Genomic DNA, 144,179 nt, shown 5'->3' on the forward strand with positions numbered 1-144,179 from the left:
GCAAATAATACTTACGGGTGGTAAATCAAAGAAATTGTATAGAAATCATTTGACATTGCAGATTAGTTGCAGCCAGCCTGTAACCCTAAGGGTCTTCAAAAAGGATTCAGCTTGTAATGATGGAGACTGTAGCAGAGGGCTGGGTTTATTAAATACTCAGTGTGGAGCCCTGGTGATGCAGTGGTTAAGAACTTGGCTGCTACCAAAGGGCCAGTAGTTCAAATCCACCAGCTGTTCCTTGGAAACCGTATGGGACGGTTCTGCTCTGACCTATACGCTTGCTATGAGTTGGAATCGACTTGACAACAATGGGTGCGTTGGAGTATATGGTATAAATAGGAGCCCCGGTGGCACATTGGTTAAGCACTAGGCTGCTAACTGAATGGTTGGCGGTTTGAATCCTCGAGCCCCTCTGTGGTAGAAAGATGTAGCAATCTGCTTCTGTAAAGATTACAGCCTTGGAAACCCTATGGGGGCAGTTGTACTGTGTCCTATAGGGTCTCTGTGAGTTGGAATCAACTCAATGGCAAGAGGTTTGGGTTTGGTGCATTATAAATGAAGTCCTTGGTTGGTGCAAACGGTTAATACCTTTAACCAAAAGGTTAGAGGTTCCAGTCCACCCAGAGGTGCTTTGGAAGAAAGGGCTGGTGATCTACTTCTCAAAAAAAAACCCTATGGAGCATAATTCTACCCTGACACAGCTGGGCTTGTCATGAGTTGGAATCAGGTCAACAGCAACTGGCTACATTATATGTGCAGGTAGACCCTAACTTATCAGACCCTGCAGAATCATACATACAGCTAGCTACCCCTACTTCCCACCCTCCACCTGCCCTGTTGTTGGCTCGTCTGCTGGTGTCACGAGAGCTGTTGGGAAAAAAACAGGGAGATCTTAGAGAATATGTCTGAGGGAGGACAAATAACCAATCAAATGCAAATTAAATCAACAAGATACTATTTTTTCATCAATAGAGTTAGCAAAGGCATTTTAAATGATAACACCCAGTGTTGGCAAGAGCACGATAAACTTTCTCATGCACTACTGGAAGAGTTAAACTGGGAAGAGGTTTTGGGAAAGCCATTCGACAAGCAAATTGCAAAGCAAACATCAAGAGACATTTAGAATGTCAGATGCTTTGTCCCGGCAATTCATTTTCTAGTACCTATTTGATCTGTTCATCAAAAATAATACAGTAATACCAATCACGTACTTGGACAAAGATTTGTGTGCAAGAGTGAAGCAGCCTTATTTCCCATGGCAAAGTTTTGAAATAATCTAAATGTTCAGTCGTAGCAGAATAATTAGATAACCACACCTGTGGAGCCCTGGTGGAGCAATGTTTAAGAGCTTGGCTGCTAAACAAAACTTCAGCAGTGGAAATCCACCAGCCGCTCCTTGAAACCCTATGGGGCAGTTCAACTCAGTCCTACAGGGTTGCAATGAGTCGAAATCAACTTGACTGCAACGGTTTTGTTTGTTTTTTTATTGCACACCTACAGGGACACTGTCGCTCAATCAAATAAAAAGTTATGCTTCCCAAAGACAAATTACTAAAACGGAGAATGCTCATCATATATTGTAAAGTGGAAAAAGTAGACGCAAAACTGTATACACACAGGTATTAATTTCATAGAGCTGACATAACCAAGTGCCACAAACTGGGTGGCTTGAAAGAGCAGAGATATATTCTTTCACAGTTCTGCAGGCTAGAAGTCAGAACTCAGGGCGTTGGCAGAGCCTTGCTCTCTCTGAAGGCCCTGTGAACATTCTTCCTGGTTTCTTTCAGCTTCTGATAGCACCAGGCATTCCTTGGCTTGTGATTGTAAAACTCCAGTCTCTGCCTCCATCTTCACATGGCCATCTCCACTCTGTCTCTCTGTCTCTTCTCCTCTTCTTACGACGATGCCAGTCACATTGGATTAGGGCCCACCCTACTTCAGTATGTCCTCATGTTAACTAATCATTGTTGTTAGGTGCGGTCGAGTCAGTTCCGACTCATAGCGACCCTATGCACAACAGAATGAAACACTGCCCAGTCCTGCGCCATTCTCACAATCATTGTTATGCTTGAGCTCGTTACTGCAGCCACTGTGTCAATCCACCTCACTGAGGACCTTCCTCTCTTCCGCTGACCCTGTACTCTGCCAAGCATGATGTCCTTCTCCAGGGACTGATACCTCCAGACAACACGTCCAAAGTATGTAAGACACAGTCTCGCCATCTTTGCTTCTAAGGAGCATTCTGGTTGTGCTTCTTCCAAGACAGATTTGTTCGTTTTTTTGGCAGTCCACGGTATATTCAATATTCTTCGCCAACACCACAATTCAAACGCATCAATTCTTCTTCAGTCTTCTTTATTCATTGTCCAGCTTTCACATGCATATGATGCAACTGAAAATACCATGGCTTGGGTCAGGTGCACCTTAGTCTTCAAGGAGAATCTTTCCTCTTCAACACTTTAAAGAGGTCTTTTGCAGCAGATTTACCCAATGCAATGCATCTTTTGATTTCTTGACTGCTGCTTGCATGGCTGTTGATTGTTAACTAATTACATCTGCAAATATGCTATTTGCTATTTCCAAATAAGGTCACATTCACAGATACTGAGGATTAGGACTTCAACGTATCTCTTGGGTGACACAAATCAACCCATAACAACAAATTTACAAAAAACATATAATTAGATATCAAAACATAATCTCTGAGTATTGATTCATTCATTCAGAAAAGGAAATTGTATTGAGCACCTACCTTGTGCCAGTCACCCTTCTGGGTTCTGGGGGTAGAGCTTCGTAAAGAAGACAAACAGGACTCCTTACTCTACTGAAAGGAGTATCAGATACTGAGATTATTAAAGAGTTGTTTCTTTTCTGCCCTTTTCTATATTTTCCAAATTCTTCCAGTGAGTACCCTATTTTTATATTTGGGGAAAAACACCAGTGGAAGAAGAGAAGCAATTATGAAAAGCAATATTGACTTGAGATGATTGTTGATTTTCTTCCCCCCTCAGACTTTCTCTCAGTGTAAGCATGTACCCTGTCCATACACAGAGGACCAGGTCTGATGATGATGGTGCTGGGCCTGACTGGAGGGTAGGGGGGCACTCAGAGTTGAAGGACTAACAGGGACTGTTAGTGCCTGCTGGTCTAATAGCCAATCTTCTCCCTCTTAGGTCTTGGGTTTTCCGACTTCCAGGAGTATCTGTTAATTCTGTTCACTCTGTCTTATTCTAAAGGTAGTTTACATTGGTATTCAAAAGATTAAGAGCTTGTGTTTTCAGGTGCCAGGATTTTATTCCTTTTAAAATAGTCCAGCGACAACTCTTCAATAATTGCTTTGGTTCTCCCCCTACTCACAACAGACCATTAACAATCTACTTCTACAGACTTACGAAGCTGACCTGAAAAATATCAGGCAGAGGTTAATAGACTCCCGGGATCAGTACCTTTTCTCGAGAAATGGCTGCTAATTTTTGCTCCTCTTAGAACAGAGTAAAACAGAGAGTAGGATCAGGGCTCTGCAATACAAAAAGTCCCCAGTGGCCTTCTTTCTCCACCCCCAAATAATTGACCCTAGGTTTTTGTTCATTTTCATCTGATCTTGGTTGGGATTAGGGGAGGGAGTGTCCTAGATGAGTGGAATTTGGTTTTCTTGATCATGGAAGCAGAAACCGCTGCCTGTTTCAAGAAGAAGCAGACGGAATCATTGGGCCACATTCTGTGAAAGATGACAGAGATCTGCAAGAAGAGTTCCCGGCGACTTTGCCTGGGACCTTCCTGTAACTTCTGTAGCCTTTGGCCTAGGGATCTGTTTTAAGCAGTGATTTCCAACTTTTCTTCTCAGGGACCTCTCCTGTCATTGGACCAGATTTGGGAAGTGGATGGACACCTGGCTTATAAACTGCAAGTCCCCGAAAGGCTGTCATGTTTAGTCCTAGTTTCTCAATGAATATTCAGTAAACGTATGAGTGTATAACGAATGACTAAAACCTGCACTGAAGGCTTTGTTTTCATCTTATCCCCAAGACAAATTTTCCTCTCTATATTACCTCCATAAAAGTAGAACCTTTTTCTCCATTTCTTTTCGCCTCCCACAAAATTTAATTAGCAGCTCTTCACCTTCAATATCTCCTCCTTTGTCTTCGCCTTCAATATCTCCTCTTCTGTCTACTAGCTCTTGCTTCATCTGGCAGCTTTACCGAGGGCTAACTGTGTGGTTTGGTGATTATACAGCATAGGCTACTTGAGTTCAAATTCCGATTCTACCACTTGACGGTCGTAACCTCTTTGTGCCTCGGTACCCTCATCTGTAAATCGAGGCCAAGAATAGAACCTACACTCTAGGGCTGTTGTGGGGTAATGACCGCAAAGCATCTAGCATACAACCTGGTACATTGGAAGGACTCAATAAGCTTTAATCATTAGTAATGTTATCTAAGTGGATGTCAGTGCCACATTTTCTAGGTAGGCAGTCCTTTCTTGATGGCATTTGTACAGCTCTGGATTTCACCATGTGAGAAGAAAGTAGAGAATTGAGGCTTAAGGAAAAGTCTAGAAGAATGGATTGTTCAACCTGGAAGAAGTGACTGAGAAGTGTAACAGCTCTCACGTGCCCAGAATTTTCCAGCTCTGAAAACACTTACTGGTACCTCAGTTGGTTTCACACTCTGGCAACCTGGCCATCTGTGGAAAGAATAAACTTCAGCAAATCACAAGCTCACTGAGGTTTATTGTCCCTACTTATCAGCCATATTATTCCTCCTTTAAAGGAAGAAGCAGCAACCTAGACAGTACAGACAGTTTGTCCAGGGTCAAATGTCCAGTAAGTGATAAAGCTGAGATGAGATTCCAGGTCTTCAGAAGACCATCCTGGTCTGAAAATTAAATCATTCCATGTTTCTAGACATATTGACTGATAGAAGAATCTGTATCACTATATGGATTTTTTTTTTTTATCCACCTCAATTCTATGTTTTCCTCTATGAAGATTGACTGGATACTCACCAAATCCATTTCCTTTTACTGGGAACGCAGCCAAATTAATTTTCCAGCCACCCCGTGCATCTACGTGGAGCAATATGACTAGATCTTACCGATGGACTGCAATGGAAGCTGTACTGTCACTTAGGGGCTTGCTGACTGGATGATACTAGGTGATCTTGAAACAACTTATTGAAGATGGTAGAACCGCACGAAAGGAGCTGTGTCTGAATTATTACGTGCAAGGCCATTCACCTAGCCCTTGACTGAACTGTGAGGTAAATCGTTAATTACGGTCCTGAGATTGCTTGACACAGAAATTAGCAGACCATGACTAATAAACCCCTCTCATCCATTAAGTTCAATTAGAGAATAAAAATTCTTTAGAGTAGCTTTGCCCCATAGTATGGTTTTTTTTTTTTTTATAGTCAAAGATAGTGCTTTGCAAGTAATTTACAACACTCCCACTGCTTACTCTGCTTTCACTTTAAGTAATATAGTTTACATCTCCTCAGCATAATAAGAAAGGGGGTTCAAAGCCATGGATATTCTCCCTTCAATTTGCTTTTGCTGCTCATCCAGGGTGCCCAGTTCTACCAACTGTGTTGCACTATCAGAGTTCATAGCACGTCAAGATCTCTCTCTATTTTGGCATTTCATGAACACAGCAAAATGGGCTCCCTGGTGTGACTCTTATTCTAAGACCATGCATCTTCCTTCTCATTTGTGTCTCTTTAGCTTGAATAGTCTCTTTCCCTACTATTCCCTGGACATTTATCTCAAATCATTTCCTCTTGGCTCTATCTCTTCTGTAAGAGAACAAATTTTAAAGGAAAATCTCAATAATACAGAGATCTACTGTTTCTCTTTTCCTATACCACAGTTGGCACCAACTGCATCCCTGAACTTCTCCTCTTGGTTCAGGCTTCTTGTAGAATAATCTGAACACAAAACACCAATTGCCAACTCAAATCAAATAAGATAATGTCCGACTTGCTCTTTTTTCCCTCATACTTCTCTCAGTGTTTAAATTTCTCTATCAATCATGAATCAGTCACTCTGGTACACTTGCCAGAACCTTGAGATGAGAAGAAATACAAGCAGGCTAACAGGTATCTTAGATTCACTCACATGAAACCATTCAAGAACAAGACAGTATGTGATACCAGTCACCCAGTGTATATAAGAGGTGCATTCAGAACTGTAAAGGGGAGAGGTTAGTGAGTGCTAGAGTAAAGGAAAGGTTTAATAAAGATAAGACGTAGCTCTTAAAGTACTGTTAGTCTAGAGCAATAGGAAAGGCAAGCACTTCAGATGTGGGGAATATCAAGAACAAAGGTGCAGAGACAGAAGTAATGGTAACAATCACAGGGGGTACTATTTATTGTGCACCTATTATATGCCTTGCACCATGCCAGGCCCTTTACGTTCAATATATGTAATTCTCACAGCAACCGTGGGATGGCTAGGTGGGTATCTTCGCTGAGTTGGAATCAAATTGACCGCAATGGATTTTTTTGTTTTTTATACTTAAAGAAGTACTAAATGGCAGTGTCATGATTGAATGTGCTCCACTCACTACACAGGCAGTGAGGGCGGTGGAAGGAGCTAGCAAACCCAGTACCACTCTGGGGGATGTTGTTATTAGGTACTGTTGAGTCAGTTTCAACTCACGGAGACCCCAGGTACAACAGAATGAAACACTGCCTGGTCCTGTGCCACCCTCACAGTGGCTGCTATGTGTGAGCCCATTGTTGCAGCCACTGTGTCAATCCATCTTGTCAAGGGTCTTCCTCTTTTTTGCTGACCCTCTACTTTTATAGAAGGAGGTGAATTGGACAGGTGCAGTGAGATTATGGAGACACTACATGTTGAACAAGGATGTTGAACTTGACCTGATAAGTAGCAGGGGACTGGTGTAGGTTTTTTAGCACATAAGGAGTGTGACAAACTTTGGAGTTAGACAAGATTTGAGGTCAAGACCATGCTCATATTAGATGTATGACTCTAGGAAACATACTTATGCTTGCTACTACTCAGTTTCTTCATTTATAAAATGTGTTCAACAGTAGTATCAATTTATAACATTGAAAGGCTTAAATGAGATCATGCTTTTAATAAAGTAACATATAGTAAGTATTTAGTATTTGATAGATGTTGTTGCTGTTGTTGTTACTACTGCTTCTCCTGCTACCACCACTGAGACAGTGTTTAAGGAAGATAATCTAGAGAAAAACAGGCAACTAACTAGTTCTTCAGTCTGATATCTATTATTTCTTCTCTTCTTCAGGTCTCACTGCTGCTACCACACCCACCAACCTGACCCATTTAACTCAACTCTACCCTTTCTTTTGATGTCGTGGATACTATGGCCTTTAACAACTATGTCCTAGGATCATCTGTTTCTCCTTCAAAAGTGTCATCAGGAATGAAGATTACCTAAGTTATTTTCTTCTGGTCCAACACAGGTGTCCAAAAAATCATAGCAATGATTAGTATCATTGTGGGTTTCAGACCACTCCTCTCAAATACACTCAAGGTCCCTTCATCTCTTCACGGTAATTCCATCATCAGCTGTATAACGGTTACCCAACTGTAGCTTATCTGGAGCATGCACCTTGGATAACTTCCCTGCCCCAGCCAGATTATCCTTTCCTATGCAATTCTTGGAAGCCTATTTCCTCCACAAAGCCTATCCAGTTGGATTTCTTGTATTCCCGTCCTGGTTAAGCATGGGGCTTCCATGATTATTTCCCATGTATCTCCTTCCCAGCATCCTAACTCTCCTGGCCTTCACCTCAAATTATAAATATCGTATGCACACTGTGTGCCTATGCCCAATGTAGATTCAGAGTTGTTCATGGAGGCAAAAAGTCACACATTTTATGTCCTCCTTCTATTTCTGACTTTCCATCTTTCTCTGTTACTCCAGATGAATAGAGACCAAGTGTTGTGCCTTAAATGGCTGCATTAGATTACTGCATTATATAAGCCATATTTTATTTTTTTCTATTGTTGATTTTGAAGGAGCCCTGGTGGTACAGTGGTTAAGCGTTTGGCTGCTAACTAAAAGGTCAGAGGTTTGAGCCCACCAGCCGCTCCTTGGGAGAAAGATGTGGCAGTCTGCTTCCATAAAGATTTACAGTCTTGGATACCCTAGAGGGCAGTTCTACTCTGGCCTATAGGGTTGCCATGAGTTGGAATCGACTCAACGGCAATGGGTTTAGTTTTGGTTTGGATATTGTTGGTTTTACCTTAGTTATCTTCATGTTACATCACCTTATGTCAAACAGGACAGAAACTGTGTCTAATTCAATGTGTCTAACTAGAGGTCAGGAGTCCCTGGGTGGTGCAAACAGTTAACCTGCCCTGTGGTTGACCAAAAGGTTAGAAGTTTGAGTCCACCCAGAGTTACATTGGAATAAAGGCCTGGCAATCTACTTCCAAAATATCAATCATTGACAACCCTATGCAGCACAGTTCTACTCTGACACGGGGTCGCCATGAGTCAAAATCAACACATTGGCAACTGGGATGGGACCTAGAGGTCACACTCTACATTGCAATATCCCTATACAGTATCCTGTGAACAATGATGCTGTTGTTGACAGCTGCCATCAAGTGGATTCTGACTCATGGTAACCCCATGTAAAACTGCTCCAGAGAGTTTTCAAGGCTGTGACCTTTTGGAAGCAGATCCCCAGGCCGGTCTTCTGAAGCGCTTCTAGGTGTGTTTGAACCTCCAACCTTTCAGCTAGTAGTCGGGTGCTTAACCAGTTGTACCACCCAGGAACCCCATGTTAACAATGGTACTTTATAAATGGTTTTTGTTGATGAGTTGATGATAATAATTGTGATCCCATTTATATTCTCTACAAGTTCCTGCATTATGGGGACAACTAAATAGCCTCCTTTTCTTTCCATTTTCTGCAAACCCAAAGCCATAAACCAAAACCAAACCTGTTGCCATTAAGTGGATTCCGACTCATAGTGACCCTATAGGACAGAGCAGAACTGTCCCATAGGGTTTCCAAGGAGTGCCTGGTAGATTCAAACTGCAGACCTTCAGGTTAGCAACTGTGGCTCTTTACCACTATGCCTCCAGGGTTTCCAAACTCAAGGCTCTTATCTCTGGTGTCTCCAGGCTGACTACAAAGCACCACCTCCTCTTCTTATTAGGAGACTCCTTGCAGCACAGCAGAGGTTTGCATAAAGCCTGCCCTTGGTCAGTGCAGCCACACTGTCAGGGCTGCAGTGGCTCTGTGCACACTCCTCTGCCCTACCACCAGAAAGACCCCTGGCACTAAAAGGAATTGTGGACTGGGGTACTATCCCAAATAAGAGCATCATCTGATAGGTGATACCAAATGTCTTAGTCACCCAGTGCTGCTAGAACAGAAAGACCACAAGTGCATGGCTTTAAACAAAGAGAAATTTATTCTCTCACAATCTAGTAGGCTACAAGTCCAAATTCAGGGCAACAGCTCCAGGAGAAGGCTTTCTCCCTCTGTAGCTCTGGAGGAAGGTCTCTGTCATCAATCTTCCCTTTGTCTGGGAGCATCTCAGCACAGGGACCACAGGTCCAAAGGACGTGCTCTACTCCCAGCACTGCTTTCTTGGTGGTATGATGTCCCCATGTCTCTTTGCTTGCTTCTCTCCTTTATATCTCAAAAGAGATCGGCTCAAGACACAACTTAATCTTATAGACCTCATCTGTATAATTGCTTATACAGATAATGGCTAATTACATCATAGTAATGAGGATTTACTACGTATAGGGAAATCACATCAGAAGATAAAACGGTAAACAATCATACAAGGGAACCATGACCTAGCCAAGTTGACAGATATTTTGGGGGGGACCCAATTCAATCCATGACACCAAATCAAGTACCATCTGAGAGAAAAGAGATGTGTAAATGAGAGGAAGGGGATAGACGATTTGTTATAAAATGAAAATGCAGGCTCTTAAGCCTTCCAAAGGGAGGGTGATTCACGGCTTTTCCATGGTCAGAGAGTGATTGAGCTTAAAATGCTAACCCGAATTGTAAACATCTGAAAAGGGGAAGAGATAAAATTTAACAGGGTTAAGTCCTGAATTTAGGTTTAAGCAAATTCCACAAGTACAAGAAGGTGGAGGCTGACCACAGTACTTGCTGTCACATTTAACTGACCATTAACCAACATGAGGTCAGTATGAGACGGCAGGGGAATGTGGCCACAAAAAAAGCTATGGAAAAGTTTATCTGCGTTTAATAATAGCAATAATGATTGAAGATATGTTTCGGCTAGGAATGTATTCAGCTGAATCTGACCAGGAAAGTGACTTACACCAGCTTAAATAGTCAAATAGCAAGAAGCATGGAGAAAAGTGACTGCTAGCTTTGATTCAGCGGCTCAACAATTGTAGGGCCAGTGTATCTATGATTCTCTTAGCCTTTCCCTCATGCATGCTACCTCACAGTCACAACATGGCTGCTACAGCACAAGCTACTGTATCCACTCTTTAATATAGAGCCTGAACTAGTTACTCCACTTACAATTTTTACCCCCTCCAATCCATGCTATGACTGTGGCCGTATTTGTTCTCCTAGAGCATTCAGATTATGTCATCTCTCTGCTCACGAATGTTCAGTCGCTCCTTATTGCCAGCATAATAAAGTCCAAACTCCCTGACTTGGGATTCAATGCTTTCTTCAACTGGTATCTCCAAAATCCCTCTCCAATAACTAAAACAAAACAAAACAAAACAAAACATCCAAAGAATCTTTATTCCATTCTGCTAAAGTTCCTTTGGAGGCCCTGGTGGTACAGTGGTTGAAAGCTCAGGGTGCTAACCAACAGGTCAGCAGTTCCAATCCACCAGCTGCTCCTTCGAAGCCCTGTGGGGCCGTTCTGCTCTGTCCTATAGGGTTGCTATGAGTCAGAATCAATTTGATGGCAATGCGTTACAGGTTAATTTTCCTTGTGGTCAAAGCAAAAGCCAAAACATAGCAAACTCATTATGCAGAATGAGTTTGGTTGAGCAATAATTACAGGACACATCCAGGTTACTTCTACAGGAAAACAGGGAATAAACTAAGTAAGTTTTAAGAAATGCACATGAAAGAGTATTTTGAATTGTAAAGGGCTATGTTGTTGTTGTTGTTGTTAGGTGTGGTCCAGGCGGTTCCTACACATAGCAACCCCGTGTACAACAGAACAAAACACAGTTCATTCCTACGACATCCTCACAATTGTTATTATACTTGAGCCCATTGTTGCAACCACTGTGTCAATCCGTCTTGTCAAGGGTCTTCCTCTATTCTGCTGACCCTCTACTTTACCGAGCATGATGTCCTTCTCCAGGGACATCGTGCTTGGTAAAGTATGATGATACATGTCCAAAGTATGTGAGAAGAAGTCTCACAAACCTTGCTTCTAAGGAGCACTCTGGCTGTACTTCTTCCAAGACAGAGTTGTTCATTCTTTTGGCAATCCCTGGTATAGTCAATATTCTTCACCAACACCATAATTCAAAGGCATCAGTTCTTCTGTCTTCCTTTATTCATTGCCCAGCTTTCACATTCGTATGAAGCGATTGAAAACGCCACGGCTTGGGTCAGGTGCGCCTTAGCCCTTAAAGTGACATCTTTGTTTTTTAACACTTTAAAGAGGTCTTTTGCAGCAGATCTGCCCAATGCAATGCATCTTTTGATTTCTTGAGTGCTGCTTCCATGGCTGTTGATTGTGGATCCAAGTAAAGTGAAATCCTTGACAACTTCTATCTTTTCTCCGTTTATCATGATGTTGCTTATAGATCCATTTATAAGGGTTTTTGTTTCCTTTATGTCGGGGTGTAATCTATACTGAAGGGTTTAGTCTTTGCTTTCATTAGTAAGTGCTTCAAGTCTTCTTCACTTTGAGCAAGCAAGGTTGTGTCATCGGCATATTGCAGGTTGTTAATGAGTCTTTCTGCAATCCTGATGCCACATTCTTCTTCATATAGTCCAGCATCCCAGATTATTTGCTCAGCATACAGATTGAATAAGTATGGTGAAACAATACAACTCTGATGCACACTTTTCCTGATTTTAACCACGTAGTATGTCCTTGTTCTGTTCAGATGACTGCATCTTGGTCTATGTTCAGGTTCCTCATGAGCACAGTTAAGTGTTCTGGAATTCCCATTCTTTGAAACCTTATCCATAATTTTTTATGATTCACACAGTTGAGTACCTTTGCATAGGCAATAAAACACAGGTAAAAATCTTTCTGATATTCTCTGCTTTCAGCCAGGTTCCATCTGACATCAGAAATGATATTCTTCTTTCCACATCCTCCTCAGATCCAGCTTGAATTTCTGACAGTTCCCTGTTGGTGTACGGCTGTAACCATTTTTGAATGATCCTCATCAAAACTTTACTTGTGTGTGATATTAATGATATTGTTAGATAATTTCTGCATGCGTTGGATCACCTTTCTTTGAAATTGGCACAAATAATGATCTCTTTCAGTTGGTTGGCCAGGTAGCTGTTTTCCAAGTTTCTTGGCATAGACGAGTGAGCGCTTCCAGCATTGCATCTACTTCCTGAAACATCTCAGTTGGTTATTTTGTCAGTTCCTGGGTCCTTGTTTTTTGCCAAACTTTCAGAAACCTTGGTTTGTCAGACCTCTCAGTCTGGGTCTAGTTTGTTTCTTCATGCTGTGATCATATTACGTTTTGCCCTTTGACCTGGCTGTGGGTACTGGGCTGCCATGGTATTACCAGAGGGAGGAGAAGGTGAGTGGGAAAAGCTACAACTTTTGGGTTTTGCAGGAGAAATCACCGACTCTTTGTTTTTAATTGTACTTCAGATAAAGGTTTACAGAACAAACTAGCTTATCATTAAACAATCAGTATACACATTGTTTTGTGACATTGGTTACCAATCCCACAACATGTCAACACTCTCCCTTCTCAACCTTGGGTTCCCTATTACCAGCTTTCCTGTCCCTTCCTGCCTTCTCGTTCTTGCTGCTGGGCTGGTGTGCCCATTTTAGTCTCGTTTTGTTTTATGGGCCTGTCTAATCTTTGGCTGAAGGGTGAACCTCCGGAGTGACTTCATTACTGAACTAAAAGCATGTCCAGGGCCCATATTCTTGGGATTTCTCCAGTCTCTGTCAGGCCAGTAAGTCTAGTCTTTTTGTGTGTGTGGGTTAGAATTTTGTTCTACATTTTTCTCCTGCTCTGTCTGGGACCCTCTATTGTGATCCCTGTCAGAGCAGTCAGTGGTGGTAGCCAGGCACCATCTAGTTGTGCTGGACTCAGTCTGATGGAGGCTGTGGTAGTTGTGGTCCACTAGTCCTTTGGACTGATCTTTCCATTGTGTCTTTGGTTTTCTTCATTCTCCCTTGCTCCCAACAGGGTGAGACCAGTGAAATATCTTAGATGGCCTCTCACAAACTTTTAAGACCCCAGACTCTGCTCATCAAAGTAGAATGTAGAACATTTTCTTCATAAAATAAGTTAGGCCAGTTGAGCTAGATGTTCCCCGAGACGATGTTCCCCATAGCCCTCAGTTCAGTAATTCGATCCCTCAAGGAGTTTAGATGTATCTAGGGAGCTTCGCTGTCTTTTTTTAAGCCTCGTTGTTGTTAGGTGTGATTGAGTCAGTTCCGACCGTAACAACCCTATGTGGAAGAGAACAAAACAGTGCCTGGTCCTGCGCCATCCTCACAATCCTTGTTATGCCTAAGCCCGTCATTGCAGCCACTGTGTCAACCCATCTCGTTGAGGGTCTTCCTCTTTTTTCACTGACCCTCTACTTCACCAAGCATGCATGATGTCCTTCTCCAAAGACTGAGCCCTCCTGACAACATGTCCAAAGTATGTGAGACATAGTCTCACCACCTTTGCTTCTAAGGAGCATTCTGGTTGTACTTTTTCCAAGAGAGATTTGTTCATTCTTTTGGCAATCCATGGTAGATTCAATATTCCTCACCAACACCACAATTCAAAGACATCAATTCTTCTTCGGTCTTCCCTATTCATTGCCCAGCTTTTGCATCCATATGAGGCGATTGAAAAGACCACGGCTTGGGTCAGGCGCACCTTAGTCTTCAAGGTGACATCTTAGCTTTCCAACACTTTAAAGAGGTCTTTTGCAGCAGATTTTTCCCAATGCAATGCATCGTTTGATTTCTCGAGTGCTGCTTCCATGGGCGTTGACTGTGAATCCAAGTAAAATGAAATCCTTGACAAGTTCAATCTTTTCTGCATTTATCATGACGTTGCTTATTGGTCCAATTGTGAAGATTTTTGTTTTCTTTATGTTGAGGTGTATCTATACTGAAGGTTGTGGTCTTTGATCTTCATCAGTAAGTGCTTCAAGTCCTCTTCACTTTCTGCAAGCAAGGTTGTGTCATCCGCATAACACAGGTTGCTAATGAGTCTTCTATGTGCTTGACACATAGAAAGTGCTCAATAAATACTTGTCAAATAAATAAAAAACTGGTTCAAACACCTTAATCTGGACTTTGAGGCCTTTTATTGTTATGGTCCAATCTACCGTTAGAGTAAGAAAGTCTTAGAACTTTAAAGGTAAAATGGACCATGTTAGAATTATCTAACCAAAGCATTTTAGAGATAAGAATAATGAGGCTGAGACAAGTTATGCCCAAGTTGAAGGCCAAATCTCATAGCTAATTGGTGAAATAGCCAGGAAGAGAAACTTGGTCTTCCCAGACCTACTGCAGGCTCACCCCAGCCCTTTCCAGCCCCTGCCGCCCACCCTCCACTCAGAGATCAGAGTGTTCTTTCTAAAATGCGAGTGTGACGCACCTGTTCAAAATGGTTCCATGCTTCTCCATCATGCCATCCGATCATCCAGGCTTCCTGAAAAAAGTGGCCATTTCTGCCCCATTTCCTTTATCTGTTCCCAAACATCATACTCTGTGGTGGTTCATATCTCTAGATCTATTACATGCTGTGCTTTCTGCCTGGACATGTTACTGTCTTCCTGGTGATTCTTACACATTCATCCTTCAAATTTTTGCTTAAGCCCACTATTATTCCTCCATCCCATGTTCTTAAGAAAATTAATTCTCCTTCTCTAAATTAATTCTAATTCTAGTACTTGTCTCTATGTTTGAATACGTTAAACCAAATTGCCCTTACAGAATTTGGGGGACATTTATCATTTTTTACTATCTAGTATTCAACCCCCTTTCTATTTTGGGGGTCACACTACACTGCAACCACAGAGGACAAAGCAGAGAGATCCTTTTTCTCTCTCCACCCTTGGCAGCCAGGACATAGACACAGGACCAAAGCTGGCAACCAGAAGCTTCTATCTAGAATTTTGGCCCTTGAGAGACAAAGGGAGGGCTGAGATACACTCACGGCTGTAGCTGTGGCGTCAACACCATGGCAGCTATTGCAGCTGTGGCGACAGCATTCTGACTAACGGTTCTTGTTAAAAGATACTGTGGGTCTTCCTGCTTCTTGGCCAGTGTACCATGTCAGTTCTTTCAGTCTCCTGCTAGTCTCTAATTTTCTCCCAATGAGTTCTGTGTGTCCTTAAAATAGTCATAATTGGTTTCCATTGCTTACAACCAAGAAACCAGCTGATGGACTTGTTGGGAGGGTGTGCTAATCCTCTGAGGCTCTCACAGATATGATCGTGTAGTGGGAACAGCATGTGCTTTTGTATCACACCGCCAAGACTTGAATCCTGGCTTTCTCACTCACTAGCTATGTGACTTTGGGCAAGTAGCTCCATTTTTCTAACCTGTACATTTTATAAAATAGAAAAAGAATCTCGTAGTAGTCTTAAATAAACAAATAAACCTGTGTGTATACACACACACAATATGTGACACACACACACAGACACACATATATAACAAATGGTTTGTGGTCAACTACTAATCTAAAGGTTGGCAGTTCAAACCTACCCAATGGTGCTGCAGAAGAAAAGGCCTGGTGATCTGCTTTTGTAAAGATTATAGCCAAGAAAACCCTATAGAGCTCATTGCTACTCTGTAATATACGGGGTCACCATGGATTGGAATAGACTTGATGGTGACAGGTTGATATATATATATATATATAGATGGAGTCCCCGGGTAATGAAAACTATGAATGCTCTCAGCTGCTAACAAAAAGTTTGGAGGTTTGAGTTCACCCAGCAGCACCTCAGAAGAAAGCCCTAGTGATCTACTGCTGAAAAACCAGCCATTGAAAACCCTGTGGAGCACAGTTCTGATCTGATATGTTGTTGTTAGGTGCCATGGAGTCAGTTCCAACTCATAGCGGTCCTGTGTACAACAGAACGAAACACTGCCCAGTCCTGCTCCATTCTCAAAACCATTGCTATGTTTGAGCCCATTGTCACAGCCACTGTGTCAATCCATCTCATTGAGGATCTTCCTCTTTTTTGCTGACTCTCCACCAAGCATGATGTCCGTCTCCAGGGACTGGTCCCTCCTGGTAACATGTCCAAAATACATGAAACAAAGTACAAAATCCAATAAATGTTGTTATATGCCATGGAGTCAATTTTTGACTGATACTGACTCCATGTGACAGAGTAGAACTGCCCCATAGGGCTTTTGAGGCCTTTATAGGAGCAGATTGCCAGGTTTTTTCTCCTGTGGAGCCGCTGGGTGGGTTCAAATCACCAAACTTTTTTTTTTTTTTTTAGTGATTTTTATTGTGCTTTAAGTGAAAGTTTCCAAATCAAGTCAGTCTGTCATATATAAGCTTATATACACCTTACTCCATACTCCCACTTACTCTCCCCCTAATGAGTCAGCCCACTCCCTCCTTCCAGTCTCTCCTTTCGTGACCATTTTGCCAGTTTCTAACCCTCTCTACCCTCCTATCTCCCCTCTAGACAGGAGATGCCAACACAGTCTCAAGTGTCCACCTGATACAAGTAGCTCACTGTTCGTCAGCATCTCTCTCCAACCCATTGTCCAGTCCCTTCCATGTTTGATGAGTTGTCTTCGGGAATGGTTCCTGTCCTGGGCCAACAGAAGGTTTGGGGGACCGTGACCGCCGGGATTCCTCTAGTCTCAGTCAGACCATTAAGTCTGGTCTTTTTATGAGAATTTGGGGTCTGCATCCCACTGATCTGCTCCCTCAGGGGTTCTTTGTTGTGATCCCTGTCAGGGCAGTCATCGGTTGTGGCCAGGCACCATCTAGTTCTTCTGGTCCAGGATGATGTAAGTCTCTGGTTCATGTGGCTCTTTCTGTCTCTTGGGCTCATAGTTATCATGTAACTTTGGTGTTCTTCATTCTCCTTTGATCCAGGTGGGTTGAGACAAATTGATGCATCTTAGATGGCTGCTCGTTAGCATTTAAGACCCCAGATGCCACATTTCAAAGTGGGATGCAGAATGTTTTCATAATAGAATTATTTTGCCAATTGACTTAGAAGTCCCCTTAAGCCATAGTCCCCAAACCCCCTCCCCTTGTTCCGCTGACCTTTAAAGCATTCAGTTTATCCCGGAAACTTCTTTGCTTTTGGTCCAGTCCACTTGAGCTGACCTTCCCTGTATTGAGTATTGGCCTTCCCTCCACCTAAAGTAGTTCTTATCTACTATCTAATCAGTAAATAACCTCTCCCACCCTCCCTCCTTGCCCCCCTCATAACCACAAAAGTATGTGTTCTTCTCAGTTTATACTATTTCTCAAGATCTTATAATAGTGGTCTTATACAATATTTGTCCTTTTGCCTCTGACTGATTTCACTCAGCATAATGCCTTCCAGGTTCCTCCATGTTATGAAATGTTTCCCAGATTCGTCACTGTTCTTTATCGATGCGTAGTATTCCATTGTGTGAATATATCATAATTTATTTAACCATTTATCCATTGATGGACACCTTGATTGCTTCCAGCTTTTTGCTATTGTAAGCAGAAGAGCTGCAATAAACATGGGTGTGCATATATCTGTTCGTGTGAAGGCTCTTATTTCTCTAGGGTATATTCCGAGGAGTGGGATTTCTGAGTTGTATGGTAGTTCTATTTCTAAACTTTTTAAGAAAACTCCAGATAGATTTCCAAAGTGGTTGTACCATTTTACATTCCCACCAGCAGTGTATAAGAGTTCCAATCTCTCCACAGCCTCTCCAACATTTATTATTTTGTGTTTTTTGGATTAATGCCAGCCTTGTTGGAGTGAGATGGTATCTCATCTTAATTTTAATTTGCGTTTCTCTAATGGCTAATGATCGAGAGCATTTTCTCATGTATTCAAATCACCAACCTTTTGTTGGCAACCGAGCACTTAACCATTGCACCACCAGGGCTCCTTTCAATAAATATTAGCAATAATCTACCAGCTGCTCCTTGGAAACCCTATGGCAAAGTTCTACTCTGTCCCGTAGGGTCACTATGGGTTGGAATTGACATATCAGCAACACAGTTTTTTATTATGTATTATGTGTCTGTACATAGTAGTTCAACAGAGAGATAGAAAACCAAAAGGGAAGAACACGCCCTGCATTTCTCAAGCTGAAAGAACTGAAGAGAACATTCAAGCTTTTAGTTGCAATATTGAAGGATTCTACTGGAAAAATATTAAATGATGCAGGAAACATCAAAAGAAGTTGGAAGGAATACACGGAGTCACCATACCAAAAAGAATTGGTCGACGTTCAACCATTTCAGGACGTAGCCTATGATAAGGAACCAATGGTACCGAAAGAAGAAATCCAAGCTGCACTGAAGGCATTGGCGAAAAACAAGCCTCCAGGAATTGATGGAATACCAATTGAGATGTTTCAACAAAGAGATGCAGCACTGAAAGTACTCACTTGTTTATGCTAAGAAATTTGGAAGACAGCTACCTGGTCAACCGACTGGAAGGGATCCATATTTATGCCCATTCACAAGAAAGGTGATCCAACAGAATTTGGAAATTCTGAACAATATTGTTAATATCACACACAAGTAAAATTTTGCTAAAGATCATTCAAAAGTGGCTGCAGCAGTGTGACAGGAAATTGCAAGAAATTCAAGCTGGATTCAGAAGAGGATACGGAAAGAGGGATATCCTTGCTGTCAGATGGATTATGGCTGAAAGCAGAAAATACCAGGAAAACATTTACCTGTGTTTTATTGAGTATGCAAAGGCATTCTACTGTGTGGGTCCTAACGAATTATGGATAATATTTCGAAGAATGGGAAGTCCAGAACACTTCATTGTGCTCATAGGGAACCTGTACATAGACCAAGAGGCAGTCATTCAAACAAAACAAGGGGGTCCCGTGTGGTTTAAAGTCAGGAAAGGTGTGTATCACCTTTCACCGTACCTATTCAATCTGTATGCTGAGCAAATAATCTGAGATGCTGGACTATGTGAAGAAGAATGGGGCGTCAGGACTGGAGGAAGACTCATTAACAACCTGCGATACACAGATGACACAAACCTGCTTGCTGAAAATGAAGAGGACTTGAAGCACTTACTGATGAAGATCAAAGAGCACAGCTTTCTATATGGATTACATCTCAACACAAAGAAAACAAAAACCCTCACAACCAGACCAATGAACAACATCATGGTAAACGGAGAAAAGATTGAAGTTGTCAAGGATTTCATTTTACTTGCATCCACAATCAACACCATGAAAGCAGTAGTCAAGAAATCAAAAGGCCCATTACATTGGGAGAATTTGCTTCAAAAGACCCCTTTAAGTGTTGAAAAGCAAAGATGTCACCTTGGAGGCTAAGGTGCACCTGACCCGAGCCATGGCGTTTTCAATCGCCTCATATGCATATGAAAGCTGGACAATGGATAAGGAAGACCAAAGAAGAATTGACGTCTTTGAATTGTGGTGTTGTCGAAGAATATTGAATTACCATGGACAACCAGAAGAAGGAACAAATCTGTCTTGGAAGAAGAACAACCAGAATGCTTCTTAGCAGCAAAGATGGTGAGACTATGTTTCACATACTTTGGGGACATGTTATTAGGAGGGATCAGTCCCTGGAGAAGGACATCACGCTTGGTAAAGTAGAAAAAAAAAAGTAGAGGGTCAGCAAATAAAAAAGGAAGACTTCAACGAGATGGATTGACACAGTGGCTGCAACAATGGGCTTACGCATAACAACGATTATGAGGATGGCACAGGACTCGGCAGTGTTTCATTCTGTTGTATGTAGGGTCGCTATGAGTCAAACTGACTCAACAGCACCTAACAACAACAACAACATAGTAGTTCAGTCTTTTTCCTAAACAATCTGTCTCCTACAACCCTTTACTCATCCAAAGTTGTCTATTTCCTGTTGCCTGAAGATGTCTTGGAAATCCTGGTGGCATAGTAATTAAGAGCTATGGCTGCTAAACAAAAGGTAGGCAGTTCGAATATACCAGGCGCTCCTCGGAAACACTATGGGGCAGTTCTACTCTGTCCTTTAGGGTCGTTATGAGTAGGAATCAACTCAATGGCAATGGGATTTGGTTTGAATGTGTCTTGGACACTTTCCACCCCTTGCCTTACTCCATTTATCTAAGTCTTAAACATTGTTTAAAGCCCCCTCAACCACCACCACCTGAGTTGTCCCCCACTGCTGCTCTACCCAGTGAGTTTTCCCACATCTTGACCCCTGTAGGACTCTCTCTACACTACTCAAGGTAGATTGGATTATTGGTCACTATTATCCTCTGCCCTTCCTGTGAAAGAATATTTACCCCATTGACGCCAGGCTTGTGACTTGATTTGGCCAATGAAATGTGAACAGAAGTACATATGTCATGCTTAAGCAGAAGCGTTGAGTGCTATCTTGCAGTTCTCCCATTGCCCTTTCTCCTCTGACCTAAGAGTAGCATCTTCTTAAAGAGGGGCTGCCCTTCCAACCAGGGTTTGAGAATGAAAAAAATCTGTGGAGACCTGTAATGAGTTTGAAAAACAAACCTCTGTTACTATAACTCTAAAGATTTTAATAAAGCAAGAAAAGAAAAAGAAGAGTTATTGTTACTACCATAAGCTAACGCACCGCTCATTTGACTTTTTTCATGTGCTGTTTTGTATTATTTTTCATCTCTGAATAAATACATTTTATGTTCCCAACTCATTTAAAAAGGCTTTAGAAACAGAACCCATGTCTTATAGTCCCGAGGTTCCTAGCCCAGGACTGTGCACAATACAAGGTGCTCAGTAAATGAGAACTGATGGTAAAGATGAATACACTTGAAGAGGAGAAAAATGGAAGCAGGCTTATTAACCTAAAGTTTAAACTAAGCCACTGTACTATTTTCTTTTCTTGCTTTATTTATTTTAACATGCGAATTAATGAGATACGGCACGGGCTACATCATTAGGAAGGACAGCCAGGAGGCAGAGATTTCAGAAAATTACAATTATTGAAGCCTTCAGTAACCTCCCCAGATTATCAAAAAGTCAGGTGCTTGTCAAAGTGGAAGCTTCGTACATTCTCGTAGGTTGACTAACTCGAGGAGGAAACCACAAGAGCACAAGTATCCAAATGTTTTCAGTAGTGACCACAGCCCCACACGTATGTCAGCTGCCTACATCTTTTTTTTTTTAATTACTTTTTTTTTATTGTACTTTCGATGAAGGTTTACAGAACAAACTAGTCTCTCATTAAACAATTAGTACACATATTGGTGGGCCCCAAATAAGCTTAAGACTTTAATCACATAGCCAAAATGTTTGAAGCGTCAGGAATACCATGTCTCTTTGGTGGGGTAATGAAGTAAGACGTCTTGTGCTAAAATTTTTAGAAGAGACTGGATTCTAGGGTCAGACAGATACTAGATTATCAGACTTCGAGTTCTCCATGATTATATTCATCTCTGTACACCCTGCATTGGCAGTTACAAATATAAACACACACACACCTACACACACACACCTACACACTCTAGCATCTCCTACTGTAGCTAACACATAGTAAATTCTCAGTGAATGCTTTAAAGTGAACACATGAAGGCTTGCATTTAGAACGGAACCTCAGCCCATTACTGACTACATGTGCCAAACTGTTAGTGCCAGGTACTTGAAAATGGTTATGACATACCCTGGTAGTCTGCCATGGAGAAGTTGGAACCAAAGAGATAAAAACAGATGACATTTATTAAGTGCCTATTATGTGGCAGGCCCCTAAACCCTCAGTGCTGGCGAATGCTATCCCTCACTTTCAGATGTGGAAACTGAGGCTCAGAGAGATTAGTCACATGACTAATAAGAGGCAGAATCAGGCCGTGAACTCAGATCTTTGTAATTCCAAATCCAGTGATCTTTCTACTCTACCAGAAACCCTTGTGGTATAATGGTTAAGAGCTACGGCTGCTAATCAAAAGGTCAGCAGTTGGAATCCACTAGGAGCTCCTTGGAAATCTTATGGGGCAGTTCCAATCTGTCCTATAGGGTTGCTATGAGTTGGAATCAACTTGACGGCAACAGATTTGGTTTTTTTGGTTTTTCTACTCTACCAGGGACTCTTCGCTTGGGGACCCTAGGAAATTCCTAAGGAGCATATAGGATCAATATCTTTGATGTGGTTAGTATAGGCGTGTGGGCTGGTGATTGCACCAGGCAGGAGTCCTCAGTGCCATGGAGAAGGAGGAGCAGAAGTGGAGAAAGGCTGTGTGTTGCTTCACTTGTCCAGTTTCAACATCCCTCTGAGCCCATGTACCAACTACAGGTTCTGGTGTTCTGCCCCCGGGGACATGGGGTGACAAATGAGCTATTCAAGTCCTACCAACTCCCCATGGTGTCTATGGACCAATCCTCCTCACTTAGGGAAACTTAAAACATGTTGTCAGGAGTGACCAATCCCTGGAGAACATCACACTTGGTAAGGTAGAGGGTTAGCGAAAAACAGGAAGACCCTCAATGAGATGGATTGACACAGTGGCTGCAAGAATGGGCTCAAGCATAACAACGATTGTGAGGATGGCACAGGGCAGGGCAGTGTTTCGTTCTGTTGTACATAGGGTTGCTATGAGTTGGAGCTGACTCGTGGGTACCCAACAACAACAATGACTAATGATGTTGAACAGTTTTTCATGTGCTTGTTGTCCATTTCAGTATCCTCTTTGGTGAAATGTCTGTTCAAGCCCTTTGACCATTTTTTGATTGGGTTATTTGTCTTTTTGTTGTTAAGTTGTAGATGTTTTTAATGTATTTTGGATACTAGACACTCACCCGATACATGGTTCCTGGAAAATCTCTCCTAATCTGTGGGTTGTCTTTTCACTTTTTTGATGAAGTCCTTTGGCTTTTGAGGAGGAGGGGGAGAAGAAGAGGGAGCTTGGCCAGAACACCCATACATATTGGCCGCGGGCCACACCCCCAAGGAATCTCCCCTTGCAACTGATTGGCTCCTCACACCAGATTACAGAATGGAAGATGATTACATAATATCTGCCAATCCACTGAGAATCAAGGCCTAGCAAAGCTGATATAACATTAACCACAACAGTGAAGAACGAAGGGTGCCTCAGAAACTGTGGGGTTTATATTAACTTTACCCAAAGAATGTGATCTTTGTTCTTGGTTCCTGAGGGATACCTTCTAAAACCTTGGCATTTCCCCAGTGGTTGAAATGTCTTGATGAGGCCTCCAGAGCATACCTGAGGGTTTATGATAATGAGGTGACTAAGGTGGGGGATGGCCAAGCCAAAAAGACCACTCAGTGATATCAGCAGACCTGGGTGGGGGTGTGATTCAATCAGTTATGCCTGTATAATGAGGCCCCCAATAAAGGCTCTGGACACAGAAACTCCACAGGCTTTCTGGTTGGTGAAATACACTGATGGCATGTGAAAGGGTAGCACATAACTTTTTGGGACATGGATGGATCATGATGGGAACCCTCCCAGACCTCATCCATCCTATGTGTCTCTTCTTTATATTGGTTCTGAGTTGTATCCTTTTTGGTGTAATAAAACTAATCCTAATAGAGCTTTCCTGAGTTCTGTGAATCATTCTGGTAAATTATCAACTCAAGGGAGTAGTGGGAGCCAGCAGGTCAGAAGTAAGGGTAGAAATGGGACTCCGCAGAGCTTGTGGCTGGCATCCTGAAGTAAAAAAAAAAAAAAAAAAGTGGTAGTGGGCAAATGCTGAATTTATAGCAGTAGGTGAGAAGTGAGGGTGTCATGGGGACTCCCAGGCTTGCGACTGGCATCTGAAGTCTTGGCCAACTTCACACTCTAGAAGACTGCGTCCTTTGACTTGTGAGATCTGCCCTAGCTTCAAGTGGTTAGGGTCACATGCGCAGCTAGTATCAATAAAGAAGTGGAACAAAGGGGAACTGAATTATAGTAGATTGATTTGAGATTCCAACTGATCCTCTCAGAAACCCTTGTAAAGAGTTTGAATTTTACCTGTTGGCAATGAGAAGTTGGTTGGGTTAGAAGGACAGGATGCTCATAACTTCTTTCTTAACATGGACTCAATAAAATCTTCATGCCGCTTTAAGAAACAAAAACGAGAGTGTTGGCATTGGGGCAGGATGAGGTCTGAAAGCCTTGGCCTCACCGGGGGAATTGTGTGACGGAGCAGAACTGCGAGCCAGGAGATGGCCTAAGGAGTGAGTCTAGGGCAGCTGGTGGAGTGTTGGCATTGGGGCAGGATGAGGTCTGAAAGCCTTGGCCTCACCGGGGGAATTGTGTGACGGAGCAGAACTGCGAGCCAGGAGATGGCCTAAGGAGTGAGTCTAGGGCAGCTGGTGGGGTGTTGGGATTGGGGCAGGATGAGGTCTGAAAGCCTTGGCCTCACCTGGGGAATTGTGTGACGGAGCAGAACTGCGAGCCAGGAGATGGCCTAAGGAGTGAGTCTAGGGCAGCTGGTGGAGTGTTGGCATTGGGGCAGGATGAGGTCTGAAAGCCTTGGCCTCACCTGGGGAATTGTGTGACGGAGCAGAACTGCGAGCCAGGAGATGGCCTAAGGAGTGAGTCTAGGGCAGCTGGTGGAGTGTTGGGATTGGGGCAGGATGAGGTCTGAAAGCCTTGGCCTCACCGGGGGAATTGTGTGACGGAGCAGAACTGCGAGCCAGGAGATGGCCTAAGGAGTGAGTCTAGGGCAGCTGGTGGAGTGTTGGCATTGGGGCAGGATGAGGTCTGAAAGCCTTGGCCTCACCGGGGGAATTGTGTGACGGAGCAGAACTGCGAGCCAGGAGATGGCCTAAGGAGTGAGTCTAGGGCAGCTGGTGGAGTGTTGGCATTGGGGCAGGATGAGGTCTGAAAGCCTTGGCCTCACCGGGGGAATTGTGTGACGGAGCAGAACTGCGAGCCAGGAGATGGCCTAAGGAGTGAGTCTAGGGCAGCTGGTGGAGTGTTGGCATTGGGGCAGGATGAGGTCTGAAAGCCTTGGCCTCACCGGAGGAATTGTGTGACGGAGCAGAACTGCGAGCCAGGAGATGGCCTAAGGAGTGAGTCTAGGGCAGCTGGTGGAGTGTTGGCATTGGGGCAGGATGAGGTCTGAAAGCCTTGGCCTCACCTGGGGAATTGTGTGACGGAGCAGAACTGCGAGCCAGGAGATGGCCTAAGGAGTGAGTCTAGGGCAGCTGGTGGAGTGTTGGCATTGGGGCAGGATGAGGTCTGAAAGCCTTGGCCTCACCTGGGGAATTGTGTGACGGAGCAGAACTGCGAGCCAGGAGATGGCCTAAGGAGTGAGTCTAGGGCAGCTGGTGGAGTGTTGGCATTGGGGCAGGATGAGGTCTGAAAGCCTTGGCCTCACCTGGGGAATTGTGTGACGGAGCAGAACTGCGAGCCAGGAGATGGCCTAAGGAGTGAGTCTAGGGCAGCTGGTGGAGTGTTGGGATTGGGGCAGGATGAGGTCTGAAAGCCTTGGCCTCACCTGGGGAATTGTGTGACGGAGCAGAACTGCGAGCCAGGAGATGGCCTAAGGAGTGAGTCTAGGGCAGCTGGTGGAGTGTTGGGATTGGGGCAGGATGAGGTCTGAAAGCCTTGGCCTCACCTGGGGAATTGTGTGACGGAGCAGAACTGCGAGCCAGGAGATGGCCTAAGGAGTGAGTCTAGGGCAGCTGGTGGAGTGTTGGCATTGGGGCAGGATGAGGTCTGAAAGCCTTGGCCTCACCTGGGGAATTGTGTGACGGAGCAGAACTGCGAGCCAGGAGATGGCCTAAGGAGTGAGTCTAGGGCAGCTGGTGGAGTGTTGGCATTGGGGCAGGATGAGGTCTGAAAGCCTTGGCCTCACCGGGGGAATTGTGTGACGGAGCAGAACTGCGAGCCAGGAGATGGCCTAAGGAGTGAGTCTAGGGCAGCTGGTGGGGTGTTGGGATTGGGGCAGGATGAGGTCTGAAAGCCTTGGCCTCACCGGGGGAATTGTGTGACGGAGCAGAACTGCGAGCCAGGAGATGGCCTAAGGAGTGAGTCTAGGGCAGCTGGTGGGGTGTTGGGATTGGGGCAGGATGAGGTCTGAAAGCCTTGGCCTCACCTGGGGAATTGTGTGACGGAGCAGAACTGCGAGCCAGGAGATGGCCTAAGGAGTGAGTCTAGGGCAGCTGGTGGAGTGTTGGCATTGGGGCAGGATGAGGTCTGAAAGCCTTGGCCTCACCGGGGGAATTGTGTGACGGAGCAGAACTGCGAGCCAGGAGATGGCCTAAGGAGTGAGTCTAGGGCAGCTGGTGGAGTGTTGGGATTGGGGCAGGATGAGGTCTGAAAGCCTTGGCCTCACCGGGGGAATTGTGTGACGGAGCAGAACTGCGAGCCAGGAGATGGCCTAAGGAGTGAGTCTAGGGCAGCTGGTGGAGTGTTGGCATTGGGGCAGGATGAGGTCTGAAAGCCTTGGCCTCACCTGGGGAATTGTGTGACGGAGCAGAACTGCGAGCCAGGAGATGGCCTAAGGAGTGAGTCTAGGGCAGCTGGTGGGGTGTTGGGATTGGGGCAGGATGAGGTCTGAAAGCCTTGGCCTCACCTGGGGAATTGTGTGACGGAGCAGAACTGCGAGCCAGGAGATGGCCTAAGGAGTGAGTCTAGGGCAGCTGGTGGAGTGTTGGCATTGGGGCAGGATGAGGTCTGAAAGCCTTGGCCTCACCGGGGGAATTGTGTGACGGAGCAGAACTGCGAGCCAGGAGATGGCCTAAGGAGTGAGTCTAGGGCAGCTGGTGGGGTGTTGGCATTGGGGCAGGATGAGGTCTGAAAGCCTTGGCCTCACCGGGGGAATTGTGTGACGGAGCAGAACTGCGAGCCAGGAGATGGCCTAAGGAGTGAGTCTAGGGCAGCTGGTGGGGTGTTGGGATTGGGGCAGGATGAGGTCTGAAAGCCTTGGCCTCACCTGGGGAATTGTGTGACGGAGCAGAACTGCGAGCCAGGAGATGGCCTAAGGAGTGAGTCTAGGGCAGCTGGTGGGGTGTTGGCATTGGGGCAGGATGAGGTCTGAAAGCCTTGGCCTCACCTGGGGAATTGTGTGACGGAGCAGAACTGCGAGCCAGGAGATGGCCTAAGGAGTGAGTCTAGGGCAGCTGGTGGGGTGTTGGGATTGGGGCAGGATGAGGTCTGAAAGCCTTGGCCTCACCTGGGGAATTGTGTGACGGAGCAGAACTGCGAGCCAGGAGATGGCCTAAGGAGTGAGTCTAGGGCAGCTGGTGGGGTGTTGGCATTGGGGCAGGATGAGGTCTGAAAGCCTTGGCCTCACCTGGGGAATTGTGTGACGGAGCAGAACTGCGAGCCAGGAGATGGCCTAAGGAGTGAGTCTAGGGCAGCTGGTGGGGTGTTGGGATTGGGGCAGGATGAGGTCTGAAAGCCTTGGCCTCACCTGGGGAATTGTGTGACGGAGCAGAACTGCGAGCCAGGAGATGGCCTAAGGAGTGAGTCTAGGGCAGCTGGTGGAGTGTTGGCATTGGGGCAGGATGAGGTCTGAAAGCCTTGGCCTCACCGGGGGAATTGTGTGACGGAGCAGAACTGCGAGCCAGGAGATGGCCTAAGGAGTGAGTCTAGGGCAGCTGGTGGGGTGTTGGCATTGGGGCAGGATGAGGTCTGAAAGCCTTGGCCTCACCGGGGGAATTGTGTGACGGAGCAGAACTGCGAGCCAGGAGATGGCCTAAGGAGTGAGTCTAGGGCAGCTGGTGGGGTGTTGGGATTGGGGCAGGATGAGGTCTGAAAGCCTTGGCCTCACCGGGGGAATTGTGTGACGGAGCAGAACTGCGAGCCAGGAGATGGCCTAAGGAGTGAGTCTAGGGCAGCTGGTGGGGTGTTGGCATTGGGGCAGGATGAGGTCTGAAAGCCTTGGCCTCACCGGGGGAATTGTGTGACGGAGCAGAACTGCGAGCCAGGAGATGGCCTAAGGAGTGAGTCTAGGGCAGCTGGTGGAGTGTTGGCATTGGGGCAGGATGAGGTCTGAAAGCCTTGGCCTCACCGGGGGAATTGTGTGACGGAGCAGAACTGCGAGCCAGGAGATGGCCTAAGGAGTGAGTCTAGGGCAGCTGGTGGGGTGTTGGCATTGGGGCAGGATGAGGTCTGAAAGCCTTGGCCTCACCGGGGGAATTGTGTGACGGAGCAGAACTGCGAGCCAGGAGATGGCCTAAGGAGTGAGTCTAGGGCAGCTGGTGGGGTGTTGGCATTGGGGCAGGATGAGGTCTGAAAGCCTTGGCCTCACCGGGGGAATTGTGTGACGGAGCAGAACTGCGAGCCAGGAGATGGCCTAAGGAGTGAGTCTAGGGCAGCTGGTGGGGTGTTGGGATTGGGGCAGGATGAGGTCTGAAAGCCTTGGCCTCACCGGGGGAATTGTGTGACGGAGCAGAACTGCGAGCCAGGAGATGGCCTAAGGAGTGAGTCTAGGGCAGCTGGTGGGGTGTTGGGATTGGGGCAGGATGAGGTCTGAAAGCCTTGGCCTCACCGGGGGAATTGTGTGACGGAGCAGAACTGCGAGCCAGGAGATGGCCTAAGGAGTGAGTCTAGGGCAGCTGGTGGGGTGTTGGCATTGGGGCAGGATGAGGTCTGAAAGCCTTGGCCTCACCTGGGGAATTGTGTGACGGAGCAGAACTGCGAGCCAGGAGATGGCCTAAGGAGTGAGTCTAGGGCAGCTGGTGGGGTGTTGGGATTGGGGCAGGATGAGGTCTGAAAGCCTTGGCCTCACCTGGGGAATTGTGTGACGGAGCAGAACTGCGAGCCAGGAGATGGCCTAAGGAGTGAGTCTAGGGCAGCTGGTGGAGTGTTGGGATTGGGGCAGGATGAGGTCTGAAAGCCTTGGCCTCACCTGGGGAATTGTGTGACGGAGCAGAACTGCGAGCCAGGAGATGGCCTAAGGAGTGAGTCTAGGGCAGCTGGTGGGGTGTTGGGATTGGGGCAGGATGAGGTCTGAAAGCCTTGGCCTCACCTGGGGAATTGTGTGACGGAGCAGAACTGCGAGCCAGGAGATGGCCTAAGGAGTGAGTCTAGGGCAGCTGGTGGGGTGTTGGGATTGGGGCAGGATGAGGTCTGAAAGCCTTGGCCTCACCGGGGGAATTGTGTGACGGAGCAGAACTGCGAGCCAGGAGATGGCCTAAGGAGTGAGTCTAGGGCAGCTGGTGGGGTGTTGGGATTGGGGCAGGATGAGGTCTGAAAGCCTTGGCCTCACCGGGGGAATTGTGTGACGGAGCAGAACTGCGAGCCAGGAGATGGCCTAAGGAGTGAGTCTAGGGCAGCTGGTGGAGTGTTGGCATTGGGGCAGGATGAGGTCTGAAAGCCTTGGCCTCACCGGGGGAATTGTGTGACGGAGCAGAACTGCGAGCCAGGAGATGGCCTAAGGAGTGAGTCTAGGGCAGCTGGTGGGGTGTTGGGATTGGGGCAGGATGAGGTCTGAAAGCCTTGGCCTCACCGGGGGAATTGTGTGACGGAGCAGAACTGCGAGCCAGGAGATGGCCTAAGGAGTGAGTCTAGGGCAGCTGGTGGAGTGTTGGCATTGGGGCAGGATGAGGTCTGAAAGCCTTGGCCTCACCGGGGGAATTGTGTGACGGAGCAGAACTGCGAGCCAGGAGATGGCCTAAGGAGTGAGTCTAGGGCAGCTGGTGGGGTGTTGGGATTGGGGCAGGATGAGGTCTGAAAGCCTTGGCCTCACCGGGGGAATTGTGTGACGGAGCAGAACTGCGAGCCAGGAGATGGCCTAAGGAGTGAGTCTAGGGCAGCTGGTGGGGTGTTGGGATTGGGGCAGGATGAGGTCTGAAAGCCTTGGCCTCACCGGGGGAATTGTGTGACGGAGCAGAACTGCGAGCCAGGAGATGGCCTAAGGAGTGAGTCTAGGGCAGCTGGTGGGGTGTTGGCATTGGGGCAGGATGAGGTCTGAAAGCCTTGGCCTCACCGGGGGAATTGTGTGACGGAGCAGAACTGCGAGCCAGGAGATGGCCTAAGGAGTGAGTCTAGGGCAGCTGGTGGGGTGTTGGGATTGGGGCAGGATGAGGTCTGAAAGCCTTGGCCTCACCTGGGGAATTGTGTGACGGAGCAGAACTGCGAGCCAGGAGATGGCCTAAGGAGTGAGTCTAGGGCAGCTGGTGGAGTGTTGGGATTGGGGCAGGATGAGGTCTGAAAGCCTTGGCCTCACCGGGGGAATTGTGTGACGGAGCAGAACTGCGAGCCAGGAGATGGCCTAAGGAGTGAGTCTAGGGCAGCTGGTGGAGTGTTGGCATTGGGGCAGGATGAGGTCTGAAAGCCTTGGCCTCACCTGGGGAATTGTGTGACGGAGCAGAACTGCGAGCCAGGAGATGGCCTAAGGAGTGAGTCTAGGGCAGCTGGTGGGGTGTTGGGATTGGGGCAGGATGAGGTCTGAAAGCCTTGGCCTCACCGGGGGAATTGTGTGACGGAGCAGAACTGCGAGCCAGGAGATGGCCTAAGGAGTGAGTCTAGGGCAGCTGGTGGGGTGTTGGGATTGGGGCAGGATGAGGTCTGAAAGCCTTGGCCTCACCGGGGGAATTGTGTGACGGAGCAGAACTGCGAGCCAGGAGATGGCCTAAGGAGTGAGTCTAGGGCAGCTGGTGGGGTGTTGGCATTGGGGCAGGATGAGGTCTGAAAGCCTTGGCCTCACCGGGGGAATTGTGTGACGGAGCAGAACTGCGAGCCAGGAGATGGCCTAAGGAGTGAGTCTAGGGCAGCTGGTGGGGTGTTGGCATTGGGGCAGGATGAGGTCTGAAAGCCTTGGCCTCACCGGGGGAATTGTGTGACGGAGCAGAACTGCGAGCCAGGAGATGGCCTAAGGAGTGAGTCTAGGGCAGCTGGTGGGGTTTGGCCGAGAACGAAGAGGGAACAGCAGAGGCAGTTACTGCCTAGGCAGCTGTGGACTAGCTGGCTGTCCTTCACAAAGTTAATTAAGTCAGTGCATCAAGTGCATTTGAAAAATAAAAGGGATGTGGTGCAAGGGAGGGTCATGGCCTAATTGGGGCCCTTGAAGGCTGTGTGGGCATTATCAATAACACTTAGAGAAGGCACACAGTGCCCCAGACAAGTGTCAGTTTGGTGGGAACAGTCCTTATTCCCGACTGCTGGAAGCTCAAGAGAGTTACGCTAACCAGCCTGATCAGCAGCACAATAATGCTGCAAAAACCATTGTCAACTGGGGCAGGTCTACTGTGCAGCTAACACAGGTGAATTTTTAGGGCCCCTCACTTAGAGAATACTCTCATAAGGTCTTGGGAGGGGCCCTAGCAATATGTTCACACAGTTAAACGTTTCTGCAAAGGTTTTAAAAAATAAGATAATTTAACTGCAATTAGTTAACACTGTTGTCACTATTTCAAGTTCCCTTTGGTCACAACTCCTCCCTTGGTGGTACTGAAGTGGCCATTGCTGTTTCTGGAACCCAGCTAAGGGGAAATGGAGTCGGGCATTCATCTATCTGGGTCTTGGGGGATATATTTATGTGGAGTACAGTCAGTCACTTGCATGTATATTCCTACCCTTCCCAAGATAAGAATGACTTCAGGACTGCTCCTCCGCCCTCTCGGTCAACTCACCCAGTACGCTAGTGGGAAGGTTCAGGACCAAATGTCAGAGCTCCATGTCAAAGTGTCCTAAGGCATCTGAAAGTATGTGGACGGTGGAAGAGATACAAGCTTTGAAATGTACATGGCCACAAGCTAGACTACTGAAAATTCTTCCAATCAGCACTGGTTTAAATTTGAAAGCAGAAGATTTGGCTCTCATCAACATCTAATCAAAGCTATCAGTTAAAAAAAAAATGCATCAACCATGTTAGAGGAAAGACTGAATTTTCTTTCTAGCCTCTCTAGATAACTATGTTATAAAAATATCATGTGTAATCTTGTACTCAAATACCAGTAACCCCTGTCTAATCGTGGAAACATCAGATAAATTCCAACAGAGGGACATTGTCCAAAATGCCTGACTAGTACTCCTCAGAACTATCAAATCAGGGTCAAGATGTTAATAACAGGGAAATTGGCTGCAGGGTTTATGGGAACTATGAAATTTTTCTGTGAATCTAACTGTTCTAAAAATTATTTAAAATGTCATATGAAGAAGCAATTAATGAGTATGCAGCTTAAAAAGTAAGAAAAAATTTATTATAGAGGTTGGAAAAAGGAATTGATAGAAATTTTAGGTTGCTTTTCTAAATTTTGTGAAACTTATGGTGTTGCAAATTTTTTTAATTTGTATTTTGTTGTGACTCTGTTATTATCCTAAAGAAACATTCACTTTTGTATCTAATTTTTATTTATAATTTTTCTTAAAGGTGTCCCCTAAATTATATATAAGCTCTAGGCTCCACAAAACCTGGATCCACCCTTGGGTGCCATTGACCACATGTGAGTAGTTAGAAAAAATGTCCAATTCAACAACTGAGTGCTATTATGTGAAAATATGAGGCATTTCTACTTTGTCCTACAGGGCTGCTATGAGTCAGAATCGACTCGACGGTAACAGGTTTGTTTTGTTTTTAATGTGAAAATACTATGCTAGGACACGCAGGGGTATTGGAAGGCGTGCAAAGGTCTATGAAGACTAATGACACTGTGCCTGCTCTCTAGGCACTTACAGTTTCATGAAGAGACAGATATTTGTCCGTGTAGATGCAGCCTCAAAATAGGTTCAGTGACAAACCGCTGATGACAACTCTTTCTTTAACCATCCAATTACCAAGGTCTAGAATTAAAAGCACATTGGCTGTTATTAATTAACGTGACTATACCTCAGAGGACTGTGCTCAAAAGTAATAGATGTAGAAGGTTAATAATAATCACGACTATCACAACTTTGTAATTGGTAAGAAGCAGGTACACAAGTAGGAGCTTTTGAGACAAGGCCATTGTGAACCTATCAATCAGCTGGCCCCAAAAGGATTTCCACTGTCTTTAGCTTCTCTAGAAGAACAATCAATCAGTTTGAGACAGGTGTAGATTTGGATCTAGCCAGAATTAACCACAAAATCTGAGTCAGGCCAAAATACCATTGAAGCCAGGGCAACTGAAAAGAGGCCCAAACTTCTGCTAGGAGATTTGCTCCACTGCAACATCCACCTGACTCTTGTTCATTTGGCCAGAAAGATGTCTGGAAAAAGAAAAGTAGAAAAGAGGGTTCCTACCTCTCCCCAAGCCACAAAATGGAACCCTCAGCTATGGAGTCTGGAACATTCATTTAATGAGAAGACTGAGGGTGTGGGCTATCGGTCCTTACAACACTCTCCTATGGTAGGTGTTGAATTGTGTCCCCCCAAAATATGTGTGATAAATCCAAACTCCCATACCTGTGGGTATGGAGCCCCGGTGGCTCAGTGATTAAGAGCTTGGCTGCTAACCAAAAGGTCGGCCGTTCAAATCCACCAGCTGCTCCTTGGAAACCCTATGGGGCAGTTCTACTGTGTCTTATAGGGTTGCTATGAGTTGGAATCCACTGGACAGCAACGGGTTTATACCTATGGATGTAATCGATTTTGGGGAACAGAGTTTTCTTTGTTATATCGATGAGACCATGTCAGCGCAGGGTGTGTCTTAAGCCAATCACTTTTGAAATATAAAAAGAGCAGATCAGGCAGAGAAGCATAAACTGAGGAGGAGGCACTTGCCACGTGGAGATTTCCAAGGAACACCCAGAACGCTACAGAAGCTTACACAAGGATCTTCCCCTAGAGCAGACAGAGAGAGCCTTCCTCCAGAGCCGGAGCCCTGAATTCAGGCTTCTAGCCTCCTAAACTATGGAAAGATTAATTTGTTTGTTAAAGCCATCCTCTAGTGGTATTTCTGTTATAGCAACACTAGGAAACTAAGACAGTGGATTTTTTTTTTCTTTAATGTCTGGTTTTATTTATTTATTGTGCTTTAGGTGAAAGTTTATAAGTCGTCAGCCTCTCATACAAAAAGCCATACACACCCCAACGTGCACTCCCAGCTGCTCTCCCCTTAATGAGACAGCATGTTCCCCCTCTCCACCCCGTATTCCCTGTGTCCATTCAACCAGCTCCTGTCCTCCTCTTCCATCTCATCTCGCCACCAGACAGGAGCTGCCCACGTAGTCTCACGTGCCTACCTTAGCCACGAAGTTCACTCCTCACCAGTATCATTGTCTATCTTACAGTCCAGGCCAATCCCTGTCTCTAGGGTTGGTTTTGGGAATGGTGACAGTGATATTTTTATTCCTGTCGTAAAGAGGATGAAATGAGGCCTAGTGAAGGTTTGCCCAACCCCACTGTTCAATGCTGCCTCCCATCAAAATCTTTATCTGATGGTCACAGGACAACCACATAAATTTTGAACTTTTTTGAAATGATTTAGGGAGAACAGTTTTTAAAAAGAGCATTGGTGCCGAAAGGGACCTGAGAGATCATTGAGTTCAGCTCCTTATTTTCAGAGGGGAAAGCTGAGGTTCTGGGGAGTGAAGCTGCCTTCTGATTCTGGTCAAATCCCAGACGGTGCATTCCGCACTCTGAAGATGTAACCGCCTGCGTTAAAGGCTGGAGCCCAGGGACAGGATCCCAGTTAGAGAGAAGAGCATCTTGGAGAGGGAAGGGATAAGGTGAGACAACCACTGACAACTGTCCACAGAACTTCCGAGGTGCCTGAGGAGGGACCAGGCCGAAGGACTCGTTGGGGAAGTAAGAGGAGAAAGGAGAGGCTAAAATGATGAAGTCATGGGTGGGGAGAAAGACCTCAGTGGAGAAACCAAGGATTAGCCAAGGGGAAAACAAAGAAACGAAAGTGGCGTTCAGTTTTTCATTCAGATGGGAGAGTAACACAGCAAGGGCATAGAAGTACTGAGCTGTCCCAGAAGCTGGCACGTGTGGGCTGCCCTCACCATCACTCTACCTTGGTGCCCTACGTGCCGTGGGGGGAAACAATTGCTGCTGCCATGCCCAGGTGTCCTGGAAGAATGGAGGAGCCCATGGCAAGTCTCACTATATTGGCTGCTGGAGTCCCCTTGAGTGTGCTGAGGCCCCAAGTGTCAGCCCATGCGGCCTGACCCGAGGGTGAGTACAGCGCCTTGGTTATGCTGAGTTCCAAGTGCAGTCTACGCGTCAGGATTTAACCTCTCTGTGCTTCAGTTCCCTCCTCTGTAAAGCGGGAATGATGACAGCACCTACCCCACAGGCCTGGAAGATTCAAGAAGACTGTGTATGAAGCCTGTGTAGCAGTGTCTGTCATCACCAGAGGTGTTCATTAGAACATTCATTCTCATCCACCGAGCTGAAAGCACTACTAGGTCACAGCTTTTCCACCCAGGGCTGGGCACAAGCACCACTGTAACGGGGACCACTGTTAGACTGCTCTTAGAGTTCGACGACACTGGCAAGCCTCAGCCGCTAAGAGGGGAGAGAACATTCGAGACGCGAGCCTGAAGGAAATTCCGCCGGCCTCTAAGCCCCCAAACCGGCATCGCATCGATGCACAACCAACGCCTGCAAAGGACGCGGCCAGGGCTGAGCAGGGTGGACAGGCGGCGGGAGCCTGGCAGGGAAGCACCGCCCTTGAGCAATGCCGAGCGTGCCTTCTGCTCTAACGACAGCCGGCCCGGTTCGGCCAGGGTTGCTTCAGGTCGACCGCATCGCCAAGTCCACACAAGAGTCCTCCACGCCCGGGCTGTGGCGAAACCCCGTGTGGAGGTCGCGCACATCCAGGCCGAAGGCGAGCGGGAAGGACCGCCCCTGGCCACCGAGGCCCGTCCGGCAGACAGGCCTGCCCTCCGAGAAGTCGGGGAGGCACGTGGCCGAGTGTGCAGGACGGGAGAGGGCGCCGGCTCCCCTCGGCGCCGCAGACGCTCAAAGTTTCCCTTCGCCCCTCCAGGAGCTGTTGGGAAATCCAGGGCGGCCCAGGACCTCCCAGCTGCCTTGGCCCGGCCTGCTCGCCGGCCCGCGCGCCCGGAGCCCACGGGGGAGGGAAGGGGCGGGGAGGGGGCGCGCGGCAGGGGCGGGGTGGGGCGGGGTGGGGCGGGGAGGCGGGCACGCGGCAGGGCAGGGCGGGGCCAGGACGGCGTGGTCGGGGCGGGGCGGGGCCGTGCGGGGAGGCGGGCACGGGGCAGGGCAGGGGCGGGGCCGGGCGGCGAGGCGGGCACGCGGCAGGGTAGAGGAGAGGCGGGGCCGTGCGGTGAGGCGGGCACGCGGCAGGGCGGGGCGGGGCCGTGCGGTGAGGCGGGCACGCGGCAGGGCAGGGCGGGGCCAGCACGGCGTGGTCGGGGCGGGGCGGGGCCGTGCGGGGAGGCGGGCGCGGGGCAGGGCAGGGGCGGGGCGGGGCCGTGCGGGGAGGCGGGCGAGCGGCAGGGCGGGGCGGGGCCGTGCGAGGAAGGGGGCACGCGGCAGGGCAGGGCGGGGCCAGGGCGGGGAGGCGGGCACGCGGCAGGGCAGGGCGGGGCCAGGACCGCGTGGTCGGGGCGGGGCGGGGCCGTGCGGGGAGGCGGGCGCGGGGCAGGGCAGGGGCGGGGCGGGGCCGTGCGGGGAGGCGGGCGAGCGGCAGGGCGGGGCGCGGCCGTGCGAGGAAGGGGGCACGCGGCAGGCCGGGGCAGGGCCGTGCGGGGAGGCGGGCACGCGGCAGGGCAGGGCGGGGCCAGGGCGGGGCGGGTGCGGCACGCGCACTCGCAGTGGCCTCCCTGCGCGGCGGAGGCGGCTGCGGCGGCGGGGCGGCTGAGGGGGCGGCTGCGGCGCCTTAAATAGCCTCGCCGACCCGCGCCGGGAGGGCTGTGGGCTGCGGTGACGGCCCCAGCGGGGAGGTGAGTGCGTCTCTCCCCGCGGCGGCGCCCCTGGTCTCGGCCGTGTCCGCAGGCTGAGGCGGCGGCGGGGGCGCGCGAGCCGCCGGTCGGCCCCTGGCGACGTCCCGCTCTTCCGGCCTCGGCGACGGGAGGCCGCTGGGCCGCCGCTTCCTGCGCTGAGCCCGGGAAGGCCGGCCGCCGGGGGCTGCGCGGGCCGGTGCGCCGTGGGCCCGGGGCACGCGCGCGGGTCGGCGCCCGGCGTGTGCGGTGAGGGCCCCTGCGAAGCCGGCGGCGGGCGGCGGCCTCCGGGGCGGGTGGCGGCGCGTGGAAGGCGGAGTGCGCCTCGGCGCGAGCTGCGCGGAGGTCGGAGCCGCCGCCGCAGGCAGAGGTCCTCGCGGCGAGTGCCCGCAGCCGCTGCCGTAGCCCGGAGGCCGTCGGTGGCTTCAGGGACGCTGGCGGGACCTGCGACGGGAGAGCAAGGGTCTCACCGGTCGCTCGCGGCGGGCCCGGGTGGCGGCGGCCGGCTGGCCCGAGCACGGGGACCAGAAGCTGGAGGCAGGCTGTGCGCTGTGGGCTGCAGAGCCTCTGCCCGCGGCCGGCCGGCCGGCTTAATACGGAGCTGGAGAGTGGGCATTAAGAGCGCCCTTCGAGGACCCTCGGACAGCCTGGTGGCTGCTAACCACAGGGTGGGCGGTTCGGATCCGCCAGGCGCTCCTTGGACACTCTACGGGCAGCTCTGCTCTGTCCCGTAGGGTCGCTGTGGGTCGGAATCCACGGCACTGGTTTTGTTTTTTTTTGGTTTGAGTACCTTGGCTAAGCTTCCTTGTTGGCGCAGGAGTATCCGCAATACCCCGAGAGAAACTGGTCGAACGTCGCAGTTTGTGATCCAGGTTGCACACCCTAACCTGTAGTTATCTCAATGAAAACAAATATTTGCTTAAATCAAGCCAAAAAGCTCTGTTGATTTTTTTTCTTTGCTTTTTCAGGTGGACTTGGCAGGTCCACCTTTTGCTCTGGATGAGCTAGAGTACACAGAGCTTGTTGAAGGAACCGTTGTTTTTTGCCAATTTGGAACCAGTGTGGTGTGGTTTATCACACAGGACCAGGGCTCAGAGACATTATTTCTTGTCCTGACTCAACCTGAGAAAACTGCATTAGACTGAAGGCTTTCCTGAGATAAAATTCTATGACTAAAAAAATAAAATCTTTAAAAGTAGCACACCCCATAAAAACCCCATTGCCGTCGAGTGAATTCTGACTCATAGCGACCCTATAGGACAGAGTAGAACTGCCCCGTAGAGGTTCCAAGGAGCGCCTGGCGGATTTGAACTGCCGACCTTTTGGGTAGCAGCCGTAGCGCCTAACCACTACGCCACACCTCGTAAATACCTTCTTAAATAATAATACAGGCATTTAAATAGTTAATACAGACATATTAAGGATCTGTCTTCTAAATGGGAGCCTTGGTAGTGCGGTGGATTGCTAACCTGGAAAACCCTGTGGGGCAGTTCTACTCTGTCTTATAGAGTCTCTGTGAGTTGGAATCAGCTGTAACAGGTGGGTTTTGTTTTGTTTTTTTGTCTTCCAAATTTACTGTGAATACAGAAGACTTAAAAAATCACCCTTCCTCCACAATTATAAGCATTTTGATATGCGTATTTTGTTATTTCAGTTATGCATATTTTGGCAGTATTTTTTATTAATATTGCAAACATCCTGCCTGAAAAGAAATCCCTGGACTTAAAAATTTTTGACATTTCAGGGGTAGATACATGTGATAAGTGCAGGTGTCTGTACAATACAGGTAGTTTTCATAGCCATCTCTTTGCCTTTGAGTGAAGTTTGCAATAACTGAAAGTGGCCAGTGTGCCATAGTGTCGTACTTGACATCCAGGCCTTCTACACCTTTATTTTCATTTTTTAAATTTTATTTCTTTTCTACACCTTTAGTTTTAATGTAGCTGTCTTGTGGAAATACGGATGTGTGCTTGGTGGAGGGGCTTAGGGGAAGATCAGGTAGTCTTGTTATTACAGCTGGAAATTTCTCCTTCTCCCTTAAAGTGTCTTCTTTTGTTGGAAAGAGCAAGAGTATAGGAATACCAGTAACTTCTAGGTGTTTATGCTCAATAACCTTAGAGGAAAGTATAGTTTTTAAGGTCAGTTGTTGGATTTATTCAGCAAGTTTGCCATTTAAAACACCTTAGAGGAAAGTATAGTTTTTAAGGTCAGTTGTTGGATTTATTCAGCAAGTTTGCCATTTAAAACAGGTGTGCATTAGTCTTGTGTGCCCATCATCCTTTGTAACCAAATTCGGTGAAGTTAGAATCCATCAGCTTTTTATGGACAGTCTTGCTGGTAGGATACGTGTCTGAAATCATTGGGTTGACCATACTCATTAATGCATCATATTTCTGTGCTGCCAAATAGAAAAGAATTTCTTCTAAGGCAGCTCCAACTTGTTGGTAACCTAAGCCCTTTTCAAGCCTTACTCTCTGATAGGCGGTGATCAGGCAGACCTAAGGTAAATTGAAGGTCCCAGAGTTTCTGTTGAAGTTGTCCAACTCGAGGTGGTCAGACAAATACAGTAGGGTCGCTGCACGTTGACACTCGTGCCTGGAGAATAGTGCTCAGTGAACAGAGCTGATCTGAAACTGTCGGTGGTTGAGTTTGAGTTTTATCATACTGGTATTTAAAGGGATTTCTGAGAACTTTTAAGGAAATAAAGCAGTAGCTGGACTTTATGAACTAAGAAGGTAGAGGAGATTTTAGCCATGTTTATGGCAGCAGCTCAGATTGCCACTTTATCACCAGGTACTTCCATAAAATGCTAAATGCCAGTGCATAAGAAATTCTAGTTTGTGTAAGTCTGGGGTGACAGATAATTTGAAACAATTGTCCGTATCACAGTGACAAAAGCCAGCTGTAACATGATTTGTGATATTTATTTTTCTATATCCTGATAGCTACAAGTTCTTGACTGTGCTGGTGACAACACAGTATTCAGGAAATTATAACCTTTTGTGGAATCAAGAGGGGAGGATAAAATACAGTGGAGCCTTGGAGAGACTTGACATTCTGGGAACAAAACCTACATAGAGTTGGGGACTGTGCCCCCCCGTGCAGCCTGCTTGGAAAGGTACCTTCTACTGGAGATGCGTATCTTATCTGCAAAATCTAAGGCTCCCTGTAGGTCCGAAACCTGTTGCTGTGCAGTTGATCCTGACTCACAGTGACCCTGTAGGACAGAGGAGAACTGCCACATAGGATTTCCAAGGCTGCAATCCTTAGGGAAGTAACCTACCACATTTTTCTCCCAAGGGGAGAATGGTGGGTTCAAAATGCCAGCCTTTGGGTTAGGAGCCAAGCACTTAACCACTGGGCCACCAGCGCACCCTTCCTTGTAGGTATGTGGGCTAATTTTCTTCCATAAATTAGTCACTGGTCTTCAAGTGTTAAATAAAAAATTGAAAGCTGCCTAATACCGAAACCAGAATCATTTGCTCTCGAAAAGCTGTATTTATTTTTTATATATTGTAAAAGTAATTTATGCTTATTGTAGAAAAGTTGGGAAATATTAAAAAAAAAAAAAAGATTTTCCAGAAATTAAATACATTGTATTTTGGTGTATTCCTCCAATCTTTTTTCCTAAGCCTGTTTTTAAAAAGTTTTAAGGATATAATTTTAACGGAAGTCAAAAATATTGATAGTTTAATGTGATCACCTAAATTATTGGAAACATTTTTTTCATGTTGTTTACATACTCTTTTGAAGACTGCATTGTATGTTGTATGGGATATGTTGTAATTTATTTGTTTATTTTTTTTCTAATTCTTAGATACTTAGGAACAAACGTTTATTTCAGAACATTTCTTACTTTTTTAAAAATAATTTATTTTTGGTTATTGTTGAAAATATACGCAGCAGAACATACACCAATCTAACAATTTTCCATGTAGGATTCAGTGGCATTGCTTACATTCTTCGGGTTGTGCATCCATTCTCAGCCTCTTTTTACTGAATTCCTCCCCCCCCCCCCATTAACAGAAGCTCATTGCCCCCTAAGCCTCTTATCTAACCTTCAGAGTTGCTGTTGTCAGTTTGATCCCACGTGGATAATTTAAAAGAGCACAGCGCTCAAGGCAGACATTCTTTACTAATTAAACTGAACTATTGTTTTTTTTGGTTTAAAGTAGACTTCGGGGGATAATTTAAGGCTCAGGTCTAGGTTTGTTATCATCAAAAGTTTTCTGCTTTCATTATGTTGAAATTGACACTGATTTAAATTATTGTTTATGATGGGTTTGATGGACTTGGGTTCTTGTATTCTACGCAAAAGCTGAGGAAATAAGGATTTTGTGGCTTGGGAAGACAATTCAAAAGAGGTTAGGGCATAAAAGGAGGGCATGTGAATGCCCTTTATATCATTTCCTCATTCTGGGAGTGACTTACTAAACATTTGATAAATGTCGTATTATCTGCCGTTTGCAGATAATACGTCCTCTCGGGAGAAAATGTCTGGATAAATAAGGCCAAGATACCCTGAGCACTGTTTTTTCCTTTATTCTCAGGGATAAGGAGAAAGCTGCTGTGGTAACTAGTTTCTCCTTTAAGGCTCACCCCTCAATTACGAAGGAGGGGTGTTGCCAACTGAAGCTGGCCGGCCAGCCTGAGTGCAGGCAGGCTCAGGAATGTGATAGGTGGTGATAGCAGCTAGCAGTGCAAGGCACAGTTGTCAGTGCTGGTCGATCCTGGCAACATCGCTGTAAGGTAGGTCCTGCCAATATCCATATTTTACAGAAGATAAGTAAACAGATACAGAGTTTAAGTTGCACAAACCAAAATTTGAACCTAAGGCAGTGTGGCTTCAGGGACCGTGTTCCTCGTTGCTTGGGTATAGTACCTTCTCTAGAGCTGAAAAGGCCCCTAGTCCAGGAAGGCCTGGGAAGTTCCAGGGTATCCATCTAGTAGCAAGACAGGACAGAGCTCGTTCTCCATCAGTGTCACCGCTCCCTAACTTTTCCTGTCTCATTTACCCTCTGTCTTAGACTATCCCTTTGCACTAGCAGAGTGCTGAAACAGACAACAGATTTTAAGATTCGACTTGATTCAGCAAGTGATGAGATCATTTACTACACAGCTATTACTTTCTAGAGAATGTGGAGTATGAAAAAGTAAAAGGCTTTGCCTGCCCTGGAGGTTGGTCTCGTAAGACAGACTATACTACCAGTAAGGCACTGACACTCAATAGAGACACATGGTTGTTGCCTTGCGTGTGCAGGAGGAGGAGAGTGCATTCTGGGTGGGAGCAGTGACAGGCTAGCAGAGACTGTGGAGTGTTGGTCCTTTAAGTGGAAGACGGGCCTCACGTGGCACATAGGTTGGCTCTCTGATGTGTCTCAGGCACTTAGGCACAGGAACAGACTTTCTTGGAATGTTCTCAATCATGTTGAAAAGTTTTAATAGACAAACTAATAGAATTGTGAGTTTTGGGGTCCAAAGGGACAATAATGTCATCTGGTGGCCATGAGACCCTTTTCCCAGTGCAGTTTTAGGCAGAACCCCAATATAGTCAACTAAAGCAGGGCTGCTCTGGTTGATAGCGGGTGTAGGACAAGCCAGGTCACAGAGACACTGTTGCTTCCTCTGCAGAGGGGTGTCTGTGGAAAATAGCACCTGTGCAAGCACTGAAATTGTGCCCCTGTCGAGCACCCACGGAAACCCTGGTGGCATAGTGGGTAAGGGCTACGGCTGCTAACCAAAGGGTCGGCAGTTTGAATCCGCCAGGCGTTCCTTGGAACCTCTATGGGGCAGTTCTACTCTCTCCTGTAGGGTCGCTGTGAGTCGGAATCGACTCCACGGCACTGGGTTTGTTTTTTTTGGGGGGGGGGGTGTTCAGAGCGCCCAGGGACAATCTCTGAATTGCAGCACCTCCCCCTGCCCCCCATTTCAGATGAACAGACGTTGATAGTGGCGAGGGTCAGCAGAAATGCCTCCCCTTCTCGTCTAGCTGCCTTTCATATTTGTGATGCCCTGGTACTCTGGACATTCTGCACCCCCCATCTGGCACCCCTTTGGACTTGCACCGAGGGGCAAGGGCCCCCTCTCTGCCTTCCCTACACCTCTATGTCTACAGTGCTTGAGGAGGGATGTTGGGTTTTTAGAAATTGCTCAGTGGCAGCCCCCGCTTCAGGTGGTATCCGGAGCACATGATGTACCTTAGCTACGCTTCTCTTCCTCTGTGTCCCTTTTTGCCTCTGAGGCACTTCAGAACGACCTCAGGCTCCCCAGAACACTGTTTGAAGTAACGACCCGCTCATGTTACTGATGAAATAACTGGCAAGACTATGATGGGGTGACTTAGCCAAAGTTACACAACTGGTCTTCCCCTCTGGCTGTGGCCCTTAATAATACAACCATGCATTGTGCTTTGTTCCCGGACCCTGGGCCTATTTGAGGAATGACCGGACCTCAGTGTTCTTGATGGTGCCCTGAAATCCGGTTAGTCATCAGGTTCTCCTGATGGTAACTTAACGTTCTGTACAGTATTGCTCAACACACACACACCCATTTCTTCCTTTTATTCTTAGCATCACCACTTGAATGTAGAACCTGTCACCTCTGGTTTAGACAAGGAAGGTCCTTAGTTTAAAAAAAAAAAGGGGGGTGAGATTAATTTTCCTAAAGCAGAGCTCTTATCAAATCTCTCCTTTGCTCAGAAGCCTACAAGGGCTCCCCACTTTAAGGCCCAAAATACGTATTTCATTTGGCTTTCAGGGGCTTCTATAGCCTAGTTCCAACCTGCTGTTCCCAGGCCATCCCCCAAAACCACCACTTACTGTGGTTTTTGTAAAGCCAGCTCTGGTGGCACAGAGTTGAATGGTCTGTGTACCCCAAGACTCCATACATGAGCCCTCTCTTCTGCCCAGCTGACCTCCCTACGTCCTGTAACGGCCTCCCATGACCTCCGTGCCTGCCTCTGCCTATCTGAATGGCATTCCTCATCCCACCCGCATTCCTCAGAGCCCTGTGCCTCAGAGGCACTTTTCCTGAAGTGACCTTCACCTTTCTCATACTCCAGACCACTCACTGGAAACCCTAGACTGACATTTAGCTGGGATGCACCATTCCCCACCACCAATCCAGAAACTAAGGTTAAGCCTGGCTTGTGAAAGGATCTCCTGCACCCTGTTTTGGTGCGTTGACCTGCCTCTTCTGATAGGCTGATGCCTGGCCACGTTGGTGTTGTTAGCCGCCTACTCACAGCAACCGTATGTACAGCAGAATGAAACATTGCCAATCCACTGTCCTCCTCACAGCTGCCCGCATGGTCAAGTCCATTGTTGCAGCTGTTGTGCCTGTCTGTCTTGCTGGGGGTCTTCCAAGCCCTTGTTGGCCCTCTGCTTCACCAAACATGATGTCCTTCTCCAGTGATTGATCACTCTTGATGATGAGTCCAAAACAAGGGAGTCAGACAGCAGATGCCAGGCCATATTGGTTATTAAATATTTTGAATAGCATCCTTGCCTCTGTCCAGCATTTGCCTTTTCATGTGTGTAGACTGGCACCCCAGCCACATTCTAAGCTTTGGTACTTTGGAGACCCAATCATTGTCCTTTCTGTGTTTCCAGCAGCCTTTACCACAGGCCTTACTGCTGGTAAGCACTTAATATTCTCTGATGATTGTGCCTGGGGAGACATTCAGATGGCCAGCTGTCCGTTACAAGGAGTTGCTGACAAGAATCTACGTTTTAAGTATATTCTAGGTTCGTATATTCTGATACCGCGTAGAGCTAAGATTGAGGCGTTAAAACTTTCTAGATTGAAACCTGTGCTTTCATTGGGTTGAACCTTGTGTTTAGGAGTACATATAAAGTATCCCGTTCCATGTGGTTTGAATATGTTTGAGAAACAGGTGGTTGAGGGCTTTGCAGGATGTGGGAGGGAAGGAGATTAGTGTCAAATTCTAGATAATGTTGCATAACTGTATTATGTGTAGTTTTCATATACCTGGTGTTCCTACTTCAAATTGAATCTTGTTTCTGTGCCAGCAGCGAAGTTGTCAAATAGCTGTTTGTTCTTCCTGTAGGACAGTTACCCACTTTATGCCTCAGGTAAGGCGTCCCAGAATGTGGGGCTGGCAGGGACTTTGCATATCAAACGGTTCAACCAAGCACCTCACAAAGGATGGAACCTTTTGGAGGTGCTTGGTTGAACTCAAAGTTATAACCCAGAAGGGAGTGGCTCAGCAGCCCAGAGCCACAGGTTAGAATCCGAGGTCAGTGCCAGTCTGTCGTGTCTACCCTGACGACGAGGCAGAGAGAGGTTCCACTGATGCCAGGACTGCTCTAGAGTTCAGGAAGCTGAAGATGCTTGGCCCTCAGGGCAGGGGCTGAAGCAGTGGAGTCTCCAGAACAGACCTCGGCTGAGGCAGGCCTTTAACCTGGTGTGGCACCAAGGCCTTGTTCTCTTTCCTCCAGAATGGACAACCCTGTCCATTTGACCTCTTGCCCATGGCTAGGTCATGGTCTCCAGTGATGTCCTGCCCTTTCTGCCACAGTCTTTCCATCACAGGGTGATGTTGAATATCTTTGTCTCCCTCCTTGATGCCGTAAGTCCCACTGAAGGCTTTGGCAGACACTTATTCTGCCTCGTGACTGTGGCAGGTTTCAGGGTGCTCCAGTGAGCAGTGCTTATGGTCCATAGTTGGGAAGTGATGGAGGTTCTAGCTAGGCAGGTGACCAGAGCGGCTCTAGGTCCTGTTCAGGAGAATGAGAGATAGTCTCTAAAGTGGGGTGTATGTACCTCAGGGGGTGGGCTAGACTTCCATTAGAGTACAGTGTAGAAATATTAAAATTTCTGTAATTATTTTTGAGCTTTCTTTTAAGATTCATATCTGTGTGTTTTATAATATTCAGAAGAGTATTTGTACGGTGGCACATGAATATAGCTTATATCTCAATGAACTTAACATGTTGGAGATACATTTACTTTCCATTTGGATGCATTATCAAAAATATAGAGAACCAGAAAATTAACCTCTATCACCAGCAAGAGACCTCTGGATGCCATTTTTGAAAAGGTTAAAGGGGAATAGAAACTGCTCCCTGAAACTAAGTGTGATTCATGTCAAAGCTGGTTTCTGAGTTCAGAGAAGTCAGGGTAGATCCAGAATATGTTTTGCCTTTGGACCCAGAACTTGACCACGTGGAGGCCTGATTAGGATGGAGATTTTATGTTTTTCTGGCTTTCGTTCACTACTATATGCCAAGAGCCTAGAGCAGTTCTTGGCATATAGGGGGTCATCAATAAATGTTTGAGGACAATATGTGGACCTTTTCCTTGAATGGCGGTTAAGTATCATGCTGGTTTGGCCACTTCAGATCAATATTTATGTTGGTTTTCTTTGTTAAAACCTTTGAGCCTTTGCAAGATGCAGTGTATGTACCAGCCAGTTTTACTCTCTTAAGATGGCTTCTCAAAACTATAGGGTCATAGAAGTGAAGGGCCTCACGTGTGTCATCTGAATGATAGGATGGTTGGGATTTGCTTTAAAACAGTTTTTACAAATGAGTGTGAAATGAAATAATAATTAGCAAAATGTTGATCATTGTTGAAGCTGAAGCTGGGTAATGGGTACATAGCTACAGCTGCTGACTAAAGGGTCGGCAGTTCGAATCCGCCAGGTGCTCCTTGGAAACTCTATGGGGCAGTTCTGCTCTGTCCTACAGGGTTGCTATGAGTCGGAATCGACTCAGCGGCACTGGGTTTCTGGGTAGTGGCTTATATACTCTGTCTACTTTGGAATAGATTTGGAAATTTTCATAATAAAAATTTAAACAGAGCATACAGAGGAATACAGACCCCGAACTCTATTTTAACTCTCTTAGCTCCAAGCAGAGAACTGCCAAACCAGACAGTCTCTTTTTCTTTTAAACACTGGGTCAGTATTCTATAATCCTCTGCAATTTATTACATTTGTTTCATTAATTTTAGCTTCCCCTGGGCCAATCACTTCTTCTTATATTACCTGAACTCTGTAATTATAGCTCATGCCCCGTGGTTGTTTGTCATCCATACCCTCCATATACAATGAGCTAAATCCTGGCTAACCTTTCCCCTACTTCACAGGTTGCCCCCTCCAACACCACTAAGGTCTTCACATAGCTGGAGGTCAGAACTGGGTTCCTCATTCTTTAAAGCTCTGTTCAGTCCTGAGAACTGCAGACCATAATATTTTGTAGATTCCAGTTGTTTTCTGCTCTTTAAAGTAAAGTAAAATCTCTAAAGCAGATATCTCTTAAACTTGTCAGTAGCTGGTCTTTCCATTCTCTGGGGAGAGGTCTGTCTGTGTATTCTATCTTCTGCTTACTCCTACAGCCCTATTCTGCTAAGCCGATTCTCTAGTTTATCAGTCACTCTGAAACCTTGATCTATTTTAAGAGTTGTAAGTAACTCTACCCAACCTCGGGTCCTCTTTGGCCTTCTTATCCAGGTCACTGATATTTGATCCTTGTGACCTCTGTGAGCTGCTGGATGATGAGGGCTCCTTGAGGACAAGGGCTGAGTGTTTGTTCTCTTTCTCCACACCAGGCCTGGTCCTTGGCAGGGACGGGGAGGACCGATAAACCAAGCACTTGCTGGGCGAGGTCGGGTCTCCTACAGCCAGCTGTGTCTTAGCTTTCTACAAGGGGAAGAAGCCCAGTCTCCTTGGCCTCTGAGTTAGGACACTGCTAGGCCCCAGGCCTCTGCCACTGGCCGGCTCCTGTCAGTCTTTCCTTCTGTGTTTCCCCGCCCCCACCTGTCTCTGCCTGTTTAGATTTGGCCTAGTTCCAGCCTGAGCCTGCAGAGCAGCCTTCCCTGTGGTCTTCAGGTCTACAATAGCGTTTTCTCCCTCTGCACCAGGCCCTCGTCACCCACTCAGCATCTCTTCCAGTTCTGTTTTATAGGTTAGCGTTTGCAAATGTGTTTGGCCTTACTGATGTCCTGTACCAGTTGAAGGCAGAGAAAATATCCCAAGTACTTAATCCTCATGGTGATGGCCTTCTGTTTGGAAGGGCCTAAGGAGAGCATTTTTTCTCCTGTGATTTTCAGATTCGTGTTTGTTTGTTTGCAGTGGGACCCTTTTCTGAACGGATGCTTATGTGGAAGTTGCTTACACAGCTGGTCAGTGGCAGATGGCGAGGGCAAAGATGTGTATTTTCTGGGAGGGGCTTACCCCCATCTGTCATTCTCTTATAAGGCCAGGTTGCCACCCTAAATCCTTTCTGAAACAGGTGGGAAGTGCATAAAAACTAGAGGAAATTAACTGACCTGATCCAGTTATATCTTCTTTATCTTGAGAAATTTTTTAAAAATACAGCAAAGCACAAAGAATAATAAAAGAATAATACAAATACCCATACACTCGCCACATAGAATTGGTGGTTTTTAACGTTAATTGTTTTCCTCTTATGTCCTGCTGTTTCCTGGGTTTCTGGGTCTAGGTGGAATCCTCTTTATTTAGTTTGGAATGGCAGGATTGCCTGGCTATCTTTTGCCTTCTCTAGGAAAGTGGTGGAGATGCTGTCCTGGTGCTGGCGATGGAAGGCTTCGTAGCTCCCCTCTGCTCTGACTCGTTTACCCCCATGAGGCTCACGAGACAGAGGAGCTTCCTGCACATTTTGCAGCTTGTTGGGGTACAGCCAGTACCTAGAACGTCAGTTTTTTGCCTCTAGGTCTGTCGTTCTTTCCATGTTTCTGTCTGTCTCCTTCATTATTCTCCCCTGGAAGATACTGGCTTTGGAAAAAGTACTCGAAAGGGACCCCAGGACTTAGGTACCTTCTCTGTGTGCAGTTTGTCAAACCAATGACCCTCACTCCCCGCCCCTGCCTGTCTTTGGTCCAGCTCTGGCTGTTGTAAAAGGACATTTGATTTCCTTTTCTGTTGTTCTCCCTAGTGAGGCCTGTTGCTTCAGGGTTTACTTTTTGGTTCATCCCAGCCCAGTAACATGAAGACTTTGTTCTTCTGGATTAATTTAGTGGTGAAAGAAATTTCATTACCTTCTCTAGCTATTATAATAATGGGCTCTACTTGTGTTGCCTAATCCATTTAAGACCATACAGTCCTGTAGATGTAATTAGGTCTTTTCCTCTGCTGGACGTGCCTTCTAACATCAGGTTTATGAGTGGGAAGCTTTAAAACCATGCAGTCCTGTAGGTGTCATTAGGACTCTTCCTCTGCTGGACGCCAGCTGAGCTAACGTGCCTTCTGACATCAGGTTTATGAGTGGGAAGCTTATCCTACAGAAGCCTCTTCTGTCTTGGTTCTAGCAGAGGACTGGGTCAGCCTAACAAACAGGCTCCAGCCCGCTCCCTCCTCCAGCTCTGTCAGTAAACTTGCCAGCCTCGTCATGACATATACACAGAGACCACTTCAGAGTATTGAATCAATATCTGAGGACAAGTGGAATAATTTTTCTTTTCTTAGGAATGCTTTTGAATGGAAAATTTCCCTCTTAACTACATGCTGCTAAAACAGCCTTGCTGCTCCACACACGGGCCTTTACATGACCTGGATTATCTTCATCGGGCCCTCCTAAATACAAAATTAAGTCATTTCCCAGGTGGATGTACATGGCAGGTTCTCAGAGCCACGTGAGCAGAAAAAGGTGGAGAATGGTATGTTTCTGTGTTCTGGAGGATGTTGGGCAGGTCCTGTTCCCAGCATCCCTTTTGTCTCTGATGACCACTCACCTGGCTCTCTCGGTGTTTCTGGGCACGCTCTTCTCACTACAGTCCTGGCATTGTACGCCAGCTCCTGTACTAGAAGAAATCTGGTATGTCTCGCTGGTTTAGAGAATTCTGTAACTTACAGAAGTTGGTGGCCAGCCCTGGTGTGGGGCTCTGGGCTCGAGCCCTTCTTCTGGCTCTTTGCTGTTTTACTTAAGAAAGGTATTTGACCTCATCCCCTTCCCATGGGCAGCCTTGATAATCGTTTTAACTAATCAGGAACCACATGTCTAAAGGTATGCTTGAATGTAGAGAGAAGACCTCTGCTCTTAGACTGAACAGGGTTCTTGGGGTGATATTATACCTAAGTGAAACAGTTTGAGGAAAATTATAAAATATCATGGGATTAAGGGTCAGAGAATATTTTTATGCGGCCTTTGAATCAGTGGCTTACAGCTCTCCAGGGGATTGAGGAAGGACAATACTGAAATGTGAAAATATTTTTGATACCCTCACTTTCTTTTAAGATTCAGAGTTCTATACATATATCCATCAGGGGCTTAGAGAAACGGCCAAAGTCACAGAAGGTCATTCATGACTCAATATGTGCTTATTAAGTACTGTCTTTCCTGAACAAGACACTCTAAAGAGGGATGGGAAGGGACCCTGGTCCATTAGGAGAGAGAAACATCTATGTAAGTAGTAAGTACCACTCACCATAAGTATAGGGTACTTGTGGTAAGTACCACAGGAGTACAAATAAAGTGTTCGGGGAGTTCAGAGGAAGAACTGTCTGCTGCTGACCGAGAGGACTACGGATAGTGGCATCTGTCCTATTTGGGTAGAATTTGAACATTGTAAAATAGGGACAGGAAAGGAGCTGCAGGAGAAGGGAACAGTGAGGCTGGGAAGCAGTGGGCATACTTACAGGGAAGCCATTCTTGTAGGAAGTGTTGAGCCAGGCGCTGAGGAAGGGTTATGTGTGGTTGGAGAAGAGCAGGCAGTACAGTGGAGGGACTGGGGTTGAATGCACTTGCTGACATCTGCCTCTCTGGTTGTCTGAAGGCAGGGAGCCAGCAGGCTGGCTTGCCCAGAGGAGTCAGGGGTGAGCATGGAACTTTCTTCTACCCAGGAATGATGAAGCACTTTCAGAACTCTGGCAAGTCGGGCTGGTAGCTCACCAACCTCCGTTTCATCCTCCTCATTTCTCTTCATTATTCCACTGCTCACTTTCCCATGCTCAGAAACTCAGCCTTCCAATTTCTTCTCTTTTTTCCCCCATTTACATACAGTTAATGGAGTGCTGGTGGCGCAGTGGTTAAGAGCTCGGCCGCTAACCAAAAGGCTGGCAGTTCAAATCTACTAGCCACTCCTCTAGGGTCCTATGTGTCCTATAGGGTCAATATGGGTCGGAATTGACTTAGCAGCAATGGGTTTGGTTTGGTTTTTGGTTATCCAGTTAGTTAACAAAGTGTAGGTTTTTAAAGCACTGTATACCATGGGCTTTTTGTCACCGACAGGGTCATTAAATGATGGTGTCTGCATTTTGTCTAGATTTGAATCATTTTTATCTAAATTTGACTTTAGATTTAAGCTCTTTCTCTAGATTTGAATCACAGCGCTTGCCTTCGAGAGTTTTGTGAGCTCCGGATTCAGACCTGGGCTGTAGTTCTACTCCTGTATGGCAAGACATTTAACTTCTGGCCACAGTTTACTAATCTTTGGATTGATGGTAATACCAACCCTGTGCAGGGGGAACAACTGGGAGAATTGCATTGAGTTCTGTACAGGATTACTTAGCACAGTGCCTGGCACATAGGAGGTGCTCAACAAAGAGTGGCTTTTAATCGAGGTCCAGTGTTATTCTCTTTTTAATTTTTTTGTTGGTACTGTGTGTTTTCACTAATGGAAGGCATGCTGACTCAAGGACCAATTGAGAATTTTTGTCATGACTTACGGATTTTGATACGTTTTATGTGGTATCACATCCTGGAGCTAGTAAATGTTGGAATGTGGGTCAAGGCATAAAAACTGGGTGACCCCACCCAGTGCCGTCGTAGTCGATTCCAACTCATAGCGACCCTATAGGACAGGGTAGAACTGCCCCACAAAATTTCCAAGGGCAGCCGTATATGCCACAGGCTGAGCAGGGGTTCAGTAACACCTGGAAGCAATGAATGGCACGGGGTGGGGGGCGGGGGATTGCGACTGAATGAAAATTAAGAATAGCTTATTCTCGTGGTAAGTATATTCTCAAGAGACTGAGAACACAGTAACCAGAAAATGTAGTGATGGAGGCTGATCTCAGAAATAGAAGGCAGAATAGTAGAAAGTTTAGAAAATTCACACATCCAGGATACATCACCTAATACAATGCCCGATATACACAAAAATGAGACTCCAACTCAGGTTTCTTGAGTTTCATGCATTTCGAAAGGCGTCCACTCTGAGGCTTAACACACTGAAACAGGAATACCAAAACCCTTTACCAAAGAACCCCAGAGGCATGAAAGGTAGTTGTCAACCACAGGCCTTGAAAGGGTTTAGGAAATCATCATCTCAAATGGATCCCCTTGACCGCCTTCCTGCCACCTTTCCTAGTCAGTTTAATCCTGCATTTGTTGCAGATTAATTTGCCAAAATACTAGAGACAGGTGGAAAGTTGCTTCTGATAGTCACATTTCTGTCCCCATGCCACGAAGAATAGCCTGTTTTCTTAGTCTGTGCTCATCCCCACGAGCCAGCTTCCAGAGCGCCCTCTCCACGCGGCTGTTACTGCGAGTGTGTGACCTCTTTCATAATTTCTTTTGCACTTATCACCACCTTGTTATACACGTGCTTTTTCATTGTTTCGTATGTGTATTTAAGTATTTTACTTCCAAACCTCAAACATGGGGTCTGCAGTTTTTTCTCTGTGTGTACCTTTCAGTGCCCCCATCTGAATGTGACTTTCCTCCCAAACTTTCTTCCAGTTCTCTCGTCAGGGTCTTAGCTCTCATGTTATGGGGCACTTTCTCAGTTACTTTGTTTTGAACATCAGGTAGAGAAGGCACTGTATCCTGAAACCACCCTGTACACCCTAGTTTACCTGAATTTTACTTTTTCCAAGGCAAAGAAATTTAACAGTTTATTTCTTGGAGTTTGACCTTACAAAGGCAAGTGTTGGTTATTATCGTAAACAGCTTTTGAAAATCAGTTTAAAAGCCATAAAGCATGTGGTTTAGTTGTATGCATACGGACCCACAGGACAGATGTTTTTAACTGTCCTAACATTATGCAGATGTGTTCTTGTGACTTGGGAAGACTTGTTTAGTAGTTGCATCCTATGTGACTTCAAAACGTGCTTCATCTTAGACAACTTTAAGTGGAAGAGAAAAACGTGATGGTATGCTGTGAGGAACTGTGTTAGATGCCTCAGAAGAATACCTGTCTCGGTCAGCTAGTGCCGCTAAAACAGAAATACCACAAGTGGATGGCTTCAAGAAAGAGAAATTTATTTTCTCACAGTCTGGTAGGCTACAAGTCCAAGTTCAGGGCGCTGCCTCCAGGGAAAGGCTCTCTCTCTGTGGGCTCTGGAGGAAGTTTCTTTGTCCTCAATCTGCTCCTGGTCCAGGAGCTTCTTAGGGACAGGGACCCTGTGTCTAAAGGGCACGTTCTGCTCCCTGGTGTTGCCTTCTTGGTAGTATGAGGTCCCCAACTCTCTGCTTGCTTCCCTTTCCTTTTATCTCTTGAGAGATAAAGGTGTTGTAGGCCACACCTCAGGGAAACTCCCTTTACCTTGGATCAGGGAGGTGACCTGGGTAAGGGTGGTGTTACAATCCCACCCTAAGCCTCTTAACATGAAATTATAATCACAAAATGGAGGACAACCACACAATACTGGGAATCATGGCCTAACCAAGTTGACATGTATTTTGGGGGGAGGAAGACACTGTTTGAAGGTGCATAGTCAAAGAATTTGGATAAAATGTTCATGAAATGTGATTAGAAAAAAAACAAGATTTCAAAAGTAGTTTATTTTATCATGTGACTTAAATATATATAGTTTAATGAATGCAAAAACTAATAAGTAGACATTTGACCATTTGATCTACATCCCTTAAAGCTTACCCGTTCAGGTTGGGTATGTTATATTTGGGAACTCCTTATCTTGGGGAATATATGGTAGTTGTAGCCAGTGGCCAATATGAACCAGTGACCCTAACCTTGCTGGTTATACTTGCCTTTAAAAGTTTTGTGTCCCACTCTCTCTCATAGCTTTGGGAGGGATGGGTAGGGAGCGGCTTAAGCATAGAATTATTCAAGTAGACTTGAATATTTCCGTAAATCAATGTTATAAAAGCAGGGCAGCTCTGCTTTGTTTCTCCTTTTTTTCTCTTCTAGGGAATCCAATCGATGATTCATAAGATCACTTTAATGAAAATTAAGTGGGTTTAACATTGATTATAGCAGTCCCTGGCTGGTGCAGGCGGTTAAGCACTCGGCTATTAACTGAAAGGTCGGTGGTTCGAATCCACCCAGAGGCACCTTGGAAGAAAGGCCTGGTGATCTACTGCTGAAAAATCATCCACTGGAAACCCTATGGAGCACAGTTCTACCAGCTCAGTGGCAACTGATTTGCCTTTTTTTTTTTTTTTTATTAAGTTGATTATACCCAGCTGGAAACCCTGGTGGCGTAGTGGTTAAGTGCTACGGCTGCTAACCAAAGGGTCAGCAGTTCCAATCTGCCAGATGCTCCTTGGAAACCCTACGGGGCAGTTCTACTCTGTCCTATAGGGTCGCTATGAGTCGGAATCGACTGGACGGCACTGGGTTTTTTTTTTTTTTTTGTTATACCTAGCTGGGAAGAAAAGTCCCAAGGCGGTGGGTAAAAATACCTGCTCACTGTGCATGGGATCCCACATCTACCCACATGGTCTTTCTGTTCAGAATGAGAGATTCCTGTAGCGAATGAGGTCTGGCAGTGACTTCTGGTTTCCTCTCCAGCTGTGCGGCTGCGGCATCTTCGTGGAGCCCTGGTGCATTCCTCCCGCCAGGCATAGCTTGACTGCTCTTTTGGTTCCAGAGGCGATGGTTTAAGCAAATCTAGCTTTAGGTAATTTGCCAGCTAGGGTTAAGGAGCACGAATCCAACGGTTTTAGAGTGGTAAATTGAAAGAACAGCAAATGGTCTGGCTGCTGCTGTCTTGTTCCTCCCCAAAGCCTGCGCTGTGCCCAGCTAAAAAAAAAAAAAGTGCAGAACAAAGGGGGAGCTTTCAGCCTTCTGTAAATAGCCTATTGTACAAGGGGAGGAGGCGTTTTGCCAGCTTGGCTTTTCTGCTTTAAGGAAAGATGGCAGGACTTCTTAATTTGCTGCAGCTGGGGCAAGGGTGCTGTTTATGTGGGTTTCTCTGAGGGCTACATTCCTCTTGAAGTATTCTATCAAACTGTTATTATTCAGCTTGTTGAAAGCTTGAGCAACTTTAGGAGAGAAACATCCAGATCACCTGCTTTTTGGTTTGTAAATGACATGAAGAAAGTAAAATGTTAATGTGAGTGTCAGTTTGCAGAATTGCGGGATGTGTGTGTGTGTCCTTAGAGAATGATGACCTTGTGAATCACCTCTGGCCCTACCACCTTTTTTATGGTACAAACCAAATGGTAAGAGGTGAACCTTTGTGTGCAGAGGGCCTTGAACTCACATGTTAAGTAGGTGGGGTGACATTTACATAAGATGTGAGTCCCTGGGTGTGAAAACAGTTAATGCGCTCAGCTGCAGCTGAAAGGTTGGAGGTTTGAATCCACCCAGAGGCACCTCAGAAGAAAGGCCTGGCCCTCTACTTCTGAAAAATCAGCCCTTGAAGACCCCGGGGAGCACAGTTTCTACTCTGATACACATGGTGGCGCCATGAGCCTGAGTCGGCTGGAAGGCAGCTGGCGTGGTGGTGTTGTGTAAGACATTGAGAATCGAGATGGATCTCAGATGCTGAACGCTCATAATGCCATGGAGTGGTGGTGCTGGAAGGACCCTTAGAAATCACCTGGTCTGATGGTGCCTAAGCTGGGGTGGAATGAAGGGGATTTGTGAGCCCCGTATGCATATAATTACGTGGGTGTTAGCAGTGGAGAGGGTCAGTGGCCCAACAGAAGTTAAGAATGGTTTGTATGGAGGAAAAAGCATGATTGTGGAGTCAGGTGGATTCCCAGTCTTGACAAGACACCTTGGGCAAGCCTCTGAGTTTTTGATCCTGGTTTCCTTGTATGTAAAATAACACATTTTGTTACTGTGATGTTCAGATAGCATACAGGACGTGAAAGCCTTTCCTAAACACTAAATCCTATTTTGTTGTTAGCTCTTCTGTACAGTGTTTGGGCAGACCAAACCCGTTGCCATAGTTAAAACACCATTAGAATAAGAATAAAATCTGTCTCTTGAACTTTAACCTTTTGTTAGCTTGCTACAGACCTGTTAGGACTGATTCTTAAAGTGTGGTGTCTTTGTTTACCTACAGCATTTAGAGGTCCTTTTTTTTTTTTAATCTGTCTGGGTTTTTGGGTTTTAGCCTGTCTGTCTTTGAATGTAGGTTTGCCTCCATTTTAAATATCCCAAGTATCTGTTTCCTTAATAGCAATTAAACAGAAGGGAAGTTATTTATAATGTTACGAGTTTCGTAATTAAGAGTTCTTTACATGCATCTAATGAGGTATTCTCTTAATTTTTTTCTTGCTTTTTAAAAAATAGGCTCTAGTTTTCCTATGTACATTGACCAATTTGTTCAGCGAAATCGGTTTGCAGCTTGTTACCTGGCTGCCAGCTAAGAAGCGTGAATTAAACTCCTGTAGCTTATCATTATCACCCACTAAAGATAAGAATTTGATTGGGTTTAAATCCTTAGCATTACAGATTCGTACCGAATAGATGCTCCTCCATCCATGCTACTAAAGCTGTAATTTTCTGGGCTTTTTTTCAAGTTTTATTCTCTAGGTTTATTAAACTTTCTTAGTATAAACCCGTTGCTGTCAAGTTGACCTACAGGACAGGGTAGAACTGCCCCATAAGGTTTCCAAGGAGCGGGCTGGTGGATTCAAACTGCTGACCTTTTGTTTAGCAGGCGAGCTCTTAACCACGTAGCCGCCAGAGGTCCTTCTTAGTACAGTGCTGTGTGTAATCGGCTGGCGCCAGTGCTTAAAATAAAATGAATCCCCTGCTTATGGCTGTTGGAGGAGGTATGCAGAAGAACGGTTACTTCACATCTCACGCAGGAGTGTGGCTCCATTGAACAAACCCTCGTAAACTCTAAGTTCACACAATCTGGGTTTTATGGAAATGACTTCAGTGACTTTGGGGAGGGGAGAGAAGGGCCTGAGTGTTTGTGTAAGGGCTGGGTAGTTTCTTTTCAGGCTTGGGGGGTAAAGACAACTATAAGATGGAGTGATTTGAGGGGAAGGAGAACTTGGGCATTGTATTTGTGAGTTTGCTTTCCATTTATAGAGCTGCAATGTTGTATTGTTGCTGTGTCCTCTCGAGTGGATTAAGACTCAAAGCAAGTTTATAGGACAGAGTAGAATGGCCCCATAGGATTTCCTAGGCTGTAATCTTTACGGGAGCAGGTCATCAGGTCATTTTTCCTTTGGAGCAGCTGATAGGTTTGAGCTGACCTTTTGGTTAGCAGCTGAGTGCCTTAACCATTGCACCACCCGGTTCCTGCAATACTGTTTACGAAATCTGACAGCACAGTGCTGAACCTGGGCTTAATTTGTCTGCTTCTCCTTCAAGTCTGAGGGTAAGCATCACTTCCTCAGAGAAGCCTTCCCTGATCTTGATTTTACAGGGTCACACTTAACGCCTTGCAGATAACGCGTGTTTAATTTTGTATCCTTGGCACTAGATGGTTAGCCCCGGCCGTGTCATTAGCATTATTTCTCCAGCCCCTAGCACAGTGCCTGGCACACACTAGGCACTCAAGTATGTTAAATGACTGGAGTAAGTCAGTTCCTATGAATTCATCTAGAATAAATCTGTTTCTTGCGTGGTGTGACGTATGTTGGTTAGACATGCCACCCAACATATGATCATTATTTCGATGGTTTTAAAAAGTACGTCCATTGTCTCTGTTTATTGGGAAGCTGAGCACGAAGAACACAATGTCTGTTTTCAGAGCTGTCACTGGCGGTGACACTGACTGATGCCTGTCCCTGCCCATGGGTGAAGTGGTGGGGTGACTCTGCTTCCAGCTCCTCATTGGCCATGGGAGGCAAGTATGGATTTTGTCTGCTAGTTACCCTTAGCCCAGTGGGCAGCAGCATGGGACTCGGCTTGTGACTAATGCCCTGAGGGATGTTGGCAGGCCCGGTAAACACCCGCTGAGCTCTGCTGGCCGCACCCCCCACCCATGCTGTCTTCTCTTTCTGCCGTAGTGTGTCACCTAGCAGTCAGCTCTTGGTGGCCCAGATGGTGAGTAGTTTTATAAGGGCTGGTGCTTTCTTTCCAGAATTATGACCTGAAGAAACTCACTTATCTGTTCTTTGTTTATTGTCATGTTAAAGCCTCAGAATTTCCCGTGTGTGTGTGTGTGTGTGTGTGTGTGTGTGTGTACTTACACAAGAGCTGGCTGTCACAGTAGAAGATTAAATGAGCTGAACACAAACATTGTGCTGGTTCCTCCCGTGTCAATGGCCAGTAAAAACCGGGTGATATTCTGCTACTCTGTGAAATAATATACTATCATAGACTTAAATTTAAATGGATTTCTGTATTTGAAAACAGAAGTACATTCTGTCTTGTGACCTAGCTGTTAAAAAGAACACGTTGTTATAAGTAGCTCACAAATACCATCTGAACTTACAGTTAACGAGTTAACAGTTATTGCCATGTCAGGAGTTTTTGAGAAAACCTTTTCAGACTATTTCCTATCATTTCCTTCCCTTTATTCCCAAAAAACTTTAGGGCACAAGTATTCATCAGTAATTTTCTAATTAGACTTACTGTTATTATCTGCACTGCACATTTATTCTTGATAACGTGTAAATGTGTAAATTGTAACGTTCAGTTTGAGGCTTTACTGTGTCTTGAATTCTTCTGGGTGGTTTGGATTCTTCATTTCATTGTAAGCTCCTTGTAGTAAAGCATCGTTTTAATTACTTTTGTTCCTCACTGCTCTGTACACAGGACTAATCACAGCGTGTTGGTAGAGGAAATAGTTATACCTAACTTTTGGAGCATATTCCAGTGGTTGGCACCATTCTGAGCACTTAAGACGTGAATCCTTTAGTCCTCAGAACAGCCCTGTGAAGTAGAGGCACTGTTCCCATCTCCATGTGTAGATGAGGAGACTGGAGTAGAGTGAGGTGAAGTAATTCGCTCAGAATTACACAGCTAATGAGCTGGGGAGCAGGATTTGGCCCCAGAATCTAGGATCTTAAATACAGTTCTATATTTTCTCCCAAACACTGTGCTTGCAGTCTCTCTCTGTAGATACTTGATGGTTAATTTAAAATTTATGTGCACCAGTTTCTTTCTTTTAGCTATAATATCTAGGGGAATAGAAGAGAAAATGATTTGATCAGAATAGCATTTATATTATTGCTTTTGGGGTGTGAAGAGCGTGGGAGAGGTGAGAGACACTGACATTTAGATGGGTCTGTTTTACCGGTTGGGGAGCTTGGTGGAGAAATGGAAATGGAGGCCTTGAGGTGGCTTAGGCTTATTTGTGCCTCTTCACGCTTACCCTCTTTAGCAGTGATAATGAGAGTTGAGTGTCCTTGATTAGGTGGAAGGAACCAGAGATATATTATCAGGGAAGAAAATGGAGACTTATGTCGCGTATTTGAGCAGTTTTTGGCAAGAATTCTTTGTGTGTAAAGCCTTTCCAATGTGGTTAATGGAAACTTTACACAGGACAATAGAGGAAAAGAACTGGAATGAACTTCTGACATATTTTTAGAAAAATGGAATTTGACTGAGAGCAAAAGAACTTAACCGTAAGACAAGGATTAAAGTCTTGCTTGTACAGCCTGCCGTCGAATTAAACGGTTGGCCTTTAGGAGTTCTGCAGAAGAGTCCTACCTCCCTGGAGTGATATGACGTTTTTCTCTTCCAGCAGAATTCAGCTTAGAGACCCACTGACACAGGACAATGCAGGCCCATGAGTTGTTCCAGTATTTTCGAATGCCAGAGCTGGTTGACTTGCGACAGTACGTTCGCACCCTTCCAACCAACACGCTCATGGGCTTCGGAGCTTTTGCAGCACTCACCACTTTCTGGTACGCCACGAGACCCAAAGCCCTGAAGCCACCATGCGACCTCTTCATGCAGTCCGTGGAAGTGGCGGTAAGTGGAGGTGGTGACCTGCCATGGGCCCATGGGCGTTTTCTCTGCAATTCCCCAGACTCCTTAAGCTGCATTGAAGGTGGTATTGATACAAGATTACAGTCATACTCGGTTGTTTGTGTGGGTACTTTGTAAACAGAAATGTGCTCAACAAACAGTTGTTGATGATAATAAACAGAGGTGAAGGCCAAAATATAGGGCTGAGGGACAAATGAGGTGATGTTGATGTCTACCCAGGTCTCAGTGTGGTTCATTCCGGCAGTCACATGGAGCTTCTGTCTATGCTAGGCACTGTGGTAGGCCCAGAGAATTCTGTGAGGGAAAAAGACAGGCACAGAGTCTCTTCTTGAACAGGGGTTTAGTTCATCAGAGAAGAGAGACAGAAAAATTTCTCTTGTGGTATATCTAATCCTTATGACACGTCCCCAAGCTGTCAAAATGGACTCAGATTTCCAATAGGATAATACAAAACCAAAGACTTGCCAAAATAATATGGCCATAGAATTTAGGGCAGGAGATGACTAAACGGGGGCATCTCAGAGGCTTCTAAATTAGAGTTGATGAGTGCCATGTGTATGACTTGCGCTCGCATCATGCCTAAAATTAAACCTGAACGCATGTTGTACAGTTACGGCTTAATGGGTGGAATGGCATAAACCAAACCAAACCCATTGCCGCGAGGTCAATTCTGACTTATAGTGACCCTAGAGGAGACCCTGGTGGCATAGTGGTTAAGTGCTACAACTGCTAACCAAAGGGTCGGCAGTTCGAATCCACCATGCGCTCCTTGGGAACTCTGTGGGGCAGTTCTACTCTGTCCTCTAGGGTCACTATGAGTCGGAATCGACTCGATGGCACTGGGTTATAGTACAGAGTAGAACTGCCCCATAGGGTTTCCAAGGTTGTAAATCTTCACAGAAGCAGACTGCTGTATCTTTCTACTGTGCAGCAGCTGGTGGGTTTGGACCACTAACCTTCCGGTTAGCAGCCGAGGTCGTAACCACTGCACCAGTGCATTGAAATTACCCTTCCAGAGGGATTCTTAGTGCCCCTGCTCTGCCTCCCTTCCCTTCTTACCCTCTTCAGGGTTAGGAGTATATGTGAGGGGTTGAAAAGATGAAGAAGCCAAGTTCTCAGTGGTGTTTTGCTTCTTCACCTCGTCTTTGTAGTTGCTAGGTTTCTTCTACCCAAGTCAGAATTCTGGTTCAGCATTTATTACTTTCAGCATACACACAGAACAGCAGTGTTGTGGAATGCAGAACTGCCTCATGTTCCACTTTATAGATTTTGAGGTGAAAGGTCTTCCAGCTTTTTCCCGGGCTGATTCCCACTAGGAGGAGAGTGTGTGTCCTTCGAGATGAAGCCCTGGGCTGACTAATAGCTTTTTGTTATTTACGAGATTTTAGTTCTTTGTTTTGTTTTAGACAATCTCCTGGATTCATTAATGTGAAAGTCTTAAAACATATAAAAGATACGTCAGTCTAATTCACGCCAAAATATAAAAATAGAATGACTGAACTGCTGGGGAAAGTTGACTTTCTATTTATAAAGGTAACAGTATTTTACCTTAGCCAGTCATATACCAGTAATGACTAGAGTTTAACTTTCTCTGATAGGTATGTGTGCTGTTTTGTCATTCCTTCTCTCTGGCAGAGGACCTAAAGTATCCCAGTAGCATTGGTGTCACTATGAAGAGGGTAGTTGGCAAGCGTAGGTACGGATGAGACATTTATAATTTAGCAGTGACTTTATAAAATGCCTAATTATTATATGAGAATTGTGGGGGCACTCAAAATGTAATTTTTAAGTTCCACTTTAGCATAAAGTCATTAAAATAATTATGCAAGCTCCCTATAGAACAATTTGAAACTACAAATAAGCAAAAAGAAAACTAAAATCCCCCATAATTTCACTATCTGGTTATAGCCTTTCTCATACTTCCCTTTGCTTGTAGGAATAGATATAACTCTGATTTTCAGAATTCACAGACCTTAGGAATAAATGCTGAACTTACTTTGCCTTTTTTGGAAAGGACTTGAATTGTTGAATTTGAGAATAGTTCTCGAGTTACGGTGCTCAGTAATCGTAGATGCTCACCTTTATGTGGTTAGCATTGCCGTATGGATGGATAGGAAGGGCAGGAGGAGAGGTTGTCCAGGAAGGGTAGGTGGGGTCAGCGGGGGCGTCACTCACTCTCACTGACACAAGCCAAGGGGGGTCTGTGGAAGGAGTGTCAAAGCACCTGTCAGACAGAGGCATTAGACTCTGGAACCTGAACCAGGTGGGAGGTAGCCGGTGAGAACTAAGAGGCAGGGAGAAATATTAGGAGCAGCCACAGCGTCTGGCTGTTTCTGTGGAGACATTTGTAAATAGCATGACTCCCGTCTCTGGGGAGCTTTGGAACAGTGAACCAGAAGTGCACGTGAGACTCGGGAAGAATCTCCTAGTTTGATGCTCTGGCTTCATATACGTCAGTAATTCTCGTGTAAATCTTAACTGCTTTTAGCCATTAACTTTCATTTACTTAACATTTGCAATTGTAGGTTTCCAGTCACTATTCCCTGTGGCTCATTTTCCCCAGGTCCTGATTACAGGATGATTGTGCCACTGATAAAATATGGGCAAAGAATTGTCCTTCTAATTTTGCCTCTAGCAACTTTGCTGATATGGTACCCAGAAAATTTTTGAACAAGTTTTTCTGAAAATTGTTATAACATTTGAGGGCATTTTTGGCAAGCAATCCTAGCAGTTGGGCAGTGGGGATGGGCTGGAAGCAGGTGTACGCGATAGGGGTGTTTTGTTGAGAAATGGTACTTTGGTAGCGTATACACGTCAGCGTTTTGGTACCTTTAGGTGACTTTAGCACCTTTTCTGAAACTTCAGGGGCTTCTTAAAAACAAACCATGAAAAACCTTGCTAAATTACATTTTCTTGCTGAAGTCACATTTTAGGAAACTTAATTGAGTTTCTCTTTAATGTGTTGTTAGACCTGTCTGCTAACTTAGAAACATTTCTTGGAAGTGACTAGTGGTTTGAAATAGGTGGGAAGCAATGGCGGATTTATAGAAAACAGCGCCTGTGACAGTTAATGTTAAATTGCTGAGTGGTCTCTCACAGCTGGCCGTGGGGACCGCGACGGCCGGTAGAGCTGGCCGTGGGGACCGCGACAGAGCTGGCCGTGGGGACCGCGACGGCCGGTAGAGCTGGCCGTGGGGACCGCGACAGAGCTGGCCGTGGGGACCGCAACGGCCGGTAGAGCTGGCCGTGGGGACCGCGACGGCCGGTAGAGCTGGCCGTGGGGACCGCGACGGCCGGTAGAGCTGAAGATGGGAACTGCGATGGCCGGTAGAGCTGATCGTGGGGACTGCGATGGCCAGTAGAACTGAAGATGGGAACTGCGATGGACAGTAGAGCTGAAGATGGGAACTGCGATGGCCAATAGAGCTCGTCGTGGGGACTGCGATGGCCAGTAGAACTGAAGATGGGAACTGCGATGGCCAATAGAGCTCGTCGTGGGGACTGCGATGGCCAGTAGAACTGAAGATGGGAACTGCGATGGACAATAGAGCTGAAGATGGGAACTGCGATGGCCAGTAGAGCTGAAGATGGGAACTGCGATGGCCAGTAGAGCTGGCCGTGGGGACTGCGACGGCCGGTAGAGCTGGCCGTGGGGACTGCGACGGCCGGTAGAGCTGAAGAGGAGAACTACGACGGCCGGTAGAGCTGAAGATGGGAACTGCGATGGCCGGTAGAGCTGAAGATGGGAACTGCGATGGCCAATAGAGCTCGTCGTGGGGACTGCGATGGCCAGTAGAACTGAAGATGGGAACTGCGATGGCCAATAGAGCTCGTCGTGGGGACTGCGATGGCCAGTAGAACTGAAGATGGGAACTGCGATGGACAATAGAGCTGAAGATGGGAACTGCGATGGCCAATAGAGCTGAGGATGGGAACTGCGATGGCCAGTAGAACTGAAGATAGGAACTGCGATGGCCAGTAGAGCTGAAGATGGGAACTGCAATGGCCAATAGAGCTGAAGATGGGAACTGCAACGGCCAGTAGAACTGAAGATAGGAACTGCGACGGCCAGTAGAGCTGAAGATGGGAACTGCGATGGCCAATAGAGCTGAGGTTGGGAACTGCAATGGCCAGTAGAACTGAAGATGGGAACTGCGATGGACAATAGAGCTGAAGATGGGAACTGCGATGGCCAGTAGAACTGAAGATGGGAACTGCGATGGCCAATAGAGCTGAAGATGGGAACTGCGATGGCCAATAGAGCTGAGGTTGGGAACTGCGATGGCCAGTAGAACTGAAGATAGGAACTGCAATGGCCAATAGAGCTGAGGTTGGGAACTGCGATGGCCAGTAGAACTGAAGATAGGAACTGCGATGGCCAGTAGAGCTGAAGATGGGAACTGCAATGGCCAATAGAGCTGAAGATGGGAACTGCAATGGCCAATAGAGCTGAGGTTGGGAACTGCGATGGCCAGTAGAACTGAGGTTGGGAACTGCGATGGCCAGTAGAACTGAAGATAGGAACTGCAATGGCCAATAGAGCTGAGGTTGGGAACTGCGATGGCCAGTAGAACTGAGGTTGGGAACTGCGATGGCCAGTAGAACTGAAGATAGGAACTGCGATGGCCAGTAGAGCTGAAGATGGGAACTGCAATGGCCAGTAGAGCTGAAGATGGGAACTGCAATGGCCAATAGAGCTGAAGATGGGAGCTGCGATGGCCAATAGAGCTGAGGTTGGGAACTGCGATGGCCAGTAGAACTGAAGATAGGAACTGCAATGGCCAATAGAGCTGAGGTTGGGAACTGCGATGGCCAGTAGAACTGAAGATAGGAACTGCGATGGCCAGTAGAGCTGAAGATGGGAACTGCAATGGCCAATAGAGCTGAAGATGGGAACTGCAATGGCCAATAGAGCTGAGGTTGGGAACTGCGATGGCCAGTAGAACTGAGGTTGGGAACTGCGATGGCCAGTAGAACTGAAGATAGGAACTGCAATGGCCAATAGAGCTGAGGTTGGGAACTGCGATGGCCAGTAGAACTGAGGTTGGGAACTGCGATGGCCAGTAGAACTGAAGATAGGAACTGCGATGGCCAGTAGAGCTGAAGATGGGAACTGCGATGGCCAGTAGAGCTGAAGATGGGAACTGCAATGGCCAATAGAGCTGAAGATGGGAACTGCGATGGCCAGTAGAGCTGAAGATGGCATCTCCCGTCTGGAGGGGAGATGAGAGGGTAAAGGGAGTTAGAAGCTTGTGAAATAGACACGAAAAGAGAGAGTGGAGGGAGGGAGTGGGCTGTCTCACTAGGGGGAGAACAATTGGGAGTGTGTAGCAAGGTGTATATAAGTTTTTGTGTGACAGACCGACTTGATTTGTAAACTTTCACTTAAAGCACAATAAAAAAACAAAAATTGGGGGCAAGTTAGCCAGTTAAATAGTGAGCGTGAGTTAAACCTGACCATTCCTTGCTGTTCTGTGACCTTGATGGTTCAGCATGTTGGGTTCTAGGTATTTTTTAGATAACCTTTCCAAGTGCTATTGTAATTCAGAAATTTTGGGGAAAGGGAGCACCTATAGGCTGGCCTTTCAAAGGCCCTGGTTTGTTGTATCCGATCTGGTGTTGCTGGAGATGGGAAGTGATGGACAGAGATCTCTGAAAAGTTGCTGGATGGAAAGGTCGTTTTGTGCCTGTTTGTCAAAAGAAGCGGGTGATGTTGGTCTGCTCAGGCTGGGAAGCCTGTGAAATCGAAATGCTGGGAAGAGTGTATTTCACATGGAGAGAGTTGGAAGGAGAAAAAAAAAGTCATTTTCCCTCAGGGCTGTGGTTCCACGAGCTGTTCCTCTCCCTAGAGACGGGTGTAGCATTAAAACCCTGCCAGGTATTCAGCAGTCTCTTTATAAGTTTCTTGGTTCTCCCTCCCAGCTTTTTCGCCCTCCCCTTCATCATTTTCACCCTTCCCCTCTCTTACTTGTCTTCCTCCTTCTAACCCCCCTCTCTGTCTCCTTAGAGGGAATAAACAATAGTAACATGATGGTTATTTAATTGTTGATGTTCTGTAGATATCCATTTTATAGATTGAGAAGAATGAGACTACGATTTATAAAGCTTGAGCCTTTCCATCCCCAAGAAATCCTCAACTATAGAATTTACTTTGTATTAAACATGGGAGTGGCCTGAAATAACTCACCATGAAGTATTCCTTTTTTTCCAATGTTAGCAAGAGCTCTAGACTTGGGAAGCCGATGATACTCAGATATTCACTGTTGTCCCGCCCTTACAACCCCCCTGCCTTTCCCGGTCCTGAAGGGGAACTTGAACTTTTATTTCCTAATTCAGCCCATATAGGGAGAATGAACTCAAGAGGAACGTTAACTTGTGTAGATATTGCAGAATATGCTTGTGACCACTGATTTGACTTTAGCATCTTTGACTCACAATGTTTTATTTTTTTAAACGGGGAAAACTATGTTACCACATTATAGAGTCTGTAGCAGAAGAAATAAATAGACCCATAATCCTTCCTTACTCACAGTCTTAATGCGTATCCAGTCAGGGCTGTCTGCTCAGCTGGCCCTGTTTCTTAGCACGACCGAAACCCCCACCTTCACCATCCATCTGTAGGTTATGTCAGAAGGCCATAAAGGCAAACTTCTAAGGATTTTTCATTTAAGTAGATGTGCCTAGAAATGGCCACGTGCTTGAATAACCCAATAATGAAATCTCCTTTTCAAATGGCTCTGTTCTGAAACACATACAGACATTTGGGGCTACAGGTGTTACAGCCGTGCTTCCCAATACTACGAGCGCATTCCCTCACCTTTGTAGGTCGCCAGCCTGGGTGATGCAGGTGGTTAATGTGCTTGACTGCTAACGGACACGTTAAAGGTTCGAGTCCACCCAGAGACACATTGGAAGAAAGGCCTGATCTACTTCCAAAAAAATCAACCATTGAAAACCCTGTGGAGCATAGTTGTAGTCTGACACACATGGGGTCACCATGAGTGAAAATCAATTCCACAACATCTGGTAGAAAACCCAGTGTTTAAGTGTAACATCTCCGGTCAGTGAGAACTGACACACATCAAAAGTGATGACTCTCAGAGGAATGTGTGATAATTTCAGAGCACAGACCTTGCGGCTTGGCGCCTTCCCTCCCTGTTTATCCAGCCTTCTGTCCTGAAATTGGGGTTTGCCCTACAGTTAAGTAGCAATGTACCTTTTACCCGTTTCACCTGTGCTTCATTGTTTCTTTCGGCATAGATACTGTTTACAGCTTCACCTTCAGGCTTTTGCTGATTAGACTTAGTTGAATAATAATAAATATCTTGTCTTCAGGTTGCTTTATCAAGGTAATGGCTTTCATTGGGAAACAATTAACTTCACTAACTTTGATTTGGCTATTTTACCTCCATGTTTCTCAAAGTCTAGAAGAGTATATGCCAGCAAAAAATTAGCCTAGTCAAAGAATTATATAGCCAAAAGTTTTGTTATAAAATGCTACTCTAGAATGGTGATTTGCCCAAGAATTGGGAAGTTGAAAGACTGTCTTGAAGGAGTGTGGTCTCCATAATATCCAAAAAATGTGTATATATATATATATATATATAATATCCAAAGCTAAACTTAATCTCTTTTTTCAAGCACCCCCCAACCCCATTTTCTATTGTTAAGATGGAAGCACTCTCTTCTCCGCCTCTGATTCCCCCTCCGATTCCACACCCGGTCCCTTGCCAAATCGCATTCATCAAAGCCGTCCTGTGTCTGGCATCAGTGTTCTCATTCCCCCAGCCTGCCCTGTCCAGGCGTGTTTAAGTTGGTTTCTCTTTCATCTCTTCCCCTCCATCCAGTTGTGTTCCTTGTAAGTTTCTTTTTAAATCATTACTGGTTGTTCACCATTGATCTGCTCCGGCACTGTGGTTCTCAAACTTGAATGTGCACCCGAATCGTCTGAAGGGCTTGTTAGAATACGCATTACCGAGTCACACTCCCAGAGTTTCAGATTCGGTAGGTCTGGGGTAGGGGCCTGAGAATTTGCTTTCCTAACATGTGGTAGGTGGGCCCAGAACAGACTTGGAAGACCTCAGCTCTAGGGTAATCCCGAGCTCTTCAGATACCTCCTCGTGTTTCTCATTCTTACCTACCCTGCGTACGTCTACTCTGCCAGAGCTCCAGCCAGACCCAGGCTCTAGAAGTCCCTCTGGTCACTTAAGGATAAGACTTGGGCTCCTTCAGAACAAGCTTTTTGTTTGAGTCACCCGATTCCCACCTGCCCCCATCTACAGGTCTGAGAACCACTCAGCAGAATGCAGAGGGAGGGTGGTATTACTTTTGAAGAGATACCACTGAGGAATACCACAAATGTATTAGTGTCCTGATGAGAGGGATAGAAGACACCATTGTAAACAGTATCCTGAGGACCTGCCCGTGGACTGCAGGGCTGCCTGCACGTTCAGGCCACGCTTTGACAGGCAGAGTTAGTTGGCGCTAGTGGCCAGGAAGCAGTGTTAGTGGCTGTCAGTGCCCCTTCACCATGCACACCTCTTACTTCCTCCTTTTTTACCGCTTCCCACTCTCCCTATTCACTTTCATTCTGTCCCCCTCCATTTGTCTCTGCCTACCTTAGCCTTGATGTCCTGGATCTTTTCGGTGGTTCCCTGGGTTGAAGAGGCTTCTGTTCTTCATATATATTAAAAAAAAAAAAAAAAAAAAAAGAAGCCAAACCCAGTGCTGTTGAGTCAATTCCAACTCATAGCGACCCTATAGGACAGAGTAGAACTGCTCCATAGAGTTTCCGAGGAGCGCCTAGTGGGTTTGAACTGCCAGCCCTTTGGTTAGCAGCTGTAGCACTTAATCACTCCACCACCAGGGTTTCCTCTGTTCTTTATTGCTTCTGAAGCTTAGTCTGAGTATTTGTTGGAGTAAAGAAATAGGCTAAGAAGGACTTGTAATTAGGGCATTTATAAGGTGTCTGAGTAATATCTTACACATTGATATTTTATAGAAAAATTCTTGTGTAACTAAAAGTAACCCTGGAAGTGAATACATGGTAACCCCATTTTACAGAAAACAGACTCAGAGATTAAGAGATAATGTATGATACAATAGTAAAGAGATTTTTCTATTTTTATGCACATGAGGAATAACTTTTATAAAGTAGCATGTTGTAGTTAGTAATTACGTTTAGAATTATAGCTGTAGGTATTTGAAAGTTTCTGCTAAGATAGAAAAGGTTATGTGTTGATTAGACTATATGCTTAGGTGCTATTTACTCTAGAAAACTATTAGGAGTTTTAGATCAAGGGTTAAATACACATATCTGGCACATAGTAGATATTCAATGTGTATAAATGTATAAGTATAGAAAAAAGGTCTAGAAAGAACTCACCAGACTGTTAATAGTGGTTAGTCATTTTTTCCTTGGTGTATTTCTGTACCATTTAAATGAAAGAAAGAAAAAAAAAAAAACAACCAGAAAACGAAAATGATGGCATATAAGTTATAACTTGGGGGAAACGAAAAGAAAGAGCTTGTGGGGGGGAAGTGAAGAGTCCAAATTAAAAAAAAAAAAAAAAAAATAGCATCCGTGAAACCTGATGTGGCAGACATTACCTTACAGACGGTTCCTTGTTGGGTCTTCCCTGGAATGTATCCCCCCGCCCCCGTCATCTCTGCCTTCCCCAACCATCTGCTCTTTGAGACCCAGCTAGAATGCCTCCTTCTTCACAAAGTCTTTTACTTTCTCCTACTTTTGAACCACCCTCTCTTATGGTACCAGAATTCCTGTATTGTTGTCTAATTTCCTCTGAGAAAGTGTTTTCTGACCATTGCAAATGTGAAGGCTCCTCCTTGAAATTAAAAAAATATATATATATATGTATGTATTTGGTTTTTACTTATCAGTCATCAGTCTCTAAAGAATGTTTGGGGTTCCTATGGGTACCTGGACCCTTTGCAATATCTCTGTGGCCTCAAAGGACTCCACAGCCTGACAGGTTGAGAACCACTACCTCCTAAGACTGCTGTTGCTACCCTGTGAGGACAGGAACTGTCTTATCTGTGGTAGCTTAGCAGACAACAAATGGCACTTACTGAGCCAACAAATGACAGTAAGTTCCAGAAGGGCTCACATGGATACCAGGTCTGCATGCTTATGAGGTACGTAAATCAAGCTAGTAAAGATGTCTCTCTCCGCCAGTACATTTTGTAGTTGATGATTTTAACTGTTAAATACTATATGAGAAACCGAAGTTCCTCACAGATTGTATTGCAGTTGGTGAAGAGGTAAAACAATGGAAATGATATGAAAAAGAATATAGATAACAAAGGGAGTCAGTGGGATTCAGGGTAGAATTCTCACCTTTGACTCCCAGCCCATGTGCCTCAGGTGCAGCCTCCACCTGTCTGTCGGTAGAGCCTTGCATGTTGCTATGCTGCTATACAGGCTTCAGTGGTGTTTTCCAGACTAAGACTAGGACGAAATGTCTGACAGTCTCCTTTGGAAAATCAGTGAAAACCCTATAGATCTCAACAGTCTGCTCTCTTGTGCATGGGGTTTTTGTGAGTCGGGAGCTGACTTGACAGCAGCTAACAGCAACAACATGGAGATAAAACTGAACAAAGTGCCATTTCCAAAAGAGCTGATGATGGCAGTAGTTTGAGAATGATCACAGCATATGTGGTGGTGGCAAGTTTGCAGCTTCTCTCCTGCTCTTTCCTCTTGTTTGGCAGGACTGAAGTTTGTAGGGCTATGGACCTCTTTTTTTCCCCCCTGTTCAGTTGCTTCCTTTCCTCAGGGGTCCTCTTAGCCCTGCTTCCTTCCAGGTGAACCATTGATTGATATTAGCGCAGCAGCAGCCCCTGGGCTTCAGTCATTCACAAATACCAAGCAGTCCTGCAGGAGCCTGGGCCGGGGCAGGGGGCAGCGTGGAGAACCCACTGGGCATGCAGCTGGGTTGATTGCTCCTTCTAACATGCTCCTCTGTTTTTCTTTTTCAATAGGGTAGTGATGGTGCTCGAAGATCCGCGCTCCTTGATAGTGACGAGCTCTTGGTGTACATCTACGATGATGTCAGAACATTATATGAAGTCTTCCAGAGGGGTATGCAGGTGTCAAGTAAGCGTTTTCCTTAATTTGTGACGAATGCTGCATGTTTTTCCTTAAGAAAAAATAGGAAATACGTAGTTTTCATTAAGAAAAGTAGGTTGCTCACGTCTGTCTTTCTCCACGCTTAACGTTTCCAGAGTGAGTCCCAAAGCATGTCAGACCATGTAAGTGTTCCCTGTGGAAAGGGGTTCTGCTCTCAGACATGTTTTCAGCATATTCTGTATTTGATTAGCTCATTATAAGCTCTGACATTTCCTGCAATAAAGAGACCCTGTTTAATTGGGCCTAGTCCAGCATTTTTCAAACTCACTTGACCATGAAACTCATAAGAACTGACATCCCAAGGAGGCAGCATTGCATCAGACACTGTTGGAAATGTTGGCTCATGGAATTACACTTAATTACTAATTGTGGCACAACTACCTGGCATCTGCCTTCCTTTCTACCCTCTCTGCTTGCAGGCCTCTCGGGAGTTGCACTCAACTTCCTGCAAAGCCGTGATGACCCTGCTTTTTCATGACCCCAAGCGTTTGTGTACTTTTGCCTCCTTGCCATCCTCAGCCAGGGTAGTTGATGTATTCCTACTGATCTTTTAAAATTCATATCACTTTTTTTTTTTTTTTTTAAAGTCTTTCTAGTCTGTCATTTCATCCCCACTTTCAAGTGAGGGATTTTACACCATTTCCCTCCCAGCATCTTACACCTACCTCTGTATCAGCACCTGCCCATATCGCTGTGTTTACCTGCTGTCTGCTGCACGAGCCTGTGCTGGAGAACAGGGCAGCGATCAGTTGTCACGTCTCTCAGCACCTGCACGGTGCCTGGCACACAATAGCTGCTCCACCGAGGTGTCCTCAGTGAAGGGAAAATACCCACCGCTCTCCTCCCTGCCCTTTTTTGTTTTAACCTCTTTCTTTTTGCTTGTACCAGGTTCCTCTCTATAAGTGGTATTTAGAATCCATGTTTTGTTATTTAAATCTTTTAGTGCTTAGCTTTTACTTTTGTCACTGCTAGCTAGATTGTGTTCACTTTAGAGTCAGGGACTCTGTGCCTTTGCTTTCTCTGTCCCTACAAGATGTCGCATAGTATGTGCCCTTGTTTTCCACTTGATGTTAGTAAAGTTGGGTTGCTTAGTTCAGTGTGTCTGCCCTGATAATCCTGATACCTAAAAACTGAAACCCTGGTGGCGTAGTGGTTAAGAGCTATAGCTGCTAACCAGAAAGCCAGCAGTTCGATTCCAGTAGACACTGCTTGGAAACCGTATGGGACAGTTCTACTTTGTCTTATAGGGTCGCTATGAGTCAGAGTCATGGGTTTGGTTTTGGGTGGACAAGTGTATATATTGAGGCAGATTTGTTAAGCTGTACTATACAGGGAAAGTAAACTTATGTGTTATTTGTGAACTTCTTCAAAGTCAGTGTCAGGGTTAGGGTTTATCTGTGGTAGTAAATATCCATGAGGTACAATAGCCTAACATGGCTACTTGAAGGGGTGTGTGTGTGTGTGTGTTCTTCACCACAGCCACAAAGCGTATTGTTGGATGCTCTCATGACTTCCATTATATTCTGACTCTCCCACGATCTTAAAACAAGTTTTATAACTTTTTGGGGCCACTTTATCTCTACTTGGAGAATGATACTTCATATGTGAATGTTTCAGAGAAGTTGAAAAATAAGTTCAGTCTTCCTAATCTATACTGATTAGAGGGGACTGCTTTGTAGGTCACTTTTTGTTTTTTCCCTTTTTTCAGAGCTTTTTATTCCAAGATTTCATTTTCTACTATAGGAGTAAGCTTTTACAGGCGAGCAAAAGCCAACATGCGAGTAACATGGTCAGAAGTTTGTTGAATGGTGGGAGAACCCAGCTGAGTTTTTAAACCATACCTAGGAAGCCATTTGTAAGGATTGAGTTCCCTCGTTATCAGTGGTTCTCTACCTTAGCCGCTCATGAGTGTTACTGGGGAATCTTTTTAAGAACACTAAGGCCTAGACCCCATGCCTGTCCAATTACATCCGAATGTCTGTTAGTAGGGCCTAAGTATAGTGTTTTTAAGTTTCCCAAGTGAATCTAGGGGTTAATTACCACCATTTAGTGCAGGAGTCAGCAAACCTTTTCTGTGAAGAGCCAGATGGTAAATACTGTAGGGTTCGTGGGCCATACGATCTCTTACGACTACTCCACTGCAGCCTCAGGTGAACAGGTGAGTGTGGCTGTGTTCCAGTAAAACAGTATTTACAGAAACAGGTGGAAGCCTGGTTTAGCCCCTGGCTGTAGTTTGCCATCTCTGTTCTTGAGGAATAAAAGTGTATAATTGCATATGACTAGAGTATTTTTTTTCTTCTCTGTAAACAACATCTGATGGAATTTGTCATGTGCAGCCCTGTCTTTGTTACAGGCCCTGTAAATGGACCAGGGTCTGCAAATGAAGCCCGCCTGGCGCTGCCTTCTGTTTTTGTTGGAACTGCTGTAGAATTAGCAGAGAAGGCCGTGTGGGGAGAAGGGGGTTGGACAGGCCTGGTTCTCCCGGCTTCATAACTGGTTGTTGAATCTACACATACTTTACACTTCTCTAGGGCCTGACTGTGTCAGAGGGCCAGGCTGGCCAGGGCCCTAGATGGAACCATTCTCTGCTTTTCTTCCCACTTCCCCTAGCCCCCAGCTGGGTCAGATCACCTAACTAACACTCAGAGCTGGGGTCTGAAGCAGGAAGTGTTAGGCTCTCCAGACAGAAATGCAGATACCGTGGTCAGATGGGAGATGACCACACGTCCCACGTCGGATTTCCCCATGGAAGGTGCTGCTTTGCAGGTTACGTTTTAATAGGGCAACACGGAGCTCAGGTTAAGGAACGTTCCCGTCTATCGTCAACGCTGATCAGCTCAACGCAGCAGCCATTTTTAGCTGGACAGAGCTTTCCCTTCAACAGCCAGCCCCTCTGCCTGTGCTCAGAGTACAGAGTGAACGTCATCAGTTTGGGGTTAATCTGTAGAAAGACACTTGGAGAATTCCAAATAGAAATGGTTTGGGATTGTCGTTGTTACTGTGCTGCCAGTCCTTAAAACCAAAAACCGGTTGCCGTTCAGTTGGTTCCGACTGGTGGCGACCCCATGTGTGCAGAGGAGAACCGCTCCTTAGGGTTCTCAAGCCTGGGACCTTGCAGATGTACGTCACCAGGCCTTTCTCCTGAGGTGCCTTTGGTGGTTTTGAACCGCCAACCTTTCAGTTAGTAGTTGACTGCTTAACTGATGGTGCCACCCAGGGCCTCCATGTGCTAGTCCTCAGGGTGACTAAGTCTGTGACTTCTGTTTCTTCCTGCTGATTCAGGACCTAATTTGATTCAGGACACATCCTGGGAGAGTGCTGTTTCTTAACCTTTGCTTTCATAAATGCCCCCCACCCCCCCTCATTTTGCATCTTTTCTTGATTTTTGTTTCTCTGGAATCAAGGCTTCATCCATACAATTAGGATTCCAGGCAATTCTTGATACCTTTGATCATCAGAATTTGGGCACGTAAAAATTACATTTTCCTCCTTGAACTACAGCACCCTCCTAGGGTTTCCATGGCTGTAAGTCTCTACAGGAGACCACCACCTTTCTCCTTCGGAACCAATAGGGTGTTAAAGAGAAGTTCACAAACCGAGTGTCCAAGTTGTATTTGCCTTTTCTTCTCCCCCCCCGCCCCAGCCCCCATTCTGCTGCCCTGTTTAACAAACAAACAAGAAAACAAAGCATCAGATGAAAACCGGAGGGGGAGCATTTCCAGTCTGGACCTGTTTCTAATCTGAGGACCTGATTCTTTGGAGGAGGAGGTGGAATGCAAATTAAAACCTAGAATTATTTATACCTGTTAAACTCATCTTTTGTTTTTTCATTGCTTTTTCTTTTTTAGATAATGGGCCTTGTTTGGGCTCCCGGAAACCAGACCAACCGTATGAATGGCTTTCGTACAAGGAGGTGAGTTTTCTGGCTTGTGTGGATTACTTGCAGGCTGTGGTGCTTGAACACCTTAGTTCTTAGAGCCTTAGAATGTTAGGTCTGGAAGGTTTCTAGAAAGTATATGTGCTGGACTAGCCTAGCTTTGGGATCAATGTGGAGCATCCAAATAGAGAGAAGCTTTACCCAAAGATTTAGGAAGGACTAGCTGAGTGATTTAACCGATGGCTCAGAGCACTTTCTTTCAGAACTGACGTGGATACGCTGGAATTAGAATAGAATTGTAAGACAGAGTTCTAGACAGGTGCTTGAGGCCGATAACTTCTCGCAGACCCCCTGGGAGTAGGGTTACTCCTCTCCCCGGAGGGGTGCTGGAAAAGTCTAGAAGCTCAATCCAGAGTAACCCTCTCATGTTATAGAAGAAAAGGAAAACATGCCTCAGGAAGGGCTATGACTCAGCCAAGGTCACAGCCGGCCAGTGGCAGAACCAGGACCAGAAGCGAAGCCTGTGGCCGTCTTGTGGGCTTTTCCGGTTCGTCGTGCTAATGCTCAAAGCTGTCGATGACCACCTTGAAACTGGGGTGACATTTTAAACCCGGGGCAGCTCAGGGAACAGCATAGATGTCCAGAGGAGACACCTGTGTTGCTGTCTGTGTTGCTGTCTGAGTGCAGAGCTGGGTGTTTTTACTCTTGTCACTCTTTAGTCCCCAATGATTCACTGCTGTAGCGGTTTAAATAGGAGCTCGTGGATCACTGGTGGCACAGCAGGAAGATACTGGTTTTTATTTTTATTTTTATCACTGTCCTGACAAATCTGCTTGCCTCTGCTTTCCCCAGTCCAAGCGGGACCCTGAGGACACGCAGAAGCAGCGGCCAGGGTCAGCCTGGCTGTCCTTTGTTCCCAGCCAGCCGTCCAGGAGACGGCTTTCTGGCCCTAGTCCCCTGCTTTCCCCAGTCCAAGCGGGACCCTGAGGACACGCAGAAGCAGCGGCCAGGGTCAGCCTGGCTGCCCTTTGTTCCCAGCCAGCCGTCCAGGAGACGGCTTTCTGGCCCTAGTCCCCTGCTTTCCCCAGTCCAAGCGGGACCCTGAGGACACGCAGAAGCAGCGGCCAGGGTCAGCCTGGCTGCCCTTTGTTCCCAGCCAGCCGTCCAGGAGACGGCTTTCTGGCCCTAGTCCCCTGCTTTCCCCAGTCCAAGCGGGACCCTGAGGACACGCAGAAGCAGCGGCCAGGGTCAGCCTGGCTGCCCTTTGTTCCCAGCCAGCCATCCAGGAGACGGCTTTCTGCCCCTAGTCCCCTGCTTCTCCTGGCTCTAGGAGCAGGTAACCCTGGGGCATTCATGACTATGAATTAACTCCCTCCTTTCAGGTTTTGTGTGAAAGATGTTCTTAGTACTTGGTGTATTTGGGGTGGAGTGTCCACTGGGAGCCACAGAGTCCCATGTGTGGAAGAGCACCTCTTGGTCCCACCCGTCATCTGGGGGAAAAACAGCACAGTTGCTGTGTAGTTGACTCTTGACTCACGGTGACCCGTGTGTGTCCGAGCAGAACTGGGCCTCCAGGGTTTTCAGTTTTTCGGAAGTAGATCACTAGGTCTTTCTTCTTGGGCATCCCTGAGTAGGCTCGCCCAGCACACAACTGTTGGCGGTCAGCAAAATACAGAAGGCCTTGTTTTGTGTAGTGTTTAATCTCTTTCAAGAGAGTGACAAGGTGAAGTAGCATATCATAACCTTGCCTGTGGAAGGAGCAATGAACTGTATCTCAGGTGACCAGAGGGATTTATTTTGCCTTACCAGAGCTAAATAGCTGATTCCCATCCCTAGAGTTTCCAAGATCCCTCATTTTCAAAAATGGTATGAAAACAGTTCACATGGAAAACGTCGGGCATAGATCATTGCGTGATGACCCTGAGGCCTCACAGGCTACTGGTGCTTTCTGGATCACCTCTGTTACGTTTGTTGGCTGGGAGAGGGAAGACACGTCCGTTTCAAGTTGCATTTTCAAGGCAGATTGAAACCTTTGGCATTTCTATGTATCAAACCTGCAGTGGGGGCTGGTAAAGACATAAAACTGGACTTAACTGAAGCCAGCTTAGGACTCGTACATTCAAGTCATTTTCTTCACTGCCCAATACAGGGAGTCTCCAACTTAGGACGTATTTGAGTTACCATGGACTGCGCTTAACGACCGTCTTTTTTTGTGTGTGTGCATCTTATTGGTGGTAATGGAGCCCCGGTGGCATAGTGGTTAAGAGGTAGGACTGCTTAACCAAAAGGTCGGCAGTTCGAATCCACCAGCTGCTCCTTGGAAACCTATGGGGCGGCCCTACTCTATCCTGTAGGGCCACTGTGAGTCGGAATCAACTCGAAGGCAGTGGGCTTGGTTTGGTTTATTGTTAGTAATATGTACTACATACAGTGTTGCAGCGTGTGGTTTGCTGATGTTATCATTCTCAAATGCAGTGTTTCCAACCCCCAAAGACAAATAAAAATTGGATTTTTAAAGCTAGTGATAATGAAAGGCAATAATAATGAAAACTAAAAAAAAAAAAAGAGGGATTTGACTTTTGTCAGAACCGACTTATGATGGAGGAGCCGTCAGATTGGAACCCCATCGTAAGTCGGGGACTACCTGTAATTCTGACCTTTTTAGGGGCTATAAACCCTTGAGGGAAGGCATGAACCCTTTTTCTATATACATAAATGTGTGCATATTACCCTAATAAGCTTTGCAGACAATTGCAGGTAATTCACAAGTTATGATTCCTTAAGCGTAAGCAAGAGTTGTGAAATAGCTCGTGGAATCTGAAGGTGATGAGCATGTTAATGCTATTCTTGCCACCACCTCACCAGTGCCAGTTGTGGTTGCTCCAGGTGGGGCTTGGGTTGGTGCTGTGTGCCAGACCAACAGGATTCCAGGACAGGCATGGGTGTGGCTTTGTGTCCTGTGGGTGTGGGCATGTATGTACCCTTGATAATTCACCAACTGCGAATAAGAAAAGAACTCCTCATTTAAGACTTTTAACAAATTATACTTTATTTGGGATGGGTGTGTGGAAAGGATAGGGGCGGGTATATTGCTCTAATTTTTGTGTATCTACCTATTTTTGCTTAGTTGCGATAGTGATAGTATACATTTTTATACTTATTTTACATAATATCTTTACAGATGGTCTGCTAAATTAGATGTCTTTGTAATTGTAATATTTATTAGGTATGTAGCATTTTCTGAGAGATTTACCATCATTTACTGAACTATCCAGCCATTGGTCTCTTTTTTCTTCATAGTTTTACAGTTGTAGATGGTTTTGAAACATACACCTTTGTACATAGGGCTTTTTAAAACCTGCTGTCCTAAGATTGAATTATTTTCTAAGAAACCATTCTCAAGAATGAAATTGTGGAACCTAATGATGGCAGCTTGTTCTTATTTCTTTAAGGTCTCTCAAAAAACTTGCTTTTTTTGTGTTTATACCAAATGACATGTTTTGGCTGCTTTGCTGCTCTTTTTAAATACCAAAATGAAAAAAAAAGTTTTCCGTTCCTGTTTTATAATTTAAAAAAAACTGAAATAAAAAAAACAAGTATGTAAGAAACTCTGACATAAACAGCCGTGGCCTACAGTTGTTGGAATGAAATTGCTTTGCAGAAGGAAGCCTGTGGTCAGTTCTTAATAGTGAATTCTGGTGCACAAAACCCTATTTTGTAAAACAAAAAATTGTAAATAAAGTCGTACCTGCATGTTCCTTCCGGCTGTCTCCGTGCGGCACCACTTGCAAGCTGAAATATTGGACTCATCCGTCAGTCAGCAGGAAGCTTTGTTACTCAAGATGGGGCCTGAACTGCTACTGATTTTTTTTTCCTCCCTGTTTTAGGTTGCAGAATTGTCAGAATGTGTGGGCTCGGCGCTTATCCAGAAGGGCTTCAAGGCCTCTCCAGATCAATTCATTGGCATCTTTGCTCAAAACAGACCTGAGGTACAAACCCTTAGGCACCTACTGTATGAGGCTTTGATAGTTCTCAGATACAAACCTTGAAGGAAATAAGAGTGAGGAGGCAGAAGCAATGTCAGGAACGAGGGCGTCTTCTCATCAAACAGCATTGTGTCTGTATGGGACTGAAGCATAGAGTAGGGTGTGGAGTGGCAGGAAAAGAGGCAGAAAACAGAGGTAAGAGCCAGGCCATGGCTTCCTCGTGTGCCCTTACTAATACTAAGCTGGGACCTGACCACAATGTTGGAAGCTTGAAAACCGCTTCAGGAAAAAAAAGAAAAAAACTATTCAGGCCAAGGAAGTGAGTGTGCTCCTGCCCACGGCAGCCGTGCGTTCATTTATGCTGTGTGTTAGGGTTCGGCAGAAGATTTCATTTGAGAAGTACAGCCAGAGGTAATGGGGTGCACTGAGGAATTAAAAGAGTGATCTCACCAGATTCACCTTTTAGGAACATCAGTTGCTATGTGACTGATGAATTTAGAGGCAGGGTGAACAGTTACTATATCCCTTCTTGCCTTCGTCATTTTTCAGGGGATATTTTACCAAAAAGGTTTTTCCACTTAGGCAAGTATGTGCCCACCTTCTCCTGTTTCCAGGCCATATGCAAACTGCTCCCAGATTTAGGTCTCTCAAACTTTACAGCCGTTGTTTTGTCTGAAAAGATTCAGTGGCTGCACACTGCCTGATGACCAGAGCCAGATGCCTCCATGACCAGAGCCAGATGCCTCCGTGACCACAGTCTTCCTCCGGCCTACCTCTCCAGGCTCATCTCTCCCTGCTTCCCACCTGGAACTATCCTTGTCAGCCCAATCATAGTACTCCCTGACCTTCCTTCCTCTGTTGGAACGGAGTAGTCCCCCACTGTTGGAGTCTTCTTACCTTTCTTTCCGAAGAGAAGTTCAAATCCTGCTTCTCTTGCAATGGGCAGGCTCAGTTGCCTCCTCCACGAAGCCTTCTGCATCCACCTTGGCCCTTAATGGGCTGTCCCATCTGAGTCAGTCACTGTCTGTATGATGATTTTTTTCATATATTTGCCTCTATTCTTCAGGCAACTTGCAATCTCTTTTTAAGAAGGGCACAAGGGTTTTGTTCTCATTATGAATCCCTCATGGTGCCTGCTGTGTAGTAGTAGTTACAGAAACGTTTATTTCACAATATCAAATGTTTTCACATTGAATCTTTCTAGATTATTGTTCTCCTTGGAGTGATTATATTGTAACATCTTGTTTTCTCCCCCTGACCTTTACTGTTTAGTGGGTGATTATTGAACAGGGATGCTTTGCTTATTCCATGGTGGTGGTTCCACTTTATGAAACCCTTGGATCAGAAGCGATCACATACATAGTCAACAAAGGTACGTCTGTGATCTTGGGTTGGACATGAGCCTAGTTCTTGGATAGATTCAGTGGCTTTATATTTGCTTGTATTTGATCTGACAGGGCTTTTTTATTTAGGTGAACATCTACCATTTTATTCAAAGAATGTAGTAATTAAAATAATCTTATACCAGATATTATAGAGTCAAGCTTTCAGGATCCCAGAACTTTATTCCTCCCTGAATCTCTTCTTTTACAGCTGAACTCTCTCTGGTTTTTGTTGACAAGGTAGAGAAGGCCAAACACTTATTAGATGGTGTAGAGAATAAGTTAATACCAGGCCTTAAAATCATAGTTCTCATGGACTCCTACGGCAGTGATCTGGTGGAACTCGGCAGCAAGTGTGGGGTGGAAATCATCAGCATGAAGGCATTGCAGGTGAGTCGTTCTGCCCAGCTTGTGTCTCTGAAGGGCCTCCTTGAGGGCTTCTTGGCTCAGATGTGATATCCAGTGAGGCCATGCAATCCCAACTCTGGCTGGTAGTCGTAGCAACTCATAGAAGATGTAGAGTAGAACTTTCTATCTCATTATTGGAAAAACAGATTCCACATGCATGCCTGTGTGCCAATCAATATAGCACATCCGAGAGAAAACACTCATAAAGTGAGTTGCAGCGCTCACATATTTATTCTAAAAAAAAAAAAAAACTAGAGAACTGTAAAAATGGCGTGGGGATAGCGTCTCACCTCCTCTAACTTCACAAGGGGGAAGGAGAATCAAGATTAACAGCCCAAGGCTGATGATGCCTGAGAGGTGAAAGTCAGACATGGCTTCAAGTTTTTACCAATTCTGACATCAACCGTCCCCCTCCCATGGCACTCTCTACTTCTGTACGGAGTTTGAAAATTCGTTGCAATGGTCATACAAAACTCACAGACCATACTCACAACTATGGGGGGTTTTATTAGGGAAGTAACAGGTTGCCATTCAGGTTCAGGGACAGAACTCAGGGTGCAGTTCTTCAATCGGGACAGCCTCCTCCCAGCTGTGCCCGCAGGCCTCTCATTGGCCCCTAGGCCTCTGCCCTGCTTAGGCAAGTGTTACAGAGCTCTTCTAGCTGTGCTGCTAAGTGCCTAGAGGCACCCCACTCTGGCAGTAAGCCTCACCCTGAAGACACTCAGCTCTAGGTCCATGGGATCGGCAAACTTAGCTCCACCAAGCGTCCGAAGGCACCCTGCTCCTCCAGCAATCCTCCTGTCAGAAAGTGCTCAGCTTTCTTGCTGTGTCGGCTGGGAGGCCCGCTGCACCGTCTCCTCTGCCGTTTCTGTGCTGCAGTGTTAGAGCTCTGTCAGTCTTCTGGTTCTAGGAGCTTCTCAGCTCAGGGATCCTGGGTCCAAAGGACACACTCTGCTCCTGGCTTTTCTTCCTTGGTGGCAGTGAGATCCTCCTCTCTTGCCCCTGGGATGGCTCACTGTAAGCCTAGTGGGATGGCAAAACTGACCAGTCCCTTCATTTCGGTTCCATAGACCTTATTTTCACGGCCCCACCCTACATGAGTGCCGTGAAGTTTAATTGCATTGTCAGCCAGCTGTCCAGTCCTCTTGGTGGGCCACAGTCACATTATTTGTATGGTCCTGCCCAATGGGTGGGAGTTACAGGGCCGTGGTGGGAAAGGCCATATAAAAGCAATCCATCGTACCACAAGCGCTGACCAGTCCTGCTGATAAACGCAGGAAATGTGAACTTGGTGGAAGTTCGAGTGTATGTGTCGCCTTAGACTTCAGTGTCTCCCACTCCCTCATTTGTCTTTAGAACAGAGCCAGCTATAGAGATCTGCCTCGTTATTCTTTCCCACATTGCTTTTGGTAGAGTCCTGGTGGACTTCCAACGTAGATGTTTGATTTTATTGTTTTTATTTTCAATTTCTGAAGATTCACATTAATCACAACTTTAAAGGCAGCCAATCTAGGGAAATGAGTCTGGTCCGTATTTAAATAGGTTGCTTGTGTCAGATCATATAAGAAGTTGATGCCCCAGTCGAACTTGGGTTGGAGTTCAATCCAAGGAAGCTGTCAAGGGGAGGATCTTTTTTTGTATACATTATAGGGAATCAAAGGGCAAATAGAGTATGTGTTTTCATATAGCAAGCCAATCTCTTTCTGAAATCGTTCAGTAAATAGAGCTTTAAAATGTATTTTTAGTTTTCCTCCTTCTACAAAGATTTGAGGCTATAAGTAAGAATTTGTAGCAATTCATACTTCCTGGGGATCCTAGTCACAGGAGACTTGTTTGTTCTGTCAGAACCACCCCCGTTCCCCACAGTGTCATAGACCATGGCTGCATAAGAGCAGATGGGAGTGTTTTATTGTTAATTTGAGTTAATAGCTGGCTTTTTACTTAGCATTTTCCCACCTTTTTTTTTTTTTTAACTTGAAACCCCTTTTGACAGTAATATAATCTCTTCTTTTCCTTCCACCCTCCCTACCTGCCAAGACATACACAGGAATTTTTTTGGTCATTTTTGACTGCTGTATAATAAAGACGTAATTTTAAGATTAAAAAAATTATTTACATGGGAATATGATTAAAGATTATAATATAAAGTTTATATTAATGCTGTCTTCATAAAGGACATTGTTCTGTTAAATATGATTCATGTGTTTACATTTTCTAGTTAAATATGATTCACGTTTAGTTTTTTTTTAATTTCTTAACCAGAACTTTTTAACAGATGAATTCAAAAGGAACATTAGAGTTGATTTTGTGATCAAGTTTATATTAACATTTATTTCTTTCAGGATCAAAAATAGAAGTAGAACTTTTTATTTTTCTCAATATTTGATTATGAAAAATTTCCCAAACATACAGATAAGTTGAAAGAATCCTACAGTAAGCAGCCACGTGCCCACTACCTCAGTGCGACAGTTAACGTTTTGATGTGTATGTTTCGTGACTTACCCATCTCTCCCTTCTTCTGCCCATTCATCAATCCATCTTATTTTATTGGTGCATTTTAAGTAAACTCCAGACTTCATCACCCCTAAATACTTCAGCATGCTTCTCATTAACTAGAATTCAGTGTTTATTTATGGTTCTTTTTGAAGGTAAAAGTTTTGCATTTTGAACCTAAAAATAGTAACTCATTTTTTACAATTGCTATATATTTTTTCTAGATTAAGACGTAAGGAATGTTTCAGATATGAAGCCGTCTTTGCAAATAGTGCACTAACATAAAAAAAAATGAGTTTAAAGCCAAGTTGCATACGATTGTGGTCTTACTTTCTTTAACATCAGGTTTTTGAAGTATTAGAGATCTCAAGAAGCTATGTAAGAATTTTGAACAGATAAGTGGAACTTTGGATCTGATAAAGATTATTTTGAAAAAAATTTTTGCAGAATTATCATCGCTTTAGCTCTTAGTTTACTTGGACATCAGTGTTTCTGTTTTTTTAAATCGGTGGATAGAAATCTTTGGCTATAGTTAAGAGTAGGACTTAGTTATTAGACCATAATAGGAAGTGAGAGTGGAGACAGATAAACAGTTTAAAAGACTTTGATTACTGTCTTTTGAATAAGTCCTATTTCAAACGCAAGTCCTCGTACCATTTATATAGTTTTATGTAAGAAGGAAGACATCTGGAAAGTGGCTACTTAGAACAACGGGTAAATACTTGGGTTTGGGTTAGGTAAAATTGCTCTAGTTTCTTTAATTTGAAAATTATGCTGTCCTTGGACCAGCTGTGAGTGAACCTCACAGTAAAGTCAACCTTACGTGACTTGATGTGACCTTACTCTTTACATTTAGAAAATATTTCCATTTAAGAATTTTTTTTTTCTTTTTCTAATTAAGAACCTGGGAAGAGCCAACAGACAGAAGCCCAAGGTAAGTACAGCGTGTCAGACCCTCTCACAGCCCTCTGTGGTCTTCTGTATCTGTCCATTTTGGAGACTAGTAGAAACCATGGATGAATCTGTGTGGTGTGGAGTCCTGGGGTGGGGTAAGCGGTTAAGCCACAAGGTGGGTGGTTCAGACCCACTCAGAGGTGCTTCAGGAGACGGGCCTGGTGGTCTGCTTCCTAAAGGCCACAGCCTGGAAAACCCCGGGGAGCAGTTCTGCTCTGTACACATGGGGTCAGCGGCAACAACAACTTCGTGGCTTTTAGTTTTCTCCTCTATTCTGACTTAGAACAACTTTTTTTTTTCCTCATCTGCCTCAGCCTCCAGCACCTGAAGACATTGCAATAATTTGTTTCACAAGTGGAACTACAGGTGAGTTTTGAAATGAGATTGCTTCTGCGTGGTTTCTGGAAGTTGAGACTCCTCGCCCTTTTTGGATGACTCATAAGCTAACTGTAGATGGACTGAAAGCAGAAGAGACTGAAGTGAACCAAGCGCTGTCTTTTGTTACTCTAGAGGACACCCTGAGAGTCTGTGAATGCCATGTGTTCCTCAAACATTAGAGTCATCTATTTTCTGGGGACAAGCCTTGTCAGTTGTTTCCAGTAATAAAATTCCTAATTTTTCCCCTCTTATTGCTCTATACATCCTCTAAAACTTGTCCACATCAATTAAGATTATTTAAGATAATAAGATTCATTTTAAAGGATTTCGGGTTGCCCAGGAATGTAGTGTTACTCAGCAAGTGGCTGTAAATGGGGGATGCCTAGCCCTAGAGGCATTTGAGTCCCTCATCATACATGGTTCCTCAGCTTCCTCAATTACTGTTATTCCTGGAAGGAGTTTCATTTACTCTAACTTTGTTCTGCTTTGTGTGTGTTCTGCAGGCAACCCCAAAGGAGCACTGGTCACCCATCAAAATATAATTTGCAGTTGCTCAGCTTTTGTGAAGATAACAGAGGTAACCTGTTGTCTTTCTTCATATTCGTCGGTTGTCATTAGGCCTCCAGGTGAAAGTGGGAAGGTGACTAGTGGAAATCTTTGGTGAGACTTTGGCTGGAGTTCCCGGCTGGTATAGTGCTAGGTCCATGTTTTATTTGGAATCCTATCTGAAAATACATGTCTGAGTCTTAAAGATCAGCTTCTCTCCAATTATTTTTGTTGTGAACCTAATCTCCAGCTCTGCTTGTGCTGGTTAAGGTGGGTTGACAGAACTTGCTATGGTTTTATATTGTGAAGCTTTATTTGGAGACTGCTCTGTACGGGTTTCCAGGGAAGGACAGACAGGAGATGACTCTCTTGTGCTTTCATCCACTATTCCAGTGTTGGGAAAATGGTTTCTTTTGTGAAATGTTCAATATTGCCGAGGGTTTTTTTGAGTTATTAGTTATTTGGTCATTTTGCCTTCCATTTTATGAGAAGGATTAAAGCCTAGAACTTTGATTAATTTCCTGTAATCTTAAAGTTTGCTAGCCAAAGGTATATTTCAAACTTATGTAGCCGTATAATGCCCTTCCTTCGTGCCCTTTTCACATTTTTTGTACTTTGGTTTTGCAATCTCTCGGAAGGATTCGGTAGCCCCAGTTTTTGTGGCGGGAGCCTATGATTAATGGTTTTGGAGAATGACGTCTTTTATGGCTGCAGAATTTTGATGTTTTAGGCATCTTGCCACCGATTTTACTATATTCACACGTTCTTAGTTCCATACACCCTTTTTGGTGTATGCTTTCTAAACAAAGATCAACATTTGGTACCTTACCAAAGTGAAATTTTAATTTCCTAGTAGGCCTTCAAAACGCACTGGTGGCTTCTTGAGGCAAATGATTACAGGACTTTAAAAAAAAAATCAATTATAGCGTCAAGGAGTATCCTCAGCTTCATGAAACTTCTAATCATGCCAACAGTTATTATTTTTTGTACTAAATCAGGAAGTTGAGTTAGGTGCTCTTTGTATGATAATTGGAGTCTGAGAACTGTTGGCAAATGGGGCCACACTTGAATAAAATTAAGATTATGGCATGTTCAACTGACAGTGAACACCTCCAGAGCTGCTGTGTGTGTTCAGGACTGGTGTTTTCATCTGTTATCCCATTCCCATTAAGGATGGCCCAGCTTTGGGGTGGGGAGGGTGTGGCTCAGAAGTACCCATGGCGCCAACTTGACAGCTCCCTCATTTCCTGGTTGGTGTGGCAGCAGCTGCTATTGGCAGCCCCCTGTTTTTTGTTTTTTTGTGTGCTTTAGGTGAAAGTTTACAGTTCTAGTTTCTCATACAAAAATTTATACACGTATTGTTATGTGACCCTAGTTGCAATCCCTGTAATGTGACAGCACTCTCCTCCCCCTTTCCACCCGAGTTTGCCTGTGTCCATTTAACCAGCTCTTGTCCTTTTCTGCCTTCCCATCCTGCCTCCAGACAGGAGCTGCCCATTTAGTCTCGTGTATCTCCTTGAACTAAGAAGCATGCTCTTCATGAGTATTATTTTAAGTTTTATAGTCCGGTCTAATCTTTGTCTGAAGTTTGGGCAGCCTCCTGTTTTGGCCAAAATTCTTTATGCTGGGGACACGAGAACACCATTCCATGCAAACACTCCATATGTCTGCCCCTAAGTAAAGCCCATTCTGAGCTGTGAGATGAAAACCTAGTATCTAAACTTAGGCTGGATACAGACCCGTCACGATCAGCATTTATAGGACAGCAAATCCCCTGGTACACATCGGAGATTTCATTAAACCAATTGGAATGTTTTTCATAGGGTGAAGTTGGGCCTTATGGGGTCAGCGGTGATTCAGTGGTAGAATTCTTGCCTTCCACACGGGACACCCAGGTTTCGTTCCTGACCAGTGTACCTCCCACGCAGCCACTACCCATCTATCAGTGGGAGTTTGGGTGCTGCTGTGCTGCAGAACAGGTTTCAGCAGAGCTTCTAGACTAAAACGGACCAGGAAGGCCTAGTGTCTATTTCTGAAAATCAGCTATTGAAAACCATATAGATCAGGCAATTCCATCCCGTTGTGTGTGGGGTCACCAGGAGTTGGGGGCCAGCTTGGCAGCTATAGCAACAAAGTAGGGCTTTAAGGTAAAAATTTCGATCAGACTCAAATATTCTAGGTGTGTTTATACTATAAATGAAAGAACCTTGGCTATCCAACTTATCTCCTTTCCCTCTTCCCCAGTGCTATCTTATGTTGGAATGGCTCTTGTATTTCTTGCCTTAAGGTGGAATTGAGCATGCTGGGTGGTGGGTGCAGTAAATCTGAAATACTAATGATTAAAGCACATAATCTCTTAACATCACACTTGGAGTAAAGTTTTCCTCGTTTTAAGTAAGGTCCTGATTAGATTTACTTTGTCTTTTGGAATGATCCCATATACTTCACTCTATTTGAATAATTCAAGTATTACTTTTCGTTTCATTCATTGCTGAGAAATGATTGCAGACCGTAAGCAAAGTCTGCTTCTCCTTAATGTTGAGGTAAATGGGAAAATTACTAGAAATCTTAACACTTTTCTGCCTTGCTGGTGTCTTTGCTTACAGAATACATTCCTTGCCCAGATGATACTTTGATTTCTTACTTGCCTCTGGCCCATATGTTTGAGGCAGTTGTAGAGGTAGGCACTGAATTTTGTTACTTTTACTTGCTTGTTTGTGTTTTGCTAAGTTGTTGTATTTTACAGACAGTACTCACCTTGAGTGCCAGTGACACATACATTTCGTTTTTACCACTTGCACACATGTATGAGCAGATGTTGAAGGTGAGTGTCATATGCAAATGGTTGTCTTCGTGGGTGATTCCTTACTTAGCCCAAGTTTAGAAATGGTGCTAATTATTTACGAGAGTGTAAAATTTTTTTTTTCTGCGCCTGGGCTCTTGAACTTTAACCATCCATTTTTTAATTTAGAAGTTCATACCATCAAGTAAGAGAAATGACAGTCCAACAAGATGGGAGAAAATATTTTCAAATCATATCTGAAAATACATAATATAAAAAGAATTTTTACATCTCAATAATGAAAACAACAAATAGCCCAATTAAAAAATAGACAAAGGATCTGAAGAAACATTACTCCCAAGAAGTTACACAGATGGCTAATAAGCACATGAAAAGCTGTTCAGCGTCATTAGCCTTCAAGAAAATACAAATCAAAATGCAGCGAGATACCACTTCATACCCACTAAGATGGCTAGAAGCAAAAAGGCAGGTTATTATAAGTGTTAGTGAGGGTGTGGAGAAATTGGAACCTTCACACACCGCTGGTGGGAATGTAAAGTGGTGCAGCTGTTTTGGAAACAGTCTGGCAGTTCCTTAAATGATTGGACTTAAAGTTACCACATAGCCCAATCATTCTTCTCCTAGGTTATACCCAGGATAAATGAAAACATACGTCCCCAGACACTCGTACACCAAAACATGGAAACATCCCAAATGTCCATCAGGTGAAGGGTGTAGATACAAATTGTAGGGTGTCCCCGCAGTGGAATATTATTTGATAATAAAAAGGAAGTACTGATTCATGCTAGAACGTGGATGAATCCTGCAAACACTATGCTAAGTGAAAGAAGCCCGTCACAAAAGACCACATATTGTGAGATTCCATTTACGTGAAATGTAAAAAAAGAAAAAAGAGTAGAAGCTCAGACTTTTGGAGGATGCTAATATAGAGATGATTCAAGAAAGATTAATTGTAAAATGAATTTTTGCTGACTCTACAAGCCCTAGTGAAGCTTCTGTAAGAAGTGTCTATTGTTGATTGTGCTTGTTTATAATACAAATCAAAATACAATGAGATGCCGCTCCATACGCACTAGGATGACTATAATAAAAAAAAAAAAGATAATTTTAAGTTTTGGTGAGGATTTAGATAAATTGGAGCCCTCATACACTGCTAGTGGGAATGGAAAATGGTACAGCTGCTTTGGAAAACAGTCTGGCCTTCAATTGCTATATGGCCGATTTTTTCAACAATATTCTAAGCGCCTTTGGGAAACCAGGATAATCTTTAGCTGACCTTTGCCTGGGTTTCCTGGGCACAGTTATGTGACTAATTTAAAAACTGACTAAGAACCTTCTCTTTGTTTTCTTGGACAATTTTGCGTTCTGTAGTCATGGGAAAAACAGTGAGCATCATCCATTCATTGAACAAATATTTTTTTGAGTGCCAGCCATGTGCCAGGCACTATGCTGTGTACTGGAGGCAGAAAAGTAACTAACAGAGAACCAGCCCTTTGATTACTGCTGCCCGGTAGGATTTACTCAGCCCTAAAGGACCATTAGACCCCACATTCCATCTGTTACTTCTGTTTCTTATACTAGGAGAGCTAGTGAGTTTCTAAAGTGATCACAAGTGAGTGGATAATGGACCATGCTGTACGTACCTAAGTGTGGCTTTGAAGGTGTGTCTTTCTCCTGGTTTTTGCTTTCAAACCTGAGACCATTTGCACTTCTGTTACATCATTGTTTGACTCTTTCTTATTTAAATTTAAACTAGGAAGACTACTTGTTAGCACACATGGCTTGCCAGCATACAGTTGGCATTAAGCAAGAAAAAAACCACGCAGCAGGGTAGAGCTGAATGGCAGGCCACTCTGGTAGTAGATGTCCTGCCAACTTCAACATATTCAGTGGCTTCTCAGGAATTTTTAGTTAGATTCAAATAAAAGAAAATGAGGCTTTAGTAAATTTTGCCTGTAAGCAAGTAGTTAAGTTTTTGTTTTGAGAATAACTTAGACCTGAAATTCCTGGAAGATTAAAAATATCTAGAATATATAATACCATATCATTCATCCAAAAGATATGTATCATGAAGCTAAAATAGCAGAACCTCTGTCGTCATCACGAAAAACACCATATTCTAGTTTCATATTAACCCTTTATCTTTAGGACGATCAATAGAAATACCAAATTTCCATGTTGTACAATGACCTGAGAATGAAAAAAAATTACCTATATTTAGTAACTTTAAGATTTCTGAAAACTGTTCTAAAATACTAAAACTGAGGTCTTGTGTGTAATATGTGTTGTTTGTGTGGAATACATGTGGAGTGTGTAATACGTGTGGCTTGTGTGTAATACACGTTGTTTGTAATATGTGTGGCTTGTGTGTAATACGCGTTGTGTGTAATACGTGTGGCTCGTGTGCAATACATGTTGTGTGTAATACGTGTGGCTTGTGTGTAGTATGTGTGGCAGCGTTGCTGCAACAGTAAAATATTTGCTGTTCCTGTTTGCCTCTGAAGTGTATAATGCTGTGTCATGGAGCTAAAATAGGATTCTTCCAAGGAGATATCAGGCTGCTTATGGACGACCTCAAGGTGCTTCAACCCACTGTCTTTCCTTTGGTTCCCAGACTGCTGAACCGGATGTTTGACCGAGTAAGTTCCAGGGGGCAACATGTGGGGGACAGAGCACTGGGCTTCGAGTCAGAGGCTTGGGTTTGAATTCGGCTCAGCCATGTCCCATCTGTGTCACGCTGACAGTCCTCTTAATCTCACAGGACTAGTTTACTCATCTGTAAAATCAGCATACATTTACCTCACAGAGTTGTTGGTGACGATTAGGTGAGAAAACTCCTGAACTCCCTCTGGAAACTGTAGGGCACAGTACAGCTATAAGGTGGGGTCATTTTGTTTTCACAGTAAACCTTAGAGCCTGTTTTCTCATCTATAAAAGAGACTTACCTCCTTCCTCCCTCATATGTGTCTCATAAAATTGGTATTTGGCTTACATGAAAATAATAACTGTGAAATGATTTTATTAATTTTAAAGCTCCCATGCACACGTCAAATATCACAGTAAAACTTGTGAAAGCCAGAACCTGTATAAGGTGGAGACCTGTCAGAGAAGGTAAACGCAAATATTTTCCACTAATAGAGGGCGATAGAAAAGTGGTAAGGGTGCCCTGTCAGAGGCACGAAACTTGAGAGAACCGGAAAAACAAGGCAGTCGTGACAAGTTTCCACTCTCACAGGTTTCCCTGTACTTACTTAGCCACATCAAGAGTCCCTAGGTAGTGCAAACAGTTACTGCACTCAGCCACCAACCAAAAGGTTGAAGGCTCAAGTCTACCTAGAGGTGCCTCAGAAGAAAGGCCTGGCAATCTGCTTCTGAGAAATCAGCCACTGAAAACCCCCTGTGGGCAGCCATTATGTCAGGGACATGAGCAGCCTCCAGAATGAATTTGGACTGGGCAGTTTGAATACTCTTCGTTTTGAGGCAGGGCTTCTGGCTCTGAGAACCTTCCTGTTTCTTGGCTCATTAGATTTTTGGACAAGCAAACACCACACTGAAACGGTGGCTGTTGGACTTTGCGTCCAAGAGGAAAGAAGCGGAGCTTCGTAGTGGTATCGTCAGAAACAACAGCCTGTGGGATAGACTCATCTTCCACAAAATACAGGTAACAAGTGGACTCACAACTGTTGTTTTCTAGGTAAACTGATTAGGGTTTCAAAATTTTTATCAGAATTTTTTTTTAGAGGTACGGAGATGAAGGAGAGAATGAAATATTTTTATTAATTCTCGCATATTTGTAAAAATTAGGGACAAGGTAAATCTGAACAGTATTATATCTACCTAGGGCATTGTAGTATTACCATTTTTTCATTTTGTTTAGCTTTTCTGGAATAAGTGTATCATTCTTGAGGTAACTTTTTTAGGCATGATGTCAAAAAAAAACCCCAAAAAACCCAAAACTGGTAGTTGCCACAAATCCAGCAGACTGTTGTTCTAGTTGGTGTGTGTCACACCCATCGAGAGTGACTGGGGTGGTCATGGATCCGTATTCCAGGCTCTCGGCACGTTGCCCTGAGCACGGGCTCTGTGTAGCTGTCAGCAGAGGGTGTAGTGAGTTAGTGCCGGGGATTCTCTGTAGCGGTTTGTCACTGAGGTGACCACCTACTTCCAGATAGTTAACGTGCGTGTCCTCTCCTGTCCCCCCGTAAGTCGAGCCTGGGAGGAAAAGTCAGGCTGATGGTCACAGGAGCTGCGCCGGTGTCTCCCACGGTGCTGACGTTTCTGCGAGCAGCACTTGGCTGTCAGGTGAGGCGCGACTTCTGTCAGACTTTATAATGCTGAACCATCTGTAGGAAAAGTCATTTTTAATTCTCTTTGTATGTGTCTTACTTTTGTTTGGAAGGTCATTTATTCCTAGGTTGCTTGGAGAAATGAGTGTATCTTTTTTTACCCTGGGCAAGGGAGTATGTATTTAGGCCCACTGCGTAATTTTCTCCAGGGTAGGGTGCACTACTTGCATTTAGAGTTAGGCATGAGAGTATAGGAATGGATCACCAGTGATAAGCCAGCCTGCAGCCATGCAGAGAGCATCTTTTAAGGGGACCAGAAGATAGCAGGGACTCAGTGACACCTAGAGCTTGTGGAGGGCAGAGCCAGGAGCTGACAAAGCGAGTGCCTTCCTGGTGGGGAGTTGGCAACGTGACCTGTAACGTAGGTGTTCTCATTTGCTGTCTGCAGGAGGTTAGGTAAAAAATGAACGTGGATGGTAGCTGATGTTTGGGATGGGAGTGAAGATGTTTGGGTTCCAGAGGAAAACACGATTTAGTATTGAATGAATTTACTAAACTAAATTTGAAAAGCAATTTCACCACAGTCAGCCATTACTTAGAGGTTAGAGGAACTGAATTACTTCTGCACTTCCAGCAAAGGGGTAACTGTCCGCCTTTAATAATCTCTCATCTGTTGGTGGCCAGTTTTATGAAGGCTATGGACAGACAGAGTGTGCTGGCATCTGCTGCCTGACTGTGCCTGGAGACTGGACAGCAGGTACGATTGGTGGAAGATTCCTTGTGGGAAGCGGGTTATTGGGGTTGGGTTATTAGAATTATTAGAATTAGACTCATCACTTAAATATTAAGTGGGGATTTACTGACACAAGTAAGTGTGACTTTGTCTCAGATTGTTAGGCCTTGGGACAGACAAGGGAGCCCTGGTGGTTCAATGGTTAAAGCATTCTGCTGCCAACCAAAAGGTTGACAGTTCAAACCTGTCGGCTGCTCCACAGGAGGAGGAGGTGACAGTCTGCTTCCGCAAAGATTTATAGACTATGGGGCAGTTCTGCTCTGTCCTGTAGGGTTGCTATGAGCTGGAATTGACTCAGTGGCAGTGGGTTTGATTTTGAGGACAGCAAGCTTGGACGTCAGGGAGCTATCTGTAAGATGGCTCTCACGGCAGAGTCGTGTAGTGCCGGGTGGTAGTAAAGTTGCCTTTTATACCAGATTCAGAAATGTTTGGCCCAGCGATCTTTCCCGTAATTGATTAGACAAGTAGTTGATCTAATTATTTTTATTTAGTTTAATTATTTGTAATTATTAAATTATGTGTATTTAAAACACAAATAGTAAATTTACACTGTGTACTAATGGCTGTGTTAGGTGTTGGGATTACGGATATAAGTCAAATACAGACCTTTTTTCCCAAAAGGAAAAAGCAAGCTGGAAGGCAAACACAGAAGTAATTCATTGTGTATTTGTCATAGATAAAGCTCTGTGTTAGGTGTTTAACATGGAGGGTACGTGAGTTTGATCCTGGTGAGATGTGAGGTAACTGTAGATTATCGTTTAAATAGCATGTAAATACAAGAATTTACACAACATTATGCTTTAGAGCCAGGATTCCAACCCAGTTCTGACTGTAAAACTTCTCTTTCCCTCTGTGCCACGCTGAGAGTATACTTGACACTGTGATAAATAAATCTCCCTGATTAATCTGGCATGTTATAAATATTACCAGTGTCTAGGAACATAGATTTATGATTCTGCTGGGATTGATGCTACCATTCTGTAAAAATGATATGGGGCAGCGTGTGACCTCCTCCAACCCCACAAGGGGGAAGGAGAACCAAGATCAGCAGTGCAAGGCTAACTCCCATGAGGTGGAAGCCAGACAGGCCTCCTCTTTCCACCATCTTTACTAATCCTGACACTGACCATCCCCCTGTGGCACTCTCCGTTCCTCTGCTGGGTTTGGTAATTCATTACAATGGCCACAGAGAACTCACAGACAGTACTCATGATTATGGGGTTTACTGGAAAGTAGCAGTTATAATGCAGGCCTGGGAACACTCAGATACAGTTCTCCCCAGCTGTGCTCACAGGCTCGCCTCTCCCTGGCCTTAGGCCTCTGCCCAGAGGCACTCACTGGCTTTCTCTCTTCTTGTGAAAGGCCCCCATGCTGTCTCCTGCTGCCAGCTCGGCTCTCTGCTGTCGGGTCCCTCCTAATAACGTGTCCAAAGGATGTGAGACGAAATTTCGCCATCCTCACTTTCAATGGAGCATTCTGGCCATACTTCTTCCAAGACAGATCTGTTTGTTCTTCTGGCAGTCCATGCTGTATGCAGTATTCTTCACCAGTACCCTAATTCAAAAGCATCAGTTCTCCAGTCTTCCTTATTCACTGTCCAGCTTTTGTGTGCATGTGAAGCAACTGAAAACACCATGGCTTGGGACAGGCACTGGTGGCGCAGGGGTTAAGCGTTTAGCTGCTAACTAAAAGGTCAACAGTTTGAATCCACCAGCTGCTCCTTGGAAACCCTGTGGGGTAGCTCTGCTCTGTCCTATAGGGTCTCTATGGGTCGGAATCAACTCGACGGCAGTGAGTTTTCTTAGCACTCAAAGTGACATCTTTTCTTTTGAACACTTTGGAGAGGTCTTTTGCAGCAGATTTGTCCAATACAATACATTGTTTGATTTCTTGACTGCTGCTTCCGTGGGTATTGATTATGGATCCAAGTAAAATGTAATCCTTGATAATTTCAGTATTTTCTCCATTTATCACGATGTTGTTTATTGGTCCAGTTGTGAAGATTTTTTTTTCTTTATGTTGAGGTACAGTCTGTATTGAAGGGTGTAGTCTTTGATCCTCATCAGTAAGTGCTTCAAGTCCTCTTCACTTTGAGCAAGCAGGGTTGTGTCATCTGCGTGACGCAGGGTGTTAACGAGTCTCCCTCCAGCTGTGTTGCCACATTCTTCTTCCTATAGGCCATCTCCTCAGATTATCTCCTCAGCACACAGACTGAGTAAGTATGGTGAAAGGATACATTCATGACATTAAACCATGCAGTATCCTCTTGCTATGTTCAACGACTGCCTCTTGGTCTGTGTACAGGTCCTACCAGTATCCTGTCTTAATAAGCTTAAATATAAAACAGGTTTATCCATACTGATCCTTCAGTAAAGGCCATGTTGATTAGAATTGGTGGTTGTGTCAGAGAATAATCGAGGTTTGCCAGAGATGGATGTGTTCTGTCTTCTTATGGAGAATTGGAACAATAAGATGTCTGTCTGAGGGAGGGCTGGTTAAAAAGGAGTGACCAGTAGTGGGCAGGGGCCATCAGATCATCGAAGCCAGGTGAACGTTTCAGAAAGCTTGCTTCCAGGTATTCACAGTAACCCTTAAAATCTACATACAAATTCCTTATACTTTGAAAAATAATTCAGAGCATCAAACTTAGGAAATGTCCTGATGAGACTTTGAGTATTTTAGCCTCTGTTCTAGGAATAAACTTTCTAAATGAGTTTACCAGGGGAAGAATGGCTAGAATAGCAGAAACCAGAAGTTTATACCGCTTTCTTTTATTGCAAGGAGGCTTGTTTGTTATAAAAATAATGTGAAGGTTGACTGAAGGATATTATGAGTGATATTTCTTTAATTAATATACAGGCCATGTTGGTCCCCCAGTGCCTTGCAGTTATGTAAAGCTTGTTGATGTAGAAGAAATGAATTACGTGGCTGCCCAGGGCGAGGGTGAGGTGAGTGGAATCACGTCAGTCATTCATCCTTCACGCCGTTTTCTCTGACAGCCAGCCATGACGGATGCAGGAGCATTCTCTAACACAGGGTCGTAGAAAGCTACTGAGCTTGGTGTTATTGGTGATCTGGAGTTGAACAGGCTGCTTTATGAAGCAACTTTTACGTTTAACATTCAGGGGCACACTGACACCTGCCTTCTTGTGCCCAGCGTGATAGGGATTTGAGTCCAGGAGCACGCTGAGGCTCCAGTGGCCTAAGTCCTCAGGGCATATCTCCATCTGCTTATTGCCCTGGCTACCTCTTAGTGAGCTACTGGCTACTAATGGTAAGCCTAATTACTTCAAAGTAATTTCAACCCCTTTAGGGTTTTCTAGCATCTTTGAGCCAGGACTTAGGCAAGCATTAGCCTTACAGTTTCACTGGAGTGGAAGTGATTATGAATAGGATGTGGGGGCATTGGGGGTGCTTAGAAGATCCCAGAGGGGTCTGGTAGTTCCCTCTAAATCATGGAATTCAGGGCTTCTAGCTAAAGGTTGGGTTTCCCACATACACACCAAGTTTTTTTTTTCTTTCTTTCTTTCAGGGAAACCCCAGTAAATGGTATTAACAAATCCTCTTATTCTTCAGGTGTGTGTGAAAGGGGCAGATGTTTTTAAGGGCTACTGGAAGGACCCAGCAAAAACAGCAGAAGCTTTGGATAAAGATGGCTGGCTGCACACAGGGGACATTGGAAAATGGCTGCCAGTAAGTTGTTCCTTCCGCTGTTCACAAATAGGTTTGTTCCACTGTCAGGAAGAAAGTGTCCCGTGTGCTGTACACTTACCATGTGGCACCCTGACTTTTCTCTCCCCGTTCTTGTTGAGTGGTGTCATGTACACTCTTCCACTTCCTGCAATGAACAGGTTTATACTCTTAGAATATTTGTTTAGGATTTTCCCTTTAACTATAGCAAATATGCTTTCTATTTGAAATTCTGGTTGCTGCTTTCTGTTTGGAATCAAAAGAGACTTTGGCTTGTTACAGTACACGTGCTGTGGCTTGATGGTGATGCATTGGTTAAGCAAGGCAGTTTGGAATTGCAGCGGTCTTCCTGGAATGTATAGCAATTTGTGAATAAATGTTTCTTTCTTTCTTTTTTTAAATTGTGCTTTAGGTGAAAGTTTAAGGAACAAATTAGTTTCTTTAAACAATTAGTTCACATATTGTTTTGTGACATTGGTTGCCAACCCTGCGACATGTCAACACTCTCTCTTTTTTGACCTTTGCTTCCCCATTTCCAGCTTTCCTGTCCCTTCCTGCCTTCTCTTCCTTGCCCCTGGGCTGGTGTGCCATTTAGCCTTGTATACATGGTTGAACTACATGTGTTATTACTTGTTTTATAGGCCTGTGTAATCTTTGGTTGAAGGGTGAATCTCAGGAGTACCTTCACTACTGAGTTAAAAGGGTGTCTGGGGGCCATACTCTCAGGGTTTCTCCAGTCTCTGTCAGACCAGTAAGTCTAGTCTTTTTTTGTGAGTTTGAATCTCGTTCTACATTTTTCTCTCACTCAGTTGATGACCCTCTATTGTGATACCTGTCAGAGCAGTTGGTGGTGGTAGCTGGGCACCATCTGGTTGTGCTGGTCTCAGTCTGGTAGAGGCTGTGGTGGTTGTGGTCCATTAGTCCTTTGGATTAATCTTTCCCTTGTGTCTTTGGTTTTCTTCTTTTTCCCTTGCTCCAGATGGGGTGGGACCAGTAGATGTGTCTTAGCTGGCTTTTCACAAGCTTTTAACATGCCAGACGCTACACACCAAAGTAGGATTTAGAATATTTTCTTTATAAACTGTGTTATGCCAATTGAGCTAGATGTCCTCAGAGACCATGGTCTCCAGCCCTCAGCCCAGTAATTCCATCCCTCAGGGAGTTTGGATGTGTCTGTGAAGCTTCTGTGATTTTGCCTTGGTCAAGTTGTGCTGGCTTCCTCAGTATTGTGGACTGTCTTCCTCTTCACCGAAGTTACCGCTCATCTACTGTCTATTTAGTGTTCTCCCCTCCCCACCTCTCCCCTCCCTCGTAACTATCAAAGTTTCTACGTGTAAACTTTTTCATGAGTTTTTATAGTAGCGGTCTCATGCAGTATTTGTCCTGTTGCGACTGACTTATTTCACTCAGCGTAATTCCCTCCACATTCATCCATGTTATGAGGTGTTTTGCAGATTCATCGTTGTTCTTTATTGTTGCGTAGTATTCCATTGTGTGTTTATGTACCGTAGTCTGTTTATCTGTTCATCTGTTGATGGGCATTTAAGTTGTTTCCATCTTTTTGCTGTTGTGAATGATGCTGCAAGGAACATGGGTGTGCATATGTTTATTCTGGCTCTTATTTCTCTAGGAGGTGTTCCTAGAAATGAAACTGTTGGATTGTATGGTATTTCTATTTCTAGCTTTTTAAGGAAGCACCATATCATTTTCCAAAATGGTTGTGTCATTTTGCGTTCCCACCAACAGGGCATAAGAGTTCCCGTCCCCCCATAGCCTCTTCAACATTTTTTTGATTTTTTTGATTCATGCCGGTAATGTCCGGGTGAGATAGTATTTCACTGTAATTTTGATTTTGCATTTCTCTAATGGCTAGTGATTGTGAGCATTTCCTCATTAGTGACATATAAATGTGTTTCTTAGGTTTGTCATCTCATTAAAAATAGAATGTTTCACAGACTAAACCAACTCCTTTGGATTTAATTTAGGAACCATTTATTGTATAGAAATTCAAAACAGTTTAAGAGTAAGAGGCTCGTAAAAGAAGCCTTATTTTTCCTGCTCATAGATGTGACCAGTTCTTTCAGCTCTGGTAACAAGCAATGATATTTGTAAACTGGTACCAAGTTTAATTGCAAGAAGTAAAATGGCTGATTTTTTTTATTGTGTATGATTATTGTGTATGACCAAATTATTGTAGATTTAGGGTATTTGATACTCTGGGATTTTTACTGATGAGAAAAATGCCCCCCAAAATCAATTCAGATTGCAGAATATCCAAGCTATTTAGGAATAAATTAAGTCCTTCTTTTCAGGTTTAAGGGGTTAAGTATCAGTTCTCATTCTGGCTCCAACGCGCCCATTTCATAACTTCTCTGCTTTTTAAGATAGAGAAGTGTTGTGGAATGAGGGAACTCTGGAATCTTTCCAGCAGATGACTTCCGAGGCATGACAGTGGCCCCCGAGTGGGAATGGATGGAGATACGGGGTGGTGTTGGTTACCGTTCGGACAGGGAGTGGTGGTGGATGCTACTAGCGTTTGGTTGATTTAGTCTAAGGGTGGCAATGCTCCAGCAGTTACGTAGGGTGGTCCTTTGTGCAAAGACTCACCCCACCCAAAGGACCAGGAGCACCCTCCCACTCCACCCCGAGAAACAGTGACAGAGGAAACTGACGCCCTGCCTTTGTGTAGCAGACGTTTATTGAACCTTTATTCTGTGCAGCAGACTGTGAGGGGGTGAGTAAGGCCATGTCCCTGCTCTCGAGGGACTTGACTAACTTGGAGAGCCGGATATGTACGTACCTAACTCAGATATGAGACGAATGAAATGGGCTAAATAAAGGTAGAAAGCAAGGCGCTGCCGGTTGGCTGACAAGTCATGGATGCCAATCCGTAGAGTGGAGTGCGTGTGGTCCCTCTAAGCCTTAGTTTTCCTTTCTATAAAATGGGATAATACCTAACACCAGCGAGATGTTACGAGGATTAAATGATAGTGCGGGTAAAAACCTCGTACCTCACAGTGTGACTGATGCTGGGTGGAAGCCTCCCTGGACCCACTCACAGCTGCCTCCTCTCTGATAAACAGAATGGCACCTTGAAGATTATTGACAGGAAAAAGCACATATTTAAACTATCACAAGGAGAGTACATAGCCCCTGAAAAAATTGAAAATATCTACATACGAAGTGAACCTGTTGCTCAGGTGTTTGTCCATGGAGAAAGCTTGCAGGTATGTGCTTCTGAGTTGCTAATGCCTTGTACTCTGGGGGCTTTAAATAGGATTGAAGGATTCAGCCTAGTGTGACTTAACTTTCATGTCTGATGTGCTAGAATGTGATTGATGCGTTGTTGGTTTCTGCTGCTTGGCATTTCTTATTCAGAAAACTTTTTTTTCTTTAGTTTCTATATTTGTATTTTACCTGGAGTGGCCTAGTAAATGAATAATTTCTTTCATAAGGGTCAGCACAAAGCTGGTTCCTATGCGGCAGAGGTTAAAGACATCCCGAATGTCTGACCTTTCCAAGCTGCTGTCCCACTCCATCATCTGTAACATCAGCTACTCTCTCTCCCCTCTGCGCTCTCCCTCCTGTCTTTGGGTTTCCCAATTTGCTGGTGCCTTAGAGAACTCACGAGCTGTATAAAGGAAATGGCTCATGAGGTTTTGGAGGGTGGCAGGTCCCAAATTCGTGGGTCAGGTGTAGGCTTCTCCCTGGCCCTCAGTCTCTGCCCAAAGGCACTTAGCTTTCTTGCTCTGTGGGCCGGGAAGCCCACTGCGATGTCTCCTGCTGGTCTCTCCTGCCTTGGTGGTGGTGGGCTGTTCTCTCTCCTGCCTCTGGGATGGCTCATTTTAAGCCCAGTGGGATGGCAGAACTGAACAATCCCTTTGGTGGGTCACAATACCCTATCGTACAGTCCCGCCCAGTCACCTGGGTGGGAGTTACAGGATCGTGGATAGAAAGGCCACAGAAAAACCAATCCATTACACTGCACCTAGTGTCCCAAGGGAGGTGTGGGGTAGGTAATATACAGTTTCAACTATGAAGGAAGTCCTGATGCTGTGATTATTAAAATGTTTAAAAATTTTAAACATATGAAACTCAACTAAATTATTTTAGAACAGATAGTGATCGTGAACCAGCATACGCTTTAAGTCAAAATTATAGATTCTGCAGTAAAATGTCTATTCGTCAAAATGTCGGGCAGACACCTGTGAGGAAGAGAAGGTGGAAGGGTTCCCTGAAAGCAAATCTTTTTATAAATCTTGAGATTTTAAATGATTTTATCGTAATATTTTCTTGTCGTCTTCAAGAATGTACCTCCTTTTTTTTTTTTTTACTTAGAATCTTACCATGCTTTTGTTTTGTTTTGTTTTTTAGTTTTATTGTTGTTATATTGTGAAGGATGAGGTATCAGAGTTTTTTTTTTCCCAAGTTAATCTGTATACATTTTCTTTCTCTTTTTTAAAAGCAGTGCTCAGGTATCTATCACCTTGTTTGCCTATTTGGCTCTCGTTTATTAAAAAGTATCCATAAAAGTAAATAGAAAGTAGGCTTTTTGTGAGTTTTCGGTCTCCAGTGATTTGTTCAGCCATTACTCTGGGATTCCTGATGCCATCCATACTTTAGAGCCAGGAGTTTTTAAGCCGGGCCCATGGACTCCTGGGGAGGGTGATACGTTCTCAAGAGAATGTCAGACTGTCACTGGCTTCTCTCAGGGCCGTGATGCTGGAATAATTCAGAGCCACTATTTTAGAACATTTGAGTCAAGCCGTGTAACAACTCCCTGTCTGTGTTAAAGTCATTTCTCATAGCGATTGTCGTACCAGATGTTGAGATGTTATGTCCCTGGGCCCAAAAGAGGGGACTAGAAGGATCCTTTGAAGAGCTGTGCAGAAATAAGGTACGGCTCTGAAGTGTGCAGTTTACCTTCCTATCTAAACTTTGCATTAAATGTACCTGTGGATGTCCAGCTGCCTCCAACAGAGGAAATATTTTGTTTTGTTACCTTATTAGGATGTCAAAAAAGCTATCCTAGAAGACATGGTGAGACTTGGAAAGGATTCTGGTCTAAAACCATTTGAACAGGTAAGACTGTCAACGAAGTGCATGGATTCCGGTGTGTAACAGAGATTTTTTTACACATAAATTATATGTGTAAAATATAGAGGATGAGATGCCTAAAGAAATGCATGCGGAATCAGTGATGGAACGTGTTGGCAGGGGAGGGGTGTTTACCCAGGGGTGTGAATTCTCTTTTTTGGAGGCCAGGATACAGTCCTGAATTCTCTCCTAAGAATAGAATACCTGCCTCTTTGGAGAGTGTTTAAATGCAGCTTGACCTGGGGCGAGAGATGGATTGGTTCGCCCACAGGGGTCTTTATACGTTCCGGTGGCTTATGTGCTTTCTAAGGAGCCCTGGTGGTGTAGTGGTTAAGCACTCAGCTGCTAACTGAAAGGCTTGTGGTTTGATTCCACCCAGCGGCTCCACAGGAGAAAAGACCTGGCGATCGGCTCTGTAAAGATTTCAGCCTAGGAAACCCTATGGGGCAGTTCTCTTCTGTCCTGTAGGGTCGCTGTGAATCGTAATCGACTTGATAAGCACACAACAACAACATACGCTTTCTAGACTCAGATGGCATTTTTCCTTCTATAACAGCCTTGTTTATTTGCAGATCAAGGACATCGCCCTACACCGTGAATTATTTTCTGTTGACAATGGCCTCCTGACTCCAACAATGAAGGCTAAAAGACCAGAGTTACGAAATTATTTCAGGTCTCAGATAGAGGAGCTTTATTCGACCATCAAGGTCTAATGGGAAGAAGAAAGCTTGAAAAAAACCAAGCTGCACACCTCCACAATCTCTTCTGCTGGTGGCCTCTGGTTCTTCTTCTGCTGATGGCTTTTATTTGGTAATTGTGACTGCAGCAAACACAGGGAAGGAAACGCTAGTGTTTGACTTGTCCACTCGGGGTTCTTGTCCTAGGACTGTTAGAGGACATGGAGCACTGCCTTGCCGTCCCCTCGTGTTGCCGATGATGTTTATAGTGATAAATAATTTCCAAAATGAGCCTTAAAAATTGTAAAGGGGAAACCATAAATGTGCTGAGTTATTTGAGATTTCTTCAGTTAGAAAGGTGTGTGTTAAAACTTGTCTCTCTGTTTTTCTAACCAAGGGGTTTAGGACTTTGCCATTTGTGAGATGTCCGCTACTTGCTGCAGATTCTGGAGTCTTCTGCTGCTCTAGAAAGCACAGCCCTGGAGGGACGGTGTCCTTTAAAAACAGGAAGCGTCCAGACTGGCGAGTATCCAAGTTGGACCAGAGATTGCTTTAAGCCCTGCCCCCTCCCCCCCAACACTCACATGTTCTCCTCCCCATCTCATGCACTCAAACATCCCATCCCCCCCACACTCACACGTTCACCTCCCCCGTCACATGTACTCACACATCTCCCTCCCCGTCTGACACACATTCATGCATCCCCTTCCCCCCAGCACACACTCACATGTCCCCCTCCTCATCTCATGCACTCAAACATCCCATCCCCCCACACTCACATGTTCCCCCCCTCACATGTACTCACACATCCCCCTCCCTGTCTCACACACGCTCACACGTCCCCCTCCCCATCTCACGCACTCACGTGTCCCCTCCCTGTCGCACACGCATTCACACGTCCCCCTCCCCATCTCATGCACTCAAATATCCCATACCCCCCACACTCACACATCTCCCTCCCCGTCTCACACACATTCATGCATCCCCTTCCCCCAGCACACACTCACACACACTCACACGTCCCCCTCCCCATCTCATGCACTCAAACATCCCATCCCCCCCACACTTACACGTTCCCCTCCCCCTCACATGTACTCACACATCCCCCTCCCTGTCTCACACGCACTCACGTGTCCCCTCCCTATCTCACACGCATTCACACGTCCCCCTCCCCGTCTCACATGCACTTACACATCCCTTCCCTGTCTCACACACACTCACACGTTCCCCTCCTCCTGTCACACACTCAAACATCCCATCCCCCCACACTCACAGGTCCCCCTCCCTGTCTCACAGGCATTCATGCGTCCCCTTCCCCCCAACACACTCTCACAAGTCCCCCTCCCCGTCTCATGCACTCAAATGTCCCACCCCCCCACACTCACATGTCCCCCTCCCTGTCTCACACGTATTCATGTGTCCCCTTCCCTGCAACACGCACACATCCCCTTCGCCATCTCACATGGCGCTCACACAGTCCCCTTCCTCCACACACACACTTATAGGTCCCCCTCCCCGTCTCACATGCACTCACATGTCCCCCTCCCCATCTCACACGCAGTCGCAGTCGCAGTCGCAGTCGCAGTCACACGTCCCCCTCCCCGTCTCACACCCGTTCACATGTCCCTTCTGATTAAGGGCCTGGAGGTGTATACTGTTCTCCACAGTCCTGTTGGAGCCTAAGGTTCCCTGGAAGCTGAAGGACAGAGCCAGCTCAGAACAGTGCAGGTGCTGAGGCTCAGATGGACAGACACTCATGAGAGCAAAGGGAGTCTAGCTCATACCCCATTCTCTAGACCTGGTTCCCTCCCTCCATCCCTTCCCAGGGATTACGGAAAAACCTGCCTTAGACTGCAGTGAAGACAAGCATTTCAAGAAGGAGATAATGACTTGGATCAGCTGTGCTCGCCTGTGACACCTGACTGACTGTCCACTGGATCTTCACTGCACTAGTCACTCTGGGTTTATAATGGCCAACAGATTTTTAATGTGGTTTTCATATCAGAAAGGATCGCGCTGTGATTAACTTGCTTTTTTCCCCCAGAATAAACTCTCAGGCAAAGCATACCTTTGAAAATAATATTAAGGGGATAGATTTTCTTGGGTGTTTGTTGCAATGGATGGTAATGGGCAAACGTTCTTAGGTCATAATGCTACCTGATTTCTTTGAAATGTATTTTACAAGCCAAAATTCTAGGATGTAGAAATCTGGCAAAGTCATTTCCTGGGATTAACTTTTCAAGGGATATTTTCTGTCAGTTAATTTGAGAAATTAGCAGCATTTCATTTTACTGCAAGCCTTTGTCACATTTGACTCAGTTGTCATTTATACGTTAAAGCAGTTGTTTTTGGATATGTGATCGACCACGTGTATTAATCAAGCACAAGGGGGTTTGCACTAAAGAATTGTTACTGTAATAACACTATTTGCTAGGCTAACTTCATAGCTATATTCTGAATGGCACAAAAAGTCAATAATTTGTCACATTGGGGTTTTGAATGTTTGCTTTAAGCGTTGGCTATTTCTGTGTTTTATAAACCAAAACAGAATTTCCAAAAATGATGAAGGAAACCAAAATAAATATTTCTGCATTTCAAGTGAGTGAAGCATCTCTTTTAATGTCATTTTTAATGTCTGGGCAGCCTCTGATGTACACGAGCAAAGAGCAAGGAGGGCCCCCAGCCCCAGCAGCCTCCCAGAAGCTTCTTCCCCTGCCCAGGTCTCTTGCTATAAATCAGGAGTTTTCTGGCCCTACACAAACTCTTGAGTAGGCTGGCTCTGACAAAAGTCCTAATGTGTCGTGGAGAAGAACATCATGGTGTGAATAATGTGGATATTCTTGAAAATGCAAACTCTTTGCTGGAAGGCTACATTCCTCAGAAGATACTGGCTTACAGCTGATGGTTCTGTAGTAGGTTTAATTCTGCTATATTTTAGTAAGTCTGTTACTGTAGAACTGTTTGAGATGGCATCATTTATAGCAGCTAACTTTTTCTTTTCCTCTACCCATACTCTGGTTTTATCATTTAGAAAATTCACTTTCCCCCTGTTCTCTGTTTCTTACATAGCCTGCTGTGGTTAGAGCAGCCTTCCTCCCTCCCGCCTTCCCCTTAAATTTTGTGTTTGGTGTGGTGATGTTTTCTCCTCTGTTGCTCAAACCCTGGGCATCTCTTATAGAGCTCATAACCCATTCTGCCTCTTTATTTTAGCTGTTAAGATCCTTATCTTGTCTTGCCTTCCTCCTGCTCTCTTTCCCTAACTGAACTGTAAGCTCCTTGAGAGTAGGTATCAGTTTTCTCTCCCTCAGCACCACGCACAGGGCTTAGAAACTAGCAGGTGTTCACTAAATAAACCATTCTGGACAGATCCTTGGACTTAGGAACAAAGCTCCTTCCATAATGAGGTTGATAATAAATGCTGTTTTTGCCCTTAACTTGCATGGTGCGCCTTGTGGACCAGCTCCTGCTCAGCAGCGCTGGATGTACCCTGGTGCTCGGCTGCACAAATCACAACTGACCTCAGCAGCCCCGTGGTCTCTGCACAGACTCTCCTGTGCAGTCAAAACAGAAGAAGTATGGTTGAGTCTAACTAAGGTGGTTGTCTGTCTGACTATGAGGCAGTCCTTTTGTCCCATCCAGGCGCCTGCACAGTAAGCTTTTCCAGTAACCACCATGAGGAATGCAGGCCTGAGGTAAAGCTGACGAGAGGAGGGTGAAGCCAGCATTGGCAGCCCTGGGGCCCACAGAGCTCTTCTCGGCCCCACCTTGCAGACACCAACCATGACACACCCTCATACTATATTTAAACTTGGAGAAGCAGCTTGTTTTTAAGTAAACTTGGTATCTGGCAGTTAGGTATTCTAGCCCCACCCGGTCTTTTAGAGTACTTGGAATAATAATAACAATTAAAATGCGTGAGTGTATCTATAGGCCGGGCACTGTTGTAAGCATTTTACATAGGTTGACCTGTTTTATGGCCACAATCCTTTCATTCCAAATATGGCTATTTTCCCCGTTTTGCAAATGAGTATTTGGTCAGTGTCACATACCTGGACAGAACTGAAGCCAAACCACCTGGCTCCAGAGACTGAACCCCCAGCCTCATGCTGTGTACTGCTGTTCCTCCTTGTCTATATTTGGCAAGGAAATTCTGGCAAACGTGTCATTGGATGGTTTTTTTGGGCCAGCAGTTCTGCTTCTAAGCCTCAGTACTAGTAATGTTTTAGACAGGACTTTTCTCTGTCATAATGGACGCTAATACCACTTCTCGGAGTTTTTTTTGTTTTTTCTGGTTGTCTTCATGTTTTATAGCTTACCAAAAATAAAACATGGCTTCTGTGATGTTTAGTAATTCCGAATCTATCAAGGATGAAAAGCTTGGAAGAAGTAACCATTCTGTGTTAGAAAGAGAGTATGAGTAAAGCCAGGTAACATGCTTTACAGGCTCATGAGATCCCTCAGAATTTGTAGGAATCACCAACTCTGGATGTAATAGTATCTGTTGCCATCGAGTTGATTCTGATTCATAGCGATCCTATAAGACAGTACAGCTGCCCCATAGGTTTCCGAGGTTGTAGTCTTTACGGAAGCAGACTGCCACATCTCCCACGGAGTGACTGGTGGGTTTGAACTGCTGACCTTTTGGTTAGGAGCCAAGCACTTAACCAGTGTGCCACCAGGGCTCCTGGATATAACAATAGCTGTAGGTATTATGGGCTTTCTGTGAGCAGTATATGAAGAAGAACACCACGTCAGGATTGGAGAAAGACTCATTAACAACCTGTGATATTGCGGATGACACAACCTGCCTTGCTGAAAGCAAAGAGGAGTTGGAACACTTACTGAGGAACAAATGCAACAAGGGGATACTGCTTGGTTTAAAGGTAAGAAAGGCGTGCATCAGGGTTGTACCCTTTCTCCTTACTTAGTCTGTATGCTGAGCAAATAATACGAGAAGCTGGACTACATGAAGAAGAACGTGGCATCAGGATTGGAGGAAGACTCATTAACAACCTGTGATTCGAAGTTGACACAACCTTTCTTGCTGAATGTGAAGAGGTCTTGAATTACTCATGAAGATCAAAGAGTACACCCTTCAGTATGAATTACACTGAACGTAAAGAAAACAAAAATCCTCACAACTGGACCAATAGACATCGTGATAAACGGAGAAAAGATGAACGTTGTCAAGGATTTCTTTTTACTTGGATCTGCAGTCAATGCCCATGGAAGCAGCAGTCAAGAAATCAAACCATGCCTTGCATTGGGCAAATCTGCTGTAAAAGACCTCTTAACAGTGTTAAAAAGGCAAAGTCGTCACTTTAAGGACTAAGGTGCACCTGACCCAAGCCATGGTGTTTTTAATGACCTCATATGTGTGTGAAAGCTGGACAATGAATAAGGAAGACTGAAGAAGAACTGATGCCTTTGAATTACGGTGTTGGCAAAGAATACTGAATATGCCATGGACTGCCAGAAGAACGAACAAATCTGTCTTGGAAGACGTGTAGCCAAAGTGCTCCTTAGAAGCAAGGGTGGCGAGACTTCTCATATGCTCTGGACTTGGTGTTAGGAGGGACATCATGCTTGGTAAAGTAGAGGGCCATGGAAAGAGGGGGAGACCCTCAATGAGATGGATTGACACAGTGGCTGCAACAAGGGGCTCAAGCATGACGACAATTGTGAGGATGACGCAGGTCTGGGCAGTGTTTCATTCAGTTGTACGTAGGGTCGCTATGAGTCAGAACCGACTCGACAGCACTTAACAACAACAACGTGGTAAAATTGATCCCTCTCCCTCTTTCTTGAAACACGTTTTTCTTTTTGCTTCAGGGACACTAGATTCTTGGTTTTCTGCCTTCCTCCATGGCAGATTAATTCTTGTTGCTGTCTCCTTCTTTAACTCCCATTTAAATATCTGAGGGCACCCAGGGTTATGTTTTGGCCTCTCCTTTGTAGTCTATCCATACATCTTCCCCAGATCACCTGGTAAAATCCCATGGCTTTAAACAACTTCTAGATGCTGATTAAGGAGCCCTGGCGGTACAGTGGTTAAGCACTCGGGTGCTAACCAAAAGGTCGGTGGTTTGAATCCACCAGCTGCTCCGGAGGAGAAAGATGTGGGTGGCAGTCTGCTTCTGTAAAGATTTACAGCCTCAAAAAACCCCTATGGGGCATTCTGTCCTATAGGGTCTGTATGAGTCAGAATCGACGGCGACGGGTTTCAGGTTTTAGATGCTGATGACTTTCCAATTCTTATCTCCAGTCTGACGTGCCTTCTGATTTTCAGACTCTTATCTGTCTTCACTTGGTTGTCTAAAAGGCACCACAAATGGAAGCTGCCCAAATGCAACCTCTTGATTCCCTCCCCTCAAAACTCTGTCTGCTTGGTGAAGTAGAGGATCAGCAGAAAAGAGGAAGACCCTCAAAGAGATGGATTGACACAGTGGTGGCAATAATGGGCTCAAGCCTAACAGTGATTGTGAGGATGGCGCAGGACCGGGCAGGGTTTCGTTCTGTGGTGCATAGGGTTGCTGTGAGTCGGAATCGACAGCACCTAACAACAACAAGCCTCTGACTCTCTGAGCAAACCCAATCCTCCCTTTTCCTGATGCCCCACATGCAGGAGTTCTAGCTAAGAATCACTCAAATTCACTCACTTCTATCTCTACTGCCACCAACCGGCCATTATGAGCTATACGTCCTTCCCTGTTCCCTGAGCGTCTACTCTTACCGATTTGCAGTCGTTTCCACAGCAGTCAGGAGTAATCTTTTAAAAGGGTAACTCAGGGGATGTCACTTCTTGCCTCAAAATCCTTCAATGGTTTCCTCCTGAACCCAAAGTAAAATTCAGCTTCCTTTTGGGCTACGAGGCCTGAAAATCTGGCCCCACTTCTCTAACTTCTTCTGAGAGCACTCTCCCTTGCTCACAATGCTCCAGCCGGATGGCTTCCTTTCAATCCCTTGAACATATGCAGCTCTTTCTCTCCTTAGGACCTTTGCACTCTGTATTTCTTCTATTTGAAATACTTTCTCCAAACCTTTGCAAGGCTGGCTCCTTCTCATTCTTCAAGTTATGACCCCAAACACACTCCTCAGAGACCTCCTGTAGCCACTACACTTACAATAGGGCTTGTGACTCCCACCCAAGATACTCTATCAATTATTTTCCTCAAAGCATCATTACAATTTGAAATTGTTCATTTGTCTTCTTGTTTATTGTCACTCTCTATTAGAAAGTGAGCTTCTCGAAGGCAAGGATCTTGCCCACTGTGCTGATTGCTGTATCATTATAGCACGGGGCAGTGCCTGGCACTTAGCTAACAGTAAACACATGACTGTGGATTGCTCACTCCCTAACGGGGGTTTTGTGGGAATTCAATAAGACCGTAAGTAAAGAACTCAGCATAGTACGCTGCCCATAAACAAACCTGTTACCATTGAGTTGATATTGATTCATAGATCCCCTATGTGTGACAGAGAACTGCCCCCATAAGGCTTTCTTGGCTTTAGTCTTTACAGAAGCAGGTCTCCAGGCCTTTCTTCAGCAGGGCTGCTATGTGGGTTTGAACCCTCAGCCTTTAGATTAGTAGTTGAGTGCAAACTGCTTGTGCCACCCAAGGTCCCTTTTGCTGCTCATGTTGTTGTTAGGTGCTGTCGAATCCTTTCTGACTCATAGTGACCCTGCTCGTAGTGACTCTGTGTCCAGCAGAACAAAACACTGCCTGGTCCTGCACCATCCTCACAATTGTTGCTATACTTGAGTGCATTGCTTCAGCCACCGTGTCAATCCATCTTGTTGAGGGTCTTCTTTTTTGTTGACCCTCTACCTTAGCGAGAATGGTGTCCTTCTCCAGGGACTGATCCCTCCTGACGACATGTCCAAAGTTCGTGAGACGTACACCATATACTGTTGAAAGGTGGAATAAGGTGGTGGTAGAGGAAAGGCCACAAGATTTGGTGATAGAGGCAACCGTGGGAATAACTGTTATAGCGGAGTAAGGAGAATAGAAGCGTTTTTGGAGTGGACTGAGGCATGAATTCCTGGGAAGTCAGGAAGAAGGGTAGACAGCTCTTTGAAGTTTTGTTGTACAGAAAGTCAAACGAATGGATGGTAACTGGAGAAAGATGTGTTGTTGAGAGGTGTGGTTTTGTTTGCAGGTCGTAGTGGTGGTTTGTAAGACGGGAGATCCTAGAGCGTGACAATATGCTGATGAGAACGACCTAATAGTAGGGAGAGAGAAATGGGTGATTCAGGAAAGGGAAACAAGTCCTGAGCAGGTGGGAGCATTAGAACCCACAGTGGAGAAATCCACCATTGATGGAATGTCTTCCATTCCAGCAGGAGGGGAGATAGAGAACATGTATCGGTGTAGGTAGGTCCATGGTGGCTGGGATGAAAGATTAGGGAGCTTCTAGGTGAATGCTTCTATTTTTTCAGTTAAGTGTTATCTCCATAAAGTTCCCAGGTGGTGAAAACTATTTTCCCTTGACTACTAGCCTGAGGGTTGGCAGTTTGAACCCACCTAGAGGTACCCTGGAAGAAAGGCCTAGCAATTTCCCACTAAGATAACAGCCAAGAAAGACCTACGAGGCAGTGCTACGTGAGGTCGCCATGAGTGGCGGTGTGGTTTTGGTTGTATTATCTCCATGTTATGGGTGAGAAAATGGAGGCTTGGAGAGATGGGCTAACTTGACCAGGGTCAGTCATCTAGTAAGTGTCTGAGCTAGACTTTCTGATGTCAGGACCTGTCTGTGCCTGGATGACCTTCTTGGCAGCCCCCCTCACCCCGTGGGACCCCAGTGCCTTGAGCATCCGTTACTGTGTTGAGTGAGCAATCTTAGCCAGTCTTCAGCCAAGCTTTCCAGTGCAAATTAGCTTGTTGAAGGTTTAACTCAGTCATGCCACAAAGTGGAGGAGGATAAATGCCACGGGCTTTGGAATTTCCTTTCCGTGTTTTCATCCGTGTTCCCAGACTGTCGCTTTTCATGGCAGCATAAGCTGCTGTGGCAGAAGAGGAGCTGACCAGTCTCCCCATCCACTTGCTGTGAGCAGGCTGAGGGCCCTGCAGAACAGGAGGACAGAGACCTTGAAAGGAGAGGGCCATGGGTCAGTTGGGCTGGGCAGGCCCAGAGCTTCCCTCCCCAGCCCTCAGCTATGAGGGTTCTATCAGCCTCCAGCCCTCCCCGCCTCATTTAATGTGGAAGGTGACGGCTGGGCTGGAATGGACTCTCCTGAGGTTCTCAGCACAGAGGTGGCTTTCCATCTCTTCTCAGCAAAGCCTCATTGGCACCAGTGCTGAGAAACCCAGCCTCCAGGCTGGCCTGGTGCCTGCTGAATGTGAACTCCACGAAGGCAAGGCCCCCTGGGCTGTCTTTCCCCCACTGTGTCAGCGTACATGCCCAACTGTGTGTTCGCATTAAATCCACTGCTGCACTCAGCATGAGTAATTAGGAAATTGCCCCACCTTACTTATGAGCCATATATTGAGCATAAAAAACCAGATTTTTTCCTTCGGCCTTTTAGCTCCTTTGCACTGTTGACTTGCTAGATGAATTTTGTAGAGGTCTTGCTAAATGAGTTTTGCTTCTCAGCAGTGTTCTTCCGCCACAGAGTGGTCCTGTTGGTGGCCTGAAGCAGGGTTTTCTCACAAATGTATTTTGCACATACATTGTTAGCTGTGCTCTTTGTTGAGATTTTTAAGGAGGATGGTTTTGACGGTCATACTGGGTGGCAGAAGTTGCCCTTGTAAATCCTAAGGCTGCTAGATTTCCCCTCCAAGAGCTCTAGACAGGCTTGGTGCTTTTCAGGTGGCTCGTTAAAATTGACAGGGCTGGTAGTCAGGCACCGGGTACTGAAGAAGACACATGTGAGGAGGGCATGGAAACCAGTTTGAGCACGTTCTGCATTAGGCCACATGTCAGGCACACAGGGACTCTGACTTATCAGTCTGTTGCTTTCCCACACCCACTGATCCTGCCTTCCCGCACCCTGTTGACGCCTGCCAGCTCCTCAGCTCCACCTGGTCTGAATTGTCTGTGGACCTGCACTGGGGAGAAGTCCCAGGACTGCTGCACATAAGTGCCTAGAGGCACCCCACCCTGCCAGTAAGCCTGTTGCCTGGAGGCACTTGGCTCTGTCTTTCCATGGGTCCGATGTCTCATGTGTTACAGCTCTCTGTCTCTGTGGGTCTAAGAGGTTATCAGTGCAGGGTTCCCAGGTCCAAAGAATGCACTCTGTTCCCAGCTCTCCTTTCTTGGTGATGGTGAGGTCCATGTCTCTGCTTGCTTCTGTCTCTCCTTTTATCTCTTGTAAAATAAAAGGTGTGACTCAAGTAAAGGTGGGGCTTGAATCACATCCCTTTGTAAGATGGTGACTCAAGATACACTGTACCCTAATCTTACGTCATTAACATACAGAGGTTAGGATTTACAACACATCACAAAATGGAGGATAATTACATCAGATCACAAAAAATGGAGGACAGCGACACAATACTGGAAATCATGGCCTAGCCAAGTTGACATGTATTTTGGGGGGACATAATTCAATCCACAACAGTTAGGGTTAGGGTCAGATCTAGGGTTAGGGTTATGGTTAGACCTAGGTTTAGGGTTAAGGTTAGACTGAAGTTTACAGTTAGGGTTAGATCTAGGGTTGGGGTTAGCATAAGGGTAAGACAGACAGCTAGCATTAGGTTGAGGATTATGTTTAGAGATAGGGTTAGGATTGGGCAAGTTTTAGGATTAGAGTTAGGATAAGGCTTAGGGTTACAACTAGGATTAACATTAGGGTTAGATCAGAGTCAATATAAATATGGTTTGGGTTCAAGAGAGGGTTAGATTTTAATATACTTTTACTGTTAGGTTTAGTGATAGGGTGAGGGTTAGGATTAGTTTTACATTCAGGTTTAGGGTTAGGGTTAGATCTCGAGTTCGTGTTAGGATTAAGGAGCAGTGGTTAGTGTTAGGGTTAGGGTTAAGGTTAGATCTGGAGTTAGGGTTAGGTAACTAGGTTAGGTAATGTTAGTGTTATATCTAGGCTTAAGTTGAGGTTTAGGGTTAAGGTTAGAGTTAAGGTTTAATCTAGTGTTATTACATAGAAGGTGCTCTTGGGTTTAGCGTTAGGGTTAGGTTTAGATCTAGGATTCGGGTTAGGGTTCGGGTTTCATCTAGGTTTCAGGTTAGTGTTAGGTTGAGGGTTATGGTTAGGGTTAGATGTAATGTTAAGATCAGAGTTATGGATAGAGCTAGAATTAGGGTTTAAGGTTAAGTCTAGTGTAAGTTTTAGGGTTAGGTCTAAGGTTAGTTTTAAAATTATGGTTAAGGTTAGGTTTAGGTTTTTGTCACTTCTTTGATAAATGCCAAGCACGTTCTTCCTTTTTGGCTTTTTAACTCTTGGTCTTTGCGTATTTCAGTATACTACTTTTCTTTTTCTTCTCCAGCCCTCCTTTGTTACCTGTTCAGCTCTTTTAGTTCATTTCTTCCTTTCACTTTAGCTAATCCACATTTAAGAGCGAGTTTCAGACTCTCTTCTGACATCTATTTTGGTCTTTTCTTTCCTGTGTTTCTGATGACCTTCTGCTATAGGTATGATGTCCTTGATGTGATGCCAGAACTCATCTGGTCTTTGGTCATCAATGTTCGATTCGTCCTACCTATTCTTGAGATGGTTTCTCAATTCGGCTGGGATATAGTCAAAGTCGTATTTTGACTCTCGTGGACTTGCTCTAATTTTCTTCATCTTCAACTTAAACTTGCAATAGTTTCTTGGTTTTCCCCGTTCCCTTCCCAGACTACCTTCACGGTGACCAACTGTTGTAGGGATATTTCCTGCTGTTCCAACACAATTTTTCCTTCCCAGGTTGGCCCTGAGACGAGCTGTGGTAGCTCCAACCAGACCAGATCTGGGCTTGATTCAGTGCTAAAATCCACCACTACGTTCTTTTTCCCTGCCACTGCAGCTATTACTGATAACAGAAGCCAAGAAATTGTATGTCTGGCCCTTTCCTTATCACTCTATATTTCCATATGCATCCAACTAGCCAGTTTCTCAGGAGTTAGATCTACCACCCCTACTGCCCATGAATAGCTTTCGCCTTGAGTAACTGAGTGCACCATAACACTGGCTTTAGTCCATGGGTGATTTCTTTATCCCATCCAGAAACCAAGGATTTCTCATTGTCTTGTTTATTCCCTTTTCTCTGAAACTACGTATTCCAGTGAGTCTGGGCCATTGTAGTAAAACTCACTCTTCCGACACCAACTGAAAGAACAATTTCTTTTATAAGGATCAGCCCCACGGAGGGAGCTGGTGGTTCCTATGAGGCAGAAGCTAAAGATGTCCCAAATGTCCAGCTTTTCCGGATTGCTGTCCCACTCCATCATCTCCCACATTAGCTCCTCCTCTTCCCCTCAGTACTCTCCCTCCCATCTTTGGGTTCCGTAATTAGCTGCAATGTCTCACAGAACTCACAAACCGTATTTCAAAGAAATGGCTCACGTGGTTGTGGAGGCTGGTGAGTCCCAAATCCACGGGTCAGGCATCAGGCTGGAGGTCTCTCCCGAACCACGTGACTGTAGGGGCTGATGAACCCGAACTGGCAGGCCAGATGACAGGCTGCTGGCTCACAAGGCTGTGGAAGCTGTCAAATTAGACCAGATGATAGGCTCTTGGAGCTGCGGAAGCTGGCAAATTCCAGAATCAGCAGGTCAGCCAGCAGGCCACTGGCTTAAGTCCCAAGAGCCAGAGGTCAGACAATCACGAGCTGGATGCAGGATCCAGATGCAGAGACAGACAGTCCCACCAGAGTACCCACATGTGTACCTGGACGCAGGCCACACCCCAGGGAAGGATGTGATTTCAGTAACTGTAGTCCCACCCTCTAGTAAGGTGGTGACTCAAGATAAACCCTTAATCCTGCCTCAGTAACATGGCTATAGGCCAAAGTCAAATTATAATAAATTACGGTTTTGGAATAAAATGAGTTTTTTATTTATATCATCTTTATTTTTTAATTTATAAATTTCAAATAATGTGACTTTAATTCATCTACTTTTAAAGTTTTTATTTTTTTCAACTAGTTTAATATCGTAGGAAAAAATAACCATTATAAATTTTAACAAAAACATGTATATAGGACCACCCAGCTTCAGTTTCTCCTTGAATTTCTGGATAGGACTCACCGTGGCACTGGCTCTGTACCCAAATGACTTGACTAGAAGGTCTCATTTTTTTGTACACTGATTTTACGATCGTATATGTACGTCCCCTCTCTCTGAATTTCTGGAGTTTCTCCCCAGCAACAATGCAGAATCCATAGAAAGTAAGATTCCTGAAGCCAACTCTTCAGACATGGATTGGACTGGACAATGGATTGGAGAGGGATGCTGGTGAGGAGGGAGCTTCTTGGATCAGGTGGACACTTGAGACTATGTTGGCATCTCCTGCCTGGAGGGGAGATGAGAGGGTGGAGGGGGTTAGAAGCTGGCAAAATGGACATGAAAAGAGAGAGTGGAGGGAGGGAGCGGGCTGTCCCATTAGGGGGAGAGTAACTGGGAGTGTGTAGCAAGGTGTATATGGGTTTTTGTGTGAGAGACTGACTTGATTTGTAATCTTTCACTTAAAGCATAATAAAAATTACAAAAAAAATAGATCACGCTATGACTTCAACACACTAAAGCCATCAACAAATGGATACTTATGTAAAAACAAAACAAAACTTAGGATCAAACAAACAAAAACAAGAAGCAAAGAACTCAAACCAGTTGCTCTTCAGTGGATTCTGACTCTCGCGATCTCACGTGTTACTGAGCAGAACTGCACTCCATCCAGTTTTCTGGGCTATAATCTTTAGAGAAGCTGGTGGCCAGGTCTTTCTTCAGCGCTGCTGCTGGATGGGTTCAAGCCACCAACCTTTAGGCTAGTGACTGAGTGTAAACCGTTTGCATAAGTCTTGCTAAAATATTACAGGAGAAAGTAGAGAACACAATACGCGGAAACAGTCCAGAAACGGAATGGCTCTGTGCTCGCTGTTGAAAAGTGTCTGGGAGAAGCCTGGCTAGTTCCCTCTTCCGCAGCCTGGGCCACGAAATGTGAGCGTTTTCCTCACTGCTGACTCCGCGCAGGTTTGGTCCCCAAGTGGCCACAGCTCCCGCCCTGGGGTGAGGGTCCCCGCAGGAAGGAAAGCGCCTGCTCTCCCCGTGGGAGCGGCACCCAGGTCCCTCCGGGCCCGGCACCAGGCGTTTCCCACGCTCAGGGAGCCAGGTGGGCAGCTCCCTCCCTGGGGCGGGGGTCCCCGCAGGAAGGAAAGCGCCTGCTCTCCCGGTGGGAGCGGCACCCAGGCCCCTCCGGGCCCGGCACCAGGCGTTTCCCACGCTCAGGGAGCCAGGTGGGCAGCTCCCTCCCTGGGGCGGGGGTCCCCGCAGGAAGGAAAGCGCCTGCTCTCCCGGTGGGAGCGGCACCCAGGCCCCTCCGGGCCCGGCACCAGGCGTTTCCCACGCTCAGGGAGCCAGGTGGGCAGAGCCGGTGTGCACACGCCCTCTGGCGGCCGGCTGGCAAATCGCTGGCGTTCAGAGCCAGGATGGTGAACCAGGTATTTGGACGTTGACGCTGAAGTGGGGCGCAGCGTCCGTGCCTTGATGGGAACGGTGGAGACAAGAAGAAGTTACGTATGAGCTCAATATCCAAAAGCCCTCCGAGTGTTAGAACAACCCTAGCACTAACAGGCAGGAAGAGCTTTCAAGCTTCCTTTTTCCTTTTTCTCCTGTCAGATTTCAGTCTGGAACTCTGGTGTAACTGCCTGGGCCCGAGATGCTGACTTCAACAGGGGAGGAAGGCGGGAACGGGAAGGGAGACATTTTACCTTTGAAGGCATGGATATGAATACCTACGTGGCCCCGCCCGCCCCTCTTGAGAGTGTCTCACCTACCACTGCACTAATTTATTCCTGTGATTTTGGCCTCCATCAATGACGCTATGGGGGAAGATGTACACATTGTGTCAGCAGGAGGGATAGAAACAGGGACGTTCTGGCAGAGCTGTGTATGGACCCCACTGGAGGAACGTGGGGGAGTTCCTGGGTGGCGCAAATGGTGACGTGCTCAGCTGCCAACCAGAAGGTTGGTGGTCCAAATCTACCCGGAGGTGCCACGGAAGAAAAGCCTGGCAATCTACTGAAAAGTCAGCCATCGAAAACCCTGTGGCGCACAGCTCTGCTCTGACAAACGTGGGGTCGCCGTGACGTGGAGTAGACTCCACCGCAACTGGTTTAGAGGGAAGCGAGCCCACTGGAGGGGACATCTGCCCCGAGGCCGGGAGTCCCTGTACTTGTGTCGGAAAGCCATTAGCAAGGCTCGACCCGTCTAATGGGTTCAGGACACAGCATCTCCTTGAAGCCCTTTAGTGGGAAGTGTGCTGTCAATTGTGCGCCCAGCAAAATCGGCATCAGGGCTGGAAGGAACGCACATCATTGCAGACCTGACTTTACCAGTTTCCGCTGAGTGAAGCCAGCAAGGCGGCAGGGTCCAGAGAGAGAATGTGCAGTGTTTGAAGCTGGACCCAGCAGAGCATAGATCCTCTGAGAACAGGAGGGTGGAGGATGCCCAGAGGGTTAAGATTAGGGTTAGGGTCAGGGCTAGGGTCAGGCCATGTCAGGGTGAGGGTCAATGCCAGGGTCAGCATTTTAGCATTAGAATTAGGGTCGGGGGGAAGGCACGAGATAAAACTTCTTCACCCATTTCTCTTTGTATGTGTTGGCAGTGTTCTGACGTTCTGTGTTTGTGGGGGCTTCTCCTTTAAGGACTGAGAGAGGAACTGCTTGTTGACAAGGACGGGCTATCCAGGCGGCTGCCTGGGGCAAGAGGCTCCTTGGGATACCAAATCAGTGTGTGTCAAAAAATTATTTTGAGTAAAATATTACCAAAGCAAGTAAATATCAAGTAGTTATCCTGAGTTTATATAGATGTTCCCAAAGTGTGTGCTGCTGCACAGTGGCATAAATAGGGTGATGAAACCCTGCTGCCTAAATGGCCTGGTGGTGTCAGTCCTCCTCTACCTTCACAAGGGGGAGGAGAGAGAATCGAGATCTACATCAGCCCCAGGCTGACTCCTATGAGGTGGAGGTCAGACATACCTCCACCCTCCACCACCTTTTTACCAATTCTGACACCAACAGTACGTCACACTGCAGTCTCTACTTCTCTGCTGGGTTCAATAATTTGTTGCAGTGGCCACACAGAACTCATAGACTGTACTTAACAGTTATAGGATTTATTATGTAAGTAACAGGTTACAACTCAGGATCAGGAATGACTCAGGATACAGTTCATCGATCAGGACTGCTTCTTTTCAGCCGTGTCCTCAGGCAGGTCTGCCCCTCGGTCCCTCGGCCCCTCAGCCCCTCGGCTCCCCGGCCCCCCGGTCCCTCAGCCTGGCCTCTGCCCCACTTGGGAAAGTGTTACAGCTTTTTAGCTCCACCAAGTGCCTGGATGCACCTCACTCTGCCAGCAAGCCTCTGCCAGAAGGTGCTCAGCTCTCTGGCTCCGTGGGTCGGCATGCCCACAGTAGCTGCTTTGCTCCATGGCCCGGGAAGTCCAGGATGCCATCTCGCACCAGTCTCCAGGTTCTGCTGCTTCCGTTTGCCGTGCTTCTTGTCACCTCATGCCATCACCAGTGTTTGGCTCTGTCTGTCTCCTGGGTCTAGGAGTTTCTCAGTGCAGGGACCCTGGGTCCAAAAGACACTCTTCACTCCAGGCTCTTCTTGACGGTAGTGAAGTCCTCCCTCCTGCCTCTGGGCTTGGCTCCCTTTAAGCCTGGCAGGATTGCAAAACTGACCATTTCCCTCATTAGGGTTCCATGCACCTTATTTGCATGGTTCCACCCCCTGCAAGGGTTCCATGCACCTTATTTGCATTATTTGCAGGCTGTCTCCAATCCCCTTGGTGGGCCACAAGAACCTTATTTACATACTCCCACCCAATCATTTTGTGGCTGGTAGAAGAACATCCCTAGAAGGGCCATATACTAGTAATTCACTTCACCACACCTGCTATAGAAAATACTCTCTTACTTCAACTTTTTTTCATATATCACAAAAAGTTCATCACTGTGCTAGTATGAAAACTTCAATTTCACCACCATTTAGCACTGGCCCAGTTGTGAGGATTTTTGTTTTTTTCACGTTTGTGCACATTATGAATTGATGCTAATGACTCTAATTCTAATCTAGCTAACACCCCGGCAACTGCCGTCTCCTCCCCCTTCAGTGTCTGTATCTCCTTTCTCCAGTAGGAGAAACCCTAGGTTTCAATAATATTAATAGATTTAATCACATGCTCAGTTATATAACCAAAAAACAAAAAACAAAAAACCTGTTGCCTTTGCATCGATTCTGACTCATAGCAACCCTACAGGACAGAGTAGAACCACCCCGTAAGATTTCCAAGGCCGTAATCTTTATAGAAGCAGACTGCTATGTCTTTCTCCTGTGGAGCACCTGGTGGGTTCGAACCAACGGCCGGCCTTTCAGTTAAGCAGCCAAGCACTGAACCGCTGTGCCACCAGGTCTCCTCAGTTGTATAATACACACAAAAATCATTCCAGAAGTGCTACGCCCATACCTAAGTAGCCTTAAAAATTCCTTGCGGCTGTGCTAATTTGTAGCCTAGAGCTCTGTGATCGAGGTGTGGTGTTTTGTTTACTTGTATTCTTGTTTTTGCGTATTCTCCAGTGTGATTATGAAATTCATTTGAAATACAGTTAAGTCCATGTCCTTTCTCTTACCATCCCGCTGTTCTACATTTCATTGTATTCTGATTCCTGTTGTCAGGTGTGTTTAAGTCCATAGCGACCTGGTCCTTAAGGACACACCCCTGGGCCTTGTACTGACCCCTCCCGCCTCCTCATTCCCCGTGCAGGACCTTCCCCGGTCTCTCCCGCCGCCTCACTCCTGACCACTCTCACCTCACTCCCCACACCTGGGCAATCTTTTGCGCCTTCTCCTCAACTCTCCGGACCTGGTCCTCACTCTCCACACCGAGTCCTTCTCCTGGCTCCTCGACCCCTCCCTCTCCTCCCCTCATGCTGCCTTGCCCGCCAGCCCCCTCACCTGTGCCAAGGACCCCCCCACCCAGGGCCATGACACCACAGAAAATGCAGAGGGTCACTGGTTCCGCTTGCAGGCGTCTTGCAGAGGTGGGTCTTCTGGCTGCTCTACCTGCTGTGCTAACTGAAAGGTAGGAGACGCGGGGACCACAGTGAGGGGACCTGCTCCCAGGTTGGACGTGCCTGGCCCCACGAAGGTGTTGGCAGGTGTGGGGAGGTGTAGTGCTCCCGCCTCTCTGAGCTCATAGGGTGGGATCACAGAAGGATGCTCCTGCGCCGCCGTCCAGCGCTGTAACACTGCCATCCAGCTCCCTGGTCCCTGAGTGTACCCCCTGGGCCTCAGTGTCCCCATGTGTTCCAGGTACATGAGGTGTCAGGTCAGCATCCCGTACCCATGGCAGCAACATCCCCCTTCAGAATCTCCTGGCCTCGGGTGATTCCCACTGGGGAGGGGAGCCAGGGCCTGGAGCACACGGGGGACCTGCCCAAAGGACCCCCCTCCAGGAATCAGCATCCACAATGGGCTAATGGTGTCCCTGGACACACAGTGGGTTGGTGGGATTTGCACTGCACATGTGGGGGAAAGTCCGACCGTTGACTTCCCTCAGTTTGGGGAGCTCAAAGGGCTTGGGAAGAAAAGCCCAACCCGGGGTTGTGGGCAGACAGGGATCTTGGGTAGCTGAGGCATCAAACCTGTCAGTCGTTTGTGGGCCAGGCTGGGGGAAGCCATGGCCAGAGGCCCCCTCCCCACCCTCCTGCCAGTGCTGGGAACAAAGGCCTAGGGCAGTGCTGACAATGACCCCAACTGTAGCCTCTTGGGGAGGAGCCTTCTTGCTGATTCCACCTCCACCTGGGCCTTAGTGTCCACCAGGGATGAGGAGAGGGAGGGGTCAGTCCATCCGATGGCAGAGGAGACCCCTCGTGGGGTGCATTGGGTGACAGCAGGTAGGGGACCCCACAGGGGGGTGTGAGCTCTGGGAACCCCTTTCTGGGTGCTGATGTTATGCTGTTTATGTAAACATTTGTATGGTGATTACTCACTGACTTCGCTGCTGACCAAAAGGTGGGCGGTCTAGCCACTGGCCGCTCTGCCAGAGAGACGTGGCCTTTGGCTTCCGTGAACATTGATAGTCAGGAAACCCTATGGGGCAGCTCTGCTCTTCCTGTAGGCTCGTTATGAGTCTGAGTCGACTTGACTGCAATGGGTTTTTTTTTTTTTTTTTGCTTTGTTTTTTGTTTCTTGGTACTGTGTGCCAGGTACCATGAACCAGATGTAAATAATTAAAAAGATTACTCAAAACAGCATTTTTGTGTGTTGCCTTGTTTACTGTAAGCCAGGTCTGCAGCATCAAGGTAAGTCCTGGGAGAGAAGACAGCTACACACACACATAGCTATGAGGTTCTCGATGGGTTGGGGGGTGGGGACTGGGGGTTAGGGTTAGAGAGTTGGAGGTAGGGTTAGAGGGTTAGTGTTAGGGGTAGAGGGTTAGGGTTTAGGGTTCTAGGGTTAGGGTTTTAGCACTTCAAAGTTGGGTTGGGGTTCGGGATTAGGGTTAGCAATTGGGGTTGGGTTTAGGAGTTGGGGTTTACTGTTTAGGGTTTAGTGTTGAGGGGTTGAGGTTAGGAGTTAGGGTAAGGGTTGGGGTTAGGGGTTAGGGTTTAAGGTTGGGATTCTGGATCTGGTTTGAGTTAGGGTTTTAGGGTTAGGCTTTACGGTCAGGGTTAGGGGCTCAGGGTTAGGGTTTAAGGATTTATGGGTTTAGGGGTTAGAGTTAGGGTTAGGGGTAGGGTTGTTGGGTAGTTGGGGTTAGGATTAGGGGTTGGGGTTGGGCTTTGTGTTCAGGTTTGGGTTAGGGATAAGTGGTTAGTGGTTGGGGTTAGGGTTAGGGGATTGGGGTTAGGGTTCTGGTTCGGATTTGGGTTTGGGTTCAGCTTAGGGTTGTTGTTAGGGTGACTAGTGTTGTTAGGGGGATTGGGGTTGTTGTTATGGGGTTTAGGGCTGCTAGGGGCGTTAGGGTTGTTAGGTGGGGTTAAGGTTGTTGGGGGTTAAGGTTAGAGGGTTAGGGTTAGAGAGTTAGGGTTAGGGTTTAGGGTTGGGGTTTAGGGTTAGTGGTTAGGGCTAGGGTTAGAGCGATAGAGTTAGGGTTAGAGGGTTAGGGTTAGAGGGTTAGGCATAAAGGGTTGGGGTTAGAGGCTTAGGCATAGAGGGTTAGGGTAGGGTTAGAGGGTTAGGGTTAGAGCGTTAGGGTTAGTGGGTTTGCATTAGAGGGTTAGGATTAGAGGTTTAGTGTTTGGGGTTAGGGTTGGGGTTAGGGGTTGGGGTTAAGGTTAGGGCTAGGGGCTAGGTTTTAGGGCTTTAGGGGTTTAGGGTTAGGGTTAGAGGCTTAGGGTTAGAGGCTTAGGGTTAGAGGCTTAGGCATAGAGGGTTAGTGTAGGGTTAGAGGGTTAGGGTTAGAGAGTTAGGGTTAGGGTTAGAGCGTTAAAGTTAGTGTTAGAGGATTAGGCTTAGGGTTAGTGTTTGGGCTTAGGGTTTAGGGTTAGGAGTTATGATTAGGGGTTAGGGGATAAGGTTAGGAGTTAGGGGTTAGGGTTGAATTTTGGGGTTAGGGATTAAGGTTAGGGGTTAGGTGTTAGGGATTAGGATTAGGATTAGAGATTAGGATTTATGGTTTAGGGTTAGGATTAGGGTTTAGGTTTAGAAGTTAGGGGTTAGGGTTAGGGGTTAAGGTTAGCGTTAGGGGTGGGGTTAGGGATAAGGCAAGGGCTAGAGGCTAGGATTTGGGGTTAGGGTTTGAGTGTTAGGGGGTTAGGGTTAGGGTTAGAGAGTTAGGGTTAGAAAGTTAGTGTTAAAGGGTTAGGGTTGGGGGTTTAGGGGTTGGTTGTTAGGGGTTGGGGTTAGGGGTTAGGGATTAGGGTTAGGGGTTAAGGGTTAGAGGTTAGGGTTAGAGGGTTAGGGTTAGAGGGTTAGAGGTTAGGGTTAGGGGGTTAGGGTTCGGGGCTTAGTATTAGAGGGTTAGGGTTAGAGGGTTAGGGTTGGAGGTTTAGCGTTAGGGAGTCAGGGTTAGAGAGTTAGAGGGTTAGGGTTAGAGAGTTGCCGTTAGAGGGTTATGGTTAGAGGGTTAGGATAAGGATTAGAAGGTTAGGGTAACAGCGTTAGGGTTGTAGGGTTAGGGTTAGAGGTTAGGTGTTGCAGTTAGGGTTAGGGTTTTAGGGTTAGGATTTTAGGGTTAGGGTTAGGGGTAAGGGTTTAGGATTGGGGTTAGGGGTTAGCTTCAGTTTTAGGGTTTAGGGTTGGGTTAGGGTAAGGGTTTGTGGTTAGGGTTAGAGGGTTAGGGTTAGAGGGTTAGGGTTAGAGTGTTAGGGTGAGGGGTAGGGATAAGGTAAGAGGGTTAGGGTTAGAGGCTTAGGCATAGAGGGTTAGGGTTAGGGGATTGGGGTTAGGTTTCAGGTTCGGATTCGGGTTCGGGTTCAGGTTCAGATTAGGGTTGTTAGGATGGCTTGTGTTGTTAGGGGGATTAGGGTTGTTGTTATAGGGTTTAGGGCTGCTAGGGGCGTTAGGGTTGTTAGGTGGGGTTAAGGTTGTTGGCGGGGTTAAGGTTAGAGAGTTAGGGTTAGGGTTTAGGGTTGGGGGTTAGGGTTAGTGGTTAGGGTTAGGGTTAGAGCGTTAGGTTTAGAGCGTTAGAGTTAGGGTTAGAGGGTTAGGGTTAGATGGTTAGGGAAAGAGCGTTAGGTTTAGAGGGTTAGGGGTAGAGGGTTAGGCATAGAGGGTTAGGGTAGAGTTAGAGGGTTAGGGTTAAAGGGTTAGGGTTAGAGAGTTAGGATTAGATGTTCGGGTTAGGGTTACAGGGTTAGAGGTTTAGTGTTAGTGTTAGACGATTAGGCTTAGGGTTAGGGTTTGGGGTTAGGAGTTATGATTAGGGGTTAGGGGATAGGGTTAGAAGTTAGGGGTTAGGGTTAGGGATTAAGGTTAGGGGTTAGGGGTTTGGTGTTAGGGATTAGGGTTAGGTTTTGTATTAGGGTTAGGATTAGAGATTAGGGGTTATGGTTTCGGGTTAGGATTAGGGTTTAGGGTTAGAAGTTAGGGTTTAGGGGTTAAGGTTAGTGTTAGGGGTGGGGTTAGGGATAAGGCAAGGGCTAGGGTCTAGGATTTGGGGTTAGGGGTTGGGTGTTAGGGTGTTAGGGTTAGGGTTAGAGAGTTAGGGTTAGAAGGTTAGTGTTAAAGGGTTAGGGTTTGGGGTTTAGGGGTTGTTTGTTAGGGATTGGGGTTAGGGGTTAGGGTTAGGGATTGGGGTTACGGGTTAAGGGTTAGAGGGTTAGAGTTTAGGGTTAGGTGGTTAGGGTTAGGGGCTTAGTGTTAGAGGGTTCGGGTTAGAGGTTTAGGGTTAGGGAGTTAGGGTTAGAGTTAGGTTTAGATAGTTGGGGTTAGAGGGTTTGGGTTAGTGGGTTACGGTTAGAGGGTTAGGATAAGGGTTAGATGGTTAGGGTAACAGCATAGGGTTGTAGGGTTAGGGTTAAAGGTTAGGGATTAGGGTTAGAGTTTTAGGGTTAGTGTTAGGGTTTTAGGGTTAGGATTTTAGGGTTAGGGTTAGGCGGTTACAGTTAGGGTTTAGGGTTAGGGGTAAGGGTTTAGGTTTGCGGTTAGGGGTTAGCTTTAGTTTTAGTGTTTAGGGATGGGTTAGGGTAAGGGTTTGGGGTTAGGGTTAGAGGGTTAGGGTTAGAGGATTGGGTTAGAGCGTTAGGGTTAGTGTGTTAGGGTGAGGGGTAGGGATAAGGTAAGAGGGTTAGGGTTAGAGGCTTAGACATAGAGGGTTAGAGTAGGGTTAGTGGGTTAGGGTTAGAGGGTTAGAGGGTTAGGTTTAGAGGTTTAGTGTTTGGGCTTAGGGGTTAGGGTTGGGGTTAAGGTTAGGGCTAGGGTTTAGGGCTTTAGGGGTTTAGGGTTTATTGTTTAGGGTTAGCATTTAGGGTTTAGGATTTAGGGTTAGGGTTGGGGTTTAGGGTTTAGGGTTAGGGTAGTTAGGGTAAGGTTGGTTAGGGTTAGGGTGGTTAGGGAGGTTAGGGTTAGGGTTAGGGTTAGGTTTGGGTTCAGGGTTTAGGGTTTTAGGTTTAGGGTTTTTAGGGTTTTTAGCGTTGTTAGGTTTGTTCGGTTTAGTGTTTAGTGGTTAGCTTTTGGGGTTAAGGGTGTGGGTTAGGGGTGAGCGTGATGGTTGAGGGTGAGTGTGAGGGTTTGGGTTAGAGGGTTCGGATTAGAGCATTCGGTTTGGAGCGTTAGGGCGAGGAGTAAGGGTAAGGTAAGACGGTTAGGGTTAGAGCATTAGGGTTAGAGTGTTTAAGGTGAGGATTAGGGATAAGGTAAGAAGGTTAGGATTAGAGGCTTAGGCATAGAGGGTTAGGGTAGGGTTAGAGGTTTAGGGTTAGAGGGTCGGGTTAGAAGGTTAGGGTTAGAGGTTTAATGTTTGGGTTTTGGGGTTAGGGTTGGGATTAGAGGTTGGGTTAACGTTAGGGATAGTGGCTAGGGTTTAGGGCTTTAGGGGTTTAGGGTTAGGGTTTAGGATTTAGGGTTAGTGTTTAGGGTTTAGGGTTAGGGTTAGGGTGGGTAGGGTTAGGGTGGTTAGAGTGGTTAGGGTGGTTAGGGTGGTTAGGGTGGTTAGGGTGGTTAGGGTGGTTAGGGTTATGGTGGTTAGGGTTATGGTTAGGGTGGTTAGGGTTAGGGGGGTTAGGGTTAGGTTTAGGGTTTAGGGTTATTGTTTAAAGTTTTAGGTTTAGAGTTTAGGATTTTTAGGGTTTAGGGTTTGGTTTTAAGGGTTTGGGGTGAGGGTGAGGGTGAGGGTTGAGGTTTCGGTTTAGAGGGTTCGGGTTAGAGGGTTCTGGTTAGAGCGTTGGGGTTAGAGGGGTGAGGGTGAGGATGAGAGTTGAGGGCTCGGGTTAGAGGGTTTGGGTTAGAGGGTTTGGGTTAGAGGATTCGGGTTAGAGCGTTGGGGTTAGAGCGTTGCGGTTAGAGCGTTGGGTTTAGAGGGTTCGGGTTAAAGCGTTTGGGTTAGAGCATTCGGGTTAGAGCATTTGGGTTAGAGCGTTAGGGCGAGGGGTAGGGATAAGGTAAGAAGGTTAGGGTTAAAGGCTTGGGAATAGAAGGTTAGGGTAGGGTTAGAGGGTTAGGGTTAGAGAGTTAGTGTTAGAGGGTTAGGGTTAGAGGGTTAGGATTAGGGTGGGAGTTCCAGAACACTTAATTGTGCTCATGACGAACCTTTACATAGATCAAGAGGCAGTTGTTCAAACAGAACAAGGGGACACTGATTGGTTTAAAGTCAGGAAACATGTACGTCAGGGTTGTATTCTTTCATCATACCATACCTATTGAATCTGTATGCTGAAGAAATAATATGAGAAGCAGGACTATTTGAACAAGAACAGGGTATCAGGATTGGAGGAAGGCTCATTAACAACCTGAGTTATGCAGATGACACAACCTTGCTTGCTGAAAGTGAAGAGGACTTGAAGCACTTACTAATGAAGATCGAAGACCACAGCCTTCAGTATGGATTGCACCTCAATATAAAGAAAACAGAAATCCTCACAACTGGACCAAAGAGCAACATCATGATAAATGGAGACAAGATTGAAGTTGTCAAGGATTTCATTTTACTTGGATCCACAATCAACAGCCATGGAAGCAGCAGTCAAGAAATCAAATGACGCATTGCATTGGGTAAAACCGCTGCAAAGAACCTCTTTAAAGTGTTGAAAAGCAAAGATGTCACCTTGAAGACTAAGGTGCTCCTGACCCAAGCCATGGTATTTTCAATCACATCATATGCACGTGAAAGCTGCACAATGAATAAGGAAGACCAAAGAAGAATTGATGCCTTTGAATTGTGGTGTTGGCGAAGAATACTGAATATACCATGGACTGTCAAAACAAAGAACAACTCTGTCTTGGAAGAAGTACAACCAGAATCCTCCTTAGAAGCAAGGATGGCAAGACTGTGTCTTACATACTTTGGACATGTTGTCAGGAGGGATCTGTCCCTGGAGAAGGACATCATGCTTGGCAGAGTACAGGATCAGCAGAAAAGAGGAAGACCCTCAACGAGGTGGAATGACACAGTGGCTGCAACAATGAGCTCAAGCATAACAACAACTGTAAGAATGGCTTAGGACGGGGCAGTGTTGCATTCTGTTGCGTGTAGGATTGCTATGAGTCGGAACCAACTCAACGGCACCTAGCAACGACATCTTGGCAGGTCTCTTGGGAGTATATTATTTCTTTCTAATAAACAAGAGGTGGAGGTGGGCTGTTGAGTCTAACTCTTGCTACATTCACCCAATATGCAACTGGATCCAACACAGTTACTGGGCAAGGACAGGTTGTATTTATAGATAACAGGTCTCTGATCCATTTGAGAGAACCATCTTGTACACTTCATCTGCCGATCCAAGAATTCCAGCCAGAAGAACCAGTAATGCCCCTTGCCTTCATACAAACACAAGAGTATGCTCTTGCACATGTCCTGGTAATCAACCAATGGAAACTCCAGTCCCAGATGACGTGCAAAAGTGAGGGAACCTGAATAAGTTGACCGCTGTGATGAATTGAGTCAAGTTACTTTTTAACTGTATAGCATTTGTGTACAGAGTTATGTCCTAAGTTTTGTAAATAATAATATTTATAAATTTAACTTTAAAATATGTTTAGCAAAGGATATGAACAGGCCTTTCACCAAAGAAGACATGCAGACAGCTAACAGATACACGAGGAAATGCTCACGATCATTAGCCATTAGAAAAATGCAAATCAAAACTACAATGAGAAAAGGTGGGGCCGAGATGGCGGAGTGGTCAGAAACTTCCGGTGATCCCTCTTACAACAAAGACCCGGAAAAACAAGTGAAATGATTATATTTATGACAAGCTAGGAGCCCTGAACATCAAAGGTGAAATTAGGCAACAGACTGAGTGCCAGGGGGAGGGAGAGATGGTTCAGAAGCTGAGAAGAGCTGCTGAACCTGAATCGCCAGGAAGTCTCAGACACCATTCCCAGGAGTGACTGCGGCGGGGCTGGCAGTAGCATTCCGGAGGCAGCTTCCTCAGGGAGAGACAGCAAGCCACACAGCCTACTCACACCTCCGGAGCCGGAAAAGAATGGCGCTCTTGGCAAAAGCTAAGTAGTTGCATTTATTTTATTGCACCCCCAGCTCCAAGCTGGCTTTAGTGGCTGTCAATTTCCCTGGGCATAAGGTAAGTTCTGCTGTGCACCCTGAGCCATTCTCCTGGGCTTGGAGAAGGAATAAATTCACAACAGAGGGAAAAGATAATTCACCAGCTCCAGTAAGCTGGGGAGATCAGGATAGAAGTGGCTCTTGTTAGGCATAAACAGTCTGTGGACTTCGAATATCTTTCACACCTGCATGGACCTGTTTGGGCCCATTTCAGGAGAATAGGCCCTTGTTGGCAGACTGCAACTGTTTCAGCTGTGAGGTAGAGAGGTGGGTGTTTGATGTCTGACACTGCTTTGCCTATTAAACGGGGTCCTCACCTATCCACATCAGGAGCCTAAGGACTGGTGGCCCCACCCACATCACCTAGCCCCCTGTGAGAGCAGTCCAAGGATAATTGGCACCTCCCAGTCCTTATAACCAAAAGCATTGGGTGCCCATGGTCCATCTGCAGAACCCACCCACCTGTGTGCTCTAGGGAACAGGGACATGTTTTCCTCACAGACACTCAGGGAATGGTTGTCGGCCCCTTGCCTTGTTCAGAGCATGATCCTTTGCTGCAACCAGATACCTGTACCTATACCAATCACCCCTGCCCCTCTAAGACTATACGACAGAGCCCGTACCACACACTTGATGATCAACTACATGGACACCTGGGCTGAATCCATAAAAGACAAGGGAATGGACTACTAGGCTCATATACCTGGTAATAGCTCTAGCCATCTGGTGACAGGATGTTTGAGCTTCAAAGGCAAAAGTAATCAAGGTAGCTCACTCAAGCAGCCTATTTGGGCATATCAAAACAAAACAAAGCAAGAAGCTAGGATACAGTAAGCAAACATAAAATAAACTAATACGATAATGTATAGATGGGTCGGAGACAGCAGTCAATATCAAATCACATAAGGAAGCAGACCATGATCACTTCAACAAGCTCTCACAACAAAGAATCAAGGGATCTTCTGGACGAAGGTGCTTTCCTGGAATTACCAGATGCAGAATACAAAAGATTAGTATACAGAACTCTTCAAGACGGCAGAATGATATCACGAAGGGGATCAGGCAAAACACAGAAAAAGCCAAGGAACACACAAATGAAGCAGCTGAAGAAATTAAAAACATCAGTCAAGCACATAATGAAAAATTTAATAAGCTGCAGGAATCTGTAGAGAGACAGCAATCAGAAATTCAGAAGATTAACAATAAAATTACAGAATAAGACAACTCAGCAGAAAATCAGAGGAGCAGAACTGAGGAAGTGGAAGGCAGAATTAGTGAGATTGAAGATAATCACTTGGCACCAATATATTTGAGGAAAAATCAGATAAAATAATTAAAAAAAAAAAAGAAGAAACCATAAGAATCAAGTGGGACTCTACCAAGAGAAATAACCTACAAGTGATTGGAGTACCAAAACAGGGAGAGACAACAGAAAATACAGAGAGAATTGTTGAAGATTCGTTGGCAGAAAACTTCCCTGATATCATGAATGATGAGTGAGAAGATACCTATCCAAGACGCTGAGCGAACTCCACATAAGGTAGAGGTTAAAAGAAAGCCACCAAGACCTATTATAATCAACCTTGCCAAAATTAAAGATAAAGAGAGATTTTTAAGAGCAGCTAGGGATAAACGAAAAGTCACCTACAAAGGAGAGTCAATAAGAATAAGCTCGGACTACTCAGCAGAAACCATGCAGGCAAGAAGGCAATGGGATTACTTATATAAAGCATTGAAGGACAAAAATTGCCAGCCAAGAATCATATATCCAGCAAAACTATCTCTCAAATATGAAGGTGAAATAAGGACATTTCCAGATAAACAGAAGCTAAGGGAATTTGTAAAAATCAAATCAAAACTACAAGAAATACTAAAGAGAGTTCTGTGGTTAGAAAATCAGTAGTATCAGATATCAACCCAAGACTAAAACACAGGACAGAGCAACCAGATGTCAACCCAGATAGGGAAATCAGAAAAATAAATCAAGATAAAAATATGCTCAAAACAGAGAAACAGCGATGTCGTTATGTAAAAGAAGACAACATTAGAACAATAAAGGGGGACTAATTAAGAGATGCAGTCATAGATCTTTCATATGGAGAGGAAGTCAAGGCAATAAAAAGAAATAAAAGTTAGGTTTAAACTTAGAAAAATAGGGGTAAATATTCAGGTAACCACAAAGAAGACTAACAATCTTACTCACCAAAATAAAATACAAGGAAAAAATACTCAGCAGAAACAAAAGCAACAACAAATAAGAGGAAAAGACAATATATACTCAGCACAAGTAAGTGGGAAAATGAAACGGTCAACAACACACAAAAAAAGACATTAAAATGACAGCACTAAACTCATATCTATCATAATTACACTGAATGTAAATGGACTAAATGCACCAATAAAGAGACAGAGAGTGGCAGAATGGATAATAAAAAAAACGTGATCCGTCTATATGCTACCTACAAGAGACACACTGTAGACTTAGAGACACAAACAAACTAAAACTCAAAGGATGGGGAAAAAAATCACGCAAACAACAATCAAAAAAGAGCAGGAGTGGCAATATTAATTTCTGACAAAATAGACTTTAAAGTTAAATCCATCAGAAAGGATAAGGGGGGACACTATATAACGATTAAAGGGACAATATACCAGGAGGATATAACCATATTAGATATTTATGCACCCAGTGACAGGGATCCAAGATACATAAAACAAACTCTAACAGCATTGAAAAGTGAGATAGACAGCTCCAGAATAATGGTAGGAGACTTCAACATACCACTTTCAGTGAAGGACAGAACATCCAGAAAGAAGCTCAATAAAGACATGGAAGATCTAAATGCCACAGTCAAACAACTTGACCTCATAGACATATACAGAACACTCCACCCAACAGCAGCCCAGTATACTTTCTTTTCTAGTGCACATGGAACATTCTCTTGAATAGACCACATATTAGGTCATAAAGCAAGCCTTAGCAGAATCCAAAACATTGAAATATTACAAAGCATCTTCTCTGACCATAAGGTCATAAAAGTAGAAATCAAAAACAGAAAAAGCAGGGAAAAGAAATCAAATACTTGGAAACTGAATAATACCCTGCTCAAAAAAGGTTGGGTTATAGAAGACATGAAGCATAGAATAAAAAAATTCATAGAATCCAACGAGAATGATAACACTTCCTATCAGAATCTTTGAGACACAGTGAAAGCAGTGTTCAGAGGTCAGTTTATATCAATAAATGCACACATCCAAATAGAATAAAGAGCCAAAATCAAAGAATTGCCCCTACAACTTGAACAAACAGAAAGAGAGCAAAAAAAAAAAAAAAAGAAAGAAAGAAAAGAAAAAGAAACCCTCAGGCACCAGAAGAAAGCAAATAATAAAAATTAGAGCAGAATTAAATGAGATAGAGAACAGGAAAAAATTGAAGAGTTAAGAAGACTAAAAGCTGATTCTTTGAAAAAATCAACAAAATTGATAAGCCGTTGGTCAAACTGAGAAAAGAAAAACAGGAGAGGAAGCAAATAACCCGAATAAGAAATGAGATGGGCGGTATCACAACAGACCAAACTAAAATTAAAAGAATCTTATCAGACTACTATGAAAAATTGTACTCTAAACAATTTGAAAACCTAGAAGAAATAGATGAATTTCTAGAAACACACTACCTACCTAAACTAACACAAACAGAGGTAGAACAACTAAATAAACCCATAACAAAAGAAGAGATTGAAAAGGTAATTAAAAAGCTCCCAATAAAAAAACCGCCCTGGCCCAGATGGCTTCACTGGAGAGTTCTACCAAACTTTCAGAGAAGAGTTAACACCACTACTACTAAAGGTATTTCAGAATGTAGAAAAGGATGGAATACTCCCAAACTCATTCTATGAAGCCACCATATCCCTGATACCAAAACGAGGTAAGGACACCACGAAAAAAGAAAATTACAGACCTATATCCCTCAAGAACTTAGATGTAAAAATCCTCAACAAAATTCTAGCCAATAGAATTCAACAACATATCAAAAAAATAGTTCACCATGACCAAGTGAGATTCATACCAGGTATACAGGGATGGTTCAACATTAGAAAAACAATTAATGAAATCCATCATATAAATAAAACAAAAGACAAGAACCACATGATCTTATCAATTGAGACAGAAAAGGCATTTGACAAAGTTCAACACTCCTTCATGATAAAAACTCTCAACAAAATAGGAATAGAAAGAAAATTCCTCAACATAATAAAGGGCATTTACACAAAGCCAACAGCCAACATCATCCTAAATGTAGAGAGTCTGAAAGCATTCACCTTGAGAATGGGAGCCAGACAAAGATGCCCTTTATCACCATTCTTATTCAACATTGTGCTGGAGGTCCTAGCCAGAGCAATTAGGCTAGAAAGAAGAAAGGGCATCCAGATTGGCAAGGAAGAAGTAAAAGTATCTCTATTTGCAGATGACGTGATCTTATACTCAGAAAACCCTAAAGAATCCTCAAGTAAACTACTGAAACTAATAGAAGAGTTCAGCAGAGAATCAGGATACAAGATAAACATACAAAAATCAGTTGGATTCCTCTACACCTACAAAAAGAACATTGAAGAGGAAATCACCAAATCAATATTGTATACAGTAGCCCCGAAGAAGATAAAATACTTAGGAATAAATCTTACCAGAGACGTAAAAGACCTGCACAAAGAAAACTACAAGACACTACTGCAAGAAACCAAAAAAGACCTGCATAAGTGGAAAAACATACCTTGCTCATGGATAGGAAGACTTAACATTGTAAAAATGTGTATTCTACCAAAAGAGATCTATACATACAATGCAATTCTGACCCAAATTCCAATGGCATTTTTTAATGAGATGGAGAAACAAATCATCAACTTCATACGGAAGGGAAAGAGGCCCCTGATAAGTAAAGCACTACCGAAAAAGAATAACAAAGTGGGAGGCCTCACACTACCTGATTTTAGAACCTATTGTACTGCCATGGTAGTCAAAACAGGCTGGTACTAGTACAACAACAGACACATAGACCAGTGGAACAGAGTTGAGAATCCAGACACAAATCCATCCACATATGAGCAGCTGATATTTGACAAAGGCCCAAAGTCAGTTAAATGGGGAAAAGATAGTCTCTTTAACACATGGTGCTGGCATAACTGGATATCCATCTGCAAAAAAATGAAACAGGACCCATACCTCACACCATGCACAAAAACGAACTCAAAATGGATCAAAGACCTAAATATAAAACTCAAGATGATAAAGATCATGGAAGAAAAAATAGGGACAACACTAGGAGGCCTAATACATGGCATAAACAGTATACAAAACATTACTAACAATGCACAAACACCAGAAGAGAAACTAGATAACTGGGAGTTCCTAAAAATCAAGCACCTATGCTCATCCAAAGACTTCACCAACAGGGTAAAAGGATTACCTACAGACTGGGAAAAAGTTTTTAGCTATGACATTTCCGATCAGCATCTGATCTCTAAAAGCTACATGATACTGCAAAAACTGGACAACAAAAAGACGACCTGCACACCCATGTTCATTGCAGCACTGTTTACAATAGTGAAAAGGTGGAAGCCACCAAGGTCCCCATCAGTGGATAAATAAATTATGGTATTTTCACACAATGGAATACTACACATCGATAAAGAATGGTGATGAATCTGTGAAACATTTCGTAACATGGAGAGATCTAGAAGGCATTATGCTGAGTGAAATCAGTCAGTTGCAAAAGGACAAATATTGTATAAGACCACTCTTATAAGAACTTGAGAAATAGTTTAAACAGAGAAGAAAATATTCTTTGATAGTTACAAGAGGGGGGAGGGAGGGAGAGAGAGGGGTAGTCACTAATTAGTAGATAAGAACTACTTTAGGTGAAGGGAAAGACAACACACAATACAGGCGAGGCCAGCACAACTGGACTAAACCAAAAGCAAAGCAGTTTCCTGAATAAACGGAATACTTTGAAGGCCAGCATGGCAGGGGCAGGGGTTTGGGGACCATGGTTTCAGGGGTCATCTAAGTCTAATTGGCATAATAAAATCTATTAAGAAAACATTCTGTATCCCACTTTGCAGAGTGGTGTCTGGGGTCTTAAACACTAGGAACCAGCCATCTAAGATGTATCAATTGGTCTCAACCCACCTGGAGCCAAGAAAAATGAAGAACACCAAAGACACAAGGTAATTATGAGAGTAAGAGACAGAAAGGGCCACATAAACCAGAGACTATATCAGCCTGAGACCAGAAGAACTAGATGGTGCCCAGCTACAACCAATGACTGCCCTGACAGGGAACACAACAGAGAACCTCTCAGGGAGCAGGAGAGCAGTGGGATGCAGACCCCAAATTCTTGTAAAAAGACCAAACTTAATGGTCTGACTGAGACTAGAAGGACCCTGGTGGTCATGGCCCCCATACCTTCTCTTAGCCTAAGCCAGAATCCATTCCCAAAGCCAACTCTTTAGACAGAGATTGGACTGGACAATGGGATAGAAAAAGATGCTGGTGAAGAATGAGCTTCTTGGATCAAGTAGACACTTGAGACTATGTTGGCATCTCCTATCTGGAGGGGAGATGCAAGGGCAGAGGGGGTCAGAAGTTGGCAGAATGGACACGAAAAGAAAGAGTTGAGGGAGAGAGCAGGCTGTCTCATTAGGAGGAAAGCAATTAGGAGTATATAGCAAGGCGTATGTAAATTCTTGTGTGAGAGACTGACTTGATTTGTAAACAAAAATAAAAAGTAAAAAAGAAAAAAGGACAACCCAATTTATAAATGGGCAAAGAATATGAACAGGCACTTTACTAAAGATGACATTCATGTAGGTAACAGATACATGATGAAATGCTCACTATCATTAGCTACTAGAGAAATACAAATCAAAAACTACAGTGAGATTCCATCGCACTCACTCCAACAAGGCTGGCATTAATCCAATAAATACAAAACAATAAATGTTGGAGAGGTTGTGGAGAGACTGGAACACTTATACACTGCTGGTGGGAATGTAAAATGGTACAACCACTTTGGAAATCAATTTGGTGCTTCCTTGAAAAGCTAGAAATAGAACTACCATACGATCCAGCAATCCCACTCCTTGGAATATGTCTTAGAGCAATAAGAGCTGTCACACAAATAGATATATGCACACCCATGTTCATTGCAGCACTGTTCACACACACACACAAAAAAAGGAAACAACCTAGATGCCCATCAGGAAATGAATGATCAACAAATTGTGGTATATTCACACAACAATAAAGAATGATGATGAATCCTTGAAACATCTCACAACATGGATGAATCTGGAAAGCATTATGATGAGTGCAATTAGTCTCCAAAGAACAAATATTGTATGAGACTGCTATCATAAGAACTCAAGAAAAGGTTTAAACACAGAAGAAATCATTCTTTGATGGTTACAAGGGTGAGGAGGAAGGGAGAGGGGAATTCACTAACTACAACTAGATAGTAGATAAGAATTCTTAGGTGAAGGGAAGGACAACACACAATACAGGGAAAGTCAGCACAACTGAACTAGACCAAAGCTAAGAAGTTTCCTGAATACAACCAAACACTTCAAGGGACAGAGTAGCAGGGGCTGGGTGCTGGAGACCATGGTTTTGTGGGACATCTAGGTCAATAGGCATAACAAAGTTTATTAAGAAAATGTTCTGCATCCCAGTTTGGTGAGTGGCGTCTAGGGTCTTAAAAGCTAGCAATTGGCATCTAAGATGCATAAATTGGTCCCAACCTACCTGGAGCAAAGGAGAATGAAGAACACCAAAGCCACAAGGAAAATACTAGCCCAGGAGACAAAAAGGGCCACATAAACCAGAGACTCCATCAGCCTGAGACCAGAAGAACTAGATGGTGCCTGGCTACCACCAATGACTGCCCTGACAGGGAACACAACTGAGAGTCCCTGAAGGAGCAGGTGAAAAGTGGGGTGCAGAGCTCAAATTCTAGTAAAAAGACCAGACTTAATGGCTAGACTGAGACTAGAGGAAGCCCAGAAGACATGGCCCCTGGCCTCTCTGTTACCTCAGAACTAAAACCATTCCTGAAGCCAACTGTACAAAGATTAGACTGGACTATAAAACATAACATAATACTTGTGAAGAGTGTGCTTCTTAGTTCAAGTAGATACACAAGACTAAATGGGCAGCTCCTGTCCAGGGGTGAGATGAGAAGGCAGAAAGGGGTAGGAGCTGGTTGAATGGACACGGGAAGTCCAGGGTAGAAAGGGGGAGTGTGCTGTCACATTATAGGGATAGCAACTAGGGTCACATAACAATATGTGTATAAATTTTTGTATGAGAAATTAACTCGAGCTATAAACTTTCACCAACAGCACAATAAAAAATAATTTTAAAAATGTATTTAAAAAAATGTTTGGCATATATATAGAGGCAATCTAGCATACATTTAATACTAACATGGGTAATAATTTGATATAGTACTAACATAGCAAATATCAAAAAATACTGGAAATATTAATATTTATCTAACACAAAAAGTTTTGTCTGTTGCAAAGGACACAGTGCTTGGTATTACTCTATATATTCTATTAAACAAGGTATCAGGCACATTAACCTAACCTAATCCACTGCCATGGAGTCAATTCTGACTCAGAGTGACCCTATAGGGCAGAGTAGAACTGCCCCTTAGAGTTTCCAGGGAGCGCCTGGGGGATTTGAACTGCTGACCTTTTGGTTAGCAGCCGTGGCTCTTAGCCACTATGCCGCCAGTCTCCTTAAGCACATCAAGAGGATGCAAATGTAATATTTATTTATTGTGTAAAACATGTTTCTGTTTTGCGGTGATGAGTGTGTTTCTAAATTCATCTTCCGAGAAAGCAACAAAGGGCGTTCATCAGAACAGTACATTTATATTTTATCAGAATATTTACGTATCTCTGTGTAAGGAAATTGAACAATTCCTCAAGGAAATAAATGAATGTTTAGATAATAGAAATTATATAAATGTATTTTTTTTCCATTTCCCTTCAGACTGACTTTCTTTTAAGACATCGATTGATATTGTTATGACACACACACACACACACACATATATACGTATATACATAACTCACATATCCCATTAAATGTATGAGTAAGCAGAGGAGGGGAGAACTACAGATTATCAGTGTTTAGGGCCCTCATATGTATTAATCTGGCCCTGTAGCAGCTCTGCGTCAGAAAGATGTGGCAGTCCAAGGTCATAAAAATTACAGCCTTGGAAACCCTATGGGGCAGTTCTACTCTGTCCTATAAGGTTGCTATCAGTCAGAATCAACTCGATGGCAGTGGGTTTTGTTTTGGCTTTTTAAAGTGTAGCTCTAGATCTACACTTCCCTGAATTTTAGCATGATTCTGAACCTGAGGAAGCCAGGGCTTTGAACCAGCTTGTCATGGTTAAGGTTGTGCGTCAACTTGACTGGGCCGTGATTCTTAGTGGTTTGGCAGTTATGATATAGCTTGGCATCTACGTAATGATGTAATTACTTCCATAATGAGATCTAATATAATGTAATCACCTCTGTGATGAGTTCTGTATGAGCAGCCAATCAGCTAAAAGGGAATTTCCTTGGGGGTACAGTCTGCATCCAATACATGTGGACTTTCTGGCAAAGCTCATGGGGTTTTTCTCGCTCAGAACCCTGCATCTGTCTCCTGTTCATAGGTGTCCAGTAACTGGGGCCTAACTTGAGCTGTAAACTTTCACCTAAAGCACAATAAAAAATAAAATTAAAAAAAGAACCTAAAAAAATATGTTTGGCGTATATGCAGACAATCTAGCATACATTTAATATTATCGTGCTCTCTGGTTCTTGGCACTTGAGCTAGCAGCTTACCTGCCCATCTTGAGATTCGTCAGCTTTCACAGCCTATGAGCCATCGGCCCGCTGGCTTACCTGCTGATCTTGGGTTCGTCAGCCTCTGCAGTTACATGAGTCAGGAGAAGCCTCCAGTCTGTCCATGGACTTGGCACTTTCCAGCCTCTATAACCATGTGAGCCATTTCCTTGATATAAAGCTCTCTCTCTCTCTCTCTCCATCTCTACGTACATGGTTTTGCTTCTCTAGAGAACCCAGCCTAAGACACGGTTCATCCCAGTTCAATCATGGCTGAGGAGGTGACACTGGAACAGACCTGAATTTTTAAAATTTGGGTGACCTGGAACCATAACTGGAACAGGAAAAATTATGGGTCAAAGCCCTGCTAGAAACTTAATCTTCCTCGTAGAAAACAAGGGCAGTGCACACGTTGTACAGCAACCAAATCTCTTGCCCATCGAATTCTGCGCAGAGTTTGAATGCGTGCTGCTATTCTCAGTGCTGACGATAATCCAGCCTCACGCATCAGTGTCCTGAAAGGGCCGGCTACATCTCTTCTGAGTCTCCCATTCCAGGGCTTTGACCTGTAATTTTTCTGTTCTGGTTATTGTTCTAGAACCATATTTTAGAAATTCACCCAAATATTAAAAATCTGGTTCTCTTGCAATTTCACTTCATTGGCCATGACTGAAGCAGTTCAAACTGGTTAGAAGCCCTGGAAAAAACTGAGGCTCAGGGAGGTTACATGACTTGCCCAAGGCCACTCAGCCAATGGGTGGAAAAACTAGGACTAGAACCAGTTCTCTGCACCCTCATGTCTTGGGTCATGGCTGGACATGACCTAGTTACCTGTCAGATGGCACAGACCAAGACGATCAGAACCTGAGGCTAGATGTGTCTACTTGAATGGAACTGACCCCTTGACAAGACACTGAGAGGCCTTTGCCAAGAGCAGGTACAATCTGGGAGACAGAACACAGTCTCTGAAGGTTGTGGTTGCAGAAAGAGGTAGTACGATCAATAGCTGTTGGAACCCAAGGGGAGAAGCTGAGAGCAGGTAACGTTGGGAGGTCTCGAAAGCAGGTGGTATTTGGTGTACTGGCAGCAGGGGACAGGCCCCAGCTAGTGGACCTATTTTCAGAACTCTGTTCCTTGGAGGGTGTCTGACATGAGAAAGCCAGGAACTCAGCTTCGCAGGGATTAAAGTGGTTGGGAAGAGAGAAAAATGGATATTTAAGCTCAAGGAACAGGGCAGAAACCCAATTATCAGGCCAAAAATGGGATTCATTTTGAAGTGCTGCAAAAGAAATTTTAATAATTTCAAAGTTACCTACTGGATTGTTTCTAGCTGTTAAAATTGTTTCTCATGAAACTGGCAACTTTACATTTGGATTTCTACAGTTCTCTTCACCTTAACAAGTTCCCAATAGCCAAAGTCTTTCATCATTAGGTGGACTCTGCATAAAGGGGATCTATTTCTTCAGCTTTAAGACACCACTCTGAGGTCTTGTGCAAGACCATGGTTTCAGTGCAAGAGGTCAACAGTTGGGAAATAAGGCTTCCATTTCTTAGCCTGGGCAGTGCCTTACTGTGTGACTGCCCAGATGTTTGGGTCTAAAGGTCTGAAATCAGCCATTGTATAAGGCACCTTGGAAAAAGGAAGAGACACAAGGTTCCATTTTCTTTGTTGCATCTTTTACAACTTATACTGGACCTAAGTTAAAAAGTGAAAACATAAGGAAAAAATGTAAATTACAATAACAATAAGCTATTCTTGTCCACCCATCTAATTGACACAGACTTCAAAGAACGGCATACCCTAGGTTGGCAATGGTGTAGGAAAAGAAGTCCCTGCTTATGGGGTCATTAAGTTAGTACAGTTTTTCTAGAGAACAATTTGCCAGGACAGGTCAAATAGCCTTTAAGATACATATCTTTTAACTACTAAGCCCTCTTCTAGGAATTTATCTCAAGAAAATAGACTAGAGCTTAAAGCTGTCTATAAATGATGTTGATAATAGGAGAAAATTAAATGTCCAGGGACATAGATTGGATTGAATGAATTGTTATAAATTCATAAAATGTAAATCTATGAAATCATAAAAAAAATTATTAGGTGTTGTTAGGTGCTGTCGAGTTGGCTCTGACTCATAGCAACCCCATGTATAACAAAACGAAACACTGCCCGATCCCGCACCATCCTCACAATGGTTGGTGTGTTTGAGCCATTGTTGCAGCCACTGTGTCGATCCAACTCTTTGAGATTCTTCTTTTTTGCTGACCCTCTACCTTACCAAGCATGATGTCCTTCTCCAGAAACTGGTCCCTCCTGATAACATGTCCAAAGTACATAAGACAAAGTCTTGCCATCTTTGCTCCTAAGAAGCATTCTGGCTATACTTCTTCCAAGACCGAGAAAAAAAAAAAAAAAAAAAAAGCCAAACCTGTTGCCATTGAGTTGATTCCGACTCATGGCAACCTTATAGGACAGATCAGAACTGCCCCATAAGGTGTCCAAGGAGTGCCTGGTGGAATCAAACAGCTGACCTTTTGGTTAGCAGCTGTAAGGCTTAACCATTATGCCACCAGGGTTTCCAAGACAGATTTGTTCATTCTTCTGGCAGTCCATAGTATATTCAATATTCTTCGCCAGCACCACAATTCAAAGGCATCAATTCTCCTTTGGTCTTCCTTATTCACTGTCCAGCTTTCACATGCATATGAGGCAATTGAAAATACCACAGCTTGGGTCAGATGCACTTTACTCCTAAAAGTGACAATGATCTTTTGCAGGAGATTTGCCCAATGCAATGCGTTTTTTGATTTCTTGGGATCTGCTTCCATGGGCGTTGATGGTGGATCCAAATAAAATGAAATCCTTGATAACTTCTATCTTTTCTCCATTTACCATGATTGCTTATTGGTCTGGTTATGAGAACTTTTTTTCCTTTATGTTGAGGTGTAATCCATACTGAAGGCTGTAGTCTTTGATCTTCATCAGTAAGTGCTTCAAGTCCTCTTCGCTTTCTAAAGTAAGCTTGTGTCATCTGCATATTGAAGATTGTTAATGAGTCTTTCTCCAATCCTGATGCCACATTCTTCTTCATATAGTCCAGCTTCTCTGACTATTTGCTCAGCATACAGATTGAATAAGTACAGTGAAAGGAAACAACCCTAATGCACACTTCTTTTCCTGACTTTAAACCACGCACTATCCCCTTGTGCTGTTTGAATGACTGCTTCTTGATCTATGCATAGGTTCCTCATGAGCACTATTAAATATTCTGGAATTCCTATGCTTCACAGTGTTATCCATAATTGGTTATGGTCCACACAGTCCAATGCCTTTGCATAGTCAATAAAACACAGGTAATCATCTTTCTGGTATTCTCTGCTTTTGTAGAGCTGTATTTATTGGCATGGACATTTTTTCTTTTTCTTGCATGTATTTCTTTTTTCTTTCTTTTTTTTGAAACTAACATCAAGTATAGCTAACATCAATAAACAGCCAGGCATTCTATTTTCTTGTGGTCTAAATAAACATTGGAATTCTGAGAGAATGTGGCTGTTGTGGTTAATAGTTTCAATAAAACAGTACAAGGAAACCTGCTGGTTCCCTTAATAAAATCAAACTCAGAGGTCCATGGAGGTCAAATTTCAACTTGCGAAAAAGTAACTGGGCAGTGTAATGTCAACTCTTATCCTTCCATTATCATACTTGGAGGAGTCTGTGGAGGGACTATTTCCTTGTCCAATATTTTTCACAAAAAGACTTTGATAGAAAAGTGAAATTAGTGTATGTGGAAAATTAGAAATAATATGACAAAATGCTGATTTAATATTGAGGTAGGTGAAAAGCAAGGGTATTCCTTACCATTCAAACATCTTTGAATCTAAAAGACATGTTTCTAGGCATTACTTGCAAAGTGAGCAAAATAGAGAGCAAACATCTGAGGTGGGTAGGAGAGATGTTTAACAACAGCTAGGAATTTGATCTAAAATCTCCCCACATAAGAGGACATTCACTTATAAATTTATAAAGTTGTTAAGTAAACATTTATCAAGCACTGATTGTGTGGCAGTTGGAGATAAAAGGATGAACAAATACAACCTCTCCCTCAAAGAGCTCCCAGGAAAAAAAGCAGTTTAAACTTTATCCTTATAGGAAATAGAAAGCCAACAGAGGTATTTTCATCAGTGATTAGTATTTTTTTACGTAACAGTATAATTTCTGCCAGCAACCATCAATCTTTGGACCAAGGCATTATCCTGTCTAAGCCAGGATTCTATGGGCAAAATGCTGAATGACACAGGAAGCATCGAGAAGATGGAAGGAACACACAGAGTCACTGTACCAAAAAGAATTGGTCAATGTTCAGTCAATTCAGGAGGTAGCATATGACCAAGAGCCAATGGTACTGAATGAAGAAGTCCAAGCTGCACTGAAGACATTGGTGAAAAACAAGGCTCTAGGAATTGATGGAATACCAATTGAGATGTTTCAAGAAACCAAGTGCAGTACTGGAAGTGCTCACCCATCTACGGCAAGAAATTCGGAAGACAGCTACCTAACCAACTAACTGGAAGAGATTCGTATTTATGCCTATTCCCAAGAAAAGTGATCCAACTGAATTTGGAAATTATGAACAATATCATTAATATCACACTCAAGTACAATTTTGCCAAAGATCATTCAAAAGCAACTGCAGCAGTACATCAATAGGAAACTGATGGAAATTCAAGCCAGATTCAGAAGAGGACGTAGGACCAGGGATACCATTGCTGTTGTTTGATGGATCCTGGCTGAAAGCGGACGTAGGACCAGGGATACCATTGCTGTTGTTTGATGGATCCTGGCTGAAAGCGGAGAATATCCGAAAGATGTTTGCCTGTGTTTTACTGACTATGCAAAGGCATTCGGCTGTATGGATAATACAAAATTATGGATAACATTGCAAAGAATGGGAATTCCAGAACACTTAATTGTGCTCATGAGGAGCCTGTATATAGAGCAACAGGCAGTGGTTTGAACAGAACAAGGGGATACAGATTGGTTTAAAGTCAGGAAAGGTGTGTGTCAGGGTTGTATCCTTTTACCATACTCATTCAATCTGTATGCCGAGCAAATAATCTGAGAAGCTGGACTATATGAAGAAGAACAGGGCATCAGGATTGGAGGAAGACTCATTAACAACCTTCGAAATGCAGATGACACAACTTTGCTTGCTGAAAATGAAGAGAACTCGAATTACTTACTGATGAAAATCAAAGACTACAGCCTTCAATATGGATTACTCCTCAACATAAAGAAAACAAAAATTCTCACAACTTGACCAATAAGCACATCATAATAAATGGAGAAAAAATAGAAGTTGTCAAGGATTTCATTTTACTT

General features: G+C 45.0%; 1 protein-coding gene across 1 annotated transcript; it reads left to right on the forward strand.

The window, feature by feature from the left end:
• The first annotated feature begins 36,948 nt into the window (after positions 1-36,948).
• Positions 36,949-104,359, forward strand: LOC100675480 (acyl-CoA synthetase long chain family member 1). The gene is made up of 21 exons (XM_010592535.3): positions 36,949-37,061; positions 59,830-60,056; positions 71,073-71,187; positions 75,069-75,133; positions 78,985-79,086; positions 80,356-80,455; positions 80,677-80,855; positions 84,268-84,300; positions 84,635-84,686; positions 85,202-85,275; positions 87,991-88,068; positions 90,552-90,686; positions 91,574-91,708; positions 92,254-92,349; positions 93,018-93,090; positions 95,986-96,074; positions 96,703-96,819; positions 99,900-100,043; positions 101,612-101,713; positions 101,827-101,898; positions 102,486-104,359. The coding sequence occupies exons 2-21, from the start codon at positions 59,862-59,864 to the stop codon at positions 102,624-102,626; spliced, it is 2,097 nt and encodes a 698-aa protein (XP_010590837.2). The 5' UTR covers positions 36,949-37,061; positions 59,830-59,861; the 3' UTR covers positions 102,627-104,359.
• Positions 104,360-144,179: the final 39,820 nt, after the last annotated feature.

The sequence above is a fragment of the Loxodonta africana genome, chromosome 19 (genome assembly GCF_030014295.1).
Source record: "Loxodonta africana isolate mLoxAfr1 chromosome 19, mLoxAfr1.hap2, whole genome shotgun sequence".
NCBI classification, from domain to species: domain Eukaryota; kingdom Metazoa; phylum Chordata; class Mammalia; order Proboscidea; family Elephantidae; genus Loxodonta; species Loxodonta africana.

What these genes read in the sequence shown, in the direction of transcription:
- LOC100675480 (XM_010592535.3), top strand. Translation starts at nt 59,862, where the DNA reads ATGCAGGCCCATGAGTTGTTCCAGTATTTTCGAATGCCAGAGCTGGTT. An exon ending in GAGCAGCACTTGGCTGTCAG is followed by an intron (nt 92,350 to 93,017) that starts GTGAGGCGCGAC and finishes GTTGGTGGCCAG; the next exon opens with TTTTATGAAGGCTATGGACA. An exon ending in ACATTGGAAAATGGCTGCCA is followed by an intron (nt 96,820 to 99,899) that starts GTAAGTTGTTCC and finishes TCTGATAAACAG; the next exon opens with AATGGCACCTTGAAGATTAT.